The sequence below is a fragment of the Hyperolius riggenbachi genome, chromosome 11 (assembly GCF_040937935.1).
Source record: "Hyperolius riggenbachi isolate aHypRig1 chromosome 11, aHypRig1.pri, whole genome shotgun sequence".
NCBI classification, from domain to species: Eukaryota; Metazoa; Chordata; class Amphibia; order Anura; family Hyperoliidae; genus Hyperolius; species Hyperolius riggenbachi.
Window position 1 is genome coordinate 63,723,346 of NC_090656.1, and position 144,179 is coordinate 63,867,524.

Here is a 144,179-nt window from a genome sequence, read left to right on the forward strand (position 1 = left end):
GGCAGTTGGAAAAAGCTGTTATTTCCCACAATGCAATGAGAACCTCTGTGACCCACACACAGCAAACTGTCAGATCCGCTGTAATGTCTGATTGAGCTGCCCGGCAGCTCCCTTCCACACTGAGTAGTATGCATGCTCAGTGTGAAGTTAATGATGCTGCTGATGGTAAAATACTAAGGGCTTGATTCACAAAGCGGTGCTAACCTACTTAGCACGTCTAAAGTCTTTAGACGTGCTAACCAGGGTGCTAAGTAGGTTAGCACCGGATTTCAGAATCAGATAATTCGGTGCTATCCTACTTAGCACCCTGGTTAGCACGTCTAAAGACTTTAGACGTGCTAAGTAGGTTAGCACCGCTTTGTGAATCAAGCCCTAAATATCTCCGCTTCCTCACATCCTACACTCCCCAAATTTTCAGGGTAGGGAGAGGATCCCCCGATTGACTTCTATGCCAAATTGCAGCCCCCGAGCCCTGCTGGTTCAGGAGATAGATTAGAGAAACCTATCTTGGGAACCAGTAGGGCTCGGGGGCTGCAATTTGGCATAGAAGTTGTTCGGGGGATCCTCTCCCTACCCTGAAAATTTGAGGAGTGTAGGATGTGAGGAAGCGGAGATATTTCGTATTTTACCACCAGCAGCATAATTAAATAGGAACCGTGGCCGCAGTCTCCTACTGCGCATGTGGGGCAGCGCAAATTAACAGGCAGCGTAATCAGACACAACACCTGCCCTGGGTCCTAACTGCCCTGGCTGCGCACATGCTCAGTACAAAAAAGCCAGGGACACACAACCATTCCGTTGATGACGCACGGACACTTGCATTTTATTGTATAGGATATAGCACTGGTGTTTAGTACGGGGTGTGGCTAGATTGTGACATAACAGAGACACTGCATTCATGATTTTACACATTCTATATTTTATTAACAAAATGGTTGAAACAGTCAATGCCAAGGATGGAAAAAGTGTGAAAATCTTTTGGCTAGTAACAGAAGGCTGCTGGTATTCCAATCATTGAGTCAGGCATTCCAATCAGTTTGGCGTTGCATTGACATGTTTTGTCAATTAAAAAAATAGCTAGTTTGGGGGGCCTGTTCCCCACAACCAGAACTCTTTTGAACAACAGTAAGTTATAATTTTTGCAACATGTGATTAATAAATCCCAAAGATCATAAAACAGGGTACTTCTTATTAAAAATATTGTAAATATATTACATTTGGCTCAAACAGCTCTGTGGGTTGTCCTCCTCCTAAGACTGAAGCCTGGTACACACTTACAATTATGATTGGCCAATCACTGACCAATTTTATCATCTCTGTGTAGTATAGGGGTCAACAGATTTTGAATCCTATGAGCAGATTGTGTAGGTAATCCCTCATACTACATGGAGGTCGTAAATTCGGTCAGTGATTGGCCAATCATAATTGAAAGTGTGTACTAGGCTTTACTGTGCATACACAACGCTCAACAGCTGTCTTTTATGCAGCACAATTATCAAACAACTTCTGTTGTGAAACAAATCGATCGGACAGTAAATCTGCTGAAAAATCTTGACACCTTGACTCTCCAGACAATCTGGTAAAGGGAAGGGTGTTTTTTTTTCCTTTTACTAACACTATAAGTCATCAGAAAGTCCCTTCTACCTATTTAAGGCGTTTAGTAAAAAAATGTAAACTTTGATAGTCTTCCTTTAAGCTTAAAAAATGGGAAATTCAATCAGAAAAAAAAGCTTTCGATTTTTCAGGACAACCGATTGTATTTATCAAATTGGTGTAAAATTAGATCTTTAAATTGTATGGTGTGTGGCCACCTTTTTTAGGCTTGGTTCACACATAGATCTGCACATTTCCGGTCCAGTACTGTCCAGTCATTTTTGCATCAGTTTTCTATTCGTTTTACCTGACTGGACTGGAAATGACAACGCTTTATGTGTGAACACATCCATAGATACACATAAAAAACTGATCCAAAATGGACTGGACACCTTTTTATATGTGAACCTATCCTAAGAGCCGGTTCACAATTCAGCTGATGCAAAACGGACACGATAGCACTCCGTCCATTTTGCATCCACTTGTAGTTCCTGCACCGTCCGCTCCGCTTTGCCCGAGATCGCCGCTCTCCTGTCCCGCCACTGCAGCTTTGATCCCTCTGTACTCAGCTCAGAGGCCCACAGGAGCATGGGGCTCTATATAGGCTGAATTAGACCAATGCTCCCTAGCAACAGGGAGAATTTTCATTGGTTCATTGGTTCATCATGATCCAATGAAAATTCTCCCTGTTAAAGATTCCCATTAGTCTAGCAGCTCAGTGGAGATCCCCATGCTGCTGCTGGCCACCAGGCTGTGTACGAGAGACCAATCGGCCGCGGGACACGAGTATTACGTCACGGTGGACACTGCATGCATTTTACCGGCCGGTACAGTCAAATGTGCAAAGTTGGGACTCTGCGCCTCCACTTACCACGACGCAGCAAGTGGAACCGGTATTGTTAACATTAGGGTCCACTTTTAACACGTGTGAACCACCCCCTTACTGTAGATTTTGATTGCCTCAATTTCAATTTTAATTTTTGCAATTAAAGTGGACCTGAACTCTTGCACAGGGCAGAAGGAAAACAGAGAGAAATGAACAATGTACGTTTTTAGAGAGATTAGTCTGTCTAATTCCCCCTTCATTTGTGTCTAATCACAAGTTGTAATTTGATCTCTCCCCTGTGTCACATGCCATGCCATGGCAGAGATGGCAGATAAGCTCATTGGAAAGCATACAGACGTATTTGAATCTGATTTATCATCTCTAAATCTCATGGGTACTTCTCTATGGATGTGTGAGACGTATTAAAACCAAATACATAGGTAATAAAACAACATGTTAAGAAAAAAACTTAAGAATAAAAACAACAAAAATACAAATAAAATGGTATGTTTTGGGGAATATACACCTCCAAATACTGTAACTTTCAATCGTGGCCGTGCTTTTAGATTATGGCGAAAAATAATCAGATCAGATTGCGCCCAATTAATAAACTCAGTCACAGCCCTCGTAAGTTTATAGGACTAAATTGCGTGTGAAACCAGCATATCGAGCTTCCCCTGGATTTGTGGAGAAGGCATTCTAAACAGATTCGATAACTCTGATTGAATCTGCCAAAAATCTATAGCGCAACGAGCGGCATCAAACTTATTTTGAATCGATTTATGGCAAAAATCAATCAAAATGACAGGACATTTTGGTCGATTGGACGTGGCCTGGGAATGGGTGTAGACCAACGGCCCATAGCGTAGCAGTGTATGAAACAGGGCAACGCTGCGGTTCCATACATTTTCAACCATGGTGAAATATATTGAAAATCTGTGTGGCGTATATGGGGGGAATCTATCCCTCTCTCATCAGATTCAGATCGGAGAGTGATTGATCTGTTTTTATGCATTTTTTCTGTTTTTCTGCATGTGTGGCCACCTTAAGTATACTTTAAAGTGTACCTGAGATGGTACACTGGCTCTTATTTATACTTACCTGGGGCTTCCTCCAGCCCAATGAGCACCCTTGCCTCCCTTGATGTCCTTTTCAGACCCTCCATTCTGGCACTACGACTCCTGGTAATCCGGTCAGTTGACTGCAGTCGTGGGCTTCTGCGCATGCATGGCTCAACAACGCGTGCCCACGCCGTGCTCCTGACCCAAAGAGCATACTGCACCTGCAAAGTACTACAGCGCAGGTGCAGAATGCTCTAGGTCGCGGGAGTGCATGAGGGGTGCACGTGCGGCCGAGCAGCGTATGCGCAGAAGCCCACGACTGCCCAGCAGAACGGAGGGGCCGAAGAAGACGGCGAAAGAGGCCACGGTGTTCACTGGGCTTGAGAGAGCCCTAGGTAAGTATAAATAGGGCTAGTGAACCATCTCAGGTTCACTTTAAATAGGTTCTTTAGCTATGCCCACACATACTACACAGAGGTGATAAGATTGGACAATCAAGTGTACGGCAGCATCAATCAGAAATACCGCTGCATTACAGGCTCACGTTTGCAGCGTTTCTGAGACCAGTCATTTGTGTCACCTAGGTCTCCATGCAGTTATTGGTAAAACGCGTAGGTTACCAACAAGGAGGACATTAGGGAACATCAATGCAACGCAATTAATTCTGAGATGATGCAAAAAGTCTATGCTATATTCTATACAAATGTATACAGCATGAAAATGAATCAAATGCTGCTGCTGAGGAAGCTTATTGGTCCATTTTCAAGCTGCAGCTGCAAAAATCTGCATAAAAATTGGCATTTTTAAGATTATTCAATAAAATTATGCTTAGGCATGTGGGAAATTCTATTCAATTGATATAAAAAAGAATGATCATTTAGAAAAATAAATTGATAAAATAAAAAAGTGAACCTTGTATAGCAACTTTCACATTAAAGGACACCCTAGGTGAAAACTAATGAAATAAACAATAGTCTCTATCCTCCTACTCCTAAAATGACTTTTTAAGATATTCCAGTTTTATTTTATATTTAAATCTACTTTTTAAGTTTTTACTTTATTGTTTTTGCTCAATGATGCATTCATTACAGAATGCCAGAGCTAAAATCTATGAACTATTGACTCTTTTTATCTCTTTACTGCTCTCAAAAAGCCATTTTCTGCGAGGAAAGTGTTTTATAGTTGTAATTTCTTATCAGTGAGGGTTATACTGAAGTCTGACCCAGCCCTGACTCAGACAGGAACTGCCACTTACATAACTGATGTTTAACTCTTTCAGGCAGAGTAAGGAAAAAAGGAACACCGCCTATTTAATTGTGTGCTAGGCATTGTACATGCAAATGTCTATCTCATCATGTCACCTCAGGTATCCTTTAACTATGGGGTAAAGTAATTACATGGAATGTGCCAAGAAACGCTCACAGGGAGAGCATACAAACTCCATGCAAACTGTGCCTTTGCCAAGATGTAAAGTTTGATACACACATCACTACAGCTGAAGACAAAAGCAGTGCATTATCTTAAAGTTAGATAACTCGTTTGTGGCTGTTAACAGCTTAAAGTCAGCTGAAGCTGATGATAATGACCATCTCAACCGTTAATCCAACGTGTACAGTGACCCCTGACTGCCGCCCAGCAAACAATCTTCCAAGCAGATCAACTTGCTCAGACGACGGTCGATACGTTTGTTGGCGCTGTTTGCCCTGCCCACCACGTAACGTCAGATTGGTGCTGCTACGTCAGCCCGCACAGAGCAACTGAACACGTCTGTACAGCTTTGGCCCAGCTATATTGCCCGAGAGATCGGATCCTGGTGCCCATTGGGCGACATCAATCAGGAGTGTATATGCACCCTTACACACAAAGCGTAGTACAGGTCTGATCAATGCTATGCTTCCTGTTCCTTTTCAAGCCTCATCTGCTTCCTGTGCAGAGACAGGAACAGGGAGGGGCATGCAGAGAGAAATGAGCAGACATGACTAAAGATCACAGATCTGTGACAAGCTGTGGCGAGCCATTGCAGGGAGAGGGGAGGGGACACTGGCAGAGAGCAGACATGAGAGCCGGTGTACAGCATACAGGCTGCTGTGGAGAGGAAGTGTTTGTAGATAACAGGGGTCAGGAAGATCACAGATCTCTGAGCTAATCGATAATGCGTTACAATGGCACTACTGGCACAATTATTTGGAAGTAAGGCCAACTATACACCAACCAATACGACTGACCAATGGATCATTCCAATTGATTTCCTGCAACCTGCTCACATGTATCATGGCTTCTCTGACTAATCCTTTATTCTGAGCAAATCCCCGCTGGTTTCTGCATATATCTATAGATTGGCTGCACATGCAGGACCAACCAATATTTGCCAGCACGTCTAGTCACTCAACAACCGATACAACGATTGCTTAGCATTCGTTGCTGATTGGACTTTTGCTGAATTTGCTTCTGATTCTGAAACAATCTGTTGGTTTTGATTGGTTGGTCTATAAAGAGGGGATATTGGAGGTGTACAGAGGCCCTACAAATGACCACAAAGTTCATAAAGTTCTGCTCAAAACTTTCTGCGATTTCTGTGTCGTTCTTTTTCATTCCTTCCTGATAAGTGCCCCAGGGTGGGGTGAAAGCAGCTCTGCACACAGGAAGGAGTATGTTTTGGAGGCAATGTTGGCGTTACACGCAGCTAATGAATTAAGCTGTCATAGCGAAACATCTGTTTAAAGGACAGGTTCTCTTTAGGCCACACCTACTGAGGAATCTACGGGCTGGAGTCTGTAGATTATAAGTCAGCATGCAGACCTGGCCTGGGTGTATTAAAAAGAAACTTCTCTGAAGGTATCCATGAACAGTGCAATATTCTCCTCAGATGCAATAATTCGATTCGATTTTTACATTCAATTGTACAGAAAACCACCCAGTATGTAGAGAAAATCCACAAGAAACATTTCTATGGCCGATTGGAATAGAGAATTTTGACGGTCAGAATGTTGGATTTTATGATCGGATCTGAAGCAGTAAAGTGCCCTAATTGTCCCGTTTATGGCTTATGACTTAGAGATCCTGGAAATCTGATGGAATGATCGCATCTGAGGAAACTATTGTACTATTAAAAGTCACCTTTAGGTGTCAAAAATCTGCAAGCTTTTGGTGTCATATCAGACCATTAGATCAAGGGCACAGGGTTGGCACGGGGGGGGGCAACAGGTTTGTCTATAGTAAAATATCAGTAGTTTAAAAACATTGGGAGTCGTTGATATAAAAAAAACAGATACTTACCTAAGGAGAGAGAAGGCTCTGGGTCCTAAAGAGCCTTCCCTCTCCTCACCCGGTGCCCTTGGTGCAGCTCAGGATCCCCCGTTTGAGTTCCCCGCCGCGTGGGATTTTGGAAGGCGGCTCCGTACTGCGCACGTGCAAGTGCACGATAGAGCACTCAGGCTTCCGAAGACTGTCGAAGCCTCCCTTCGGCGGCGGAGAGAAAAGTATTTGGCTAATTTAGTCAAATACTGCTACGGGGGATCCTGCGCTGGAACGGGTACCGGGATTAGGACCCAGAGCCTTCCCTCTCCTTAGGTAAGTACCTGGATTTTTCTTTTAATCAGCGATTCCCTATGACTTTAAGTTACCAATATTTTTACTATCGGCAACTCCTGTGTGCCCAACCCCCGCAGCAGCAGCAATATACGCACTCTGCCCTGCAAGTGCCACACATGACTACAATTCCATGAGTGCTATTTCAAGGAAACCTGAGGTGAGAAGGATATGGAGGCTACAATATTTATTTCCAGTTAAACAATGCCAGTTGCCTGGCAGCCTTGCTGATCTCTTTGGTTGCAGTAGTGTCTGAATCACACACTCGAAACAAGCATGCGGCTAATCAAGTCACTTTTCAGTCGGAGCACCTGATCTGCATGCTTGTTCAGGGGCTATGGCAAAAATTATTAAAGGCAGAGGATCGGCAGAACAGCCAGGAAATCTGTATTGTTTAAAAGGCAATGAATATGGCAGCCTTCTATATCTCTCACACTTCAGGTTCCTTTTTAAATCACTTTTTAGCAATCCCCCCAAAATCTGATATGACCCAAGTGAGGGTTGCAAACATTTGCTACCTAATAGGCAATTTTTAAAAGACTCCAAGTCCACATCAGTGGAATCACAGACGCTCTCCTGCCTCTTTCCACAACACAAAGAACAGCTGACAATGCGTTCCTAAGAACCGGCTCTTCCTGATCTCCGGCCTTTTCACCTTTCTGTTCTCTTATTCCCGCTGCTTCAGTTTCTCAGGACGCAGATGCAGGCGGAGACCCCAGCAACGGTACTGGGCAAGTCCGGCCCTTTCTCCCACTTTTTTCTGTCTTTGTCGTAGATCTGAACCATTCGTGAAAAGGTGGTGCTCTCCCAGCTGTACCCGCCCAGAATATAGATCCTGCCGCCCCAGACCGCCACACCTGATTCGCTGTTAGGCTGCATGAGAGGAGCGATGCGCGTCCACTGGTCACACTGTGGGCTGTAGCACTCCACGCTGAGGATGTCGAAGCGATCCATGGAATCCTGATTGTCATCGCTGCCCCCTATGGCATAGATGCTGTCATCCAGGGTGCACATGCTGTGCCAGCCGCGGGCGGTGATCATGGGCCGACGCTCCTCCCATGCGTCCCCACCGAGCTGATAACACAGCAGGTTCTTCCTGTACGGCCCGATCTGGTAGTCGTGCCCTCCTGATATGTAGACTGAATCTTTGTGGACAGTCCCAGCATGACCATATGTGAATCTGAAAGACATAGAGATAGTGACATCATGATGAACTGCTGAAGTGAGAGGGGAATAAAGGCCGAAACAGGTTGTTTTGGCGCACTGTGCTTAGTGCAGAAAATAAGTGCTGCAATAGCAGCAATGCTATAGTGCGTAGGGCGCGTACGATTACGGCGGAGCAGGGGCATAGCTAGAAATCATGGGGCCCCATAGCAAAATTGAAATTGGGCCCCCCCACTGCAAAAAAAGATATGGGTAGCTAGACATAGGGGCCCCCGGTATAGGTTAGCAAGGCAAAAGTGCCCCCATTATAGGTTAGCTAGGAATAGGTGCCCCCAGTATAGGTTAGGCAGGCATAGGTGACGGCAATATAGGTTAGTAAGGTATAAATGCCCCCAGTATAGGTTAGCTAAGCAAAGGTGCCCCCAGTATAGGTTAGGCAGGCATAGGTGCCCCCAGTATAGGTTAGTAAGGTATAAGTGCACCCAGTACAGGTTAGCTAGGCATAGGCTAGGCATAGGTGCTCCCAGTATAGGTTAGCAAGGTATAAGTGGCCCCAGTATAGGTTAGCTAGGCATAGGTGCTCCCAGTATAGGTTAGCAAGGTATAAGTGCTCCCAGTATAGGTTAGCTAGGCATAGATGCCCCCAGTATGGGTTATGGAGAAAAAGAAACACGTTCCATCAGGCACTGCAGTTGATTTGTATTTATTTGAGATATAAGCGTGATATGGATCACAGTATGTGAATTCCTTGTGTTCATGGGTAGGTGCATAAATCAAAAACAAACAACTTGTGCTAAGATGACAAAGTTAACCTCCCTAGCGTTCTGGACGAGCTAGGCTCGTCCAGAGACGCTGGAGGTGACCGCTCAGGCCCCGCTGGGTCGATTTGAATATTTTTTTAAAAAAAAACACGCATCAAGCACTTTGTGGCGATCGGGTAAGGCACGCAGCAAGCACTTTGCTTGCTGCGTGCCTTACCCGATCGCCGCCGCCGATCCGCCGCTACACAGGGCCCCCCCAGCCGAGACCCCGTGCGCTGCCTGGCCAATCAGTGCCAGGCAGCGCTGAGGGGTGGATCGGGTCTCCCTGTGACATCACCGACGTCGATGACGTCACGACGTGCATTGCCATGGCGACGGGGGAAGCCCTCTAGGACATCCCGTTCAGAACGGGATTTCCGGACGGGCCATTGCGCCGGCGGCGATCGGAGGGGTGGGAGGGACGCCGCAGGGAGGGAGGAATCATGTAGCTAGCGCTACAGAGGCAGAACGCCAGGCAGGTTAATATTTCTCTGCATAAGATAGATGTCCTACTAGATCAGGGGGTGGTGGTGGTGGGTGCAGGGCACAAACGGTAGCCTAATGGCCGTTTTGCATGGTGGTGCTTCTTCCGAGGCTGATCCCAGTATAGGTTAGCTAGGCATAGGTGCCCCCAGTATAGGTTATCAAAGTATAAGTGCCCCAATATAGGTTAGCTAGCCATAGGTGCACCCAGTATAGGTTAGCAAGGTATAAGTGCCCCCAGCATAGGTTAGCTAGGCATAGGTGCCCCCAGTATAGGTTAGCAAGGTATAATTGCCCCCAGTATAGGTTAGCTAGGCATATGTGCCCCCAGTATAGGTTAGCAAGGTATAAGTGCCCCCAGTATAGGTTAGCTAGGCATAGGTGCCCCCAGTATAGGTTAGCTAGGCATAGGTGCCCCCAGTATAGGTTAGCTAGGCATAGGTGCCCCCAGTATAGGTAGCCTAGCATAGGTGCCCCCAGAATAGGTAGCCTAGCATAGGTGCCCTCAGTATAGGTTAGCTAGGCATAGGTGCCCCCAGTGTAGGCCAGCAAGGTATACGTCCACCCAGTATAAGTTAGCTAGGCATAGGCTCTCCTCCCCTCCTCGGTAGGCAGAGTTAGCACAGCGGAAGACTATAAGGACAGCTCGCCTCCCGCCTCACTCCAGAGCGCCGATCGCTTGCTAGTTGCCGCTGGTCTCCTGGCTTATACTGACTCTACTTCCTGATTAGCAGGATAATTCAGATAGTCTCGCAGTTCTGCTCTGCCTCTAAAATACTTTTAGCCATAGACCCTGAACAAGCATGCAAATCAGGTGCTCTGTCTGACTGCATTTGCCGCATGCTTGTTTCAGGTGTGTGATTCAGACACTATTGCAGCCAAAGAGATCATCAGGATGCCAGGCAACTGGTATTGTTTATATGGAAATAAATATGGCAGAATTCAAGTTGCTCTCAGGTCAGTTGTCCTTTAAACAATGCCAGTTGCCTGGCTGACCTGCTGATCTGTTTGACTGCAGTTGCAGTAGTGTCTCAATCAACCCTGAAACAAGCATACAGCAAATCCAGTTAGATGTCAGTCAGAGAACCTGATCTTGTTCAGGGGCTATGGCTAAACGTATTGGAGAAAATCAATCCTCGTAGAAGAAAATCAATCCTCGTAGAATTTTTACAGCTTGCAGTAGAGGGCGACAATCATGTTCACTTCTCACTATCTATTAAAGGAACCCAGAACACAAAAAGTAACAGAATCTGGACTTACCTGGGCCTTCCTCCATCCCCCCTCGGTTCCTCGGCATCTTCTGGGTCCCCTACCTGGTCGCACTGGCGGCTCCATTAATCCGACCACTTCGCCTGAAGTCGCGCATGCGTGATGATGTGCCTGTCTGTGCTTCCGGTGCATCATCACGCGGGTCGCCGTAAGTGTCCTGCGCATGCACAGTTCTCTAAAGACTGACCCGCACATGCGCAGGACACTTATGGCGACCGGCATGATGACGCACCAGGTGCGCGGACGGGCCACATAAGCGCATCCTTGGCCAAAGTAGCCGGATTAACAGCGCTGCCAGCAGGACCATGGAGGAGACCCAGAGAACGTGGAGGGACCTCACGGGCTACAGGGGGGCTGGAGGAAGCCCCAAGTAAGTCCAGTTTCAGTTTATTATTTGTATTCATGGTCACTTTAATGTCCCGGTTCCACTCTGGCCTTTTCCTGCTTGTTGCATCATGCAGGTATTGCTCGCCTGGCACTGTGTGTGTGTAGTGAGGGCAGATCCCGCCCACAGCCTCTGGCATCGCACACCTGGCCTGCACTGAACCTGTAACTGCATGTAATGAGGAAGGAGATCTGCGTGATTATGTGATCAGCCATGCCTTGTGCTGAGAGCTGGGGTATTGCAATAGGAAATGCAGAGGTTGCACCGCACCGGGGTCACTGGACAACAGGGGCCCACGTGTGGCCTAGTCTACACACTGCAGTAGTGGTAATGATCACTTCAATGGCGTCAATTCACAAAGCATTACTGCATGTGGTAAAGCCGAAACAGCTAATTTACAAATGCTGTTACTGCCAGGAAAACGCAAATTACCGACTAGAGAGGTAAATTACCGACTTGTAAGGTAAATACCTCATAAACAAGGGCAGTAGGTTCGTTCTTAATCTGAATCTGTTCTTAAGTTGGAACACTGTGCCATCTCTGCCCCCTGTGCCTCCAGTGTTCCCCTCTTTGTCACCTCTGCCCCCTGCTCCTGCTTATCAAGTTTAAAAGCCATTTATATTACCTGTATACCTATTGTTTTATAGAAATTAAAAATCATTAATGTTCCAGAGATCAAAAAATCTAAAGAATCGATACCTTCAGCCCCATAAACACATGAGAGTCCCTCGCCATCCTCCCGCGGTCTGTCCTTCAGCCGCAATCTGCCCCGGTAACAGGCTCAGTCACGTCCAGTCTGCGTCTTCTGTGCATGCGCTGACCTCCTGTGCATGCGCATTAGACCTGGACTGATGCAACTGAGCCTGTTACCGGGGCTGGTTGCGGCTGAACGTCAGACCGCGGGAGGATGGCGAAGGACTAACACGTGCTTATGGGGCTGGAGGAAACCCAGGGTAGGTATCGATTCTTTCAATTTTTTGATCTCTGATTCACTGATGTTAATGGTTTACGCAGATACAAATTGTATGTTGATTTCATGCAGCTTGGACTTGCTCTTTACTTGTCAGTATAATACTGACAAATACACCATGAGTTTTAGGGCAGACAGATGGCTTGATAGATAATTTCCGACAGGTCTGATCTGATTTTGATTTTTTTTCTGATTGATTTTCTCATACAAGTGAATGGAAACCGTTCAGAAAAAACGATCGGAAAATAGGTCTGAAAAACGATCAGAAAGTAAATCTGCCAAAAAACTCTATACCTGCATTTAAAGGGGGCTTAGATGCTTTCCTTGCGTTGAAAGACATCCATGGCTACAATTACTAGGTAATGCCTAATGATGTTGATCCAGGGATTTTATCTGATTGCCATCTGGAGTCGGGAAGGAATTTTTCCCTTTAGGGGCTAATTGGACCATGCCTTGTAAGGGTTTTTTCGCCTTCCTCTGGATCAACAGGGATATGTGAGGGAGCAGGCTGGTGTTGTACTTTATACTGGTTGAACTCGATGGACGTATGTCTTTTTTCAACCAAAATAACTATGTAACTATGTAACTCATCGTATATTCACAGCAAAACAAATGCTGCCTGTATAACATCATCCATTTCCCTGCACTGCAATAATTCATCAAACACCGAATGAAATACCGCATGAGGCTAGTCATGCATTTGTTTTCTTTCAGGATAAAACAGAGGCGAGTTTAGTCTTGAAATAAAGTCCTGTCTTGCTAAATGTGCAAGCAGGGCAGGTCTCCAAGGTTTACCTAGAGAGAGGGACACTCTTTTCAGAAGGGTGCACATTCTAGGCAGATAACAAAACTGATCTGAACTCAGAACTCCTCCCTGCTCTAAAAAATAAGCAACAGCATAACAACCTTTAAAGAAAAATATTTCTTTTTTGTTACAGCTGATACAAATCCTGTTCCCAGTTTCTTATTTGGATATTATAGCCAGTTATGGTAAGTTACCTGGGTAGGTCAGACAGTTATTACAGGCAGTTACTGTCAGTTACCTGAGTAGGTCAGCCAGTTATTATGAAGAGTTACTGTTAGTTACCTGGGTAGGTCAGCCAGTTATTATAAGCGGTTGGTGTCAGTTACCTGGGTAGCTCAGCCAGTTATTATAAGCAGCTATTGGCAGTTACCTGGGTAGGTCAGCCAGTTATTATAAGCAGCTATTGGCAGTTACCTGGGTAGGTCAGCCAGTTATTATAAGCATTTACTGTCAGTTACCTGGGTAGGTCAGCCAAGTATTATTAGCATTTACTGTCAGTTACATGGATATGGCAGCCAGTTATTATAGACAGTTACTGTCTGTTACCTGGGTAGGTCAGCCAAGTATTAGAAGCAGTTACTGTCAGTTACCTAGGTAGTTCAGCCAGTTATTATAAGCAGTTGGTGTCAGTTACCTGGGTAGCTCAGCCAGTTATTATAAGCAATTACTGTCCGTTACCTGGGTAGGTCAGCCAAGTATTAGAAGCAATTACTGTCAGTTACCTAGGTAGTTCAGCCAGTTATTATAAGCAGTTGGTGTCAGTTATCTGGGTAGCTCAGCCAGTTATTAGAAGCAATTACTGTCAGGTACCTGGGTAGGTCAGCCAGTTATTATGAGCAGTTACTGTCAGTTACCTGGGTAAGTCAGCCACGTAGCTCCAGGTATTGAGCATCGGGCAGTAGGTCTCCACTGAAGACAGAGCCCCATTTTCATTTCTCCCGCCGACTGCGATGAGCTTCTCACTCACAGAGCCCAGGTAGAAGTCCACTCGAGGCTGGTTCATGACCGCCAACTGCAAGCAGAAAGACACACGACTAAACTGAATAGAGGAGGATGACATAACATACTTTAAAGTAAAATTATACTCAAATTTCATTTATGGCAGGGGTCAGGAACATTTTTGGCTGAGAGAGCCACATATTTTAAAATGTATTTCCATGAGAGCCATACCACATGTTTCAAACTGGGACAGTGGTGTAAAACTTTAAACACAGCATAAAATCAACAGCTAAAACTATTGGAGTGGTTTCTAAGGTGGTGGATAGGTTAACACTCGCTTTTATACTTGGGCCTGATGCTAATCACTTATTCTCAAAATATTTTTCCTGTGTGAGATTTTCACATCCTACCAATTGATCTCTCCCCTGTGTCACAACTGCTGTGGCAGATAAGCTAATTTGAAAGCACAGGATGTTAACAATATGTCTGCTTCCATGAAAGCAGGAAGTAGAACCAGTGCAGATTTATTGCCGGATTTGTATCACGGCTGGTGCACACCTAGAGCGTTTCTGAACGCTTTTTAAAACGCTAGCGCTTTGAAAAGCGCTTGGCTAATGTCTTTGGGCCTGATTCACTATTTGGTGCTAACCTAGTTAGCACCCCTTAAGGCTTTGGGCATGCTAACTAGGACGCTAAGTAGTTAGCATGCACCAAGCTGAATAAGATCGTGCGCTAAGTACCACGCGCAAAACTTTGCCTTTTGGCGCAAAGGCCGGTGCGTGAAACGTCGCACTAGTTGCAACAAAAACGGCGCACCCGATGCGCCTATAAGGTCGCATTGGATGCACCCTAAACGTCGCATGGGTGCGACATTTAGGGCGCATCCAATGAACATCGGGTGCGCCGTTTTCTTTCGCGTGCACCGGCCTTTGCTTACTTTGGTTACTTTGCGCATGAGCACTAATTAGCTTGCGCTAAGTTTCTGTAGGCGTTATCCTGCTCAGAATCTTATTATATTATGCTAGGAAAGCTTTATCGATCAAATGGAAGCTTCCAGAAACTCCCTCTCTATCTGATTGGAAGAGGTTAGTCAATCTCGCCTTACTTTTATACAAAAATTACCTATCAATCGCGCAATCAATTCAAGAAATTCAATAAAGTATGGTATAAATGGGTTGAATCCACAGACACCTCGATTCCCAATTTAGATATCGACGTCATGGTGCAAGACATACTGTTTCCGTTAATTTCGAGATAGAGGCACTGTTGCTAATTTCCTATGTCAAAAGTGTATATTGACACCTGTTGCTCTGTTGTAATTCTTCTCTGATAAGCTCAAATGTAAGATGTGTGAGGACACTAGACAGCATTAATGTGTAATGTGTTGTTGTGTTTAATGTTTTTATTGAAAAATAAAATAAAAATTCTCTATTAAAAAAAAAAGTTTCTGTAGGCGTGATAAGGGGCTTTTCACAAGCGTGCTAACAGTTAGCACCGCTTAGTGAATCAAGCCCTTGTATGGGATGGATCACATCAGAGCGATGTGATGTTTTCTCAAATGCAAACGTGGGTCCTGCAGCATTTCTGAGGCGATTCAACCTCAAAGTATAGGAAAGGGGCCAATCGCTCTTTAGAAAAACTTTAAAAAAAAGTTTAGAGCGATTTTCCAAGTGTTTCTTTTTTTTTTTTTTTTTTTTTTTTGCAAAAGCTGTTCACTTCCAGCTCAAATGGTACAAAAAAAATCAAAAAAAAATCTGTACACCAAAACGCTCCAAAAATCGCTAGGCATAGCTAGAAAATCGCTAGGCGCATGCCTTAAATCGCTTTTTAAAATAGCTTCAAAAAATGCTTATGGCCCTTTTCCACTAGCAATCACAATTGCTAAACTCTAGCGATTGCGCAAGTCCCCTAATTTCTCCGACGATTGCGATTTTGCATATGCAATGTATAACATTGCAAAATCGCTCCGAGGCGTTATCACGCTTTGGTTAAAATTGAATCGCGGTAGTGGAAAATACCTACCGCGATTCTTATGTTATTTTGCAAACCCTAGCGATTTGCAATTCAGTAGCGCAACCGCTGCTAGTGGAAAAGGGCTCTTAGTATTTGTGATTACGCTACCGCTTTTAGGTGTGCACCAGCCTTCAGCTGTAACAAAGAAAGGTTTTTCTTTAAAGATGATTTTGCTGTTGCTTATCTTTTAGAGCAGAGAGGAAGTTCTGAGTTTAGGTCCTCTTTAAAGGCGCGTACACACGCCTGATTCATTTAAACCAGTGTTTCTCAACATTTTATCGGTGTGTACCCCTTTTAAAACCCTGTACTCACCAAGTACCCCCTAGCATAGTAAACATTATCACAAGTACCCCTTGACAAATATATATTTAATTGTAGTATATTATAATTGGTTCTAAACCATTTCCAAGCCTTTACTATTTCTTTTAATTAGCTAAAATAATAATTTGGGGTTGTTTAAAATAAGATTTATCATTTTCTAAAACTCTAAATTTGTTGTTCTTGGCTAAGTATATCAAGCCCGTGTACCCCCTGGAACCATTAGAAGTACCCCCTGGGGTACGCGTACCACACGTTGAGAACCTAGGATTTAAACGACGGGTCGTCAGATCCGCCCACAGGGCGGCCGTTCTAGTGACAGTTTCCCTGTGTGTACAGTCTGTCGGCAGGCTGATAAGGCTGTTTTTGACAGATCTGCCAAGCGGATCAGTCAAAACCAGCCTCATCAACCTGCGAACAGACTGTATACACTGGAAAACTGTTGGCAGCACAGCCGCCCCGCGGGCGGGTCTGATGACCTGTCGTTTGCAGGAATCCGGCGTGTGTACACACCATAACAGAAAAAGTGAATTGGATTAAGCCCATTGTGTTTGAAGTGTGCCGCAATGTGTAAACAAGGTGAAAAAGTTTCAGCTGTGTCCAGGGGGACAATTTGGGTAAAGAGGCGTCTCAGTGTGAATAAAATTGTATTAAAAACCAGATAAAATCGAAAAAAAATGAGGTGGCTTACCTTAATGACGGGATCTTTGTATAGACAAAGAGATATTGATATTTATTTAGCACAGGCAGCATCATACAAAGATCTCGTCATTGAGGTAAGCCACCTCATTTTTTTCGATTTCATCTGGTTTTTAATCCAATTGTATTCACACTGGGCGCTTCTAATTGGGCTTTACATAACCCCCCCCCCCCTACACACACACACACACACACACACACACACACACACACACACACACACACACACACACACACACACACACACACACACACACTTGGAGGGGTCTAGACAGACTTCACATGGTTTAGACCACAGCAATAATCTGTCACTTTTACCAAGGAGAGCGACCACACCCAGGTCCGGCTGGGCCACCCTGAGTGGAGTCGGGTTCATTGTCTCCACCTGCTTCCTGTGGTCGGTTGCCCCTCTGCAACCCACCTTTGTGAGTAGTACAATTACCTTACTTGTTGATATCCCATATATGAAAACATATTGCACTATTGGGCTCCCGTTTTTTTGTCTCCTGTGTCTTTTCCTCTAGGGTGCTGAGACACCCCTACTACTCTACCTGTCCAGGGGAAAGTAGAGAACTTTCGTATCTTTGTTTGGCTACTAATGGATCCGAACTTTTAATCATTGCATAATTGTGTTCCTTTCATATAGTTTATAGGGCATTTCTCAAGCCAAATATTTTTTGTTGTTGTTTTAATACTCTAATTCCCTATAAACTAAACAAGCCTCGCCCACAGCTCCTTTTGTGCCTTGGCACTGTAGCAAGGACTTATGGGAGCTCAGTCTGGGCAGGAGGAGGTTACTAGCCATTGATTTCAGAGGCAGAGGGGAGGAGGGAGGAGGAGAGGGGACTGAATTAACACACAGGCAAGCTGATAGCATCTCCAGCCCTCAGCCTGTGACAAAACAGAACATGGCTGCCCTCATTGCATCCCAGGAATAAATAATCATAAACTTTTGAAGCTGTTTGCAGCTAGATATGCTGTGTAAACTATCTAAACTTTAGATAAGATATATATACAAGTTACTTGTTATAGTTAGTTTTTCATCCCGGATCCACTTTAATTAGAAGTCTATCTGATAATTTGTTCTGCAGCCGGCAATGATATCAGTCAGCTTCAGCTAGGTGTTAGGGTGCCCATATATTACTCGATTTTCATTATTGATATCTAGCCGATTCAATCTTAATGATCGAGTCTGGCCGCTATCTATGCCACAACATGACCACCTGACAGATTGACCTGATCACTCTCTGAACATATTCCAATCAGAGAGGGAGCTTATGAATGTACAATTAGTCTGTCTGTGAAGCTACACAGATGAACTATGCTGCGATCGGATCAACAATCAGCTGCATTTTTTCTCATGATTTAGTCCTGCTATGAGTCCTGCTATGAGTCCTGGTAATTCAGCCAGTCAGCGCAGTCCGGCCGCATGCCGCTTCCACAGCCAGGAGCGTTCTGCACCTGCGCAACAGTGCTGTGCAGGTGTAGTACGCTCCCGGCGGCGGAGTGTGTGCATGCGCACTACGCCAGACTGGCTCATGTACTTAGACTCATAGCAGAAGATCCAGGTGGCGGAGGAGGACAGCAAGGGACTGATTAGCCTGAAGGGGGCTGAAGGAAGCCCCAGGTATGTATAAAACTTTAATTTCATCTGTCTCAGGTTTACTTTGTTACACAGTAGTACTATACTCTCCATATGCACTCCCCTCAGAGCTGCAGGGAATCCACTGAAAATGTTGTGCACATTGAACACAGAGGTGTTGTCTGTCACCGATAAGCCTGGTTCAGATTTTACATGAAGAATGTGTAATAGAGGAAGAATCCCCTTATTCTCCTGCAGAGTACCTGCACATAACATGTACCCACAGTTACATTGCCTAGGGCCTGATAGATTTTCTTTGTTCTGGTCTGTACCTTTTACAAGTACTCTTACTAAGGACTAGTTTTAGTCTATGACTAAAGGGAATAAATATGGCAGTCTCCATATCCTTCTCACTTCAGTTGCCTTTTACAATTCCTAAGCGTTGGCAGTTAAGAGACGAATTTCATGTTACATACTTTTAATAAACAAGATTGTAATATGCAAATTAGAGGAGTCGGAGTCGGAGTAGGAGTCGGTGGAATCCTAAACTGAGGAGTCAGTGGATTTTTGTACCGACTCCACAGCCCTGGAATAAGATTGTACAATCGAGATTGCATAGTCGATGTGCACCTTTAGTTGATTTCATGAGCAAAGTACATTTGCATAAATCAGAATCAACGCAGAATTATTTTCATCTCATTGACCATCTGTATTAGTGACACGGCTACACATCAGGCTTTATTCTTACAGCATAGATGTTATTTAGTATATAGAAGAGATTCCTGTGTACACATCATATATACAGTCACAATCAGATGTGTATATCTGACTTTAAAAATACGGGGACTGCTTTATTGAAGCAGCACAAGTAACTAATTTTGATTGGTTTATTTCATTTTTGTGGACTGAGCACAGCTATTACTGTATATATACATTATTTATGATGACTATTATCTGAGAAATAGAACATTTTATCATATTTTCTATTTTAATTACAGTTTAAATTCATTAGGAGTCGGAGTCGGTGCATTTTTTCCCGACTCCGACTCCAGGCACCCAAAATTGCCCCGACTCCACAGCCCTGTCTTATTCAGTTTCTTTAATAGAATTGATGTATTTGGAATATTCCCATTCGGGACCTCATTCCGAGTTCTTCCAATCGGAATCGGAATTCTCACACATGCAGACTAGAGATGAGAGTTGACCTGCACCATTTAATAACGTCAGGAGTGTATTTACTCTGTGAATTCCCCTGCTGGTTTGAAATTATCTCACCTGAATCCACTGATTCCAACGTGGATCAAACCTAAAGAGGATGTTGGAAGCCGCATCCCCACCATCATCAATCGAGAAGCTCCCTCCGGCGACGTAGATGAAGTTCCCCAGAGCAGTGATGCAGTGGTGGCTTCTCTTGGCCGGCAGCTGTGTCTCTGAAATCCACTGTTCCTTCTGAGGGTCCAGGCTGTACACATCATCGCTGAGATCAAGGATGAGTTCAGAGACCTCCCCGCCTACAAAAAGAAGCTTCTCAAGTCCCCCGCGTAGAGTACTGCGGGTGTTCTGGAGCAGCGGCTGGGCAGCCATATTGTTGTGGTAATGGATTGCTTCATCCACCAAGCTCTCACACATGGCCTCTTTTGGCAGAAGAGAACACACCGCAGGTTTCACATGGTGCACTAGGTCACTTTTGGAAATCAACGGAAATCGGATGTTCTGCAAGACCCGATAGGCTTGGCTGCCTCGCTCTGGGTTATGGGTCAGCCACTGAAGCACAGACTGTAGAAGGACATACTCATTGACGTGCTGCACCTGGTTACTGCAAAGGTACTGGCCCAGTTTCTGAGCCGAGATGTTCTCCAAGTAATCCGTGGTGAATGACAAGCTGCTGTAATTGGCCAAGATGAAGGAGTCAATGTAAGATTCGAGCCGTTCCAGGCTGTAGATGGAAGCTAGTTCCTGCAGATAGAGGTAATTCTCTTCCTTGACCTCATTCTCCAAATATTCACAGCAAAAATCCACCACTTTCCAGACCTGCAGAAGATGGGCCGTCTCCAGAACATAGTCAATATTTCCCCCATCCAAAGTCAACTCACTGCTGTACAGGAAGTCAATGACCGTTTTGAGGCCAATATAGGAGGCTCCGACCAGCTCTACCTCCGTCTGGCGAGCCTCCTTCATGCCGGTGGTGAACATGGAATTGAAGTAGTCGCTGCAGGCAGACAGGATGTTCCTGTGGGCCGGGACTCTTTGGCCATCGGCCACTAGAATGACATCACAAAAGAGTTCCCGCTGTCTCTGCTCATTGAGGTTTTGAAGGATCAGGCTGGAATTTTCAGGCCATTGGTACAGCTGCAGAGAGAAAAGCCATTATTATTGAGCAGACACATATACTGCATGTGTATTTTATGCTTTATTGGTTTATTATCTGTAAAGAACCATGGTGATTTATTAAAGCCATTAGGTTCTGGGTCACAGAGTACCAAATAGGTGGTAACTTACCACCTCAGCAGCAATGCTGAGTTCAGTCCTCATAGCCAGATGAGAATGTGGCCATGGTCTCGACTACCATCCCATGTGACCACTAGAGATGGCCCCAAACCTCCGATTTTCAGTTTGCGAACCGTGAACGCGAACGTCCGCAAAAGTTCAGTTCGCACGAACATTTGCGAACCGCAGTAGACTTCAATGGGGAGGCGAACTTTGAAAACTAGAAACATTTATGCTGGCCAGAAAAGTGATGGAAAAGATGTTTCAAGGGGTCTAACACCTGAGTTTTTTCAGTGACTACAAGAGGGAAATTTTTTTTTTCAAAAAGACTTTATAGTTTTTGAGAAAATCGATTTTAAAATTCTTCTGACCGTGGGAAAATTAAACGCCCACCGACTTTAGCGGTTAATAGCAAAGCCCCTTTAAAAGCTAGAAACACCAACATTGCTGGGAATATTAAGAAGAACAGTGGGAACAAGAGGAATTTTTTTTTTTCAAAAAGACCTTGTAGTTTTTGAGAAAACTGATTTTAAAGTTTCAAAGAAAAAAGCCGATTCATTAAAAAAGAGCCAATTCATTAAAAAGAACCGGATCATTCATGAACCGTTAGTATAGCTTAGAATGCGTCCTGTGCAGAACTTATAGCTGCCGGTTCTCGCTGTCTCTCCCCACCTGCCTTCACCGGTCACCCTCACCTAGGCTGGCACCGGGTGCACCGGGTGCCAGCCTAGGTGAGGGTGACAGGTGAAGGCAAGTGGGGAGAGGCAGCGGTAACCGGCAGCTATGCGTCCCACAGGACGCATTCTCTGTTATGTGGGGGGCGGCGGAGATCTTCAATCAACTTAATTGAAGATCGCAAGATAAGAGGATACTGTATTTGTGGGATCATTTACCAAGGATATTGGCGTGGGAATTTTTTTTAAAGGTACAGGTATTTCTGGTTAATTAGGAACATTAAAGGATTTTTTTTCTTCGTTGTGTTTTTATATCATTTAACCCTTTGTGGAAATGGGTAAGGGGCCCTATACTCATTTCTCCTGGGAGGGGAGTGGGCATCTGTGGTCCCCTTCTTAAAGGGGACTCCCAGATGCCACCATGAACCCCCCCCCCCCCGGGAGTCGTCGCCCATGGATTGGACAAGGGCTCGGCGGAGAGGTGAAGGCTTTGCTGCCCCTCTACCCCGGAGCCCCCCCAAACCATGGACCATGCGGGCTGGTATAGCTCAGGGTGCGAAGCCCCACATGGCCGGGGTTCCGCATTTTGGCTATCCAAGCCTGCATGGGGTACAAGGGGTTACAGAGAGCTCGGTAGGGGGTCATTTTTTTTTCAGATTTCCCACACTCAGCACATAAAAATAATTACAAAAAAAATATTTTTTTTTTTAAATATTGTTTCCTGCTATCTTTTTAACATATTCTGCAAATTTGGTGTTGCTAGGATGTAAGGGGCCTTTGCTATTAACTGCTAAAGTTGGCGGGTGATAACCAACCAGAGTTATAGGGGTGAAAAAGTGCTGAATTTTGCCATTGGCTTTCATTGGGCTCCCTATTTCACTTTCAAAAATCTCAAATCTTTTCAAAGGACAATGGCTCAGCAGTGGCAAATTTTCTAGCATTGTAGGGACTTTTAGGGGGCTCAGGACTGGTGAGTTTGGGGCCCCTAGGCCAAAGAGGTCATAGCCTAGGGTCACAAAAGCTTGTGTTTTTGGCAATGATGCCGGTGACGAACGTAAATCCCCGCCATGTCTGTTAGCAAAGTCTGAAGCTCACGACATGTCGCATGCAGGTAGAAGGCATATTGATGTACTTGCACTCCAACACTACCGAAAAATACAGAAAGCCTGCTAGGCTCCACAGAACCTTGGTCAATGTGGATATTTAGGCAGTAAAACGGCGTAGTATGAAGTTTCACCTCTAGCATCATTCGTTATAGTCACCATGAAGGGTCGCATCACCAAAAATTGCTTTTGAGGATTTCCACGTTAATATGCGGTAATTCCTGTCTGGCAGAAGGCCAAGCAGGAAGTGAGGCTCTCTAGGGCTCACTTCCTGTGGCAGAAGAAACAAATTGCTCGGAAGTGTATTGATAAAATATACTTACGCGCATGCACGCCACTAAATACATCACCAAGCCTGCTAGTAGAAGGAGTGCACATTTATCGGCTTGAGAACAGACAGGACACCCGAAACAGCTCTAGGCCAATGTCTGTGGACATGAATTAATTGACACTGCTGTGGACTACGGACTCTGACCTTCCTACAGCTTAATGGACAATGCAACCAGCAGGCTTGTTGATGGTTTTTGGGAGTTTCTAACGCCTATCTATTGCCAGTGACTGGTACTTGTCATCGCACTGTTTGGATATCTTTACAATAAAAGAGCAAGAAGATTTGCATTCAATGGAGTTTGCTGATCTATGTGGTTCAATGATTCAGACACTACTGATGCCAGAGAGATAAGCAGGACTGCCAGGCAACTGGCATTGTTTAACCATTTATGCTGCACGGACGTGAGCTGCTCGTCTGCAGTGGCAGCTAGAGCCACAGGGACGCGCTAGTCACGTCCCTGCAGTTTGGGGGGTTTGCAGGCAATTGTGTGGGGAAATGCCTGCAATCCCGCTGTTACAGGGAGCAGGGGGAGATTGTGCCAATCAGTACATTAGTATTAAGAATAAACACTGTTTAAAGTGAACCTTAAGCCTACAAAAAAAAAGAGTTTTACTCACCTGGGGCTTCCCTTAGCTCCCTGCAGCTGATCGGTGCCCACGACGTGTCCCTCCGATCCTCCTGTCCCCGCCGGCAAGGAAGGTCGCAATAGCAGCATAGGGGGAGATATTGTGGCTGGGAACGCGAAGAATCGCTCGCGTTCCCAGCCTGACGGTCGGTGATGGCGAAACTGGAAGTAGCCTCCGGCGGGGACAGGAGCATCGGAGGGACACGGCGAGGGCACCGATCAGCTGCAGGGGCTGAGGGAAGCCCCAGGTGATTAAAACTCATTTTTTTTTGTAGGCTTAAGGTTCACTTTAAACAGTGTCTATTCTTACATGGAGCCTCCACGCTTCCTTCTGCCGTGATTTCCGCTGGTTTCCGCCACCCGATCGTTATATTTATGAATGGGAACAAAGTTCCCATTCATTAAACTCCCCGCCAGCACTGTGATCGCAGGCTTCCATTGAAACCTTGCGTCACTTCTCTAGTTACAATGTAGCAATACATTGTATCCTACGTAGCATACTTGTACACTACATAGAATTTTGCTCAGCGGGGACATCTTGTGGCCAAATAGTAAAATACACCTGCTGACTTTAGGTAAAAGAAATAATAATATCTATGTCAAGAGGGCGTATCATTATTAAATAATGGGCTAAAAATTAGTGATGGATGTAAAACTGAAAAAAATGCATCTTTATTTCCAAATAAAATATTTACCACCATACATTATACTAGGGATATCATTTTAACATTGCAATAACCGGGACAAATGGCCAAATAAATTGTGTGGATTTTAATTATAGTAGCATGAATTATTTTAAAAATATAATGGCTGAAAACTGAAAAATAATGATTTTTTTCCATTTTTTCTTATTATTCCCATTATAATGCATTTAGAATAAAATATTTTTTAGCATAATGTACCACCCAAAAAACAAGGTATAGATCATTTTGTTGTGATAAGAAGTGATAAAGTTATTGGGGAATTAATGGGAGGAGTGCTGTAATGTTAAAAATTCCTCTCGTCCATAAGGTGAAAAATACCCGCAGGCTGAATTGGTTAAAGTGGTTCCGAGATGAACTTTAACTCATTGCATAATTGTGTTCCTTTCCTATTGTTTATAGGCATTACTCAAGCCAAATATTTTTTTTGTTTTTGTTTTAATACTCTAATTAATTCCCTATAAACTAAACAAGCCTCGCCCACAGCCTTTCAAAGAGCCTTGGCATTTCAGACAGTAGCAAGGGCTCATGGGAGCTCAGTCTGGGCAGGAGGTGGGGGAGGTATTACCAGCCAGAGATTTCAGAGGCAGAGGGGAGGAGGAGGGGGGATTAGGCTGAGTGCTGAAGATGCAGATAAGCTTACCTATGTGTAATGTTTACAAACAACATGGCTGTTGTCGTATCACAGGAAGAAATAATCATATTCTATTGAAGCTGTTTGCAGCTAGATTTGCTGTGTAAACTATCTAAACTTTAGATAAGCTATATAATTACTTGGTATAGTTAGTTTTTCATTTATTGCTTTAACAAGCAATAAATATGGCAGCCTCCATATCATCTCACCACAAGTGCCCTTTATAACTTTGCACACCGCATACACTGTACCTTTGATGATTCGCTGATCTTGTGGGGTCGTGACACCCGGCTCTGCCTGGACCCGTCCATGTTCATTTATAAGGTAACCTTTCAATAAAAAAGAAAAAAAAATAAGGCGAGACAATCTATGCAGATGAGCACATCATGAGTTTATAAACCATCTACAGCAGACCTCCTTACAGGGCCTTCTGAGCGGAGTTACAGCCTCCTGTCACATGATGCTGTTCTGCAGCTGACAATCCCTGTACTGCTCTAGAGAGAGAGAAAGAGAGTATGTGCCTGTGTGTCCCCAATGTCACTGACAACATCATTACCAATAGTGAACCATGTGCTGGGTGACACACCACTGACTATTATTGCGTTATCATCCATGCATGGTGTCATCTCCCACTTGTCTCCCTCACACACTAGAGCAGGTTGTTCTGTGCATCGATCCTTCTTAAAGAGAATCTGTATTGTTAAAATCGCACAAAAGTAAACATACCAGTGCGTTAGGGGACATCTCCTATTACCCTCTGTCACAATTTCGCCGCTCCCCGCCGCATTAAAAGTAGTCAAAAACTGTTTTAAAAAGTTTGTTTATAAACAAACAAAATGGCCACCAAAACAGGAAGTAGGTTGATGCACAGTATGTCCACACATAGAAAATACATCCATACACAAGCAGGCTGTATACAGCCTTACTTCTGAATCTCAAGAGATCACTTGTGTGTGTTTACCTTCTGTCCCCAGCTTCTCTCATGCACTGAACATTACAGGCTTCCTGCAGACAGCTCTGCCTATGTCGTTAATTCCTTAGTATGTCAGAATCAGAATCATTTATTTCGCCAAGCACGACTAGGTCGAACCCGGAATTGGTTTTGGCATGTACAGGGCTATGTGTGGGATAAAACATACAATATAATACAGTACAAAAAGAAAACAATACAGTAAACAATACAGATACAGCGATTAACCATACATGTTGACACAAGTTAGAGCTCAAGAAGTAAGGTGTAAGATGTGCGGCAGTGCAGTCATGTAAGATGTGCGGCAGTGCAGTCATGTCGTGTGCTACCGAATGCTACTTGAATGGGGCAGGTAAGAAGTTCGTAGAGTTCAAAGAGTTTACAGCTGAGGGAAAGAAGCTATTCCTGTGTCTTTCAGTCTTGGTGTAGATGGACCGGAATCTCCGGCCCAAGGGGAGCCGCTGGAAGAAGCGGAAGCCTGGGTGGGACGGGTCATTGACGATCCTCAGAGCTCTGGAGCAAAGTCTGGAGTTGTAGAGTTGGTCTAGTGGGGGGAGTGATTTCCCGATGATTTTTTCAGCTGATCTTATGACCCTCTGTAATTTGTGCCTGTCGCTGGCGGAGGCGCCAGCGTACCAGACAAGGATGGAGGAACAGAGGACAGATTCAATTGTGGCTGTGTAAAAGTTCGTCAGAAGCTCCCGGGCCATCCCGAACTTCTTCAGTTGCCGTAGGAAGAATAGCCTCTGCTGGGCTTTCCTCTGAGTGGAGGACGTGTTGGCTTTCCAAGTTAGGTCCTTGGAGATTGTAGTGCCTAGAAGGCGTGTGCAGGGCACCCTTTCCACTTCCGTACCATCGATGCAGATTGGAGGAGGGGTGGCAGCACGTTTTTCTAAAGTCCACAATCATCTCTACTGTTTTTGCAGTATTGAGGACTAGGCCATTTTCCCTGCACCAGAGGCAGATTCTGTCAACCTGCTTGCGGTATTCTTGCTCATCATTTCCGGAGATGAGGCCCACTATTGTTGTATCATCAGCAAACTTGATGACTTTGACAGAGTCCCCCGTGGACCTGCAATTGTTGGTGTATAGGGAGAATAAGAATAGGGACAGAACACATCCTTGAGGGGCACCTGTATTGGTGGTCCTTGGCTGCGAGATGATAGTGTCCAGCTTGACGGCCTGGGATCTGTTGCTCAAGAAGTCTGTGATCCAATGGCGTAGGGTGGGGTGGACACCGAGGCCAACCAAGTTATCCTGGAGTATTTGGGGGCTGATAGTATTAAACGCCGAGCTGAAGTCGAGTAGGAGGATCCTGGCGTAGAAGTTTGGTTTGTCAAGGTGTTCGTTAACGAGCTCCAGGCAGATGTTTATGGCGTCATCGGTGGACCTGTTCGCTCTGTATGCAAACTGGAATGGGTCCAGCTGTGCCTCAGTGGAACGTTTTAGGAGGGGCAGAACCATGCTTTCAAAGGTTTTCATGATGACGGATGTAAGAGCCACCGGCCGGAAGTTGTTGAGGTCAGAGACACCCTGCTTTTTGGGGACAGGGATGATGGTGGACCTCTTGAAGCACGCTGGAACTTTGCCTTCCTGGATGGATTTGTTGAAGATGGAGGAGAGAATAGGGGCTAGCTGCCGTGCACAAGTTTTCATACAGGCTGGTGACACTCCATCTGGGCCTGAGGCTTTCCTCGCATTCATTTTCGACAGGTGCTTGAGGATGTCGTCCTCATTCACAGCCAGGGGAGGTGGGTTTGGGAGCAGGACGTCTAATTCGGAGGAGGTGGTAGGAGGCCCAGTTGGTGCCGCCTGGTTCTCGAATCTGCAATAGAATTCACTGAGGCTCTCAGCAAGCTCGGTGCTGGGAGTTGTGTGTTGATGGGGGGGCTTATAGTTCGTAGCGGCTTTAAGCCCCTTCCAGACGGCTCGTGAGTCTCTCGAGGAGAGGTCCTGTTCTAGTTTTGCTGCATAGTTCTTTTTCGCGGCTCTCAGTTCTCTGTTTAGGATGTTTTTTGCCCTCCTGTAGTCGTCCTGGTTCCCAGACTTGTACGCCATTTCCTTGCTCCTCCTCAGGTGCCGTAATTTGTTAGAAAACCACGGTTTGTCGTTCGGGAAGTGCTTGCGAGTCTTCGTTGGTATACAGTGGTCCTTACAGAAGCTGATGTACGAGGATATGTTGTCCGCCCACTCGTCTAAATCAGGCACTTCCAGGGCCTTCCAGTCTGTACAGTCAAAGCAAGCTTGGAGTTGTAGTTTAGCATCATCTGACCATACTTTGCTGGATTTTAGGACCGGTTTTGCAGTTTCCAGGCGCCTCCTGTAGGTGGGTATTAGGTGGATGAGGCAGTGATCGGATGAGCCTAGTGCTGCCCATGGGACGGCCTTGTATGCGTCCCTCATGACCGTGTAGCAGTGGTCTAGAGTGTTGGCGTTCCTAGTGGGGCAGGTGATGTGTTGGTGGAAGCGTGGGAGCTCTTGGCGGAGGTTGGCTTTGTTAAAATCGCCCAAGATGATGAACAGAGAGTCTGGGAGGGCTGTCTCCCACTGCGTGATAGTGTCGCTGAGGACATTCAGGGCAGATCTGACGTCAGCATCAGGTGGGATATACACGCCAACGAGAACATAGGAAGAGAACTCTCTGGGGGAGTAGGCCGGCCTGCAGTTTACAATAAGGAGTTCAAGTTCCGGGGAGCATATCTTGGCTAGTGCGGAGGTGTTCGGGCACCAGGTGGAGTTGACATAGAAACAGATGCCGCCACCTTTCATTTTTCCCGAGAGCAAGCTGTCTTGGTCTGCTCGGATGAGGCTGTAACCTGGGAGATGCAGGGCGCTATCAGGGATACTGTCCTGCAGCCACGTTTCTGTGAAGCAGAAGACTGGGGTGTTGCTGCCAAGTTCTCTTTTGCTGCTGAGGAGCCGCAGTTCATCTAGCTTATTAGGGAGGGAGCAGACATTAGCAAGGAGGATTGCAGGTATGGCTGATCGCAGTCCTTTCCTCCACAGCCTCACACGGGCACCAGCCCTACAACCTCTCTTGCGATGGCTTTCATGGGTCCTTGACGCAGGGGAAGTGATTTTTTGGACATGGCTCCAAACAGAGTCAAACAGGAGCCTGTCTAAAGGGTGCGGGACTGCGTTTGATTCCCATATTAGGAGCTGTGACCTGGTGTAGGTGGTACGAGGGGGGTGGGGTGGCACGTGAGGCATGATAGTGTGCAGTAGTTGTCAAGGTAGTGCAGTAATTTGGCTTGAAGGGCAACCATAGATCAACATACAGACCCCCATATTACCCCCTCCCAGTAGCATTTCAGCACAGCCTATTTTATGAACTTCACTACGGTTACAGAGCGACACAGTCCGTTTAGTGCTAGTGCGACACAGTCCTTTTAGTGTGTTGCAACGCAGTCGATTTGCACAGCATATACGGTAGTCCCTTTAAAAGACCCAGACCCATTACAGTGGCAGCGTGATGCAGATCATGCCACTGGCAGCAGTCAAGAAGCGGGCAGCAGCGAGGAGATGGCTACACAAGTGCACAGCAGTAGAAAAAAAAGCAGGCGGCAGCGTGGTGATAGCTACACCGCAGTAGAAAAGCAGGCAAGCAGCTTGTGTGATGGCTACCTAGCAGCAGTAAGGCAGGCAGCAGGTACAGGGCAAAAAAACAGTCAGTTGAATTGCAGGAGAAACAGGCACGGAGCTAGGAAGAGCAAGAAATCAGGGACCTCACCTGGAGCCTGAACCTTCACTGTTTGGGGACTTGTAGGACTCGTTCCCGGCAGCAGCTGAGATGCTGAGTGCTACTTGTGGCCTGGCTCAGTGTGGGGAGAGCTGGAGCAACAGGCAAGCTCCTTTCACAGCCTCCAGAGGAGGATTTTTATCCAGCTCTTTTCTATCACTGATAAGATAGCAGAGAAGCTGCTGGCTTATGTAAATAAAACACACACTGGAGTGTGCATAGAGGAACAGTTCAACACTGAAGAACTTGGCAGCCTTCCAGACACAGGCCGACAAGTCTGACAGGGGAAAGATACATTGATTTATTACAGAGATGGTTATAGTAGAAAGAGCTGCAGCAAGCCAGATCACATTAGAATAGGTTTAGGAACTTGTAGGAAGGTAGAAAAAACGTTGTAATTTTTGTTACAGAGTCACTTTAAACTGTCATCTGTAATGATCACTAATTTTATGCCAGTTTTATGATAGTGTGTAGGCAGCTGAATACCTCTCTAACAGCCTGTGTGTGAAAAACACAAGCACCGCATAGTCCTGGCCCTGTGCACATTTCAAAGCCTGAATCTTAATTTTAGACTGTACCAATTATAACAAAATCTGTATTGCATATAAACATGTAATTCCTCCAGCTAGCCACTAGGTGGCAAGCGTGATGCATGGAAAAAGTTCTATTTATGTGCATTGTAGGGTCTTGGGCTGGCGTTGAAGGTAAGGTAATTATTATTATTATTATTACTTATTATTTATAAAGAGCTAACATGTTACGCAGCGCTGTACAATAGATAGGGGAGACATTACAGCATTAAACAATGTTACACAGGGACATTACAGCTAATAGCCTTATCCAACTCTGATGATACAGAGACCCTGGCAGCGTGCCAGTGTTGCCAACTCATCCCTTTAATTACTGACACATATACATGATACAGGTTTTGTGGCTTGTTAGATGCAGTTAAGGCACTGATTATGTTTATGTAGCCCCAGAACCTGTATAACTTAGATGTGTCATAAATTAAAGGGATGAGTTGGCAACACTGGTCCTGACCCTGCGTAACATCCTAATCCCTCCCGATTAACGTTCGGCCAGATCTGCTTTATGTGGACGCCTGCGTGACTGTGAGTTTTGGCTACGGCTGCGTTTGGGCAGGTTCAGACGGGCGTCTGGCTAATGCTGCATCGCAACGCTTTCAAAGGCTGCTGATCATGATTGGGATGTGTTTGAAATAGCTTAAAAAGCGCTTGGAAGCGTTCAGTTTGCGAGCGTTCCATAATGAAAAGTGTTCAAGGCGTTGACCGCCATTCTGGGGCGCTTTCAAAACTCCACCACTTCAAACCACAAGCCTAAGCGGTTGCAAGCAATTCTCATCGCTGCAAACTGCTCTGAGACACTGCGTTTGGGGAACAACAAAAGGGATCTACCGCGGCAATGGCATCAACGCCAATGAACGCGGTCGACGTCATCTGAACAACCGCTTCCATTCATTCAAACAGATAAGCAGTCGATCTCTTTTGAAACACAGCGTTTAGTGTCCGGGGTGGAAAAACCCGCATTCCTGACCCTATGAACCGTCCCTTAGTGAGTTGTAATGCTATCAGAGTTACAATGTAGCTATCATAGGAACACATAGCCCCTGTGTAATACCCCCTGATGATTGCATTTCCCTACCTGCAGAAGGCTGAGCTGATCAGGGCTGTTTGTCTGCCCCCTCCTTCCTGATGATCATGGTGTATCCTGCTGCTCGCCCTGCTGGCTAGGGTGCATGGGGAGGGGTGCACTGGCCTGGGATAGGGGATCCAGCACCCCTCATTCACTCCTCTGTGTTGCACAAAGATTGACTTCCCAGTAATGCTTTGCAGCTCCTGATTGCACAGGAAGCAGATGACACTGCCAGAGGGAGCTCTAAGCTAACAGCTGCTCACCCAGATCCCTCCCAGTCCCTTGCAGAAGGAGCAACTCACAGAAAATGCAGACCTGCCCCATCTGTACTTTCAGGCTAGCAGTGCTAGGGTTAACTCCCTGTAGGGCTGAAGCCTCATTCAGTGCAGAAGTGATCAGGGTGGAGGCAGCAGCAGCAGGACCAGCTCAGTAAGCTATCCCTGGACTCATCATCACCATCCCTGGCACCTCTACCTGCCCGCCTGCCCTGAGCTGGTTAAAGGATTTACCGGCAGGACTTTTCTGCAAAGCTCTTGTAGTTTTTTTTTTTTTTTCCCTTTAACCCCCTTTAATTCCTTCCTGAGTCTTTCTCAGAGCTTAGCAGCTGTCGCATCATGGCCACCAAGATCGACAAGGAGCCCTGCAGGGAAGCTTACAATCTAGTGAGGGACGACACCAACGGTATCAGCTGGTAAGTCGTACCTGGGGCTGGGGGGCAGCGGCGACGATGGCCGACTTTTTGATTTTTATTTGTTTTTAGTCTTAGGAGCTTGCAATCCTTAATCACGGTGTAGCATGAATAGATTTACTATCAGCAGCTGTGGAACCACAAACTCCAGCCTGCCCCTTTAGCCTTGTGTTAGGAGAATGCAATGATTTAGTCGGATATCTCCTTTGTGATATTCCGCAGTGCTGCACAGAGATCATTAACTATTCACATTGTTATCAGAGGAGCTTACACTCTATATATCCCCCAAGTTATTCTTTGCACTATTTTTCTGATTCATTCATATAACTCATATGTCCTATTCCTCAATGCACTCGCAGAGGAGCTGACGCTCTAAAGCCCTTATAGAACATTCATTCAGTCATCAAACGTTATTAATAATTTACACAGCGTCCAATCTGTTCGGCAGAGGAGCTCACACTCTAATACCCGTAGTACAAACGTTCGCTCCTTCTGGCTCTGTTTAGTCATTCCGCCAATATGTTCTGAGGCATATGGATCTGTGGAGGGGCGGAACTACAAGGGACAGTCCTGCAACCACAGGGGGGTCCAGAGCTGTAAGGGCGCCCCAACTATTTCTTCACTCCCCCCGATATAGGGGTCCATGCTTCAGGTCAGCTGTTTTTGTAGGTTTGTGTATTGTGGTTGTGTAGATTACAATGTCCACACTTGTTTTATATGAGCCTTGCAAGATGACCACCCAGCTGTGAAGGTCCCCAGGGGTAGGGAAGGGCAGCACCGTGGGGTACATCGAAGTTTTGCTAGGGGCCCCATGATTTCTAGTTTCGCCCCTGGAGCTGTGATTCTGCTGCTGTGAGTCATGTGTTTGCAGCAGCTGTGGAACTACAAGTCCCAGATTGCCCCATCGAGTGTTTCTGCTGAATGTATAGCGATGCTGTAGTGCAGTTGTCGTTTCTGAGTAATGTTGGTAAAATCACTTTTGTTCTTCCTCCTCCTAGGGCAACCTTTATATATGACGGGTCCACGATCGTCCCCGGTGAGCAGGGATCGGAGTATGAGGAGTTTGTCAGGACCTGCTCAGGTGAGCGAGTCAGTGGTTGCTGTGTGATGTATAACGTATGTAGGACATGCACTGATCGCTCCTGCGGCCGGGCGTGCAGCCAGGGATAGGGCTCCAGGCCATGAATTTGGAATGTGTAGTGTGATTTGTATTGACTTGTTTGGCTCCGCCCCGCTGGAGCACAGGGCAGTGTCCGCAATGGCGTTCACTATATAACTGATCTAGAGGACTCATTTCAGAATTTCATATCTTCCTTAAAGTGAACCCGAGGTGAGAGGGATATGGAGGCTGCAATATTTGTTTCCTTTTAAACAATACCAGTTGCCTGGCTATCTGGCTGATTTCTTAGGCTGCAGCAGTGTCTGAATAACACCAGAAACAAGCATGCAGCTAATCTTGTCTGTTCTGATAATATTGTCAGAAACGCCTGATCTGCTGCATGCTTGTTCAGGGTCTGTGGCTAGTATTAGAGGCCAAAGATCAGCAGGACAGCCAGGTATCTAGCATGGCTTAATAGTAAATAGATGTGGCATCCTCCATATAACTCTCACTTCAGGTTCACTTTAGGGTGACCATTAACGATACGATTCTTTGGGTGATCAATTTTCCGATTCAATAATAATATTGAATGCATCAATCTGGCTTTCAAATCGATTCCATTAATCAGATCGAATTGGACTGCAGCTGTGCTTCCGTTAGTGGGCCCGAACCATCGCTTCTGATTGCTCGTCCAAAGAATTGTCTCGTTAATGGCTACCTTTAGGGCCCGTTTGCACTAGCGTGGAAACCGGGCCGCATCCGCAGAGTTTCCCCGCAGGCAAATTGCGCGGGGAAACTCTGCCATAGGGAAGAATAGCGCCGCCAGCCAAATCGCTTGCGCTAGCGATTTGGCCGGCATCTCCATCCGAAATAGTGCGGGAGGCTGCGAATCGCATAGCCGTGATGGGATTCGTCTGCATCCCCGCAGACCCGGAAGGGCCGCCGCGTGCAGCACAAGTGGAAACGGGCCCTTATAGAAATTACGTAGTCACAAACAACAATTATCACTCAATGGCAAGTCAAGGGGAATTTTTTTTTTTTTTTTTACAGAAACTCTCTGATCAGTTAGGCAGACATGTTGCAGTACACTGAGATCCCACAAGGCAGCGGTCACACATGTGCTATTCTACTTTTTTAGCTGTGTGTACGGCAACATAACCTGCTCCATTAATGGTCAACTTACTGATCACTACCCCGATCATGAAACTCTCCAGCCACGTCAGCATCCAGATTCTGCCCTCATATTTCTTCCCCAGCCACCTGTACACCTCTTTGTTTTCAGCAACATAGCCATAGCATCATCTGTGGTCTGTGAGATCAGATTTAAAGGCACAGTTATTCTTTAAGTAAAACTATTAAGCTGCTGATGGATAGGGGAACCTCGCAGCGACGCCTCCTGACGCGCAAACGAGAGTTCAAACAATCGCGGCACTTTGTGCAGGAGTTCTTGGGAATCTTAAAGATCTGATCAGCTGTGACGATGCAAAGCGTCATTTGCCTAATCGCGTGCCTGTACCCACGTCGCTGAAATGACCGCAAGGTGGGTACAGCCCTTTACTTAGTCCTGAGAATGAGTTCCTACTTTTGCTCAAGAAAGGTTAACTTGCACGGGCTTGAAAGGGCCTAATCAGATTTGGAGAGGTTGTGGTGAATAAGCTGTTTGGTATCAATCGTTAACTTTCTGAATCTGATTAGTCCTGTGTAAATATCTGGTTCAGCTCAGGTGAATTCTAGATCAAAAATAACCCAACCACCTAGTTGAATTTGCTTCTCTTATTTACTATTAATCTGTGAATGCTGCCTAGTAAATGTTCTTGGGCAGAAAGTCATTTTTGCTTTTTGTTGTTTCATAGGATTATAATTTTTTTTGTAAACTGATTAAGCAGGCTTTTCACACTGTCTCTGTGTGAGTCTGCAGCCTTTTACGTGCTGTGTAGCATTCCTCTACGGGAACTATACAGGGCGGGGCTGCTAACAGGAACCGTCTGGCTGTTTAGGGGAATTCAGAGGAAAACTATACTGGTAGCGTAAAGAATCAACAAGGAGGATGTTTCTCCTGCCCCAGTGTAAATGCTGAAATGTCATGCTTGAAATAACTAGAAGTTCTGAATCAGGATGATACCATTTATTGGCTAATGTAGGGGTAAACAAAAAGTAAGCTTTCGGCTAATAAGCCTTCTTCAGACTTTGTTCCTGCATATTACAAGATGTTAGAACACACAGATTATATACACTGGCCATTCCAAGGAAGAACATTCTTTTGCAAACATAAATGTCATTAGATGCCTTAATTACAACTTCATTCAATTCATTAAAGGACAACCACGTTGACATGATGAGATAGACATGTGCATGTACAGTGCCAGGCACACAAATAACTAGGCTGTGTGCCTTTTTTTTTCTTTCTCTGCCTAAAAAGAGTTAAACATCAGATATACAAGTGACAGTTTCTGTCCGGCTCTGAACTGGGTTGGATTGGGTCAGGCTATTGCATAACCCTCACTGATAAGTAATTACTGCCATAAAACACTTTCCTGTCAGTAAATGGCTTCCTGGAGCAAGAAAAATAAAAAAAGGGTCAACAATTTATAGATTTGAGCTCTAGCACATAATGAAGGTGTCATTGAGCAGAGACAATGAAACAGTAAAACATTAAAACGTAGATTTAAATATAAAATTATATCTAAAAAAGTAGTTTAGGAGAAAGATAAATACAATTGTTTTCCTCGTCAGTTTATTTTCACCTTGAATGTCCTTTAAGGCATCTAATGACATATATTTATGTTTGCAATTGAATGTTTTTCCTCCGAATGTCCAGTGTTTATAAGCTATGTGGTTTTAACATTTTGCAATATACAGGAACTAAGTCTGAAGAAAGCTTATTAGCCGAAAGCTTACTTTTTGTTGACCCCTAAGTTAGCCAATAACTACGGTAAGTAGGTAAGTGACTGGTTTGTAGGAAGCCATCTTTATCCATATTTTACAAATGCTGCTTGACTGGCATACTGATCCTCTCAGGGGCGTAACTAGGCCCCACCGGGCCCCCCTGCAGATTTTCTGAGCGCCCCCCCGGGGCCCGCTCGCGGCCGTTTTGTGGGTGCTGGAGGGGTGGCAGCATGAGGGGAAAGCCTTGCCCACAGTCGGCGGGGAGAGGGGTAGTTCCCCCCCCTCTCCCTCACCTCGGGGCTCTCCCCTCTGCGCTCCCCTCCAGCTCGTAAGTGTCTGTGGGGCTGTGGTGGGCAGCGAGCGGCGGGCAGATACATACCTGCTTCCGTGCGTTCCATCGGAGACTTCTCCCTCTAGCGGCTGACGTCACTTCCCCGCCGACTGTGGGCAAGGCTTTCCCCTCATGCTGCCACCCCTCCAGCACCCACAAAACGGCCCCGAGCGGGCCCCAGGGGGGGGGGGGGGGCGGGCCCCCCTGCGGGCGCAGGGGCTGCAGGGCCTATTCCTACGCCCCTGGATCCTCTGCCTCCTATACATCCTGAGTCTCTGAGGCTGCTGCTTAATAGACTGGCATGCTGATCCTCAGCCTCCTATACTTCCTGAGTCTCTGAATCAGATCAGGAGTCAGATGACCTGACTCCACTGGCTGAATGCTGGTTACAGATGTGGTACTCGGACAATGTTGAAACCACAGGATCAGGATGACAGCCAGGCAAAAGGAATTTTTTAAATATTTTCTCTCAGTATATTTCTCTCTCTCTCTGCATTTCCTTTACTATGTGTCTGTGGTTAGAGGAATCAGACACTATGACTATCCTTGCGCCAAGCATTATTTCAGAGTATTTGTCAGAGTAATATCTTGGCTGACCTCTATTGTGTAGCCTCTCTCTAGAGCAGACTCTCAGCAATGTATTTGAAGACTCGCCTCACAGCATTGTCTGCTGTCTGTACAATTATCTGTACTCATCACCTGTGTCTGATAAATTCTCATAGACTGTTTATGGATTAATAGCCTGTGATTAAGTCTCACCAAGGTAGATAATAAATGAGGAGAGGAAGGAATAGATCATGAGGAACTGGAGAGAGCTCGGGACTTGCCAGTCTCAGTTTAGCTGAATTTTGGGGAGATAATAATAAAATTAGATGATTTTGAGCAACAGAAAACTGTATTCAGATCTGCTTTAAAAGTAAAATTCCCAAACATACTATCTGTACTCTTAGTGGGGGAGGAAACAGAAGTAAATCATTTATAAAGCACATCTGAATTTAGAAGGAAATGAAGGCTGCCATATTTTATTCCTTTTTAAATAATGCACATTGCCTGGCTGTCCTGCTGATCCTCTTTTTCTGATACTTTTAACCATAGCCCCTGAATAACCATGCAGATCAGGTGCTGTGACTGAAGTCTGACCTGATTAGCTGCATGCTTGTTTCAGGTGTGTGATTCTGACACTACAGCAGCCAAAGAGATCAACAGGACAGCCAGGTAACTTGTGTAGTTTAAGAGGGAATAAATATGGCAGCCGCCATATACCTCTCACTTCAGGTGTACAGGTAGTCCCTGGTTTACAGACGCGTGACTTACGAACCACCCGCCAATACAAATGGCCCGATCTCGTCCGCGATGATGTCATTTCCGTGGGGGAAGTTTGTCCCGACTTAAGAACGGATTCAAGTAAAACTGGACCCAAATTAAAAAAACAAGATTTCAGAAATGTATTTTCTAAATTATAATAATAAATAGCAGCCTTTTTTCAGCTGCATGATGACAAATATAAAATATTTTACATTTAATGGAGAAACCCCTCCCTTCCTTTCAAATTGCCGGACAGAATCCGGCAAAATGCTGGAGTAGGTAGTGTCCAGCAATGGAGGAATTGCTAATGGCTGCCACCTGTATAACCCTAGTAATGAAAAAGAAGGGTGAAAAGCATGCACTGAAATGCTCATAGGCTTGAAGGAGTGTTTATTTATCTTTGTATGTGTAAGAGTGGTGCAACTAAATATTTTGAATTAAAAAAATGTTTGGTTTGGGTCCGCTTTAAAGGGAACCAGAGAGGAACGGGGCGTGAAAAAAAAAACAGATTTTATACATACCGGGGGCTTCTTCCAGCCCCATAAGCCTGAATCGCTCCCACGCCGCCATCCTCAGCTTCCTGGATCCGCCGGTACCGGACCCGTCACTTCCGGCGGACGCGGCCAATTGTCTGCATCACAGGGGCTCCCTCCATACATGTACGCATGCGGCTGCGCAGTTAACAGCCACATGCGTATCTGTATGGGGAGAGCACCCTGTGATGCGGAGAATTGGCCGCGTCCGCCGGCCGACTTGCCGACTCGCGGCAATGACGGGACCCGGTGGCGGCTGATGCAGGCAGCGGAGGAGTGCGACGTGGGAGCGATCCGTGCGTATGGGGCTGGAGGAAGCCCCAGGTATGTATATTGCATCCTCTCTGGTTCCCTTTAAGAACAAATCTACAGTCCCTATCTCGTTCTTTAACTGGGGACTACCTGTACTTTAACACTGCTTGGACCTCCATTGGTAACTGATCATTGCAAAACCTTCAGGAAATATTAACCTGGACATTTTTAGGTTTACAGTTCATTTATGCTCCCCTTAGTCTGCGGTATGCTGTGACGTAGTGTGCAGCTATTGTCACTGTGGATTCCTCCTTTCAGTCTGTGGCATGCTGTAACATAGTGTGCAGCAATTGTCTTCTCCTAGTAGAATGTTGAGTTTTTTCTCTCATCCTCAAATCTGTGAAAGTCTGAAAATAGTAGAAAATGTAGCCATACATCTAAAGCCCCATCTACACCATGCAATTTCTTGTGCGATTTGAGGAAATCTGACATGTCCAATTGGGATTCGATCAGAAGTGTGATCGCTTTGCCATGGTTTTGCAATGACATTCGACCACACTATAGAATCGAATCCAGATCGGACATGTCAGATTTAATCGAATCGATGAATCGAATCACACAAAAAATTGTATGGTGTAGATGGGGCTTAATGATCATGTGAAGATTCAACCAAGAGACCAATCTCTCTCTGATTGAATCTGATTATAGAGAATTCTGTCATCTGCTCATACACCGCAGTCAGAAATTGATCTGGAATCGGTGTTGTGACGTCGCATCCACCAGTGGCGAGGGCACAGGACGGCTGTCGGGCTGGAGGAAGCCCCGGGTAAGTAGATTTTTGTTTTGGTTTTTATCCTGCTTGGATGTGTCCTTTAAAGTATACAATCCTAATAATAAATGCAGCTCTAATGTAATTTGGAGTAAGCGTTTAATAAAACCAGGACGTGTCCTATAAGTGGAATAAAAAAATGATGCCTCTTTGTGTGCTTCTAATAGGTCTATTAATGTGTGTGTTGGGTTAGGCAGAATCTGATTGATAATTAACTGGCTGTTTCACTTCAGTCGTCCCTTAACCGCTGTGCTAAATTAATCTCTTGCAAGGCCGTGAATAGCTTTCTGTTCCTCAAACTCCCGTGTGACGTGCCTTTAATGCAGCCCGGAACACGTGCCAAAGATCGACAAAGGCACTGCAGGCTCGCTCTGCTCTCATTGCTGAACGACCGGCTAAGTACTCGAGATAAAAGTTCCTAAACTGCTGCAAAAGCCTGAGGGCAGTCTATACACGGCTACACGTTACTAGGGATCTACGACAGATCTTCCTGGTAATCCTAATGCTTCATACACACTTGAGATAAAAGTCTTTGGAAAAGGCAAGATCACAGACCAATTTTACCCCATTCCATGTAGTATGAGAGCCATACTCTACACGGTCTATTCTATGGAGCTGCACTCCCCATCAGATAAAATCTTTGCAAGATGCTGCACACAAAGATGCCCGTACACATTCAACAGATCAGTATCTGCAAAAGATCTCTTCCTGCAAAATATCCATTCCTGCAAAATGCATTCATTGTCTATGAGATCTGCAGATCATCATACACACCTTGTTTAACAGACTTCATCTGCATATCTGGCAATCATCTGCAGATCTGAAAATCCATCCTGGTGGATCTGATCTGCAGATGATTGTCTGTTAAACCAAGTGTGTATGAGGATCTGCAGATCTCATAGACTATGAATGCATTTTGCAGGAATGGATATTTTGCAGGAACAGATCTTTTGCAGATAATGATCTTTTGAGTGTGTACGGGCATCTTTGTGTGCAGCATCCTGCAAAGATTTTTTTTCTGATGTGGAGTTCAGCTCCATAGAATAGACTGTGTAGAGTATGGCTCTCATACTACATGGAAGGGGGTAAAATTGGTCTGTGATCTTTCATTTTCCAAAGACTTTTATCTCAAGTGTGTATGAAGCATTAGGTTGTGTTCACAAATGACATAGCGTGAAAGGCTGCATTCTATGTCAACGTTTGTTCATTTTGTGTTCATTTTTGTGCGTTTTGACTGCGTTTTTGGTGCATTTGCGATGCATTTTTCAAGCGTTTTGTGTGTTTTACTGCGTTCGCAGTTCACATTTTTAAATCGCGTTTTATGCAAATAACTAGGAAGACAACAGGAACCGAAAACGCATCACTTAACCATTTTTTAAAGCAAAAACGCACATAAAACGCATGAAAATGCATACCATTGCGTTCCCATTGACTTGCACTATGTGTGTTTTGGCAGCTTTACTGCATAATATGCAACAGAACCAGCATTTTGCGAAACGCTTACTGTAAAACGCATAGAAAATGCCATTTTTTTTCTATGCGATTTTTTTTTTTTTTTTTTTTTTTTTTTTTTTTTTTTTTTTTCCTGCGGCCCATAGACTTCCATAAGCGGCAAAAAACGCAGCATTTTCCACAACGCTTGCATTTCTGCTATGTGTGCACCCAGCCTAAAGGTGTCCAAACACCATACAATTAAAAGATCCAATTTTACACCAATTCGCAAAGGACGATCGATTGTCCCGAAAAATCGAAAGCATTTTTTCAATCGTTCGTGAAATCTGATCCAAATTTTTTATTCGATAAAAGAAGATCGGGAGTGTTGGATTTTTCTAATCAATTTTTATAAAAATGTTGTGTATGATTGTCACTTACTTGAAGTACAGACACAAGCCATTTATTCTGAGTTATCAATCATATTTTTTTTTTCATAATTGTGGGAAAATGAAACGTGTGTGTGTGGTACATTGGTCAGATTTTTAAAATGTTACAATCGGTCAGAAAAATTGATTGCAATTCTTGAATTAAAAAGATATTTTAAAAAATTGTATGGTGTGTGGCCATCTTAAAGGTAGCCACACACCATACAATTTAAAAGACCCAATGTTACACCAATTCGATAAATATGATCGGTTGTCCCGGAAAATCAAAAGCTTTTATTTGTTTTCGATTGAGTTTCCCGGGTTTTTTTTTTGTCTTTTCCGGTTAAACACGTTGAAAAATTCAGACCAATTTTATCAAGAATCGGATAATGATCGATACCTCTATACACACGCCGTATTATTGGCTGAGGCGATCGTCATCGGCCACCTCGGCGTTTGTGGGAGGCTTAATATGTTTAGCCATAGACCCTGAACAGGTGTGTGATTCAGAGACTACTGATGCAGGAAAGATCAGCAGGACTGCCAGGTAATTAGTATTATTTAAAATGAAATCTACAAGGCAGTGCCATATCCCTCTCACAACAAGTTCCCTGTAAGTTTTACGGGGTTTGTGGGTAATCTTAAAAAAGGGGTTTCAAAATGTTAAAGTGGCGTTAGACAGAGGCAGGTGTGAAATACGTGAGGCCTTTTTGTAGTAAGTTCCTGTATAAATGCTGTATACATCACTATTCTATACCTGGGATAATAAATCTCAGAATGATCAGTTCTGGGAATAATGACACATTATGTTCTATACCGGCAGATTATCCAGAGATGAGCTGAATTATTAGGCGCGGCTCCTAATCTGATTTGCTCTCTCCTCCCACCTCCAGCAGACATACAATTAGGAATACGTGCAGTAAAGTCGTATATATGTGTTCTGTAGATGGGGAACAGGCGGCGTCCATTATCAGCACTGATCTGCGTGTGACAAACAGGATGGCAAAGCCCGGGGTGTAATTATCCACCACCTCTGATTGTGCTGATTTGTAGGGTGTAATTATCCCCCCTGGGGAAGCCTGCTGCCAGCTGAACACCAGCCTGATGACAGCAGGAGAAAATGTGTTCTATGGCGTGTTTGTGCGACAATGTCACCTGTTCAGTCTTGGGTTAGATACCTGGTGCTACCTCCGCCCACTCTCCCTGCACAACCTCCCCCACTCGCCCTGCACAACCTCCCCCACTCGCCCTGCACAACCTCCCCCACTCGCCCAGCACAACCTCCCCCACTCGCCCAGCACAACCTCCCCCACTCGCCCAGCACAACCTCCCCCACTCGCCCAGCACAACCTCCCCCACTCGCCCAGCACAACCTGCGCCCACTCGCCCTGCACAACCTGCGCCCACTCGCCCTGCACAACCTGCGCCCACTCGCCCTGCACAACCTGCGCCCACTCGCCCTGCACAACCTGCGCCCACTCGCCCTGCACAACCTGCGCCCACTCGCCCTGCACAACCTGCGCCCACTCGCCCTGCACAACCTGCGCCCACTCGCCCTGCACAACCTCCTTCACTCGCCCTGCACAGCCTCCTTCACTCGCCCTGCACAGCCTCCCTCACTCGCCCTGCACAGCCTCCCTCACTCGCCCTGCACAGCCTCCCTCACTCGCCCTGCACAGCCTCCGCCCACTCGCCCTGCACAGCCTCCGCCCACTCGCCCTGCACAGCCTCCGCCCACTCGCCCTGCACAGCCTCCGCCCACTCGCCCTGCACAGCCTCCGCCCACTCGCCCTGCACAACCTCCGCCCACTCGCCCTGCACAACCTCCGCCCACTCGCCCTGCACAACCTCCTTCACTCGCCCTGCACAACCTCCTTCACTCGCCCTGCACAACCTCCTTCACTCGCCCTGCACAACCTCCCCCACCCGCCCTGCACAGCCTCCCTCACTCGCCCTGCACGCCCTCCGCCCACTCGCCCTGCACAACCTGCGCCCACTCGCCCTGCACAACCTCCTTCACTCGCCCTGCACAACCTCCTTCACTCGCCCTGCACAGCCTCCCTCACTCGCCCTGCACAGCCTCCCTCACTCGCCCTGCACAGCCTCCCTCACTCGCCCTGCACAGCCTCCGCCCACTCGCCCTGCACAGCCTCCGCCCACTCGCCCTGCACAGCCTCCGCCCACTCGCCCTGCACAGCCTCCGCCCACTCGCCCTGCACAGCCTCCGCCCACTCGCCCTGCACAGCCTCCGCCCACTCGCCCTGCACAGCCTCCGCCCACTCGCCCTGCACAACCTCCGCCCACTCGCCCTGCACAACCTCCTTCACTCGCCCTGCACAACCTCCTTCACTTGCCCTGCACAACCTCCTTCACTTGCCCTGCACAACCTCCTTCACTTGCCCTGCACAACCTCCTTCACTTGCCCTGCACAACCTCCTTCACTCGCCCTGCACAACCTCCTTCACTCGCCCTGCACAACCTCCTTCACTCGCCCTGCACAACCTCCTTCACTCGCCCTGCACAACCTCCTTCACTCGCCCTGCACAGCCTCCCCCACCCGCCCTGCACAGCCTCCCTCACTCGCCCTGCACGCCCTCCGCCCACTCGCCCTGCGCAACCTCCGCCCACTCGCCCTGCGCAACCTCCGCCCACTCGCCCTGCGCAACCTCCGCCCACTCGCCCTGCGCAACCTCCTTCACTCGCCCTGCGCAACCTCCTTCAGTCGCCCAGCACCAGGGCTGTGGAGTCGGTCCAAAAATCCTCTGACTCCTCAGTTTAGGATTCCACCGACTCCGACTTCTCTAATTTGCATATTACAATTTTGTTGATTAAAAGTATGTAACATGAAATTCTTCTCTTAACTGCCAACGCTTAGGAATTTTACAAGACAACTGAAGTGAGAAGGATATGTAGACTACTATATTTATTCCCTTTAGACTAAAACTAGTCCTTGGTAAGAGTACTTGTAAAAGGTACAAACCGGAACAAAGAACATCTATCAGGCCCTAGGCAATGTAAGTGTGGGTACATGTAAGAGTGATGTGCAGGTACTCTGCAGGGGAATGAGGAGATTGTAAACAGACAACACCTCTGTGTTCAATGTGCACAGCATTCTCAGTGGATTCCCTGCAACTCTGTGGGGAGTGCATATGTAGAGTATAGTACTACTGTGTAACAAAGTAAACCTGAGACAGATGAAATTAAGGTTTTATACATACCTGGGGCTTCCTCCAGCCGCCTTCAGGATAATCAGTCCTTCGTTGTCCTCCTCCACCACCTGGATCTTCTGCTATGAATCCAGGTACTTTAACCAGTCTGGTGTAGTGCGCATGCACACACTCCGCCGCCAGGAGCATACCACACCTGTGCAGCACTATTGCGCAGGTGCAGAATGTTCCTGGCTGTGGGAGCGGCATGCGGCCGGACAGCGCTGACTGGCTGAATTACCAGGACTCATAGCAGAAGATCCGGGTGGTGGAGGACAGCGAGGGACTGATTAGCCTGAAGGGGGCTGGAGGAAGCCCCAGGTATGTATAAAACTTTACTTTTCATCCGTCTCAGTTACCCTTTAATTTGTAGTTACCAAACCAAATTTTAACAACATATCAAATTATTTGATTTCATCAGCAAAAAGAGTGCATACATTTGCATAAATCAGCATCAATGCAGAATTATTTCCATCTCATTGACCATCTCTAGAAGGCCTGGAACCCACTGAAAACCGCAAACGCAAAACGCAACCGCTAGCGTTTTGTCTGAGCGGTTTGCAAGCGGATTCATGCGCGTTTTTGGTCGTGTTTTGCAACATTGTATTTTTTTCCCCAGCAAGTGCCTAGCGTTTTGCGTTTTGCGTTTTTATCCTGATTGGTCCTGTGAATTATTTTTCATTTTGTTACAGTGTGCTGAACCGCAAAACGCTAGCAAAACCGCTCAGTTTAGGTTTTGCTGAGCGTTTCCGCTAGCGGTTCAATACTTTACATTGAAGCGCTAACGCTCCCAAAATGCTGCATGTCCTGCGTTTGCGTTTCTGAGAAACGCAAACGCTCCTGTGGAAGTTGCCCCATCCATTAACATTAGCCCAGCGTTTTGGCAAACTGCTAGCGTATCGCAGTGCTGCCAAAACGCTGCCAAAAGCGCTCCTGTGGGTTCCAGCCCTTAGTGACACAGCTACACATCAGGCTTTATTCTTACAGCATAGATGTTATTTAGTATATATAAGAGATTCCTGTGTACACATCATATATACAGTCACAATCAGATATGTATATCTGACCTTAAAAATACGGGGACTGCTTTATTGAAGCAGCACAAGTAACTCATTTTGATTGGTTTATTTCATTTTTGTGGACTAAGCACAGCTATTACTGTATATATACATTATTTTTAATGACTATTATCTGAGAAATAGAACATTTTATCATATTTTCTATTTTAATTACAGTTACAAATTCATTAGGAGTCGGAGTCGGTGCATTTTTTCCCGACTCCGACTCAGACTCCAGGCACCCAAAATTGCCCGACTCCACGACTCTGACTCCACAGCCCTGTTAAAAATACGGGGACTGCTTTATTGAAGCAGCACAAGTAACTAATTTTGATTGGTTTATTTCATTTTTGTGGACTAAGCACAGCTATTACTGTATATATACATTATTTTTAATGACTATTATCTGAGAAATAGAACATTTTATCATATTTTCTATTTTAATTACAGTTACAAATTCATTAGGAGTCGGAGTCGGTGCATTTTTCCCGACTCCGACTCCAGGCACCCAAAATTGCCCGACTCCGACTCCACAGCCCTGCCTAGCACAACCTCCCCCACCCGCCCAGCACAACCTCCCCCACCCGCCCAGCACAACCTCCCCCACTCATCCAGCACAACCTCCCCCACTCATCCAGCACAACCTCCCCCACTCATCCAGCACAACCTCCCCCACTCGCCCAGCACAACCTCCCCTACTCGCCCAGCACAACCTCCCCCACTCGCCCAGCACAACCTCCCCCACTCGCCCAGCACAACCTCCCCCACTCGTCCAGCACAACCTCCCCCCTCTGCCCACTCGCCCAGCACAACCTCCCCCCTCTGCCCACTCGCCCAGCACAGCCTCCCCCCTCTGCCCACTCGCCCAGCACAACCTCCCCCCTCTGCCCACTCGCCCAGCACAGCCTCCCCCCTCTGCCCACTCGCCCAGCACAACCTCCCCCCTCCGCCCACTCGCCCAGCACAACCTCCCCCCTCCAGCACAACCTCCGCCCACTCGCCCAGCACAACCTCCGCCCACTCGCCCAGCACAACCTCCGCCCACTCGCCCAGCACAACCTCCGCCCACTCGCCCTGCACAAGTTAAATCTCCCTTACTCGTCCAGCACAACTTCCCTCCCATTCGCTCATCACAACCTCCCCCACTCGCCCAGCACAACCTTCACCTATCACCCAGCACAGCCTCTGCCCATTCGCCCAGCACAGCCTCTGCCCATTCGCCCAGCACAGCCTCTGCCCATTCGCCCAGCACAGCCTCTGCCCATTCGCCCAGCACAGCCTCTGCCCACTCGCCCAGCACAGCCTCTGCCCACTCGCCCAGCACAGCCTCTGCCCACTTGCCCAGCACAGCCTCTGCCCACTCGCCCAGCACAGCCTCTGCCCACTCGCCCAGCACAGCCTCTGCCCACTCGCCCAGCACAACCTCTGCCCACTCGCCCAGCACAACCTCTGCCCACTCGCCCAGCACAACCTCTGCCCACTCGCCCATCACAACCTCCCGCCCACTCGCCCAGCACAACCTCCCGCCCACTCGCCCAGCACAACCTCCCTCCCATTCGCTCATCACAACCTCCCCCACTCGCCCAGCATAACCTTCACCTATCACCCAGCACAGCCTCTGCCCATTCGCCCAGCACAGCCTCTGCCCATTCGCCCAGCACAGCCTCTGCCCATTCGCCCAGCACAGCCTCTGCCCATTCGCCCAGCACAGCCTCTGCCCATTCGCCCAGCACAGCCTCTGCCCATTCGCCCAGCACAGCCTCTGCCCATTCACCCAGCACAGCCTCTGCCCATTCGCCCAGCACAACCTCCCCCACTCGCCCAGCACAACCTCCCCCACTCGCTCAGCACAACCTCCCCCACTCGCTCAGCACAACCTCCCCCACTCGCCCCCAGCACAACCTCCCCCACTCGCCCCCAGCACAACCTCCCCCACTCGCCCCCAGCACAACCTCCCCCACTCGCCCCCAGCACAACCTCCCCCACTCGCCCAGCACAACCTCCCCCACTCGCCCAGCACAACCTCCCCCACTCGCCCAGCACAACCTCCCCCACTCGCCCAGCACAATCTCCCCCACTCGTCCTGCACAATGTCCCCCACTCGCCCAGCACAACCTCCACCCACTCGCCCATTCACTCAGCCCCCCCACACACACATACACACACTTGCCCAGCACAACCCCCTCCCCACACTCTGCGATGGGTCAGTCTGGACTCTGGGGAGTCCCCTCCCCGCCCCCTGCCCCCCTTATGATGGTTGGTCAGTCCGGGCCCTGGAGAGCTCCCTACTCAATGGTGGGTCAATCCAAGCCCCCGGCCAGTGAGTGGGTAATTTTGGGCCCTGGAGAACCCCCTACTCAGTGATGTTGAGTCGGTACAAGCCCTGGAGAGCTCCCAGCTCTGTGATGTTGAGTCAGTCCAGGCCCTGGGGAGCTCCCCACTCTGTGATGTTGGGTCAGGGCGGGCCCTGGAGAGCTTCCAGCTCTGTGATTGTGGGTCAGTCCGGTTCCTGGAGAGCCCCTCCCCCTCTCGGTGATGGTGGGTCAGTCCGGGCCCTGGAGAGCTCCCCGCTTCATGGTGGGTCAGTCCGGGTCACTGACAGCTCTCTGCTCTTATGTTGGGTCAATCCAGGTCCTGGAGAGCTCCCCGCTCTGCGATGTTGGGTCAGTCCGGGCCCTGGAGAGCTTCCCGATCTGCGATGTTGGGTCAGTCCGGGCCCTGGAGAGCTCCCCGCTCTGTGATGGTGGGTCAGTCCGGGCCCTGGGGAGCTCTCTGCTCTGTGATGTTGGGTTAGTCTGTGCCCTGGAGAGCTCCCCAATCTGCGATGTTGGGTCAGTCCGGGCCCTGGAGAGCTCCCCGCTCTGTGATGGTGGGTCAGTCCGGGCCCTGGGGAGCTCTCTGCTCTGTGATGGTGGGTCAGTCCGGGTCCTGGAGAGCCCCTCCCCCACTCAGTGATGATGGGTTAGTCCAGGCCCTGGAGAGCTCCCCGCTCTGTGATGGTGGGTCAGTCCGGGTCCCGGAGAGCTCCCCGCTCTGTGATGGTGGGTCAGTCCAGGCCCTGGAGAGCTCCCCGCTCTGTGATGGTGGGTCAGTCCGGGCCCTGGAGAGCCTCTCCCCCACTCAGTGATGGTGGGTCAGTCCAGGCCCTGGAGAGCTCTCCGCTCTGTGATGTTGGGTCAGTCCGGACCTTGGATGGTGGGTCAGTCCGGGCCCTGGAGAGCCTCTCCCCCGCTCTGTGATGGTGGGTCAGTCCAGGCCCTGGAGAGCTCTCCGCTCTGTGATGTTGGGTCAGTCCGGACCTTGGATGGTGGGTCAGTCCGGGCCCTGGAGAGCCCCTCCCCCACTCCGTGATGGTGGGTCAGTCCGGGCCCTGGAGAGCCCCTCCCCCACTCCGTGATGGTGGGTCAGTCCGGGCCCTGGAGAGCTCCCCGCTCTGTGATGTTGGGTCAGTCCGGGCCCTGGAGAGCCCCTCCCCCACTCCGTGATGGTGGGTCAGTCCGGGCCCTGGAGAGCTCCCCGCTCTGTGATGTTGGGTCAGTCCGGGTCCTGGAGAGCCCCTCCCCCACTTGGTGATGTTGGGTCAGTCCGGACCTTGGAGAGCTCCGCTCATGGCTGTCACACTGAGAGAGGAGTCATGTTTCACCTGTGTGTTTGTTCTTTGCACTATTGTCTATTTCAAGGGAAATATGAGGAGTTTACATTATTTGTCTTTTCCTACAGAGCTGAGTCACAGAAGGTCATGCAGTTCAGGTTTATTCATTTCCCACAACCAGGGACACTGCAACGGACATTATTATTATTATTATTATTTTTTCATAAAGCGCCAACATAATCCATGGCGCTGTACAAAGTAAGGTACAAACACTGGGTATATAATGATACAGACATTGGAATACACCAAATATAGACACTGGTAGAAAATTCAGAATTGGTAGACATAGTAATTACAGTGACAAATGTAACATGATGATCAAAATGTAAAGCTAATCCCAAGACACAATTGGTGAGAGAGCCCTACCCTTGCGAGTTTACAATCTAAAGGAACAGGGAGGAAATAAGAGGTGGGATAGTATACAATATTGTATGCCTAGAGGCAGTGTGTTTTTAGGTAATATTTAGTAGTAGCAGTGGAGTGTTGTACCGTGTTAGCCATGAGTAAAAGCAAGAATATTTTGAGTCAGGATGATACCATTTATTGGCTAATTTAAAGAGTAAGCCTTCGGCTGTCCAGATTGAAGTCTGACGAAAGCTGCACAGACGAAAGCTTACTCTTATTCTTTTAAGTTAGCCGATTAAATGGTGTCATCCTGATTCAAAACTTCTTGCTTTTAGGTTATATTTAGTAAGAAGTACAACTTGGCTAGGGGTTGAAGAGGAATGGCTAAAGGTAAAGCATATGCTTGTCAGAAAAAGTGAGTTTTGAGGGAGCATTTAAAGATATCTCAAAAGTTGTGGAGAGACAGATGTGTTTTGGAAGGGGATTCCAGAGAAGGGTTGAAGCACGTGAGAAATCTTGTATATGTGAATGTGAGGAGGTGATTCTAGAAGAGGACAGAAGATTGTTGTGTGTAGATCTGGGTTTACGGTTGGGTTGGTATCTGGATACTAGTGAAATGTACACAGAAGAGAGATTGTGGAGAGCTTTGTAGGTTAGGGCTAAGAGTTTGAACTAGATCTTCTGGTTAATTGGTAGCCAGTGAAGAGCTTGGCAGGAGCATTGCCACTTTACCACCACCAGGGACACCGCCAGAAGTATTGCTTCTTTCCCATGACAGCAGCACTCACCTGCCTCCAGTTGCAATGCACTTCACTACAACTTAGAAGGATCTGAGCACATTTAATAAGATATAAATCATGTGGGTTATTGGTGGGTGACAAACAATACTTACTCTCATCTGTATGCTCTTCTCCAGCCAATATGAAGTGCCTGTGGAGATGTCTTGGTTTCCCGGCTGCAATGCATGGTGGGAAGAGTACTCACATTAAGCGAACTACATCTCCCAGAATGCATTTTGGCAGTGACCCGAGGAAGTGGTACCGCTGGCAGAGCTTGAAACTGGCTGTGGAAACTCCCCCCTCCCCCCCCCCCTCCAAAAAAATAAACAGCCCACACTATTCACCCGAATATATACTTGATAAGTAGGTGCTGAGTTCCTTTTTTAGCATGAATTCAGTGGTATATTTTCAAATTCTAATTTATTTTCTCTTTTATTTCTTATTTCTTTCTAAATGCCCCTCCACATTTTGCTGATCACAAGGCCACCATAGTTAACCTAATAATCGCCGCCCTGTACCAAGCGGAGCAATCCGTTTTCAACCAAATCACAAACGTAGTGCCTGCTGCAGTTTTCCTGCGGTTGGGGTAAATCAGAGGTGCCCACACTTTTTCAGCTTGTGAGCTACTTTAAAAAAATTAGCAAGTCAAAATGATCTACCTATGTACAATTTTAGGAACACACTTGTATATACAGAATGGAAAATGTAGTGGGGTTGGGATCCACCATGACGTCCTTCGCGATCTACTGGTAGATCGTGATCTACCTAATGGGCACCACTAGGTTAAATGAATGGATGCTCATGCAAATCGCATGGCAAACGCGGTGCTTTGCGATCTTGCTTTGCGATCTCCCATTTAAAAAAAACTTCCCTTGGCATCTTTTTTTGTTTTATCTTTGGCACATTTGGAATCACAATCGTGCCCACCGATTGCACCCATAATCTCTGCAAATCGCACTTAAACATAAGTGAAAATTGCAGCGCATCATGATTTCATTGTTGAAGGGCTGTTCTACAACTCCAGGCAGAGGAAGCTTGGCTGGGGAGGGTTGTCGCAGTGAAGCCTCTGTGTACCTGATTTTCCCAATCAGAAGGTACCGTATTTGCGATTATTCAGGTTGGAGTGAGCTCTGAGGTCACCCACAATGCTGAATTTGTAAATCAGCTCTTTACGCAATTTTCTGACAGGTTTACTGTTGGATCAATTATTTCCAACATCTGATTTCCGATCGATTTTCTGTTCACTTCTATGGAAAATCGGTCGGAAATCAGATTAGACCTCAGATTGGACATGTTGGAAATAATCGATCTGACAGTAAATCTATTAGAAAATTGCATCATGTGTATCTAGCATGGTGCTATGAGCTTGCTGCGCAATCTGTAACTCGAATTAGAGCAGAGATTGAGGTTATCCCCCAGCTGTCCTCACTGGTATTGCAGCATGTGTAGAGGGAGACACCAGTTATCTCCTCTGCATGCCTGGAATGTATTCGGGAGCAGCAAGTCTACACCTGTCCAGGTAGCCGCACAGACCTGCTGCCTGATCAGCACAGGAATACATTCCTCCCAGACACACATTCCTCAGCACAGCATGCTGGATGCTGGGGCAGCACAGTGGCGTAGTGGTTAGTACTCTCGCCTTGCAGCGCTGGGTCCCCGGTACGAATCCCAGCCAAGCACTATCCGCGTGGAGTTTGTATGTTCCCCCCGTGGCTGCATGGGTTTCTTCCGGGCACCCCAGTTTCCTCTCGCATCCCCAAAACAAACTGACACACACACACACACCACCCTTGCAAAAGTATTCGGCCCCCTTGAGGTTTTCCACATTTTGTCACATTACTGCCACAAACATGAATCAATTTTATTGGAATTCCACGTGAAAGATCAATACAAAGTGGTATACTCGTGAGAAGTGGAATGAAAATCATACATGATTCCAAACATTTTTTTCAGGGCAACAATGGAATGGTTTAAAACAAAACATATCCATGTGTTAGAATGGCTCAGTCAAAGTCCAGATCTAAATCCAATCGAGAATCTGTGGCAAGATCTGAAAACTGCTGTTCACAAACGCTGTCCATCTAATCTGACTGAGCTGGAGCGGTTTTGCAAAGAAGAATTGTCAAGGATTTCAGTCTCTATATGTGCAAAGCTGGTAGAGACATACCCTAAAAGACTGGCAGCTGTAATTGCAGCAAAAGGTGGTTCTACAAAGTATTGACTCAGAGGGCCGAATAATTACGCACACCCCACTTTGCAGTTATTTATTTGTAAAAAATGTTTGGAATGATGTATGATTTTCGTTCCACGTCTCACATGTACACCACTTTGTATTGGTCTTTCACATGGAATTCCAATAACATTGATTCATGTTTGTGGCAGTAATGTGACAAAATGTGGAAAACGTCAAGGCGGCCAAATACTTTTGCAAGCACTGTATACTAGTGACCTTAGCCCGTTTAAAAACGGGCTAAGTCTGTCACTGCGCATGCGCCCCCCCCCCCCCCCCCCGCATCCACCAGTCCGTCCTTCCGCCCGCCCGCCCCTTGGCCCGTCATGCCCTGCAAGCCGCGCGTCACTCCCCCCTCAGTGTCTCTGCGTCCTGCACATGCGCAGAGCGCAAAAGGACACACAGAGGGACATGGGACGCAGAGACACTTAGGGATTATTATAGAGGATACACTACAGTACATGCATAGACATATGACTATGGCAGGATTAGATTATGAGTTCCTCTGAGGACAGTGACATGACTGTGTACTCTGTACAGCGCTGTGGAAGATGTCAGCGCTATATAAATACTAAATAATAGTAATCTCCTGTCACAGTACTGGCATAATCTGCTCCGAGCTCCAGGAACGCCCCATCTAGTATCATTACACTGGGGGGTTTCATAGAAACTACACAATACTGTACATACATAGACCTATAACTATATTGGGGACTAGATTGTGAGCTCCTCTGAGGGACAGTAAGTGACAAGACAATATATTCTCTGTACAGCACTTCAGAAGATGTTGGCACTATGTAAATACTAAATAATAACTACATTTGCAATGGTTACCTTTCCAAACCAGCCTTGCTCAGCACAGGATCACAGCAGCAGAAGTGTGAAAGCCACTTGGTTAGTTCACCTCTTCCAGTCACTGGAGAAATAGGAAAACAGATGGCTAAAATAAAGGGGGCCATACATTTGTCAATTTTCCTGTTCAATCGACTATTCAACTGAATCATTTTATCAGATCAGGGTAAGAATTGATTATGTTCTGTTCTGTTCAATCGATGGAAATTGTGTCAGAGCATTGAGACAAATTGTTCAGATTGATTAGTGAAGGAAAATCGGCAAAATCTCGCTTGCAGTGTGTGGGCCACTAGTTGATCAACTTTCCATTGACCACACTGTTGTTGATCACCCAATAAAGTCGTTCTCTTAATCGCTCAGTGGAAAATCAAGCAATGTATGGGCAACAATTCCAAGAATAGAGCTATCTTTTAAGACTATAGAATGCCTGAGAGAAAAAGTGTTGTGTGTGTCTGCAGCATAGTCTGCACAGCGTTGTGTGTGTGTCTGCAGCATATTCTGCACAGCGTTGTGTTTGTTGTGTGTGTCTGCAGCTTATTCTGCACAGTGTTGTGTGTGTCTGCAGCATATTCTGCACAGCATCGTGTGTGTCTGCAGCATATTCTGCACAGTGTTGTGTGTGTCTGCAGCATATTCTGCATAGCATTGTGTGTGTCTGCAGAATATTCTGCACAGCATTGTGTGTGTCTGCAGCATATTCTGCACAGCATCGTGTGTGTCTGCAGCATATTCTGCACAGCATCGTGTGTGTCTGCAGCATAATCTGCACAGCGTTGTGTGTCTGCAGCATAATCTGCACAGCGTTGTGTGTCTGCAGCATAATCTGCACAGCGTTGTGTGTCTGCAGCATAATCTGCACAGCGTTGTGTGTCTGCAGCATAATCTGCACAGCGTTGTGTGTCTGCAGCATAATCTGCACAGCGTTGTGTGTCTGCAGCATAATCTGCACAGCGTTGTGTGTCTGCAGCATAATCTGCACAGCGTTGTGTGTCTGCAGCATAATCTGCACAGCGTTGTGTGTCTGCAGCATAATCTGCACAGCGTTGTGTGTCTGCAGCATAATCTGCACAGCGTTGTGTGTCTGCAGCATAATCTGCACAGCGTTGTGTGTCTGCAGCATAATCTGCACAGCGTTGTGTGTCTGCAGCATAATCTGCACAGCGTTGTGTGTCTGCAGCATAATCTGCACAGCGTTGTGTGTCTGCAGCATAATCTGCACAGCGTTGTGTGTCTGCAGCATAATCTGCACAGCGTTGTGTGTCTGCAGCATAATCTGCACAGCGTTGTGTGTCTGCAGCATAATCTGCACAGCGTTGTGTGTCTGCAGCATAATCTGCACAGCGTTGTGTGTCTGCAGCATAATCTGCACAGCGTTGTGTGTCTGCAGCATAATCTGCACAGCGTTGTGTGTCTGCAGCATAATCTGCACAGCGTTGTGTGTCTGCAGCATAATCTGCACAGCGTTGTGTGTCTGCAGCATAATCTGCACAGCGTTGTGTGTCTGCAGCATAATCTGCACAGCGTTGTGTGTCTGCAGCATAATCTGCACAGCGTTGTGTGTCTGCAGCATAATCTGCACAGCGTTGTGTGTCTGCAGCATAATCTGCACAGCGTTGTGTGTCTGCAGCATAATCTGCACAGCGTGGTGTGTCTGCAGCATAGTCTGCACAGCGTTGTGTGTGTCTGCAGCATAGTCTGCACAGCGTTGTGTGTGTCTGCAGCATATTCTGCACAGCGTTGTGTGTGTCTGCAGCATATTCTGCACAGCGTTGTGTGTGTCTGCAGCATATTCTGCACAGCGTTGTGTGTGTCTGCAGCATATTCTGCACAGCGTTGTGTGTGTGTCTGCAGCATATTCTGCACAGCGTTGTGTGTGTCTGCAGCATATTCTGCACAGCGTTGTGTGTGTCTGCAGCATATTCTGCACAGCGTTGTGTGTGTGTCTGCAGCATATTCTGCACAGCGTTGTGTGTGTCTGCAGCATATTCTGCACAGCGTTGTGTGTGTCTGCAGCATATTCTGCACAGCGTTGTGTGTGTCTGCAGCATATTCTGCACAGCGTTGTGTGTGTCTGCAGCATATTCTGCACAGCGTTGTGTGTGTCTGCAGCATATTCTGCACAGCGTTGTGTGTGTCTGCAGCATATTCTGCACAGCGTTGTGTGTGTCTGCAGCATATTCTGCACAGCGTTGTGTGTGTCTGCAGCATATTCAGCACAGCGTTGTGTGTGTCTGCAGCATATTCTGCACAGCGCTGTGTGTGTCTGCAGCATATTCTGCACAGCGCTGTGTGTGTCTGCAGCATATTCTGCACAGCGTTGTGTGTGTATGCAGCATATTCTGCACAGCGTTGTGTGTCTGCAGCATAATCTACACAGCGTTGTGTGTCTGCAGCATAATCTGCACAGCGTTGTGTGTGTGTGTGGGCGAGAAAGATCTTTTATGAGGATTGTTGAGCTGTTTTATGCTGAAGCCGTACAGGTGAGAGAGTTCAGAATTTCTTTTGTGTTTTTCTGCAAATCTCCTGTTTAGAATAATATGTCATTAAACTGTGTTCTGCGCACTCATGCCCCGTATACGGTTTCATTGCTGCGCGCTGGTATTAACCCCTTCCAGCCTGTGGTTCATTTTTTCCTGAATCACGTTCTGCCCCCTCTGATGAATCTCTCGTCTTCAGAACTGAGCAATTTACCATGGCTGCACTCTCCATGCATTGCTATGGCAATATCCACAACCAAATTATTATTTTAAAGTTTGTTTTTCTTGCCATAAATAAAATCCTGCCTCCTGATCTCTAACCTCTATCAATCTAAAGTGGGAGTAAGACCGCGGCCGCGCAGGCGCAGTGGTTTTCTGACTTTAAAGTCTGAAATTACGGAAGTGAACTGGAGGCGGTGCTTGGAGCATCGATGAGTGGCTGCGTGGGCACAGGATGTCTGGGTAAAGTCAACTTTTTCTTTTTCCCCTACCCTCTACAGTAGTCCTTTAAGACTTTTTTGGTTTACTTATCTATTTGCCATAAATACCTCACAATCCTTGCAAAATTCCTTGTAATTAATGTATCTGGATGACACTATATGCAAAAAAAAAAAAATATGTCCCCTTCCGATTGTATATTCTAACATTGTCAGTCAACAGGAATAGATTCTGAAGAAGGCTAAATTAGCCAATAAACTAGAGCTTGTATTTTACAGACAGGAATTGGGTTTTGAATCGGGTTAATAATCCTGATTCGAAACTTCCTGTCTGTAAAATACATGCTCTAATTTCCAGCAATACTTAGCTACTAAGATGAGGAAGTACTCATTTCATATCAGCATTTCTCTCCCTCCTGCCTCTTCCCCCACCACTTGCTTGTAGAGTCAAACACAGGCTTGGGCATAGAATGATTTGTCTGTGATCTGTCCATACAGGAGCAACTTGCTAGTGAGGAAGGACTAAAGCATGCCGGCAAACTAGTCTAGTACATCTGTAGGTAACTTTTCTTCCATAATAGCACCATCATTTGGACAATCTGCTCTGTTCAAAAGCCTCTGAGTTCTGTTTGTGATGTTTACATTTGGTTGCTATCATTGCTAAACTTTTTTCCTATGCCACTGTCACAGTAGACAGCAGCTCCGTTTCTATGGGCATGCAAATAGTGCAATCGCCGGGGAGCCGGATTGAGCAGCAGGAAAGGGGGGCGCAGCGGCGGGGGAAGTGAGCATAGTAGTTACAACTCCCCTTCCGCCACCGATCCCCACAGCCTCTAAAAAAATTTGCTAAAAAGTTACCTCCTCGGCTAATCCTCGGCTAATATGTGAGTCAGTGGAGCAGAATGGAAGGTGGAGCAGGTTTTGTTACTGGCAGAGGAGCATAAGGATCATGCACTAGTAATTCTGCTCTTGCCAGCTGTCTCCCTGCTGTGTCCGTGCCCCACATACACTGCAACATGGTGTGCAGAGTGCGCTGCTCAACTCTACCTGTGTCCACTGGCTTGTGGAGCAGAGCGTGCTAGCAACGTGTCAGTGGTGCAATGATTGGGGATTCTTCATGTGTGGCAATCACTGTGTATCTATGACCCCATCTAGTGGCGTCTTGAGACACAACTATCATCCTTGTGGCACATCTGACTATGGGGAGAGGGGTTGACTTGTACTGGAGGCCCATCTGACTACTGTGGAGGTAGCTATACTGGGGAGGGGGCTTATACGCGAGTCAATCATTTTTTCCTGGTTTCTGAAGGAAAAGTGGGTACGTCGGCTTATACGCAGGTCGGCTTATATGCGAGTATACACGGTAATTATGGCAGCCTCCATCTCTCTCTCTCACTTGTGAAGAGAATTACATGTGTGTGGCTGTGAGAGGATACAGCTCATCATACATAAGCATATACTGTATAAATATAGGCCAGGTGAGGTGGAGCTTGGTTGTACCCTGTCTGGGGTCAGGAAATGACAGAATATCTCACGAAAGACACGAACCGCAGTAAAAACCGGACAAATCTTGACTGGAGTTAAACTACTTCTGGGCCCACGGAGGCCATGCTGAGACTCTCAGCTTCAGTCAATCGAAAGTTCTAATCCCATTATTTACCAGAAATATATTTATATTGTGGCACGGCGGCGGTGGAACACAGCCCGGTAGGTGTGTGTGTGGGTTGAGGCCTCCATCTCATCTATATATGTTTATTTTTAGTATACGGCCAGGGCACGAGGCATCGTTGTGACTGAAAACAATTCAGCATTTCCTTATTTTAGCAGTAAAATGTAATTTCTTCTTTGTGACAATTCTGCAACTCAGTTTTAAGAATGTATTATAGAGGTCATCCTCTTCTAGTGTGTGCCAGACTGCCAGGCAAATTCTCGGCTCCCCAGCAGTCTAGGACACGCCTCCTGTGGGAGTCCTATTATAAACTGGAAAAGTGATGCACCTCCCCACACAGAGCTGGAAGGGAGAGGCCAAGGATTCCAGTAAGGCCTGGAACCCACTAGAAAGCGCAATACGCTATTCCAATCACTAGTGATTTGTGATAGCGTTTTGCAAGCGATTTCTCTGCTCCTATACAATTCATTGGAATGGAAACGCTCCAAAAAATGCTGCATGTCCTGCGACTGCGATTTCAATCGCTGTAGTGATATCTGTCCAATCCATTTACATTGGCAGAGCGTTTAGGGAAATTGCTAGCGATTGAAAGCGCTCCCTACATGCTCAAAAAATCTCTCTAGTGGTTTCTCGGCCTAAGGCCTGAAACCCACTAGGAGCGCTTTTCTGAGCGCTTTTTGATTTCAGAAGTTCTTTCTAATATATTGCTATGGGTGTGATCCCACTTGAGCTATGTGATTTTATAAAAATCCCCCATAGCATAGCATTAGCAAGAGCTTATTCAAATCACTAGCGCTTAGAAAATGCTGCTAGTGGGTTTGAGCCCTAATGTTCAATGACCAGATACATAGCCCCATCGCACCCCGGGTATCCTGAAACAGATGCACGGCAATGGAATAGTTTCCATTGCGTGCGTGTTGTGCGGAGCATGCTGCAGATTCTCGCACGGCCGCATCTACCCGCACCCGCGTCCCATCTCCTCAGTTCACATCTGCATCGGGAGGCGTGGTCAGCAGCAGAAGTGATGCGATGCGGCTAGGTAGCATCACTTTATGAATGGAAAAGGGCCCTAAAACAAAGGTTGCCTTCAGAGTGTTGTGAGTTGAGCAGCTACGGGACATTAATTCCCGGGTTTTTTCTCAAGAGGAAGCAAGTTCAGTATTTACAGGAAGCTGTGGTGGTTTCCCAGATGTCTTCCTGTCCCTGGATGACTCCTGTCTTTTTTGTGCCCCCCCCCCCCCCCCCCCCCCCCCCGGCCTCTGGGTGATCTGACTCACAATTCCGTGTCACTTTACTTCGCAGAAGGTCCTCTGCCCTCTGACAATTAACCTACAAAATCCCAACTTTCTTACCGCAGAGAGACATCCTGCTGAGCTGACAATGCTCAGCGAACGGTTTCCACCAGTCATCAGAATAACGCTGCAGTCAGGTCATATGCAGCGATTGTTTCTTTGCCAGTAAATAAAAAACATTTATGGATGGGCGCAAACAGGATGTTTGAAGGGGTAGAAAAAGTGGATGATTTAAAAGGAAGCCTAGAGTATTTCACAACAGAAGAGTTTAACGTGGCCTACAGATCTGAGCACAAGACCAGACCAGCGTACATCTGTGAGCTCATCCGACCAGATATATCCCCCAATTACCTCTGCCCCGCGCATTTCTCACGCCCATGCATGCCTACAGGACTTTTCCTGTACTCCAGCAGCACAGATTATTTCAGGAGAGTTAGAGAAAGTAGCAGAGTCCCCCAACAGCACAGAGTATAGAGGAAGGAGCAGAGTCCTCCAGCAGCACTAAGTATATCAGAAGAGGAGAGTTAGAGGAAGGAAGGAGCAGAGTTCTCCAGCAGCACAGAGTTTATCAGGAGAGGAGGGTTAGAGGAAGGAGTAGAGTGCTCCAGCAGCACAGATTATGTCAGAAGAGGAGAGTTAGAGGAAGGAGCAGAGTCCTCCAGCAGCACAGAGTATATCAGGAGAGGAGAGTTAGAGGGAGGAGCAGAGTCCTCCAGCAGCACAGAGTATATCAGGAGAGGAGAGTTAGAGGAAGGAGCAGAGTCCTCTAGCAGCACAGAGTATATCAGGAGAGGAGAGTTAGAGGGAGGAGCAGAGTCCTCCAGCAGCACAGAGTACATCAGGAGAGGAGAGTTAGAGGAAGGAGCAGAGTCCTCCAGCAGCACAGAGTATATAATCAGAGGAGAGTTAGAGGAAGGAGCAGAGTCCCTCAGCAGCACAGAGTATATCAGGGGAGGAGAGTTAGAGGAAGGAGTAGAGTGCTCCAGCAGCACAGAGTATATCAGGAGAGGAGAGTTAGAGGAAGGAGTAGAGTGCTCCAGCAGCACAGATTGTCAGGAGAGGAGAGTTAGAGGAAGGATCAGAGTCCTCCAGCAGCACAGAGTATATCAGGAGAGGAGAGTTAGAGGAAGGATCAGAGTCCTCCAGCAGCACAGAGTATATCAGGAGAGGAGAGTTAGAGGAAGGTGCAGAGTCCTCCAGCAGCACAGAGTATATCAGGGGAGGAGAGTTAGAGGAATGGACAGAGTCCTCCAGCAGCACAGAGTATATCAGGGGAGGAGAGTTAGAGGAAGGAGCAGAGTCCTCCAGCAGCACAGAGTATATCAGGAGAGGAGAGTTAGAGGAAGGACCAGAGTCCTCCAGCAGCACAGAGTATATCAGGAGAGGAGAGTTAGAGGAAGGAGCAGAGTCCTCCAGCAGCACAGAGTATATCAGGAGAGGAGAGTTAGAGGAAGGATCAGAGTCCTAAAGCAGCACAGAGTATATCAGGAGAGGAGAGTTAGAGGAAGGCGCAGAGTCCTCCAGCAGCACAGAGTATATCAGGGGAGGAGAGTTAGAGGAATGGACAGAGTCCTCCAGCAGCACAGAGTATATCAGGGGAGGAGAGTTAGAGGAATGGACAGAGTCCTCCAGCAGTGCAGAGTATCAGAGCTGAGGAATGTCAGACAATGGGGGGGAAGCCTTTTCCTGCGGACACTAAGCTGCTTTCCTTGGTCTTGGCGTCCTGGCAGGAGATCCTGGAGGTTTAATACAACATGTGTTGTGCTGGAAGCCTCTGGGGTCAGGGGAGGGAGGGGTCTCCATGGGCTGATCACTTCTCTGGCTGACTCATGTCAACTTTCCTGCCAAAAGAATGTTAAAGTAGGACTCCGGAGGAACTGGAAGTAGTGAGAAGTGCTCCGTAATTTATACTTCATTTAAAATGCTGCAGCATCCTTTATTTCAGTATCTCATATTGGTCTGTGTGGCCATGGCTGGAATCTGGATGTTGGTCCTGACTGGGCATCAAGTGACAACGCTGACATGTGCCTCTGTCATATCCTCAGGTCTCCCATCCCCTTTGTATAAGCCGTCTTTCTTGTTATTGGGTGCTGTTAAGTTAATCATAATCGGACCATTTTATTGCTTTTAGTGGTGCAACACTTTCCTTCGTAGCTCTTAAATAGTTTAACCGGCACACATAATCTTGGCATCATTTCTTTATGGCCAATATGGATTCCTTTTGCCATCTGTGTGTTAAAATAGTGCAAGGAAGCGTAGGAGTTTAGGAGTATCTCCAGTTCATAAGATTATTATCTATTGCATAATACTGATTATTCTGGAGGATTCTTGGCCTCAGCAAGTACTGTTATAAGTGTATTTTTTTTAAAAAAATTTTATGACCACTTCATACCGCAATGTAAACGGCTTGCTAGTCTAATATGACTGAGCTGTCTGACTACAGTTTAGCGTGCAGGAGGCTTATGCAGGACCCGTCAGTGACCCTCCCACTGGATTGTTGGGGTGACACTGTGGGTAACGAGTGCTGTACAGATACACTGCACAGCTGTAGCCAAGCAGAGTGTTCTGTTCAGTGGAGAGGGGTGGAGCAATGATGGGAGTGATGAACAATGCACTCGTTCACCTTAGTCTACACTGATTGCTCGTAATCCAGCGTAACTGATCGAAGCGTCATCATGGCTGAGACTGAGTTGGACGACCACCCCTGGCCTTCTCATGAGGGCTACACAATTGAGCTGCTGGTTAAGAAACCTGATTAGTTCCCTGGAAAGTTCTGGTTCAGCCCCGACAAATTTCAGTACCCAGAGCCAAAATTGGCCATTCCCAATACATAGTCCCTTAACAGCTATGTAAACCCCCATCTGCAAGGAATTTGTATGTTCTCCCCATGTCTGCGTGGGCTTCCTCCGGGCACTCCAGTTTCCTCCCACATCCCAAAAACATACAGATAAGTTAATTGGCTTCCCCCTAAATTGGCCTTAGACCACATGTGTCGAACTCCAGACCTGGAGGGCCAGATCCATGCCAGTGTTTAGGATGGACTGAGAAAGATAGGAATGTGTTCTACCAGATGGACCGCACCTTTCCTGATTCAGACCCATCAATTCATTTGAGCTGTATCAAAAATGTGTGAGGATCTCGGCCCTCGTAGGACCGGTTTGACATACCTGCCTTAGACTGTGATACATGCACTACACAATACATACATAGGCATGTAGCTATGGCAGGGACTAGATTGTGAGTTCCTCTGAGGGACAGTTAGAGACAACATACTCTGCACAGCGCTGCATAATATGAGACCAGTAACACCTGAATAAAACGTCTCATGTTCAGCAGATTCTTCTGTTGTGGTCAGGTAAGCGGGTTGGATCGCGGCGTTCCAGCACATACCAGGATGCCATTACGTGATGAGTGTCTTGTGACCGCAGACAGCACAATGGCTGCGCACTCCATGCAATCGGTGGGTCAGTATGACCCCGTTCTACATACCTCTCCTTGTTCTGCTGCCTTCTGCAAATACATCAGTCCAGACTCCAGAGGCATTGTGCCATAAAGATCACTGGTTATTTTTTTTTTCTTGTTTATAAGTATGGAAAGTAACTATGACTGCAAATATACCTTATAAATGGGGAATTATACAGAATTTATATACAAAAAAAATATTACTATATTCTGCAGTAAAATACCTCTGCGCTTGTTGTGTTGTCACTGGAGTGAATGCTTCAGGACAAGTCCAAGGTAAAAAAAAAAACAAGATCTACTTAACTGGGGCTTCCTCCAGCCCCTGGCAGCCTATCTGTCCCTCGCCGCAGCTCCGGGGTCCCCCGGTGCCCTCCGTTGCAGATGCCGGCCTGGCCAGAACTCTTCTGCGCCTCTGCGAGCGCACAGTTGCTAGCAATTGCGCTCCCATAGCCTGGAGCATGCTGCGCAGACACAGAAGTACTGCACCTGTGCAGAACGCTCCAGGCTACGTGAGCGCAATTGGCGTGGCCGCGCTTGTGCAGGCGCAATAGCCCCCGAACTTAACTAGGTCGGCATCTGCAACAGAGGGGATCCCGGAGCTGCGGCGAGAGACAGATAGGCTGCCAGGGGGTTGGAGGAAACCCCAGGTAAGTAGATCTAGTTTTTATTTTTATTTTTTTTACAGCCCCAATGAGTCCTTTAAGTAAATGTAACATGATCTATTCTTTTAAAACCGAACCCCACAAAGTTTCCATCAAGTAATCCGATGTTTCTCTTTGTTTCAGATAATGTTAGACAGTTTGCCTACATCCGATTTACCACTGGAGATGCCATGAGCAAGAGGACAAAATTTGCCTTACTTACCTGGATCGGGGAGAATGTTGGCGGGCTACAAAGAGCCAAGATCGGCACAGACAAGAGCCTAGTGAAAGATGTTGTGCAGGTGAGTTCTTGTAGCACCATGGAATACCCATCCAGCTCAACGTATTTACTGGAACTTCTCAAATATGTAGAATAAATGGGTAGCCCATAAAGCCGTTTGATGGAGGTGTGGTGACCAATGGAGTTCAAGGACCTGCCAGGGGACATACAAAGTGAGATGCAAACCAAGGAGCTCCTGATGGTGTGGTATATTGGGACTATGGGCCAGGGTCACACAACATCATAAATGTGCAGGATACTCACAAAAGTGTGCTGCAAGACCAGCAACCACAGTATATTCGTTGGTGAGGAAAACCCGTTCTCACTCGGGTTCTTGACTCTTTGATGGTGCGGGTTGCACGCCAAAAAAAGTAAAATGTGGGGTTCAAAGGAACCCACAAAACATGATTAGCGAGCCACGTTCGGGGGGGAGGGGAGGAGGCACCCCAAAAATGTAGGTGTGTGGATGTGGAAAAAGCATGTAGTAATGGCTTACCTTCTATAAAGAAGTGGGTAAGCCTAATTACACATTTTTATTAGGAAACAGACGCGTTTCATGGATGACCGTCCACTTCCTCAGATCAGTATAAAAAGTGTCTTAAAACCAGCATTTTTCAAGCAGAGAGCACCTATATCTTCATATAGGATATATGGATATATATATATATATATATATATATAGATAGATAGATAGATAGATAGATATAGATATAAAGATATATATATATATATATCTGAGGAAGCGGAATGCGATCTGTGAAACGCGGTATCGATCGAGTGTCTGATTCCTAATTCTTTATAGAGGTAAGCCATTTTTATATGCCATTTCCACATCCACACACTTACATTTCTGGGGTGCCTCCCCCCCTCCCAGTTGTAAAACCTTTAGCACACGCTCGGACAAACTCGGCTCAGGCAGCCAATTATGATTGCCTCTGCCTAGAATCCAGCGTGTGTATGGCAACCCCCCAAACAGAAAGATAGATTTGGCGGAGCAATGGCCGAGGGCATTGTTCTCTTCACCCACATCGTTGATCTGTCACACTCCATTTGCAATCTCTAGTGGGCCCCAGCCTGTACCCTGCATTAACTCATTACTAGCTTCTATATTGTGTCACATTCGATACAAGTTCATCGTGACTGCACTGCAGAGTTTGCCCCCCAATGCAAGACTGTGTGTAATAACCTAACAGAAGCAGCCGCCGGCCCCTGGCCGTATTGGCAGTTGTCATGTCTGTCTCTTCCTGCCAGGATCCTGTGTCTGGCATGTTCAGCGGCAGGTCAGGGCGAGTGGGACGAGAGGGCCCAATTCATCATGAAACCTCCCTGGCATGGTTGGACGTCAATAGCAGCCAGTGTTTCATGGTCGAACAAACAGGCGCTTGTACTCAGTTAGCGGAATGCATTGTTGTGTCTCCATAAACGTGTCAGATGTGTCCAGCATAACACGGATCGCACATAGCAAGCCGGCCCTGTCTGATCTGTAGAGAGGGCTTCTGGCTATAGGACACACAGGATCTAAAGGTCTGTACACATGCTAGATAAAAATTGGCACACACCAACGGGTGAGGTCACTGACACATTTCCCAGCAAAAAGAAACTAGTAGTTTAAACAACGTTGTTTACACACACTGACATTCCACCGATTATGTTGTTCAAAAACTGCAGACGGAAGTGACATTTCACACGACATGCACACATGCTCTGGAACAACGTCATTTGAACGACTTGTACATACCGGCCGATTTACACGATATCTGCCCAAAAGTCACCTGAATTTATCTGCCGGATGGATAAGGCAGAATACCTGATATCGATTGCTGATGTTAAAGTGGCCTGAAGCTCCAACATAACATTCAATAAAAATGTGTTTTTTTACTTTTTATCACTCATACAGTTATCATATTTGCTTTTGTGCATAAGTAATATTGTCTGATTACAAATTACAAGTTTCCAAAGTGTAGTTTATCTTGCCCTAAAAGCTGTTAACTGCTTTTTATTATATATTAACATCATCTAATGAGCTATTCTTAACTGTGTTTGTGTGTCTGAAGCTCCTTTTCACTTGTTACACTGTGTTTACACATATCTATCAACATTGGAATGCAAACAAAGATACTGTTATCTCCAGTTTGGATGCGGATTTGAAGCTGAATAGCAGGACAAAGTGATTTGTTTAACCATTTCAGTAATGTTCTGCTAAATAAAATTTCTGGGATAGTCGCTTTCAAGCTGTGAGGAATCTTTAAGAGCAAAGTAGAAATTCTGGCTTTCAGACCACTTAAGCTACATTTTTACAACGATTGTCATCCAAAGCGCCAAAATCTGTCCCACTCTATATCTACTCCACACGTACCATACTCGACACACACTACACCACACAAACCTATTACACACGCCACACAATCGCGCACAGATCACATGCACATAGCAGCTGTACCCAGACATACCACATACGCACATACATTCCACAGACATGTATATCACACATCATGCTAAATAGACATTCTCCCCCACTATACACCTCCTATATACAGTTCACATCACCACCACCAAAACTTCTGGCCATTTATGTTATTACTGATTAATATATAGTGCTAGCCTAGGGCAAGCTCTAAGCTGTGCAGGGCGGGAGTGCGTGCGCCATTGCTCTGCACACACAGCGTCATGGCAAATCACTACAGGGCAGGGAAGGAAGGGGGTGTGTGAGGAGTGAATGGACACAGCGCCATGGCCAATCAGAGTGGGGCAAGACAGGAAGGGGCGTGTGCAGAATGGAAGAGCACAAAGATTAACGGGGTCAGACTTGGAAATGATTATAGATCATACTTGTGCCCTGGTCTTCTGGCGTCCATGTAATAAAAGCACTTGGGAAAAAAATGGCGCAGGGAATTGCCACTACTAGAATATCAGTATAATTAACGTTATTCTACCACTTTATTCCGATAGTAAAATATTGGTATTCTTTACCGATATTTTACTATGATCTAACCCAAGCCTAGCCTACTCTTACACAAAATCCTCCCTCTACCAATTACTAAGCCTTAACCCTCCCTAGTAGTGCCCGACACTTAATCATCCCTATCCCCCCGTCAACCCGCACTTTGTCGCTTAAATCTTAACCTCTCCCTTGACTCCCCCCCCCCCCCCCCCCTCCCCAAAGCCGTGTAGGAAATTTGGGCACCGGAGTCGCCCGATAAAATAGCGGGCACTGAAACTTCCTGCTATGCAAATTTAGCCGTAGACTCACACATTACACACTTCCTCTGGGTAGCCGTAGACTCACACATTACACGTTTCCCCTGGGTAGCCGTAGTCTCACACATTACACGTTTCCCCTGGGTAGCCATAGTCTCGCACATTACACGCTTCCTCTGGGTAGCCGTAGTCTCGCACATTACACGTTTCCCCTGGGTAGCCGTAGTCTCACACATTACACGCTTCCTCTGGGTAGCCGTAGTCTCACACATTACACGCTTCCTCTGGGTAGGCGTAGTCTCACACATTACACACTTCTCTGGGTAGCCGTAGTCTCGCACATTACACGCTTCCTCTGGGTAGCCGTAGTCTCACACATTACACGCTTCCTCTGGGTAGCCGTAGACTCTCACATTACATGCTTCCTCTGGGTAGCCGTAGAATCGCACATTACACGCTTCCCCTGGGTAGCCGTAGCCTCGCACATTACACACTTTCTCTGGGTAGCCGCAGACTACCCAGTCCTCACCCCGTACACACTCCCTCTGGGCAGTCATAGACTCACACATTATACACTTCCTCTGGGTAGCCGTAGTCTCACGCATTACACACTTCCTCTGGGTAGCCGTAGTCTCACACATTACACGCTTCCTCTGGGTAGCCGTAGTCTCACGCATTACACGCTTCCTCTGGGTAGCCGTAGTCTCACGCATTACACGCTTCCTCTGGGTAGCCGTAGACTTGCACATTACACACTTCCTCTGGGTAGCCGCAGACTCGCACGTTACACGCTTCCTCTGGGTAGCCGTAGACTCGCACATTACACGCTTCCTCTGGGTAGCCGTAGACTCACACATTACACACTTCCTCTGGGTAGCCGCAGACTCACACATTACACGCTTCCTCTGGGTAGCCGTAGACTCGCACATTACACACTTCCTCTGGGTAGCCGTAGACTCGCACATTACACGCTTCCTCTGGGTAGCCGTAGACTCGCACATTACACACTTCCTCTGGGTAGCCGTAGACTCGCACATTACACACTTCCTCTGGGTAGCCGTAGACTCGCACATTACACGCTTCCTCTGGGTAGCCGTAGACTCACACTTTTTTCTCTCTTTCAGAGTTTTGCCAAAGAGATGGTCATCACAGACCACAAAGACCTGGAAGAAGAGAACATCAAATCTGAACTGAAGAAGGCTGGCGGTGCCAACTATGATGCCCAGGCTGAGTAACTTCCGCATGCTGCTCCTCACCGATCGGCTAAGAGGCCGTCCCAACTGGAAACTGGTGGAAATGAGCCTAAAAACTGGTTATTTCCCAGCACCCATCTCTCCTCTTATCTTCTTCTGCCCGTCTGGTCTCCACAAACCCACCACCGTATCCCGGCTGCCTCTGATGTGGACATTGTCATGGCGCCTGGACCCGCCATCTTGTGCTGGCACAGCACCACCAGTCCAGCTCGCTTCTGCATCTCACAAACAAGACAAGGAGAACCTGCGTGTTTTCATAACATTCCTCATTCTGTATGATTATTACGGCTTGTGTCAGAAACCCGCAACAGCCTCATCGAAAGCTGAGATACCCACCCTTATACCAGTTTTGGAAAATATTAACTCATAATGGGTCCCTAATGAGTACTATAACAAAGGAACATTATTTATTTTAGCCCCATTGTAAGATGTTGACATGTCACATCCAATATGTACAGTCAAAGCTAGGTTCTCTGTTCCTATACTGATAGTAATGTAGCTACAGTGTGTGCTCATCTCTGCTGTGCTACTTAAATGCTTTCCATCTGTAAAATCTGCCCTACTTATCTTTCCTAGGCAGATGGTTATTAGTACAATGGGAGTGACATGTCAGGTTCTTAAAACAGAGCTAATAATAGCTATATAAATTACTCTAGGTGTGCAGGAACAGTAGCTATAGCTCCTGCTTTGTGCAGCTGGGTACTTTTTCCGGGAAGAGAAGAATTTGTGGGCAGTTTGTGCTCCGGACAGTGTACTGTCGTCATGGTCACGTCCAAGCGCCATCTGAGTTTATGCTCAGATTTGAAAAACTTTCAGGCAGCTGCAAATTGAAACTAAGAGATCTTTTTGACAACATAAAGTCATAAAAAGACCTGCTTAACATAATAGCATTTATTTTTTTCACATTTCCCCTTTAAATGAAGCTGTTGCGGATCTCTGCTTTTTGTTTTTTTATATGGAAAATCTATTATGTTCACTGTGATTGTGGCTATTAAAAGTGTACCTGTCACAAGAGAAATACAGGGGCTGCTGTTGCTAGCCATCTTTGAATTTAAACGTTTTGTTTTCTGGTTGTACTTTTGATGCGGTCGTTCTAAAGCCTTACTTGGTTTGCAGGAATACCCGTAGATTAGAAGTGGGGAAGGGAGACCAACCTGCTCACTGTGCTGCTTCTGTGCCAGATATTTATACTTAAAGTTCACCTGAAGTGAGAGCGATATGGGGGCTGCCATATTTATTTCCTTTGCAGCGATACCAGTTGCCTGTTTTAGGTGTGTGATTGACACTACTGCAGCCAAATAGATCAGCAGGAAGCCAGGGAACCAGTATTGTTTTATAGGAAATAAATATGGAGGTCTCCATATCACTCTCACCTCAGGTTCACTTAAACGCTACCTGCACACATCAAAAGATCATCCATAAATATAACAGTTGACCAGATTGTGTAACATCAGCAGCAATTGCTGGAGTTGGATATTTCTGGCCGGTAAATCTTGTTTTCCCAGAGCCAGACCATTCCTTGATGCCTGCTAAGAACTCCCCCTTCATACCAATCAGCCTACACATTTGGCTGATCCAGGCATGTGTGTCAGTATAGCACACTGACTGTTGCTTCAGGGCCCTTCCACACTGGCGCGGTGCGTTGCGGTAAATTGTCACACTGCTACTGCAGGCATATGAAACCCTAGGGGAAGTTGCTGCACCGGAAGTCCCTAATCTAACGCTAGCGCAGAACTATGTTACCATGCGTGATCCGCGGCGACCTGCGGAGATCTACGACGCTGGGTTTTAAAAAACAGTTGAAATTGCGGCGCGCATGCGTGGAAGCAAATTTTTACAATACACTTCGGTGCACTTCCTCATACCCCGAAGCAGGAAGTGATCAAAAGCTAATGCTGTGTTCCCAGAAGGCCTGTTTTTTGGCAAAGCTGTGCGGCGGGTGTAGACATTCATCTGCAGATCAGATCCACCAGGATGGATCTTCAGATCTGCAAATGATTGTCTGATCTGCAGATGATTGTCTGATCTGCAGATGAATGTCTGTTAACCTCCCTGGCGGTTTATTTATTTTGCCAGGGAGGCTGCAACGTGGTTTTTTTTTAATAAAAAAAAAAATATTTTATGCAGCCAACTGAAAGTTGGCTGCATGAAAGCCCACTAGAGGGCGCTCCTGTTGCGTTCTTTCGATCGCCTCCGGCAATCGAAAGTAACAAGATAGGCCGCAATGAGCGGCCTATCTTGTTTCGCTTTTGTCGTCGCCATGGCGACGAGCGGAGTGACGTCATGGACGTCAGTCGACGTCCTGACGTCAGAGCCGCCCGATCCAGCCTCTAGCGCCGGCCGGAACTGTTTGTTCCGGCTGCGCTGGGCTCGGGTGGCTGGGGGGACCCTCTTTCGCCGCTGCACGCGGCGGATCGCCGCGGAGCGGCGGCGATCGGGCAGCACACGCGGCTGGCAAAGTGCCAGCTGCGTGTGCTGCTTTTTTCAGAATTGAAATCGGCCCAGCAGGGCCTGAGCGGCGACCTCCGGCGGCATACCCCGAGCTCAGCTCGGGATTACCGCCAAGGAGGTTAAACAAGGTGTGCATGATGATCTGCAGATATCATAGACTATGAATGCATTTTGCAGGAACGGATCTTTTGCAGGAACAGATCTTTTGCAGATACTGATCTTTTGAATGTGTACAGCATCTTTGTGTGCAGCATCTTGCAAAGATTTTTATCTGATGGGGAGTTCAGCTCAATAGAATAGACTGTGTAGGTATGGCTCTCATACTACATGGAAGGGGGTAAAATTGGGTAACAGTAAAAAAGGGCGCAGGAGGCTAGTGGACAAATCGGGCGCCGCCATTCACTCCCATAATAAATATCGTTTAATGGGCGCCCGATAGGAAAAAAGGGCGCCGGAGAAAAATAACGTTTTAAAAGCGGCGCCCGGAGACTTAATGTTTTATTACTGCTTCTCATGATTACACATTATTTAATGATTTATACATTTTTTAATATTATTTTTAAACGAAAAACAGTACAATATTTTCTTCAAACATTATTTTTAAACGAAAAACAGTACATTTTTTTTTTTTACATTATTTTTAAACGAAAAAACCGCACAATATGTTTTTGAAACTTTATTAATGCTTATCACAGGGGGGTCTTAGGTTTAGGCACCAACAGGGGGGTCTTAGGTTTAGGCACCAACAGGGGGGTCTTAGGTTTAGGCACCAACAGGGGGTCTTAGGTTTGGGCACCAACAGGGGGGTCTTAGGTTTAGGCACCAACAGGGGGTCTTAGGTTTAGGCACCAACAGGGGGGGTCTTAGGTTTAGGCACCAACAGGGGGGTCTTAGGTTTAGGCACCAACAGGGGGGTCTTAGGTTTAGGCACTAACAGGGGGGTCTAGGGGTTAGGGGTAGGTACAGGGAGGGTTACTTAGGCACCAACAGGGGGGGTCTTAGGTTTCGGCATCAACAGGGGGGTCTAGGGGTTAGGGGTAGGTACAGGGAGGGTTACTTAGTAAAAAAAAATTTAAACGTTATTATACGTTTCACTATTTAAACGAAAGATTAACGTTTTTACAATTGCCGATTTAATGCACATTATTTAATGATTTATAACTTTATAAAACATTAATTTTAAACGAAATACAGTACAATACATTTTTAAACGTTATCCATGCTTATCGTTTAAAACCCTGCGCCCTTTTTCCCCAGCGCCCCTTTTTAACGTACGCGTAAAATTGGTCTGTGATCTTTCATTTTCCAAAGACTATGGTCTGATGTGTGTATGCACACTGTGTCTTGCAATACTTTTAGCAGCGACCTCCACCATAGACACCCAATAGTAAACAGACTCACCAGACATATTGGTTCCTAGGCTTCCTGGACTTGTGCATGGTTGGCCAGTCTAGCAGTGGCCAATACGTCTGGTGAGTCTGTTTACTATTGGGTGTCTATTGTGAAGGTCGCTGCTGAAATTATTGAAAGACACAGTAAATAGAAAATGTGGTTTTGAAGATCTGAAGTCAACGAAAATTGAAAGATGTGCGCTTAACAAATGTATTGACACAGTTTAACTGCCCGTGGAAAAGAGGCCTTAGTGCTTATACAGGAGCTTGGCTGCTACCTTCTCTGTGCCTCTCACCATCTCACCAAAATGGTCAACTGTGAAGTGAAGCAGTGTGGGGTCAAAACTGCCACTTTGAGGCCTCTTTTCCACAGGCAGTTGAACTGTGTGCTCAGCAAGCAGTAGCCAGGCAGCAGTGAGCAGTTAGCAGGCAGCAGCAAGCAGTTGCCAGGCAGCGGTAAGCAGTTGTGCGAGTTTGAGGGCCATTTCACTTCCTATCAGCTGCCCAATGCCCATGGAAAAGAGGCCCGACTTGGGCACCTTAATCCATCTCTGGCTCCAGGGCAGAATGGCGGCACTGCTGAGCATCTTTCTGGGGTATGTGTGGCTGTAGCAGCCTTGGAATAATCCCCCAGACATGCCCTCATTAGTATTCTGTACACAGCGCACCACTTGAGCGTTCCATAGTAACGCAGCCTTTCAGGCAGGCGTGAGTTCATTCGCTCTCGCCACTCTTGATCCATGGTTAGTTTTTGTCTTTTTGTTCACAAGGATGAATCTCAGAAAATGTTTTTTTTGCCTCATAGAAATTCCCACAGAAAATGAGTCACCTTGCCTTTCTTCTGTGCGCGGTCCAGCCGCTGTACCCGGGACAGGCCTGCCATTCATATAGATGTAAATATTAGTAACACCTCACCCCCGTGTGCATAAACCACAGTGTGCAGCAGATAACGGATAATCCAGCACAATAGCCCGATTGTGAATCCGCTGAAGCAGGTTGGAACTTTGCATTGAGAGAGTTAGGCCTCTTTTCCATGGACAGTCGAACTGTGTGCTCAGCAAGCAGTTACTAGGCAGCAGTGAGAAGTTATCAAGCAGCAGCAAGCAGTTACCAGGCAGCAACAAACAGCTGTGAGTTTGAGAGCCATTTCACTGCCTATCAACTGTCCATGGAAAAGAGGCCTCACTCAGGGAAGAGAAAGTTTCTCACTTCCTCATACAGGAGATGGGTTTAGTGTTTGATATCTTGCAGCTCGTTACTGTCTACAGGAGAGACCCCTGAGGACTGTGCGGTGGTCTCACTTGTTCGGAGGCTGGTTAATAGCAGTGATGTTGCCGCAGGTACTTACAGAGTTGCACTGACGTCTTTACAGCATTCAGATCTTTAACAAACACCTGAAATGAAAGGGATATGGAGGCTGACATATTTATTTCCCTTTAAAGTGGACCTGAACTCTTGCACAGGACAGAAAGAAAACAGAGAGAAATGCACCCTTTATGTGTTTAGAGAGTTTAGCATAATCAATTCCCCCTCATCTGTAACTTATTACAACTGTAATTTGATCTCTCAGCTGTGTCCGCTAGCTGCCTGGGCAGAGTAGCTAATTTGTAAACACAGGATGTTAAAGGGACACTTAAGCCTGAAAAAAATGAGTTTTTTCTCACCTGGGACTTCTACCAGCCCCCTGCAGTTGTCCCGTGCCCACGTTGTATGGCTCGGATCCTCCTGTCCCCGCCGGAAGCTACTTCCGTTTTCGGCAACTGGCCTGGGAACACGAGTGATTCTTCATGTTCCTGGCCGCAATAGCAGTATAGAGGGCGCTATTGCGGCCAGGAATGCGAAGAATCACTCAGGTTCCCAGGCCTGTCGCCAAAAACGGAAGTAGATGCCGGCGGGGACAGGAGGATCCGAGCGAGACTGCGTGGGCACTGGACAGCTGCAGGGGGCTGGTAGAAGCCCCAGGTGAGTAAAACCCATTTTTATTTTTATTTTTTTAGCCTTAAGTGACCCTTTAACGATATAACTGCTTCCATGAAAGCAGGAAGTAGATACACTGCAGATTTATTGCAGGATTTGTATCAGCTGTAACAAATGTTTTTCTTTACATATTATGCTGCTGCTTATCTTTTAAAGCACAGAGGACGTTCTGAGTTCAGGTCCGCTTTAAAGAACAACTGATATGGAGGCTGCCAAATGTATTTCCTTTTCAACAATACCAGTTGCCTGGCAGCCCTGCTGAGCCTCTAATACTTTAAGCCACAGACTCTAAACAAGCATGCAGCAGATGAGGTATTTCTGACAGTGTCACATCTGACAAGATTAGCAGCATGCTTGTTTCTGGTGTTATTCAAACATTGCTGCAGCCAAATTGACCAGCAGGGCTGCCAGGCAACTGGCATTATTTAAAAGGAAATAAATATGGCAGTCTCCATATTCTTCTCACTTCAGTTGTCCTTTAAGCTGTGCATATTGCCAAAATGTCCTGCTGATCCTCTGCCTCTAATACTTTTATCCATTGCCCCTGAACAAGCATGCAGATCAGGTGCTCTGACTGAAGTGTGACTGGATTAGGTGCATGCTTGTTTCAGGTGTGTGGTTCAGCCACTACTGCAGCCAAAGAGACCAGCAGGACAGCTAGGCAACTGGTATTAACAGATATGACAACCACCATATGTCTCTTGCCTCAAATTCCTACAAGAGAGCCAACTGAGGGACGTGCAACGGTCCCAGTCCTTATCTGTAGGCTTTCAGCTATTGTCTGAGGGATGAAGTCCCAGTTCCTGCAGGCAGCAATCCAGCACCTGGGTCCCCCGTTCCCCCTCCAGCTAGTTTCAATCATTTTAAAAATAGTTTAAAATCAATATAATGTAGCAGGCGGCGAGCGGGGAACTTTGTTCCTTTTTCTCCACCGCTCGCTGCGTCACTTCCTGTAATGCCATCCAATGAACATCAGAGGACGGCATCACAGGAAGTGATGCGGCAGCGGTGGGTGCCACCCCCGTCATGTCTGTTATCACCCTCCAGCATGGTAGCCCCCTATTCCCCCCCCCCCCCCCCCCCAGGCTGTGACACAGAAACTAATCCGTTTCTGTGTCAAAATTTGCCTGTGTAGAGGGAAATCCGTTTTCCCATTGCCTGCCATTACCCCTCCGTGTATCCGGGTCCAGATCTGTTGCGTGAAAATGCAGCAGATCCGGACCTTCCGTTCAGGTTTTGAAAATGGGTCCCTGCAAACGCAGACGGATCCGTTTTTTCTTGGGTGAGGATGGCTGCTATTTTTAACATTAGTATCCGGGGCTCCATTTTTAATCAGGGCTGAAAAACGAAGCCACGGATAAGTTTCCGGACCTAGTGTGGACTATGCCTAAGGTAGCCATACATCTAGAGATTCTGATTCCATCAACAATGCGATCACATTTATTGGGGAATCGAATTCAGTATAGTTGATTGAAAGTCGATAGACTAGTGACCCACACACTACAAGCAATTCCTATGCAATTCACCTTCACTGATGGATCTGACCAATGTTGTGTCTCCATGCTCTGAATGCAAAAATCGATCAAATGACGTGAACCGTAGCTGATTCCTGTGCAATTGACCCGATATCTTGCATCCCGTTCGATCGAGTAAGCTGGTCGATTTCGACATGAAATCAGCCATTTTCCATCGATTGGGAATTCTGGAACACACTCGCTTCTCTCTCCATTCGATAAAATGATCAAATCGAATGGTCAATCGTACTGCAAAATCGCTAGATGTATGGGCACCTTACATGTACTGGTGATTTATTGCCTGTGGTTCTGCCATTGATGCCTACAGAGACATGAACAGATATTTCTACAGCATTCCGCTCCCTAACCTCTACAAGCGGTAGGACTGAGGGCTATGTGATGACATCATACATGCTGAGATGGACTGGTCATTTCCAGTGACTCTGCAACAGATGCTTACAGAACTGTACAAAGAGCTAGGCAGCTTTTTTCCTAAAGTCTGCTGCACAACATACAATTTTTACTTCCGATCCTAATTGAGTGAATGATCAGATCAATATTCAGAGCTGACATCGATCAGATATAGAAGAATGCTAGCGCACACGAATGTGATTTTTTTTTTTTTTTCAAATTCCGATCAGATTTCTGATGACTTTTCCGATTGGATTGGATTGGATTGGTGGATAATAGATCAAAAAGGACACACACAAGGAACAAAAGCCAGTGTTTCGATCCATATTTTCAGGATGTCCGATCTGCTTCTGATTGCCAGCAATCAATCTCTTCCTCAATCAGTAAGCTGTATACATTTTTTTGCCCAATGCAATCTTTTTCTCAATCGAAAATAGGATCTGTAATGAAAATTGTATGGTGTGTACCAAACTTAACATTTCTGCTACAGAAGTAGATGGCCTTTAAATCAAACAGGCAGTGGTGACTCCAACTTCAAATTTTTGGAGGAGCACAAAGGTGTGGGCACGATAACTGGCTGGTGGGGCCCATTGGGGGATCAAAATCGATGTTTCTAGGGCAAGCTTTAGATATTTTTCGCCTAAGTCGGCATAAAATTAAGGCTAACTAGTTCAGCAATGATTGGAACCAAATGTAAACATCACAAACAGAACTCACAGGCTTTTGAGCAGAGCAGATTGTCCAAATGATGGTGCTATCATCGAATCAACGTTACCTACAGATGTACTTGGCTAGTTTGCTGGCATGCTCTAATCCTTACATGCTAGCAAGCTACTCCTGTGTGGACAGATCACAGACAAATCATTCCAGCCCCAGCCTGTGTCTGACGACTCTACAAGCAAGGGGAGGGGGAAGAGGCAGGAGGGAGAGAAACACATTGGACATGATTCACAAAGGTTTTTTTTACTTGTTTCCTCTGTTTTCACCTTATCTATGTTACATTTTTAAGCTTCCAAAGAGCAAAAATATAATATAATTAGGGTAAGAAAAGTAATATTGAAATTAAGTTGTTCAGTAACAACTTACTTTGAGCGATCATTTTACTTGTAAATGTGCTGAAAGGGTATTTTTTTCAATTAGCAATACAGCAGCCCCCAACCCGCAAGCGGTCCACCCGGCAGATCAACTCACCCCCCACGACGGCCGATTCCATTGTCCAAGCTGCTCCCTGCCTGCCGAGTGACATCACACATGCACAGCTCCGTCATCTCATCTCTCCGCCTCCCCGCATAGCAACACAGCACGTCGTCTGCTACACAGCTGTCTCGCGTCTGAGCGATGTCGCCCAATCCCATTGGGCGACATCCATCAAAGGTGTGTAGGCATCTTTAGAGTGACACATGGGTCCATATACAATTCACTTTTTCGCCTGACTTTTCTCCTAGGAGACACATTTTCATCTTCTAATTACAATAACTTTTCAGCACTCTGAAAAGGTACCAAAAAGTAGGTGAAAAGGTACTGTCAAAATTATTCTGAGTATTTTATTGCTTGTTGGTGGCTTAAAAGACATTTTATTGACAAGTTTGAAAATATCACCTAGAAAAAAAAGTGAATTGCATATGAACCATTGAATTCTAAAGAAAACTGCAGCCACACCATGCTAAAATCTGTAGGGTAAAAACAAAACAAAAGTGTACTTTAAGCATAAAGAGCCCAACTTAAAAGCTTAAAAACATGTTGTGCTGGTAGGAGGTTGTCTGTGTTCACTTACCGCTCCCTCTGTTGCAAGCTGCGTGGCTCTGTTCAACCCCCAGACCCCCGTTTCGGGTCCAAGCACAGTATTTCCTTTTTTAGCCCCTGTGACACACACACACACACACACACACACACACACACACACACACACACACACACACACTCACACACACTTCTCTGGCTTCCCAAAACGCACCCACTTGCTCGCGTCATGCCGACGTCCTGGGGTGCTCACTCCACAGTCCTCTGCGGTAGGGAAGACGGAAGAGCGCGTGTTTTTTAAGCATATTTGGGCTCTGGGATCCTATAAAGCCTGGTAGACACCTTCAATTTTGACTGGCCAATTTTACCTCCTCCATGTAGAACAGCCTTTCTCAACCTTTCTACCCTGGAGGAACCCTGCAAATAACTTTGGGATATCAGGGAACCCCTGCAAACAATTTTTTGATCTCGAGGAACCCCTACATTTATTTTGCAGGAGGCATGGTCTTTAAAAGTATGTGTGGCTGTTTATTTCACTAACTCCTATTACACTGCCACTCATTATACTGCCTCCTGACCCCCCAATTTAGTGCTTTTTGTTGAAGTATCACCTATTATAATGAGCTCTATTATACTACCCCCACAATGAGGGAAAATGCCAAGGAACCCCTGCAGAGTCCTCAAGGAACCCTGGTTGAGAAAGCCTGATGTAGAGTAAGAGCTTACCTACACAATCTGCTCATAGTATTCCAAATCTGTTGTCCCTCATGCTAGGGAGTAAAATTGGACAGTCATTGGCCATTCAAAATTGGATGTGTGTACGCATCATAAAGGTGCCCATTAGCGGTACAATTTTTAGTGGCCGATCGTATTTTCGATCAGACTGTTCAGATAGTATTGTATAAAAAATACAAGGCTAGAGGAAAAACAATATTAGTATTGAGGACAAGAGGTGGTTAAGTGGTAGGCTCAGAATGATAGAGCACATGAGCATAGGCCAAGAGAGGAGGAACATGAAAGCCAAGGCTGCCAGGTTTTGGCAAATACTTCTAGGGTATCGTTGACAACCGCCAATAATCGCTCTGAGATAAGGCTATCCATTATAATCAGGACTGTAAAACAACAAAAAGGAGCGCTCTGAGAGACTAGATAGTATATAAAAGTCACTGTCCTATCCAGGACAGGTCTCATCTGGATATAATATTGGCTGTCAACGATGTCCAGCCAATATAAGCGTATCCCCGCTTTAAGGCAGCCAGGAACCAGGCTCTCCGGGTGGACTTCCAAGGTAGAGGGTCCGCAGTAGGTGATTAGTGCAGGTCCCAGCCAGTGATATGGTCAGCTGCAGGCAGGTGTATATTACAGAACGCCAGCTCTCCCCTGCGTGATGAGACAGCGAGAGAGCAGCTCCTGGGTATACACAGCACTGCCGCTCGCTCTGGCCGGGAGGAACCAAGTGTCTAACCATTGCTGGGCAGCGCAACGGCTTTCAATGGAGAAACTTGCACGAGGCTATCAGAATATTTAGGGGGGTTCATTAGCGTTGGAGATGACGCGTTTCACGGAGGAACACCCTCCTTTTCTTCAGATCAATATTATTGACCTCAAACATTAATTCAATAAATATGATAGATGATAGAAAATTTGAAAGCTTTTTTTTTTCATTCTTAAATTGAACAGATATTAAAAAAATTGTATGTTGTGTGGCCACCTTTAGAAGGGGTGAGGGCATGGAGTAACCAGAGTGATGTGGGTACGCTGAAGGATTTTATAGTTTGTTATGTGCGAAAGTAACTGCTCCCCTTAGCCACAGTGAGACATTTGGACCAACACTCAGTAGAGAGTGTGAGGCCCAAATCTGCTTCTCAATCCATTATTGCTTGTAACTTTGTAAAATAAAGGGGTTGGGAGATAATGGAATAGAGACAGGGCCGGCCTTAGGTTTCACAGCGCCCTGAGCGTAGCCAGATTTTGGTGCCCCCCATTTATCCTCTTTGCGCACACGCACGCACACACACGCCCATGTGCAAGATCCCCTTTAGTGTATATAGGTAGATCCCCCTATAGTATATATAGGCAGATCCCTTTTGGTGTATATAGGTAGATTCCCCCCTTTAGTATACAGTGCTGTGAAAAACTATTTGCCCCCTTCCTGATTTCCTATTCTTTTGCATGTTTGTCACACTTAAATGTTTCTGCTCATCAAAAACCGTTAACTATTAGTCAAAGATAACATAATTGAATACAAAATGCAGTTTTAATCGATGGTTTTTATTATTTAGTGAGAAAAAAAACTCAAAACCTACATGGCCCTGTGTGAAAAAGAAATTGCCCCCTGAACCTAATAACTGGTTGGGCCACCCTTACCAGCAATAACTGCAAACAAGCGTTTGCGATAACTTGCAGCAAGTCTTTTACAGAGCTCTGGAGGAATTTTGGCCAGTGGTGCTCAAATACCCCTTTTTAAAATTCGAGTTTGGTCGAATTCGAATAGTAAATTATTCGAGGTCATTCGAATATTCGAGTCGAATAATTTTTACTATTCGATTCGACCTCGGACTTCGAGCTCACTATTCGAGTCGGTATTCGAGCTAACTATTCGAGCTGACTATTCGAATTGGCCTTAAATAGCTTCCAACACTTGTTTTGAGGGTGAATGATGCAAGAAACCTCTTTTTTTCCAAGTAACAACAGCAAGTGATTATGTGGGGATGTTCCTTTAAAAAAAAATGTGGAAAGAGAAGTTGTGTCCTTAATTTTGTTCAGTAGTGTTACTGTATATACTTGTTCTTCTTCTTCTTTATCTTTCTTCTTCTTCTTCTTCTTCTTCTTCTTCTTCTTCTTCTTCTTCTTCTTCTTCTTCTTCTTCTTCTTCTTCTTCTTCTTCTTCTTCTTCTTCTTCTTCTCCTTCCTTTTCAATATAGTCTTATTCTTCTTCACGTATTTCTCTTTTCAATTTTTTTTTAAAGAAATGCATCTATTTTTGAGCGTAACAAATAGCTGGTGGGCGCACGCATGTTGGAAGCGCCATTGTATGTGCTCCCTGGCAGTGGAAACACAAAGACAGCAGGAGGTAAATTCAGCAGCAGGAGGAGGAGGATGAGTGTGTGGCAGCAGGCAGTCAATGAGGCAGGCAGCTCGCCGTGACATAATAGCCCTGGTACCTAGCGGTGATACCAGGGCTGTAAATAAACACAACAGGAGGTCCCAGACAGCGGTCGTGCAGCCCACATTGTGTCCAATACACAACTGGGACAACACAGTTTTCAACCCGGGCACCTCAGAAAAATTAAACCTTTTTTTTTTTTTATGGTTTTTTGGTTTTTGGTTTTGCAACCAATATAGCTATTGTTTGACGTAATAGCTGGTGGCAGAGTGGCAGCAGAAGGTAAATCATCTGTGTACCCTGGCAGTGGGAAACACAGACAGACAGCAGCAGCAGGAGGAGGAATGGAGGAGTAGGCGAGCAGCTATTGTTTGACGTAATAGCTGGTGGCAGAGTGGCAGCAGAAGGTAAATCATCTGTGTACCCTGGCAGTGGGAAACACAGACAGACAGCAGCAGCAGCAGCAGGAGGAGGTATGGAGGAGCAGTGTGAGTGTGGCAGCAGGTAGGCAGCGTGACATAATAGCCCTGGTACCTAGCGGTGATACCAGGGCTGTAAATAAACACAACAGGAGGTCCCAGACAGCGGTCGTGCAGCCCACATTGTGTCCAATACACAACTGGGACAACACAGTTTTCAACCCGGGCACCTCAGAAAAATTAAACCTTTTTTTTTTTTTTTATGGTTTTTTGGTTTTTGGTTTTGCAACCAATATAGCTATTGTTTGACGTAATAGCTGGTGGCAGAGTGGCAGCAGAAGGTAAATCATCTGTGTACCCTGGCAGTGGGAAACACAGACAGACAGCAGCAGCAGGAGGAGGAATGGAGGAGTAGGCGAGCAGCTATTGTTTGACGTAATAGCTGGTGGCAGAGTGGCAGCAGAAGGTAAATCATCTGTGTACCCTGGCAGTGGGAAACACAGACAGACAGCAGCAGCAGCAGCAGGAAGAGGTATGGAGGAGCAGTGTGAGTGTGGCAGCAGGTAGGCAGCGTGACATAATAGCCCTGGTACCTAGCGGTGATACCAGGGCTGTAAATAAACACAACAGGAGGTCCCAGACAGCGGTCGTGCAGCCCACATTGTGTCCAATACACAACTGGGACAACACAGTTTTCAACCCGGGCACCTCAGAAAAATTAAACCTTTTTTTTTTTTTATGGTTTTTTGGTTTTTGGTTTTGCAACCAATATAGCTATTGTTTGACGTAATAGCTGGTGGCAGAGTGGCAGCAGAAGGTAAATCATCTGTGTACCCTGGCAGTGGGAAACACAGACAGACAGCAGCAGCAGGAGGAGGAATGGAGGAGTAGGCGAGCAGCTATTGTTTGACGTAATAGCTGGTGGCAGAGTGGCAGCAGAAGGTAAATCATCTGTGTACCCTGGCAGTGGGAAACACAGACAGACAGCAGCAGCAGCAGCAGGAGGAGGTATGGAGGAGCAGTGTGAGTGTGGCAGCAGGTAGGCAGCGTGACATAATAGCCCTGGTACCTAGCGGTGATACCAGGGCTGTAAATAAACACAACAGGAGGTCCCAGACAGCGGTCGTGCAGCCCACATTGTGTCCAATACACAACTGGGACAACACAGTTTTCAACCCGGGCACCTCAGAAAAATTAAACCTTTTTTTTTTTTTTATGGTTTTTTGGTTTTTGGTTTTGCAACCAATATAGCTATTGTTTGACGTAATAGCTGGTGGCAGAGTGGCAGCAGAAGGTAAATCATCTGTGTACCCTGGCAGTGGGAAACACAGACAGACAGACAGCAGCAGCAGGAGGAGGAATGGAGGAGTAGGCGAGCAGCTATTGTTTGACGTAATAGCTGGTGGCAGAGTGGCAGCAGAAGGTAAATCATCTGTGTACCCTGGCAGTGGGAAACACAGACAGACAGCAGCAGCAGCAGCAGGAGGAGGTATGGAGGAGCAGTGTGAGTGTGGCAGCAGGTAGGCAGCGTGACATAATAGCCCTGGTACCTAGCGGTGATACCAGGGCTGTAAATAAACACAACAGGAGGTCCCAGACAGCGGTCGTGCAGCCCACATTGTGTCCAATACACAACTGGGACAACACAGTTTTCAACCCGGGCACCTCAGAAAAATTAAACCTTTTTTTTATGGTTTTTTGGTTTTTGGTTTTGCAACCAATATAGCTATTGTTTGACGTAATAGCTGGTGGCAGAGTGGCAGCAGAAGGTAAATCATCTGTGTACCCTGGCAGTGGGAAACACAGACAGACAGCAGAAGGGCAGTACACAGCAGCCCACTGTAGGTGTAAAATGTGTGGCTGCAGGCGACGTAATAGTCAAAGTGAACCAGGCTGGCTTAGTGAGCAGGAGCCAGGAGGTGGTAAAGGGTGGTAAGGCACATTAACGATGGTTCCGGCAGCCAGTTCATGTCCCCCTCTCGCCGACAACAGGGGCCAGGAACTCGCCTTCCACCCACGCCTGGTTCATCTTGAGAAACGTCAGTCTGTCCACAGACTTGTGAGACAGACGTGAGCGTTTCTCGGTGACCACGCCACCAGCTGCACTGAAGCAGCGCTCGGACAGCACGCTGGAAGGGGGGCAGGACAGCACTTCCAGGGCGTACTGCGCCAGCTCGCTCCAGATCTCCATGCGCTTGACCCAATACTCCATGGGATCAACAGGGGCATCGCTGTCAAGCCCGCTGTACGACCCCATGTAGTCAGCCACCATGCGGGTCAGGCGCTGGCTGTGACCGGAGGAGGATGCTGCTGCATGCATCTCCTCTCTAGTCACTGCTGCCGGAGCCTCTACAGTCCTGTAGAGCTCGTGGCTGAGAGACAGCAGGTCTGTGGGGCGCTTGCTGCTGCTGGATGCAGGCACCTGCTGCTGCCTCTGTGCTGGCTGCTGGACAGTGGGGGTGGAAGGCTGGGGGAAGGCTTCCTCCAAGCGCTCAACAAGGGCCTGCTGCAAGCTCCTTATTTGTTGCGCTGGGTCTCCTCCTGCAGGCGGCAGGAACTGGCTCAACTTCCCCTTGAGGCGTGGGTCCAACATCATGCTGATCCAGATGTCCTCCCTCTGCTTCATCTGGATCACCCTGGGGTCCCTGCGCAGGCACGTCAGCATGTGCGCTGCCATTGGGAAGAGGCGGGCCACGTCTGCTGGCACATCGACGTCAGTGCTGTCCTCATCCTCCTCCTCTGCTGCCTCATCCTCTCTCCACCCCCGCACCAACTCAGCTGCGCTGTGCTGATCCCCCTCATCAGCAGCCAGGTCAGGGACCTCCACCAAGTCCTCCTCCTCCTCCCCCTCAGAGGTGGACTGCGCAGCTGGTTGCCGCTCCTGCTGGTCCAAGGCTGCCGCTCCCTGTTCCAGCAAAGCATCGAGGGCCCTGTTCAGCAGAGAAACCAGGGGCACCCACTCGCAGACCATAGCATGGTCCCTGCTCACCATGTTTGTGGCCTGCAGGAAGGGAGCCAGCACTAAGCACACCTGCTGCATGTGCCTCCAGTCATCATCGGGGACGATGGACGGGAAGTTGCTGGTCTTGTCCCTTCTCAGAGCTGCGGAAACAGTGGCCAGGGCAAGGTACTGTTTGACAGCGTGCCTCTGTTCAACCAGACGCTCCAACATCGCCAGGGTGGAGTTCCAGCGAGTCGGAACGTCAAGGATCAGCCGATGGCGTGGCAGATCCAGCTCCTTTTGCACGTCTTCCAGGCTCGCACAGGCTGCAGCCGAGCGCCGGAAGTGACGCACAACATTCCTTGCCGTTTCCAGCAGTTCGCCCATCCCCTGGTAGGTGCGCAGGAACTTCTGCACCACCAGGTTCAGCACGTGGGCAAGACAGGGGATGTGGGTCAGGTTTCCCCTGTGTATTGCGGCAACCAGATTGGCCCCATTGTCGGCCACCACCTCTCCGACTCTGAGGCCTCTGGGGGTCAGCCAAATCCTCTCCTGCTCCTGGAGTTTGGCCAACACATGGGTTGCCATCAGCTTGGTCTTCCCAAGGCTGACCAAGTGCAGCAGCGCTTGGCAGTGGCGGGCCTTCACGCTGCTGCTGAGGCGGGGGGTTTGGCCAGGTGTGCCGGAGGATGGCAGAGGATCGGAGGAACCTGCTGCAGTTCCCCTGAGCCTGCGGGGTGGCACCACCCACTGTGTTGCTGCTGCTGCTGTGCCCGCTGCTGCTCTCCCATCCTCACCCCCTTCCACCAAGCTGACCCAGTGGACAGTAAAGGACAGGTAGCGGCCTGTCCCGAAGCGGCTGCTCCAGGAGTCCATGGTGACGTGGACCCTTTCACCAACCGCGTGCTCCAGCCCTCGCTCCACATTGGCCATCACAAAGCGGTGCAGTGCAGGAATGGCCTTGCGGGAGAAAAAGTGTCTGCTGGGGAGCTGCCAGTCTGGGACTGCGCAAGCAAGCAGCGCACGAATGTCGCTCCCCTCCTGCACGAGCGTGTACGGCAGGAGTTGGGAGCACATGGCCCGTGCCAGCAAGCCGTTCAGCTGCCGCACGCGACGGCTGCTGGGAGGCAGAGCCCTAACCACCCCCTGGAAGGACTCGCTCAAAAGGCTCTGGCGTGGCCTTTTGCTGACACGGGAATCAGCAGACACAGCGGAGGAGGCCACTGAGGACTGGCTGCCAGAACAGGCCTCAGTGTCGGCGGCAGGAGTTGCAGAGGGGGGAGGAGCAGTGCGTTTCCGCACTCCTGCTGGTGCTGCTGGAGGAGCAGGAGGGCGGGTGGCTGCTGTTGCTGCTGCTGAAGGCTGTGCAGTGATGGGTGTGGTGCCACTGCCAGCACCAGATGCCTTCAGCCTCTGGAACTCCTCATGCTGGTGGAAATGTTTAGCCGCAAGGTGGTTGATGAGCGAGCTGGTGCAGAACTTTAAGGGGTCTGCACCTCTGCTCAACTTCCGCTGACAGTGGTTGCAAGTGGCGTACTTGCTGTACACAGTGGGCATGGTGAAATATCGCCAGATTGGTGACTTAAACATCCCCCTACGGCATGGAAGCGCTGCTGCCTGTCTCCCTGTGGTGGTTGGGGGGGGGGCTTGGGTGCGGCTGGTGGTGGTACTGGCTGATGCTGCTGCTGCTGAGCCTGAGACACCAGCAGGGTGTGGGACGCTGCCAATGCTTGCAATGATGCGCCTCCTTGCAAGGCCCACAAGCGCATCCTCCTCCTCCTCCTCAGAGCTGCTGAGGACGACATCCCCTGGAGGTGGTGGCACCCAGTCTCTGTCTGTCACCGGGTCATCATCATCCTCCCCCTCCTGAAACATGTCCTGCTGGGATGAGGACCCCCCAAACTCCTCTCCTGATGCATGGATGGGCTGCTTGACTGTCGCCACAGTCTTGCTGTCCAATCCCTCATCCCCCAAAGTGCCCATCAGCATCTCCTCCTCAAGATCGCCAACAACAGCAGACAATTTACTCATGATGCCTGGGGTCAAAAGACTGCTGAATGACAGGTCGGCGAGTGACGGTGAACTGGCCTCCTCCCCAGACCCTGCTGGGCGGCTGCTGCGAACAGGGGTGGTGGTGGTGGTGAGGGTGGAGGCCTCGGATGCAGAGCTGATGGCGGGCTGCTCATCCTCCGTCATGAGTTGCACCACAGTGTCTGCATCCTTTTCCTCAATGGGACGTTTCCGACCCGGCTGGAGGAAAATGGGAGCAGGTGCTACACGCTGCTGCTGCTGTGTCTCTGCAGCGTGAGTTGCAGATGCTCCTGCTGGGCGGCGCCCAAGGCGTCCACGGCCAGTGGCTATGGGAGGAATGTTAGCCACTGACGCTGCTGCTGCTGCTGCGGAACTGTGCATGGTGGCGCGCCCGCGGCCGCGGCTTGCCACAATGCTGCTCCCTCTCCTCCTGATTCCCTTGCTGCCCTTCCCCTTGCCCAAACCGCGCTGGCTGCCACTTCCAGACATCTTCAATGTTTTGGGCGTATAGACAAAAGTTTTTTAAAAGGGCGGGTGAAAAGTGGGGTACTTTAATGGAGTGGGTTGGTTGGTGAGGTGACTGAGTGAGTGTCCCCTAGTACAGTAAGTAAGTAGTAACAGTCAGGAAGTACAACTAGCAGTTACAATAATCAGTAGTAATCACAAGTAAATTTAGTGTGTGTACACTCAGACAGTGAGTGCCCGCACGCAGGAGCTAGTAGCCTATGAACACAGTGACTGAGTGTCCTAGACTCCTAGTACAGTAAGAGTAAGTAGTAACAGTAAGTAGAACTAACTAATTACAATAATCAATCAGCGATCAGAAGGAAATGGAGTGTGGGTGGTGTGTGTACACTCAGACAGTGAGTGCCCGCACGCAGGAGCTAGTAGCCTATGAACACAGTGACTGAGTGTCCTAGACTCCTAGTACAGTAAGAGTAAGTAGTAACAGTAAGTAGAACTAACTAATTACAATAATCAATCAGCGATCAGAAGGAAATGGAGTGTGGGTGGTGTGTGTACACTCAGACAGTGAGTGACCGCACGCAGGAGCTAGTAGCCTATGAACACACAGTGACTGAGTGTCCTAGACTCCTAGTACAGTAAGAGTAAGTAGTAACAGTAAGTAGAACTAACTAATTACAATAATCAATCAGCGATCAGAAGGAAATGGAGTGTGGGTGGTGTGTGTACACTCAGACAGTGAGTGCCCGCACGCAGGAGCTAGTAGCCTATGAACACAGTGACTGAGTGTCCTAGACTCCTAGTACAGTAAGAGTAAGTAGTAACAGTAAGTAGAACTAACTAATTACAATAATCAATCAGCGATCAGAAGGAAATGGAGTGTGGGTGGTGTGTGTACACTCAGACAGTGAGTGACCGCACGCAGGAGCTAGTAGCCTATGAACACACAGTGACTGAGTGTCCTAGACTCCTAGTACAGTAAGAGTAAGTAGTAACAGTAAGTAGAACTAACTAAATACAATAATCAATCAGCGATCAGAAGGAAATGGAGTGTGGGTGGTGTGTGTACACTCAGACAGTGAGTGACCGCACGCAGGAGCTAGTAGCCTATGAACACACAGTGACTGAGTGTCCTAGACTCCTAGTACAGTAAGAGTAAGTAGTAACAGTAAGTAGAACTAACTAATTACAATAATCAATCAGCGATCAGAAGGAAATGGAGTGTGGGTGGTGTGTGTACACTCAGACAGTGAGTGCCCGCACGCAGGAGCTAGTAGCCTATGAACACAGTGACTGAGTGTCCTAGACTCCTAGTACAGTAAGAGTAAGTAGTAACAGTAAGTAGAACTAACTAATTACAATAATCAATCAGCGATCAGAAGGAAATGGAGTGTGGGTGGTGTGTGTACACTCAGACAGTGAGTGCCCGCACGCAGGAGCTAGTAGCCTATGAACACAGTGACTGAGTGTCCTAGACTCCTAGTACAGTAAGAGTAAGTAGTAACAGTAAGTAGAACTAACTAATTACAATAATCAATCAGCGATCAGAAGGAAATGGAGTGTGGGTGGTGTGTGTACACTCAGACAGTGAGTGACCGCACGCAGGAGCTAGTAGCCTATGAACACACAGTGACTGAGTGTCCTAGACTCCTAGTACAGTAAGAGTAAGTAGTAACAGTAAGTAGAACTAACTAATTACAATAATCAATCAGCGATCAGAAGGAAATGGAGTGTGGGTGGTGTGTGTACACTCAGACAGTGAGTGACCGCACGCAGGAGCTAGTAGCCTATGAACACACAGTGACTGAGTGTCCTAGACTCCTAGTACAGTAAGAGTAAGTAGTAACAGTAAGTAGAACTAACTAATTACAATAATCAATCAGCGATCAGAAGGAAATGGAGTGTGGGTGGTGTGTGTACACTCAGACAGTGAGTGCCCGCACGCAGGAGCTAGTAGCCTATGAACACAGTGACTGAGTGTCCTAGACTCCTAGTACAGTAAGAGTAAGTAGTAACAGTAAGTAGAACTAACTAATTACAATAATCAATCAGCGATCAGAAGGAAATGGAGTGTGGGTGGTGTGTGTACACTCAGACAGTGAGTGACCGCACGCAGGAGCTAGTAGCCTATGAACACACAGTGACTGAGTGTCCTAGACTCCTAGTACAGTAAGAGTAAGTAGTAACAGTAAGTAGAACTAACTAATTACAATAATCAATCAGCGATCAGAAGGAAATGGAGTGTGGGTGGTGTGTGTACACTCAGACAGTGAGTGCCCGCACGCAGGAGCTAGTAGCCTATGAACACAGTGACTGAGTGTCCTAGACTCCTAGTACAGTAAGAGTAAGTAGTAACAGTAAGTAGAACTAACTAATTACAATAATCAATCAGCGATCAGAAGGAAATGGAGTGTGGGTGGTGTGTGTACACTCAGACAGTGAGTGACCGCACGCAGGAGCTAGTAGCCTATGAACACACAGTGACTGAGTGTCCTAGACTCCTAGTACAGTAAGAGTAAGTAGTAACAGTAAGTAGAACTAACTAATTACAATAATCAATCAGCGATCAGAAGGAAATGGAGTGTGGGTGGTGTGTGTACACTCAGACAGTGAGTGACCGCACGCAGGAGCTAGTAGCCTATGAACACACAGTGACTGAGTGTCCTAGACTCCTAGTACAGTAAGAGTAAGTAGTAACAGTAAGTAGAACTAACTAATTACAATAATCAATCAGCGATCAGAAGGAAATGGAGTGTGGGTGGTGTGTGTACACTCAGACAGTGAGTGACCGCACGCAGGAGCTAGTAGCCTATGAACACAGTGACTGTCTGACTGAGTGTCCTAGACTCCTAGTACAGTAAGAGTAAGTAGTAACAGTAAGTACAACTAACTAACAATAATCTATCAGTAATCAGAAGGAAATAGAGTGTGTGTACACACAGACAGTGAGTGAGTGCACACACGCAGGAGCTAGCTAGTAGCCTATAAACAGTGACAGTCAGTGAGTGTCCTACTCCTAGTACAGTATAACTACAATACTATTAGTAAAGGACAGCAGAAATACTGGTATAGATGAGAGAAATAAACAGAGGACAGCTGCCCACAGAGGCAAGGCCCCCCTGAGGCCTAAACCTGTAAGCTTGCAGCAGCTGCCTGTCTCTAATGTAACACACAAGCTACTAACTAAAATACAATGTCTATCTAACTAACAACAATATAGGTGTATATGGCAGGTGTAGGTGAGCAAAAACGCTAGGTAAATGATCACAATAGAGCACTTGCTAAGCCAAAGCACAAAGGAGCAACTCTCTCTCTGTACAAGTCTCAGGCAAGCATGGAGAAACGGAACATGGCGGCCGCTATTTATAGGGTAGGGGCTGGCCAGGGTCCCCCTCTGTGATTGGCTGCCGTCAGAGGGCCTGGGAGCCCTCTGATTGGCTCTAAGGACATCAATCTGGGCTATGACGCTATTCGAGCTCGGTACCGAGCTCGAATAGCGCCGTTTGCTCGAATAGCTCGAATAGTGAATGGGCTATTCGAGTGTACTCGGATAGCCCATTCGAATAGCTACAGCTATTCGGAGCTCGAATACCGAGCTCGGATAGCTGAAAAAGAGCTCGAATATTCGAGCTACTCGAATATTCGAGCTCTGCTGAGCACCACTAATTTTGGCCCACTCATCTTTGCAGAATTGTTGTAATTCAGCTTTATTTGAGGGTTTTCTAGCATGAACCGCCTTTTTAAGGTCATGCCACAACATCTCAATAGGATTCAGGTCAGGACTTTGACTAGGCCACTCCAAAGTCTTCATTTTGTTTTTCTTCAGCCATTCAGAGGTGGATTTGCTGGTGTGTTTTTGGTCCTTGTCCTGCTGCAGCACCCAAGATCGCTTCAGCTTGAGTTGACGAACAGATGGCTGGACATTCTCCTTCAGGATTTTTTGGTAGACAGTAGAATTCATGGTTCCATCTATCACAGCAAGCCTTCCAGGTCCTGAAGCAGCAAAACAACCCCAGACCATCACACTACCACCACCATATTTTACTGTTGGTATGATGTTCTTTTGCTGAAATGCTGTGTTACTTCTACGCCAGATGTAACGGGACACGCACCTTCCAAAAAGTTCAACTTTTGTCTCGTCGGTCCACAAGGTATTTTCCCAAAAGTCTTGGCAATCATTGAGATTTTTTTTTAGCAAAATTGAGACGAGCCTTAATGTTCTTTTTGCTTAAAAGTGGTTTGCGCCTTGGATATCTGCCATGCAGGCCATTTTTGCCCAGTCTCTTTCTTATGCTGGAGTCGTGAACACTGACCTTAATTGAGGCAAGTGAGGACAGCAGTTCTTTAGATGTTGACCTGGGGTCTTTTGGGGCCTCTCGGATGAGTTTTCTCTGCGCTCTTGGGGTAATTTTGGTCATTTTGGTTCGGCCACTCCTGGGAAGGTTCATCACTGTTCCATGTTTTTGCCATTTGTGGATAATGGCTCTCACTGTGGTTCGCTAGAGTCCCAAAGCTTTAGAAATGGCTTTAGAACCTTTACCAGACTGATAGATCTCAATTACAGTACTTTTGTTCTCATTTGTTTCTGAATTTGTTTGGATCTTGGCATGATGTCTAGCTTTTGAGGTGCTTTTGGTCTACTTCTCTATGTCAGATAGCTCCTATTTAAGTGATTTCTTGATTGAAACAGGTGTGGCAGTAATCAGACCTGGGGGTGACTACAGAAATTGAACTCAGGTGTGAAAAACAACAGTTAAGTTATTTTTTAACAAGGGGGGGCAATCACTTTTTCACACAGGGCCATGTAGATTTGGAGTTTTTTTTCTCACTAAATAATAAAAACCATCATTTAAAACTGCATTTTGTGTTATGTTATCTTTGACTAATAGTTAACGTTTTTTGATGAGCAGAAACATTTAAGTGTGACAAACATGCAAAAGAATAAGAAATCAGGAAGGGGGCAAATAGTTTTTCACACCACTGTATATAAACAGATCCCCTTTTAGTGTATATAGCTAGGCAGATAAATAGTGTAGAGTATAAAAGCAGATCCCCCTTTAGTGTATATAGGCAGTGGCGCCCCCCCCCCTCTGCTTTCCCAAAAGGAAGTTGGGGAATCGTACTTTTCTGCTTGTAGCTGGGAACAGAAGATGGCCAGGATTTAGGAGTGACAAGCAGGTCTCTCTCTGATTAGTGCACAGCGCAGACGTCGCCTGTGAGCGAGGGGCGGTGCTACTGGCACGCATGGCTCACACACACTCAGCAAGAGGCAGCAGCACCCCCAGCGGCACCAGAGGGCGGATCTACCACTCCCAACAGCCACAGACGGACCCATAGCCTGCAGCCACAGCCAGCAGGTAGAAATGCGGCCAGGGCAGTTGAATGCACATGACGTGCGCCCCCCTAGAAGCTGGCCCCCTAATTGTTTCCATGTAGGTAGTTTGTTGTGAACTATGAGGTGTTTAAGCATGTGAGGTGTTTAAGCATTTGTCGTGAACTATGACGTGTTTAAACCCATTTGCCTTCCACCATCTAAAAGAGCCTTGTTCTAATCGCAGAGGAAAGTTTGGGTTGACAAATAGGGGGAGTTGTGATGGAACCTGTAATAGCAATAGTAATGAGTGAGATGATACAGGAGAGATATGTTTATACTTGGTAGGTGAAATATTTGATCACCATTGAAGGACGGGGAAAGAGACTGGAGCCAAAAGATAGTCCTCTATTTGTGCCCAGACCGTGTGGATTTGTGCTAGTCTAGCTCTATTCCAGTGCATGAGTTTCTGCTTTTTTTGTTATTCGTGACAAAGATAGAGAGCTGGAGGTCTTTGAGTGATTTTTGCGTGACGAATATGGGGCAAGGTTCTAAATAAGTAGAGTAAACGGGTTAAAGGAGTAATACGAACTGCTTGTATTCTACCTGTCCATGATAGGGAGAGGGAGCCCCACACAACAGCAGCAGAGCAAGTATTGGCTTGTAGCTTAATGGAGAGAGAGCTCTGTAGGGTTGGTCGATATTTGACCGCTAGGTAAGTAACACATTTTGTTTGGAGGGATAGGTCTAAAGACAAAGTTAGGGCAAAAGCCTGTGCTTTAGGAATAAAATAGTAAAAAGGACTTCAGAATGATTGTTAAGACGTAGCCCGAATACAGTACCAAAATGCTTAACTAACTGTAGTAGGTTGGGCATAGAGATATGAAGAGAGGCAAAAGGCAAGTGTAGATCTTCCGCAAAAAGATTGGCCTTGTATTGTTTACATCAAACATATCTTGTAGGTATTTGGATATTTCAGGAGCGGAATTTGATGTTTGCAGTAGCCGGTCACTTGGGAAAGGAAGGAGTTGAACAAGTTAAAGTTTGAGTTTTTTATGCTGGGAATGCAACGTGAGTATACAGTTAAAAATGGTGCAGAGTGACTAATGGCGCACCGTTCTGCCGATCATAAAACGCTATTTACCGTTTTAATGTAAATACATTAAAATGGTAAATAATGTTTTATAAAACATTTATAAGCAGAACGGTGTGCCATTTGCAGGGGGGCTAGTGAGGCAGCGGTGGTCTGGGGGGGGGGGGGGAGAGGCAGCGGGAAACCAGGTAGCGGGGTGGAGGGAGTAGGATTAGGTGGAGGGAGGATTAGGTACTGTAGAAAGTGAAATCCGCACAATGTCGGTGGAGTCGAATTCGTTTATTCAATCAAAAACATAACAAGCTAAGACCATCGCCACATGCTGACATGTTTCGGGCGCTATACGCCCTTAATCTATGCTATGATTAAGGGCGTATACCGCCCGAAACATGTCAGCATGTGGCGATGGTCTTAGCTTGTTATGTTTTTGATTGAATAAACGAATTCTACTCCACCGACATTGTGCGGATTTCACTTTCTACTGTACTGGATTCTGGGGTTCTAGCAGCCTGTTTTCCTGCACTGCCGGTGGCTGGAGGTTTAGAGCGGAGTTCCACCTTTGTTGTGCCCTTCGAGGGAGGATTAGGTAGCATTAGTATACATTACCGTGTCCCAGCCGGCGATCGCTTCTTCACTTCATAGTTAGCTTGCAGGAGTCCTCATCCAGCCAATCAGCATGCGAAAACTGAAGCCGCATGGTGATTGGCTGGATGAGGACTCCTGAAAACTAACAAAAGTGAAGGAGCGATCGCTGGCCGGGACTAGGTAATGTATCCCTCGGCACACATCCTCCGCCTAATCCTACTCCCTGCACCCCGCTGCCTGTCCCGCTGCCTCTCCCCCGACCCCCGCTGCCTAAAGTTTATAAAGATATAAAACGATAAATATTGTTTTATATTAATTACTCCTGCGCCCTTTTTATACTGTTGGCGCTATGCGCCATTTTTGCCTGTTCCGGAGTATTTTTGGCAGATGGTTCGATAGATAATTTCCGACAGGTCCGATCTGATTTCAATCGTTTTTCTGATTTTCTCATAAGTGAATGGAAATCGATCAGAAAAATGATCAGAAAGTCGGTCAGCCAGTAAATCTGCCAGTAAAAAACTCATCTGGGGCTTGATTCACAAAGCTGTGCTAACCTACTTAGCACGTCTAAAGTCTTTAGACGCGCTAACCAGGGTGCTAAGTAGGTTAGCATCGGATTTCTCAATCAGATCGCGCGCTAACTTTGCGCGCGCAAAGTTTTACGCGCGCAAAGTTTTACGCGCGCTAAGTCCCATAGGCTTTAATGGGCACTTCGCGCGGTGCGCCCTGCGCTCTGTGCAGTACGCGCGGAAAGTTTTACGCGCATAAAGTTTTGCGCGCGTAAAGTTTTATGCGCGAAAAGCTTGTTTAGACGTGCTAAGGGGGTTTTCACAGGCGTGCTAACAGTTAGCACCGCTTTGTGAATCAAGCCCCTTGTATTTGTAACTAAATCTGTATGCCAGAGGTGAACTGGAATAAATCCGCCATTGTTTAAAGTTAAATTGATTTCTTTTTTGTTCTGTGAGAAAGTGAAGGATACTGTGCACCATTGTCTACTGAACTACAAATAAAGCAGTTTCTGTTTGTTTGTGTTTGTGTCACTTCACACCAGCATACCCATACTGTGACATGTTTCATGAGCTGTGTATTCTATGTGGTTCAGGAGTGGTAAAGGCCCTGTGTGCCCACAACCAGCCACCCAGTTTTCCCCCAAGCTGCCCTCTAGTGTCCCCCCAACCTGCCCCCCCCCAACATGCCCCCAACCTCCAGAATGGCCCAAACCTCCCCCCAGCAGGCCCCCAACCAGTCCCACCCCCCCAGTGTTCCTCCAACTTGCCCCTCACCATACCCCTAACCTGCACTCCCATTGTGCCCTAACCAGCCCCCCGAACATGCCCCCAACCTGCCCTCCAGCGTAGCCCTAACCTCCCCCCAGTGTGCCCCAACCTGCCCCCCCCCCCCCAGTGTTCCTCCAACTTGCCCCTCACCATACCCCTAACCTGCACTCCCATTGTGCCCTAACCAGCCCCCCAAACATGCCCCCAACCTGCCCTCCAGCGTGGCCCTAACCTCCCCCCAGTGTGCCCCCAACCTGCCCCCCCCCCCAGTGTTCCTCCAACTTGCCCCTCACCATGCCCCTAACCTGCACTCCCATTGTGCCCCCAACCAGCCCCCCTGCTTGCCTCCAACCTGCCCCCACCCAGTGTGCCCTAACTTGCCTCCCAGTGTACCCCAACCAGTGATGCTCGGATACCCCTTTTTATTATTCGAGTTAGGTCGAATTCGAATAGTAAATTATTCGAGTTCGGTCGAATATTCGAGTCGAATATTTTTTACTATTCGATTCGACCTCGAAATTCGAGCTCACTATTCGAGTCGGTATTCGAGCTCATTATTCGAGCTGACTATTCGAATTGGCCTTAAATAGCTTCCAACACTTGTTTTGGGGGTGAATGATGCAAGAAACATCTTTTTTTCCAAGTAACAACAGCAAGTGATTATGTGGGGATGTTCCTTTAAAAAAAAAAAAGGTGGAAAGAGAAGTTGTGTCCAAAATTCTGTTCAGTACTGTATATACTTCTTCTTCTTATTCTATATCTTCTTCTTCTTCTATATCTTCTTCTTCTTCATCTTCTTCTTCTTCATCTTCATCTTCTTCTTCATCTTCTTCCTCTTCATCTTCTTTTTCTATATCTTCTTTTCTATATCTTCTTATTATTATTATTTTTCTATTTCTTCTTCTTCTTTTTCTATATCTTCTTCTTATTATTATTTTTCTATTTCTTCTTCTTCTTCTTCTTTTTCTATATCTTCTTCTTCTTCTCCTTCTTCTTCTTCTTTTTCTATATCTTCTTCTTCTTCTATATCGTCTTCTTCTTCTTCACTTATTTCTCTTCTATATTTTTTTTTTTAAAGAAATGCAGCTATTTTTGAGCGTAATAAATAGCTGGTGGCGCATGATGGAAGCGCCATTGTATGTGCTCCCTGGCAGTGGAAACACACAGACAGCAGGAGGTAAATTCAGCAGCAGCAGCAGGAGGAGGATGATTGTGTGGCAGCAGGCAGTCAATGAGGCAGGCAGCGAGACATAATAGGCTGTGGTACCTAGCGGTGGTACCAGGCCGTAAATACACAGCATGAGGTTCCAGACAGCGGTCGTGAAGCCCACATCGTGTCCAATACACAACTGGGACAACACAGTTTTCAACCCGGACACCTCTAAAAATAATATCACAAAGTATTAAAAAGTATATATATTTTTTTCGTTTTTTTAAAGAAATGCAGCTATTTTTGAGCGTAATAAATAGCTGGTGGCGCATGGTGGAAGCGCCATTGTATGTGCTCCCTGGCAGTGGAAACACACAGACAGCAGGAGGTAAATTCAGCAGCAGCAGCAGGAGGAGGATGATTGTGTGGCAGCAGGCAGTCAATGAGGCAGGCAGCGAGACATAATAGGCTGTGGTACCTAGCGGTGGTACCAGGCCGTAAATACACAGCATGAGGTTCCAGACAGCGGTCGTGAAGCCCACATCGTGTCCAATACACAACTGGGACAACACAGTTTTCAACCCGGACACCTCTAAAAATAATATCACAAAGTATTAAAAAGTATATATATTTTTTTCGTTTTTTTAAAGAAATGCAGCTATTTTTGAGCGCAATAAATAGCTGGTGGCGCATGGTGGAAGCGCCATTGTATGTGCTCCATGGCAGTGGAAACACACAGACAGCAGGAGGTAAATTCAGCAGCAGCAGCAGGAGGAGGATGATTGTGTGGCAGCAGGCAGTCAATGAGGCAGGCAGCGAGACATAATAGGCTGTGGTACCTAGCGGTGGCACCAGCCCATAAATACACAACAGGAGGTCCCAGACAGCGGTCGTGAAGCCCACATCGTGTCCAATACACAACTGGGACAACACAGTTTTCAACCCGGGCACCTCAGAAAAATTAAACCTTTTTTTTTTAAATTGTTTTTTTTTTTTTTTTTTTTTAAGGCAAATTTAACAGATAGCTATTGTTGGACGTAATAGCTGGTGGCAGAGTGGCAGCAGAAGGTAAATCTGTGTACCCTGGCAGTGGGAAACACAGACCGACAGCAGCAGCAGCAGGAGGAATGGAGGAGTAGTGTGAGTGTGGCAGAAGGTAGGCAGCGTGACATAATAGCCCTGGTACCTAGCGGTGATACCAGGGCTGTAAATAAACACAACAGGAGGTCCCAGACAGCGGTCGTGCAGCCCACATCGTGTCCAATACACAACTGGGACAACACAGTTTTCAACCCGGGCACCTCAGAAAAATTAAACCTTTTTTTTTTTTTTGTATTTTTTTTTTTACAGCAAATTACACAGATAGCTATTGTTGGACGTAATAGCTGGTGGCAGAGTGGCAGCAGAAGGTAAATCTGTGTACCCTGGCAGTGGGAAACACAGACAGACAGCAGAAGGGCAGTACACAGCAGCCCACTGTAGGTGTAAAATGTGTGGCTACAGGCGACGTAATAGTCAAACTGAACCAGGCTGGCTTAGTAGTGAGCAGGAGCCAGGAGGTGGTAAAGGGTGGTAAGGCATATTAGGTTAACGATGGTTCCGGCAGCCAGTTCATGTCCCCCTCTCGCCGACAACAGGGGCCAGGAACTCGCCTTCCACCCACGCCTGGTTCATCTTGAGAAACGTCAGTCTGTTCACAGACTTGTGAGACAGACGTGAGCGTTTCTCGGTGACCACGCCACCAGCTGCACTGAAGCAGCGCTCGGACAGCACGCTGGAAGGGGGACAGGACAGCACTTCCAGGGCGTACTGCGCCAGCTCGCTCCAGATCTCCAGGCGCTTGACCCAATACTCCATGGGATCAACAGGGGCATCGCTGTCAAGCCCGCTGTAGGACCCCATGTAGTCAGCCACCATGCGGGTCAGGCGCTGGCTGTGACCGGAGGAGGATGCTGCTGCATGCACCTCCTCTCTAGTCACTGCTGGAGCCTCTACAGTCCTGTAGAGCTCGTTGCTGAGAGACAGCAGGTCTGTGGGGCGCTTGCTGCTGGATGCAGGCACCTGCTGCTGCCTCTGTGCTGGCTGGACAGTGGGGGGGGGAAGGCTTCCTCCAAGCGCTCAACAAGGGCCTGCTGCAAGCTCCTTATTTGTTGCGCTGGGTCTCCTCCTGTAGGAGGCAGGAACTGGCTCAACTTCCCCTTGAGGCGCGGGTCCAACATCATGCTGATCCAGATGTCCTCCCTCTGCTTCATCTGGATCACCCTGGGGTCCCTGCGCAGGCATGTCAGCACGTGCGCTGCCATTGGGAAGAGGCGGGCCACGTGTGCTGGCACATCGACGGCAGTGTTGTCCTCATCCTCCTCCTCTGCCGCCTCATCCTCTCTCCACCCCCGCACCAACTCAGCTGCACTGTGCTGATCCCCCTCATCAGCAGCAAGGTCAGGGACCTCCACCAAGTGTTCCTCCTCCTCCCCCTCAGAGGTGGACTGTGCAGCTGCATGCCGCTCCTGCTGGGCCAAGGCTGCCGCTCCCTGTTCCAGCAAAGCATCGAGGGCCCTGTTCAGCAGACAAACCAGGGGCACCCACTCGCACACCATAGCATGGTCCCTGCTCACCATGTTGGTGGCCTGCAGAAAGGGAGCCAGCACTAAGCACACCTGCTGCATGTGCCCCCAGTCATCATCGGGGACGATGGACGGGATGTTGCTGGTCTTGTCCCTTTTCTGAGCGGCGGACACAGTGGCCAGGGCAAGGTACTGGTTGACAGCGTGCTTCTGTTCAACCAGACGCTCCAACATCGCCAGGGTGGAGTTCCAGCGAGTTGGAACATCAAGGATCAGCCGATGGCGTGGCAGCTCCAGCTCCTTTTGCACGTCTTCCAGGCTCGCAGAGGATGCAGGCGAGCGCCGGAAGTGACGCACAACATTCCTTGCCGTTTCCAGCAGTTCGCCCATCCCCTGGTAGGTGCGCAAGAACTTCTGCACCACCAGGTTCAGCACGTGGGCAAGACAGGGGATGTGGGTCAGGTTTCCCCTGTCGATTGCGGCAACCAGATTGGCCCCATTGTCGGCCACCACCTCTCCGACTCTGAGGCCTCTGGGGGTCAGCCAAATCCTCTCCTGCTCCTGGAGTTTGGCCAACACATGGGTTGCCGTCAGTTTGGTCTTCCCAAGGCTGACCAACTGCAGCAGCGCTTGGCAGTGGCGTGGCTTCACGCTGCTGCTGAGGCGGGGGATTTGGCCAGGTGTGCCGGAGGATGGCAGAGGATCGGAGGAACCTGCTGCAGTTCCCCTGACCCTGCGGGTTGGCACCACCCACTGTGTTGCTGCTGCTGCTGTGCCCGCTGCTGCTCTCCCATCCTCACCCCCTTCCACCAAGCTGACCCAGTGGACAGTGAAGGACAGGTAGCGGCCTGTCCCGAAGCGGCTGCTCCAGGAGTCCATGGTGACGTGGACCCTTTCACCAACCGTGTGCTCCAGCCCTCGCTCCACATTGGCCATCACAAAGCGGTGCAGTGCAGGCATGACCTGGCGGGCGAAGAAGTGTCTGCTGGGGAGCTGCCAGTCTGGGGCTGCACAAGCAAGCAGCGCACGCATGTCGCTCCCCTCCTGCACGAGCGTGTACGGCAGGAGTTGGGAGCACATGGCCCATGCCAGCAAGCCGTTCAGCTGCCGCACGCGACGGCTGCTGGGAGGCAGAGCCCTAACCACCCCCTGGAAGGACTCGCTCAAAAGGCTCTGGCGTCGCCTTTTGCTAGCACGGGAATCAGCGGAGACAGCAGAGGAGGCCACTGAGGACTGGCTGCCAGAACAGGCCTCAGTGTCGGCGGCAGGAGTTGCAGAGGGGGAGGAGCAGTGCGTTTACGCACTCCTGCTGGTGGTGCTGGAGGAGCAGGAGGGCGGGTGGCTGCTGTTGCTGCTGCTGCTGCTGAAGGCTGTGCAGTGATGGGTGTGGTGCCACTGCCAGCACCAGATGCCTTCAGCCTCTGGAACTCCTCATGCTGGTGGTAATGTTTAGCAGCAAGATGGTTGATAAGAGAGCTGGTGCAGAACTTTAAGGGGTCTGCACCTCTGCTCAACTTCCGCTGACAGTGGTTGCAAGTGGCGTACTTGCTGTAAACTGTGGGCATGGTGAAAAATTGCCAGATTGGTGACCAGAAAAACCCCCTACGGCCTGGAGCCGCTGCTGCCTGTCTCCCTGTGGTGGTTGGGGGGGGGGGGGGGGGCGCTTGGGTGCGGCTGGTGGTGGTACTTGCAGATGCTGCTGCTGCTGCTGAGCCTGAGACACCAGCAGGCTGCGGGACCTGCCTACTGCTGCCAATGCTTGCAATGATGCGCCTCCTTGCAAGGCCCACAAGCGCATCCTCCTCCTCCTCCTCCTCAGAGCTGCTGATGATGACATCCCCAGGTGCTGGTGGTGGCACCCAGTCTTTGTCCGTCACCCTGTCATCAACATCATTATCATCATCCTCCCCCTCCTGAAACATGTCCTGCTGGGATGATGACCCCCCAAACTCCTCTCCTGATGCATGGATGGGCTACTTGACTGTCGCCACAGTCTTGCTGTCCAATCCCTCCTCCCCCGAAGTGCCCATCAGCATCTCCTCCTCAAAATCGCCAACAAAATCAGACAATTGACTCATGATGCCTGGGGTCAAAAGACTGCTGAATGACAGGTCGCCAACTGACGGTGAACTGGCCTCCTCCCCAGGCCCTGCTGGGCGGCTGCTGCGAACAGGGGTGGTGGTGGTGGTGAGGGTGGAGGCCTCGGATGCAGAGCTGATGGCGGGCTGCTCATCCTCCGTCATCAGTTGCACCACAGTGGCTGCATCCTTTTCCTCAATGGGACGTTTCCGACCCAGCTGGAGGAAAATAGGAGCAGGTACTACACGCTGCTGCTGCTGTGTCTCTGCAGCGTGAGTTGCAGATGCTCCTGCTGGGCGCCCAAGGCGTCCACGGCCAGTGGCTATAGGCGGAATGTTAGCCACTGACGCAGCTGCTGCTGCTGCGGAACTGTGCATGGTGGCGCGGCTTGCCACAATGCTGCTCCCTCTCCTCCTGATTCCCTTGCTGCCCTTCCCCTTGCCCAAACCGCGCTGGCTGCCACTTCCAGACATCTTAGATGTTTTGGGCGTAAACAAAAAAGTTTTTTAAAAGGGCGGGTGAAAAAGTGGGGTACTTTAATGGAGTGGGTTAGTGGGTGAGGTGACACTAATCACTAAGTGATTAGATCGCTAAGTGATTACTAGTACAGTACAAATACAAAATACAATAATTAGTAATCAGTAAGTGTGAACAGTAAACAGTGAGTGTGTCCCCTAGTACACTAACTAGAAAATACAATAATCAGTAGTAATCAGATTCAGTAGAAGGAAATAGAGTGTGTGTACACTACAGACAGTGCACGCACACACACACGCAGGAGCTAGCCTATGAACAGTGACTGAGTGTCCCTAGTACAGTAAGTACAACTAGAAAATACAATAATCAGATTCAGTAGTAATCAGATGATTCAGTAGAAGGGAATACTGTGTACTGTGTACACTACAGACAGTGCACGCACACACACACGCAGGAGCTATGAACAGTAACAGTGAGTGTCCCTAGTACAGTAGTATAACTACAAAATACAATAATCACTCAGTAGTAAAGGACAAGACAGGGTAGAATACACCGCAGAAACACTGGTATAGATGAGAAATAAACTAACAGAGGACAGGAGGGCAGCTGCCCACACAGGCAAGGCCCTGAGGCCTAAAGCTGTGTAAGCTTGCCTGCAGCAGCAGCTGTCTCTATGTAACACACAAGCTACTAACTAAAATACAATCTCTATCTAGCTAACAACAATATAGGTGTATATAGCAGGTGTATGTGAGCAAAAACGCTAGGTGATTGACCACAATAGAGCACTTGCTAAGCCAAAGCACAAAGGAGCAGATCTCTCTCTGTACAAGTCAAGCAAGGACGGAAAAACCGAACATGGCGGCCGCTATTTATAGGGTAGGGGCTGGCCAGGGTCCCCCTCTGTGATTGGGTGCTGTCAGAGGGCCTGGGAGCCCTCTGATTGGCTCTAAGGACATCAATCTGGGCTATGACGCTATTCGAGCTCGGTATTCGAGCTCAAATAGCGCTGTTTGCTCGAATAGCGCGAATAGTGAGTGGGCTATTCGAGTTCACTCGAATAGCCCATTCGAATAGCTGCAGCTATTCGAGCTCGAATACCGAGCTCAAATAGCTGAAAAAGAGCTCGAATATTCGAGCTACTCGAATATTCGAGCTCTGCTGAGCATCCCTAACCCCAACATGCCCGCCACCCCGTGTGCCCAACCTGCCCACTCAGATGTGCTTAAAATTGGGAAATTTCAGACACAGCTAAGAGAAGGCCAAATTTCTCTTGAATATAGACGTGCTCAGTTACAACTTCGTCTCAGGTGCTCACTCACATTAACTTCATTGTCCTGGTGGGATTTATTTATTCTTGCCCGGAGCACAAAATCACACTGACAGTGAACAATAAAATTGTCTGTTGATATTTACAGAATAATTTTCCATTCATACACGCTTGACGTGGATATATTTTTTAACAGTGCTTTTTTTGTGAGAAAATGAAATGAAAGTTGGACGCAGACAGCTCTGGGCTTATGAGTGCGACGGACGTTAAACAAACAGTGCTGTGCCCGTTGGGTAAACACGCCGGGCTGTCACAGTTATCAGGAGATAAGATTTGCAGGTGAGACATGAAGCATTCCGCCATACTGTATCTGGTCTGGTCTGGGCTGGGCCAGTGTGTGCTAAGCAATCTATTCACACCCATTATTCTAACCAGGAATGGTAGCCTGCAGGCCCGGCTCTCTATAAATTCCCAGCACAATTCTAAAACACGACCTGTGGCTTAGTAAGCAGCTCCCACAGCTAATACCCCTTTTTCATAACAGATCAATTTTATCGTAGTTTTCAAATAGGAACAACAGTGGAGAGTCTTCCACAACAAAGGACATCTCCACAACCAACCCAAATCCAAAAAAAGCTTTATTGGCAGGACCAAAAACATTTAGCATTGCCAAAGCAAAACATTAGCATCAGCATGGGAGGGGGTGGTTGTGGGAATAAGGGAAGGGTACAGGGGGTTTGGGTATACAGCCCACAAGGGTGTGGAGTATACAAGGGACGGTATAGGGGGCTGGGTGAGGATGGGGTATATATCCCATCCCTTTCACACACCAACCCTCCCCCCCACCTTCTCGACCAATCTCCCAAAACTCTGATCCCCCTCAACATCCACAACCCCTTCAAGCCCCCAACCTCCAAGTCCCACCTGCCAGGAATCATCTGGCCTCCCCACGGCCACATTGGGACTTACCCGCAGGGGGGAGGGGGGGTGCTGAGTTCTCCATCTCCCTGAAGCCCTCCTCCATTTCTACCACCTCCACAACACAGGTAAGTGCAGCAGAAGACTTGTAGGAACAGCTCACCTCCCTCCAAGCGACGATCAGTTGTCGCGGGTCTCCTCTGTCTGCATAGCCACTTACTCTTTCTACTGCCTGCTAATCAGGAAGTAGAAAGATAGCAGGAAGTAGAAAGAGTAAGCGGCTATGCAGACAGAGGAGACCAGCGGAAAGTGATCGTCACTTGGACCGGGGAGGGAGGTGAGCTGTCCTTACTCTGCCGTGGAAGGGGGAGTATGGAGGGGGGGCCCAGGGAGAGGTAGGGAAAACTAGGGTGTCCCCTCCCTGTGGCTGAGTGTCAATGTGGGGGCACGGCACTTATACTGGGGGCACCTATACCTAACTAACCTATACTGGGGTGCCTATGCCTGGCTAACTTATCTGGGGGCACGTATGTCTGGTTACGTTATAGTGGGGGCACCTGTGCCTGGCTAACCTATACTGGGGCCACCTATGCTTGGCTACCTATACTGGGGCACCAACAGTATGCCTAGCTACCTATACTGGGGGTACCTATGCCTGGCTACTTATACTGGGGAACCTATGCCTGGCTACCTATACTGGGGGCACCTATGCCTGGCTACCTATACTGGAGGCATCTACAGTATCCCTGGCTACCTATACAGGAGGCACCTATGCCTGGCTACCTATACTGGGGGCAAATGTGCTATACTTTACCTATACTGGGGGGCTAACTACTACATCGTAAATAACATTTGCAAATTCACGGGGGGATGAGGGGGTGCAGCAATTTTTACACCCTTGCCCTGGGTGCAATGTAGCCTAGAAACTGCCCTGCCCCAAACATAACAAGTGTGGCCACAACAACACCTGATTTAGAGGGGGAGTAGCCCTATGTCAGAGCTGGGGACATTCACAGTCCTGGGTCGCTTTGCATCATCGGGGCTTTTATACATGAAAATTGGAATAGTTCATGATTCCCGCAATTGAAAGCACAGAGTATCACCATTGCACCAATGAAAAGCTAAAGGAGGGCCCTGGTGCAGTTGCAACCCCTATTGCTACACCAATAGCTATCAGTGGTGCTCAGCAGAGCTCGAATATTCGAGTAGCTCGAATATTCGAGCTCTTTTCCAGCTATTCGAGCTCGGTATTCGAGCTCCGAATAGCTGTAGCTATTCTAATGGGCTATTCGCGTACACTCGAATAGCCCATTCACTATTCGAGCTATTCGAGCAAACGGCGCTATTCGAGCTCGGTACCGAGCTCGAATAGCGTCATAGCCCAGATTGATGTCCTTAGAGCCAATCAGAGGGCTCCCAGGCCCTCTGACGGCAGCCAATCACAGAGGGGGACCCTGGCCAGCCCCTACCCTATAAATAGCGGCCGCCATGTTACGTTTCTCCGTCCTTGCCTGAGACTTGCATAGAGAGAGAGTTGCTCCTTTGTGCTTTGGCTTAGCAAGAGCTTTATTGTGGTCATTTACCTAGCGTTTTTGCTCACATACACCTCCTATACACACCTATATTGTTGTTAGTTAGTTAGACATTGTATTTTAGTTAGTAGCTTTTGTGTTACATAGAGACAGGCCAGCTGCTGCAGGCTTACAGCTTTAGGCCTCAGGGCCTGCCTGTGTGGGCAGCTGTCCTCCTGTCCTCTGTTTATTTCTCTCTATTCTATACCAGTATTTCTGCTGTCCTTTACTACTGATTGTATTAGTATTGTAGTTATATACTGTAACTGTACTAGGACACTTACTGTCACTGTTCATAGGCTACTAGCTGCTCCTGCGTGTGTGCACTCACTGTCTGTGTACACACTACACACACTCTATTTCCAAGTTCTGATAACTGATTGATTATTGTAATTGAATATTGTAATTAGTTAGTTGTACTCACTGTTACTACTTACTGTACTAGGAGTCTAGGACACTCAGTCACTGTTCATAGGCTACTAGCTCCTGCGTGTGTGCACTCACTGTCTGTGTACACACTACACACACTCTATTTCCTTCTGATAACTGATTGATTATTGTAATTAGTTAGTTGTACTTACTGTTACTACTTACTGTACTAGGAGTCTAGGACACTCAGTCACTGTTCATAGGCTACTAGCTCCTGCGTGTGTGCACTCACTGTCTGTGTACACACTACACACACTCTATTTCCTTCTGATAACTGATTGATTATTGTAATTAGTTAGTTGTACTTACTGACTGTTACTACTTACTTACTTACTGTACTAGGGACACTCACTCAGTCACTGTTCATAGGCTAGCTCCTGCGCGTGTTTGCGCGTGCGTGCACTCACTGTCTGTAGTGTACACACACTAAATTTACTTGTGATTACTACTGATTATTGTAACTGCTAGTTGTACTTCCTGACTGTTACTACTTACTTACTGTACTAGGGACACTCACTCAGTCACCTCACCCACCAACCCACTCCATTAAAGTACCCCACTTTTCACCCGCCCTTTTAAAAAACTTTTGTCTATATGCCCAAAACATCGAAGATGTCTGGAAGTGGCAGCCAGCGCGGTTTGGGCAAGGGGAAGGGCAGCAAGGGAATCAGGAGGAGAGGGAGCAGCATTGTGGCAAGCCGCGGCCGCGGGCGCGCCACCATGCACAGTTCCGCAGCAGCAGCAGCAGCGTCAGTGGCTAACATTCCTCCCATAGCCACTGGCCGTGGACGCCTTGGGCGCCGCCCAGCAGGAGCATCTGCAACTCACGCTGCAGAGACACAGCAGCAGCAGCGTGTAGCACCTGCTCCGATTTTCCTCCAGCCGGGTCGGAAACGTCCCATTGAGGAAAAGCATGCAGACACTGTGGTGCAACTCATGACGGAGGATGAGCAGCCCGCCATCAGCTCTGCATCTGAGGCCTCCACCCTCACCACCACCACCACCACCCCTGTTCGCAGCAGCCGCCCAGCAGGGTCTGGGGAGGAGGCCAGTTCACCGTCACTCGCCGACCTGTCATTCAGCAGTCTTTTGACCCCAGGCATCATGAGTAAATTGTCTGCTGTTGTTGGCGATCTTGAGGAGGAGATGCTGATGGGCACTTTGGGGGATGAGGGATTGGACAGCAAGACTGTGGCGACAGTCAAGCAGCCCATCCATGCATCAGGAGAGGAGTTTGGGGGGTCCTCATCCCAGCAGGACATGTTTCAGGAGGGGGAGGATGTTGATGACCCGGTGACAGACAGAGACTGGGTGCCACCACCTCCAGGGGATGTCGTCCTCAGCAGCTCTGAGGAGGAGGAGGAGGATGCTCTTGTGGGCCTTGCAAGGAGGCGCATCATTGCAAGCATTGGCAGCAGCAGTAGGCAGGTCCCACAGCCTGCTGGTGTCTCAGGCTCAGCAGCAGCAGCAGCAGCATCTGCCAGTACCACCACCAGCCGCACCCAAGCCCCCCAAGCCCCACCCCCAACCACCACAGGGAGACAGGCAGCAGCGCTTCCATGCCGTAGGGGGATGTTTCTGTCACCAATCTGGCGCTTTTTCACCATGCCCACAGTGTACAGCAAGTACGCCACTTGCAACCACTGTCAGCGGAAGTTGAGCAGAGGTGCAGACCCCTTAAAGTTCTGCACCAGCTCGCTCATCAACCACCTTGCTGCGAAACATTTCCACCAGCATCAGGAGTTCCAGAGGCTGAAGGCATCTGGTGCTGGCAGTGGCACCACACCCATCACTGCACAGCCTTCAGCAGCAGCAGCAACAGCAGCCACCCGCCCTCCTGCTCCTCCAGCAGCACCAGCAGGAGTGCGGAAACGCACTGCTCCTCCCCCCTCTGCAACTCCTGCCGCCGACACTGAGGCCTGTTCTGGCAGCCAGTCCTCAGTGGCCTCCTCCGCTGTGTCTGCTGATTCCCGTGCCAGCAAAAGGCCACGCCAGAGCCTTTTGAGCGAGTCCTTCCAGGGGGTGGTTAGGGCTCTGCCTCCCAGCAGCCGTCGCGTGCGGCAGCTGAACGGCTTGCTGGCACGGGCCATGTGCTCCCAACTCCTGCCGTACACGCTCGTGCAGGAGGGGAGCGACATTCGTGCGCTGCTTGCTTGCGCAGCCCCAGACTGGCAGCTCCCCAGCAGACACTTTTTCTCCCGCAAGGCCATTCCTGCACTGCACCGCTTTGTGATGGCCAATGTGGAGCGAGGGCTGGAGCACGTGGTTGGTGAAAGGGTCCACGTCACCATGGACTCCTGGAGCAGCCGCTTTGGGACAGGCCGCTACCTGTCCTTCACTGTCCACTGGGTCAGCTTGGTGGAAGGGGGTGAGGATGGGAGAGCAGCAGCGGGCACAGCAGCAGCAGCAACACAGTGGGTGGTGCCACCCCGCAGGGTCAGGGGAACTGCAGCAGGTTCCTCCGATCCTCTGCCATCCTCCGGCACACCTGGCCAAACCCCCCGCCTCAGCAGCAGCGTGAAGGCCCGCCACTGCCAAGCGCTGCTGCACTTGGTCAGCCTTGGGAAGACCAAGCTGACGGCAACCCATGTGTTGGCCAAACTCCAGGAGCAGGAGAGGATTTGGCTGACCCCCAGAGGCCTCAGAGTCGGAGAGGTGGTGGCCGACAATGGGGCCAATCTGGTTGCCGCAATAGACAGGGGAAACCTGACCCACATCCCCTGTCTTGCCCACGTGCTGAACCTGGTAGTGCAGAAGTTCTTGCGCACCTACCAGGGGATGGGCGAACTGCTGGAAACGGCAAGGAACGTTGTGCGTCACTTCCGGCGCTCGGCTGCAGCCTGTGCGAGCCTGGGAGACGTGCAAAAGGAGCTGGATCTGCCACGCCATCGGCTGATCCTTGACGTTCCGACTCGCTGGAACTCCACCCTGGCGATGTTGGAGCGTCTGGTTGAACAGAAGCACGCTGTCAACCAGTACCTTGCCCTGGCCACTGTTTCCGCCGCTCAGAGAAGGGACAAGACCAGCAACATCCCGTCCATCGTCCCCGATGATGACTGGAGGCACATGCAGCAGGTGTGCTTAGTGCTGGCTCCCTTTCTGCAGGCCACTAACATGGTGAGCAGGGACCATGCTATGGTCTGCGAGTGGGTGCCCCTGGTTTGTCTGCTGAACAGGGCCCTCGATGCTTTGCTGGAACAGGGAGCGGCAGCCTTGGACCAGCAGGAGCGGCAAGCAGCTGCACAGTCCACCTCTGAGGGGGAGGAGGAGGAGGACTTGGTGGAGGTCCCTGACCTTGCTGCTGATGAGGGGGAGCAGCACAGTGCAGCTGAGTTGGTGCGGGGGTGGAGAGAGGATGAGGCTGACGAGGCAGAGGAGGAGGATGAGGACAGCAGCACTGCCGTCGATGTGCCAGCAGACGTGGCCCGCCTCTTCCCAATGGCAGCGCACATGCTGACGTGCCTGCGCAGAGACCCCAGGGTGATCCAGATGAAGCAGAGGGAGGACATCTGGATCAGCATGATGTTGGACCCACGCCTCAAGGGGAAGTTGAGCCAGTTCCTGCCGCCTGCAGGAGGAGACCCAGCGCAACAAATAAGGAGCTTGCAGCAGGCCCTTGTTGAGCGCTTGGAGGAAGCCTTCCCCCAGCCTTCCACCCCCACTGTCCAGCAGCCAGCACAGAGGCAGCAGCAGGTGCCTGCATCCAGCAGCAAGCGCCCCACAGACCTGCTGTCTCTCAGCCACGAGCTCTACAGGACTGTAGAGGCTCCGGCAGCAGTGACTAGAGAGGAGGTGCATGCAGCAGCATCCTCCACCGGTCACAGCCAGCGCCTGACCCGCATGGTGGCTGACTACATGGGGTCCTACAGCGGGCTTGACAGAGATGCCCCTGTTGATCCCATGGAGTATTGGGTCAAGCGCCTGGAGATCTGGAGCGAGCTGGCGCAGTACGCCCTGGAAGTGCTGTCCTGCCCCCCTTCCAGCGTGCTGTCCGAGCGCTGCTTCAGTGCAGCTGGTGGTGTGGTCACCGAGAAACGCTCACGTCTGTCTCACAAGTCTGTGGACAGACTGACGTTTCTCAAGATGAACCAGGCGTGGGTGGAAGGCGAGTTCCTGGCCCCTGTTGTCGGCGAGAGGGGGACATGAACTGGCTAAGAACCATCGTTAATGTGCCTTACCACCCTTTACCACCTCCTGGCTCCTGCTCACTAAGCCAGCCTGGTTCACTTTGACTATTACGTCGCCTGCAGCCACACATTTTACACCTACAGTGGGCTGCTGTGTACTGCCCTTCTGCTGTCTGTCTGTGTTTCCCACTGCCAGGGTACACAGATTTACCTTCTGCTGCCACTCTGCCACCAGCTATTACGTCAAACAATAGCTATATATCTGTGTAATTTGTTTTACAAACAAAACCAAAAAACCATAAAAAAAAAAAAAAAGGTTTAATTTTTCTGAGGTGCCCGGGTTGAAAACTGTGTTGTCCCAGTTGTGTATTGGACACGATGTGGGCTGCACGACCGCTGTCTGGGACCTCCTGTTGTGTTCATTTACGGCCTGGTATCACCGCTAGGTACCAGGGCTATTATGTCACGCTGCCTGCCTGCTGCCACACTCACACTACTCCTCCATTCCTCCTGCTGATGCTGCTGTCTGTCTGTGTTTCCCAACGCCAGGGTACACAGATTTACCTTCTGCTGCCACTCTGCCACCAGCTATTACGTCAAAAAATAGCTATATCTGTCTGTGTAATTTGTTGTAAAACCAAAACTACAAAACCATAAAAAAAAAAAAAGGTTTAATTTTTCTGAGGTGCCCGGGTTGAAAACTGTGTTGTCCCAGTTGTGTATTGGACACAATGTGGGCTACACGACCGCTGTCTGGGACCTCCTGCCTGCTGTGTTTATTTACAGCCCTGGTATCACCGCTAGGTACCAGGGCTATTATGTCACGCTGCCTGCCTGCTGCCACACTCACACTACTCCTCCATTCCTCCTGCTGATGCTGCTGTCTGTCTGTGTTTCCCAACGCCAGGGTACACAGATTTACCTTCTGCTGCCACTCTGCCACCAGCTATTACGTCAAACAATAGCTGCTCACATTACTCCTCCATTCCTCCTGCTGCTGCTGCTGCTGTCTGTCTGTCTGTGTTTCCCAACGCCAGGGTACACAGATTTACCTTCTGCTGCCACTCTGCCACCAGCTATTACGTCAAAAAATAGCTATATCTGTCTGTGTAATTTGTTGTAAAAACAAAACTACAAAACCATAAAAAAAAAAAAAAGGTTTAATTTTTCTGAGGTGCCCGGGTTGAAAACTGTGTTGTCCCAGTTGTGTATTGGACACAATGTGGGCTGCACGACCGCTGTCTGGGACCTCCTGCCTGCTGTGTTTATTTACAGCCCTGGTATCACCGCTAGGTACCAGGGCTATTATGTCACGCTGCCTGCCTCATTGACTGCCTGCTGCCACACACTCATCCTCCTCCTCCTGCTGCTGAATTTACCTCCTGCTGTCTGTGTGTTTCCACTGCCAGGGAGCACATACAATGGCGCTTCCAACATGCGTGCGCCACCGGCTATTTGTTACGCTCAAAAATAGCTGCATTTCTTTAAAAAAAAAATTTGAAAAGAGAAATAAGTGAAGAAGAAGACGATATAGAAGAAGATGAAGAAGATGAAGAAGAAGAAGATGAAGAAGAAGAAGAAGAAGATGAAGAAGAAGAAGAAGATGAAGAAGAAGAAGATGAAGAAGAAGAAGATGAAGAAGATGAAGAAGATGAAGATGAAGAAGATGAAGAAGAAGAAGATGAAGAAGAAGAAGATGAAGAAGAAGAAGATGAAGATGATGAAGAAGAAGAAGATGAAGAAGAAGATGAAGATGATGAAGAAGAAGAAGATGAAGAAGATGAAGAAGATGAAGATGAAGAAGATGAAGAAGAAGAAGAAGAAGAAGATGATGAAGAAGAAGAAGAAGATGAAGAAGAAGATGAAGATGAAGAAGATGAAGATGATGAAGAAGATGAAGAAGAAGAAGATGAAGATGATGAAGAAGAAGAAGATGAAGAAGAAGATGAAGATGATGAAGAAGAAGAAGATGAAGAAGATGAAGAAGATGAAGATGAAGAAGATGAAGAAGATGATGAAGAAGAAGAAGAAGATGAAGAAGAAGATGAAGAAGATGAAGAAGAAGAAGAAGATGAAGAAGTTGAAGATGAAGAAGATGAAGAAGAAGAAGAAGAAGAAGAAGAAGAAGAAGATGAAGAAGATGAAGAAGAAGAAGAAGATGAAGAAGTTGAAGATGAAGAAGAAGAAGAAGATGAAGAAGATGAAGAAGATGAAGAAGAAGATGAAGAAGATGAAGAAGAAGATGAAGAAGAAGATGAAGAAGATGAAGAAAAAGAAGATGAAGAAGAAGAAGATGATGATGAAGAAGATGAAGAAGAAGAAGAAGAAGAAGACAATATAAAAGAAGAAGAAGATATAGAAGAAGATATAGAAGAAGAAGATATAGAAGAAGAAGATATAGAAGAAGAAGAAGAAGAAGAAGAAGATATAGAAGATAAAGAAGAAGAAGAAGAAGTATATACAGTACTGAACAAATTTCTGGACACAACTTCTCTTTTCAACTTTTTTTTTTTAAAGGAACATCCCCACATAATCACTTGCTGTTGTTACTTGGAAAAAAAGAGGTTTCTTGCATCATTCACCCTCAAAACAAGTGTTGGAAGCTATTTAAGGCCATTTCGAATAGTCAGCTCGAATAATGAGCTCGAATACCGACTCGAATAGTGAGCTCGAATTCCGAGGTCGAATCGAATAGTAAAAATTATTCGACTCGAATATTCGACTGATCTCGAATAATTTACTATTCGAATTCGACCTAACTCGAATTTTGAAAAGGGGTATTTGAGCACCACTAATAGCTATACGCTGCCATCTGGAATTTGGCTCACGCTGCACCAAAGTGACCGGGCGCTTAAGGTTAGCTGTGTGCGAGGGGGTAAGGTTAGTCATCCAGAGGGGATGGTTAAGGTTCGGCATCATATGGAGGGATCTGTGTGAGAATAGGTTTGGTTGTAGTAAAATATCAGCAACATTTACCAATTCTTTACTAATGAGAAATACCACTGTAAAATAGTAAAATATCTAGAAAATACCGATATTCTACTATCAGATATTTCAGAATGCCCAAATTTCCCTCACGCCGGCCCTTCCACTAACTGTAGAGGAGGTAGCCGGAAAAAAGGGAGCCGGCGGCTACTGGATGAAAAGGGCTCTGCCATAGACTCTAATGCAATTATCTTTAATACCCAAAGCAGAAAAAAAGGGTGCCCAATAAATATCGTTTTAAACATTACAACATTCAAGTTTTGAATAATGAAATATGTTATCGTTTTACAAACTTGCAATGCTATAGTTTTTGTTATATTATTTTGTTTATATGTACAGATTTTTTGTTTTAAAATATATTATTGTTTCTATGTGTGTAAGGGTGTTTCTTCAGGGGGAGTTGTTAGGGTTAGGCACTACCAGGGGGGTGGTAGGGTTAGGTACCATCTGGGGGGGGGGAGGTTGGTAGGGTTAGGTACCACCAGGAGGGGGTGGTTAGTGTTAGGCACCACCAGGGGGGTGGTTAGCTTTAGGCACCACCGGGGGGAATTAGTGTTGGGCACCACCGGGGGGAATTAGGGTTGGGCACCACCGGGGGGAATTAGGGTTAGGCACCACCGGGGGGAATTAGTGTTGGGCACCACCAGGGGGGAATTAGGGTTAGGCACCACCGGGGGGAATTAGTGTTGGGCACCACCGGGGGGAATTAGGGTTAGGCACCACCGGGGGGAATTAGGGTTAGGCATCACCGGGGGGAATTAGGGTTAGGCATCACCGGGGGGAATTAGGGTTAGGCACCACCAGGGGAGTGGTTAAGTTTAGGCACCCCCAGGGGAGGGTTCTGTGTGAGAGTAGGATTAGGTTAGGCTGTATTGTTGAATTATGTAACGATTTTTAAAGTTAATATCTTTTCGTTTTCATCTCTCATCTGTTTTAAACGGTATTTATCGTTAAGGAATTTTGTTAACGATGTTTATTGAGTTTTTGTTATCCAGCTATGCCAATTTGTTATCCAGCCGGTCCCTTTTTTCCTAGGGACCTTTTTTATTGCATCTGTAGAGGAACTAGAATTTATAGTCTTTCCAATGCGATTTTATGCATATTTTTAAAAATTGCACAGCCAGTGCCAGTTCTCCCCCTTCCTAATGCCTTACCCTTAGGATTTTAGGCTTAGGTGTCTAAAAGGTGTTTTAGGATTAGACGTCAGGGAGGGAGGTTTTAGGGTTAGGCATCAGGAAGGGGGGTTTTAGGGTTAGGCATCAGGAAGGGGGGTTTTAGGGTTAGGCATCAGGAAGGGGGGGTTTAGGGTTAGGCATCAGGAAGGGGGGGTTTAGGGTTAGGCATCAGGAAGGGGGGGTTTAGGGTTAGGCATCAGGAAGTGGGGGTTTTATGGTTAGGCATCAGGAAGGGGGGGGAGAGTTTAGGGTTAGGCATCAGGAAGGGGGGTTTTAGGGTTAGGCATCAGGAAGTGGGGGTTTTATGGTTAGGCATCAGGAAAGGGGGGGGGGGTTTAGGGTTAGGCATCAGGAAGGGGGGTTTTAAGATTAGGCGTCAGGGAGGGGGTATTAGGATTAGGCGTCGGGAAGGGGGGTTTTAGGGTTAGGCACCAGGAAGGGGGGGGGGGGTTAGGATTAATGTCAGGATAAGAGGTTTTAGGGTTAGGCATCAGGAAGGTAGGTATTAGGGTTAGGCATCAGGAAGGGATGTTTTAGGATTAGGTGTCAGGAAGAGAGGTTTTAGGGGTAGGCATCAGGAAGGCGAGTCTTAGGGTTAGGCATCAGGAAGGCAGGTCTTAGGATTAGGCATCAGGAAGGCAGGTCTTAGGGTTAGGCATCAAGAAGGCAGGTCTTAGGGTTAGGCAACAGGGAGGGGGTTTAGGGTTAGGCATCAGGAAGGCGGGTCTTAGGGTTAGGCATCAGGAAGGCAGGTCTTAGGGTTAGGCATCAGGAATGGTAGTTTTAGGGTTAGGCATCAGGAAGGCAAGTCTTAGGGTTAGGCATCAGGAAGGGAGGTCTTAGGGTTAGGCATCAGGAAGGCAGGTCTTAGGGTTAGGCATCAGGAATGGGGGTTTTAGGGTTAGGCATCAGGAAGGCAGGTCTTAGGGTTAGGCATCAGGAAGGCAGGTCTTAGGGTTAGGCATCAGGAAGGCAGGTCTTAGGGTTAGGCATCAGGAAGGCAGGTCTTAGGGTTAGGCACCAGGAATGGGGGTTTTAGGGTTAGGCATCAGGAAGGTAGGTCTTAGGGTTAGGCATCAGGAAGGCAGGTCTTAGGGTTAGGCATCAGGAAGGCAGGTCTTAGGGTTAGGCATCAGGAATGGGGGTTTTAGGGTTAGGCATCAGGAAGGGGGGGGGTTAGGGTTAGGCATCAGGAAGGCGGGTGTTAGGGTTAGGCATCAGGAAGGGGGGTGTTAGGGTTAGGCATCAGGAAGGGGGGTTAGGCGACAGGAGGGGGGTCTTAGGGTTCAGCGTCAGGAAGGAGGTCCTAGGGTTAGGCGTCAGGAAGGGGGGCTTTTTAGATTAGGCATTAGGAAGGGGGGGTCTTACAGTTTGGTGTTGGAGGAGGGATGGTTCTGTGTGAGAGTAGGGTTAGGTTTAGTTGTAGTAAAATATCAGTAATATTTACCAGTGTTTTTCACCCTGCGCCGTATTAATTAGTCTAACGGAGATATTCATGGAAAAAAAAAACGAAAAAACATTGTTATATACAATATTTTGAAATTTTGGCTTCACTGCACACTTTTTTCTTTGTGCCCTTATTTAACGTATGCGGACAACAGAGTACCCCTGAGAGCTCATGGTGACCCAGAACCACATGGAAAGTATAGGGGGCTAAAAGAGATAAAAACCCTCCTACTTTAACAGATACAGTTGAACAAATTCCCACTTGTGGGGACCCTTGTCTCTCCCTGGACAGCGCACTGTATTCACATTCCTAGCTAGGAAGTGTCGGACTGCATAGACCGGAGGTGCTATGAAATAATAAGTAATTAACCTACTTAGCATTTCATCACACACCTGAGCAGCTGCCCTGATTACAACTCCTTATTAGAAATCGCGGGTGATATGGGTGACGGTCCTGCCCGCATCTCAGGATGCACAGCTACGTGATTGAAGAATCGCCAGCATCCTGTTATTCCCGAGACAGGGCAGTATGGTCTCCTCTGGGCCTGGGGGTCATTCACCAAACTTCTAAGTCCCACTTACAGCCAGGGTTGGATTTCTGGAAAGGCCACGAAGGCAGCATCCCAAGGGGCCACCATAAAATGAAAACGGAAGAGGGGTTTCTACATAAGAAAGAGGCTGAAATTGGGGAGTAAAAGGAAACTGATGCCCCAGGGAGCTGTTAATTAAAAAGTACATGGATGATACACATGGAAGAGGGGGCTGCACATGGAGTGGAAGGGGATGCTGTACATGGATGATACAAATGGAAGAGGGGGCTGCACATGGAATGGGAGGGGCTGCTGCACATGGAAGATACACAGGGAAGAGGGGGCTACACATGGAGTGGAAGGGGATGCTGTACATGGATGATACAAATGGAAGAGGGGGCTGCACATGGAATGGGAGGGGCTGCTGCACATGGAAGATACACAGGGAAGAGAGGGGCTACACATGGAGTGGAAGGGGATGCTGTACATGGATGATACAAATGGAAGAGGGGGCTGCACATGGAATGGGAGGGGCTGCTGCACATGGAAGATACACAGGGAAGAGGGGGCTACACATGGAATGGGAGAGGCTACTGTACATGGATGATACACAGGGAAGAGGGGGCTGCACATGGAATGGGAGGGGCTGCTGTACATGGATGATACACATGGAAGAGGGGGCTGCACATGGAATGGGAGAGGCTGCAGTACATGGATGATACACATGGAAGAAGGGGCTGCACATGGAATGGAAGGGGGCTGCTGTACAGGGATGTTACACATCATGGAAGAGGGGGCTACCCATGGAATGAGAGGGGCTGCTGTACATGGATGATACAAATGGAAGCAGGGGCTGCACATGGAATAGGAGGGGCTGCTGTACATGGATGATACACATGGAAGAGGGGGCTGCACATGGAATGGGAGGGGCTGCTGTACATGGATGATACAAATGGAAGAAGGGGCTACACATGGAATGGGAGTGGGCTACAGTAGAGGGATGTTAGACATCATGGAAGAGGGGGCTGCACATGGAAGGGGAGGGGTGCTTATGCACATGAAAGCGAAGCCCCAACATACTAGCCTAGGGGCACAAAAAGTATACATGCAGCCTTGCTAAGGCACCTTTTTACATCACAAACCAATTTCATGCACGCGTTATGACCTGCCGTGACGTCGGGAAGTTGCGTTGTGACAACTGATTAGCGGTGGTAGTTCTAATTCACCCGGCCGGAAAACACAGTGGCTCAATATCACAAAGCTCCTAGATGCGTTACAACATAACACCCTGGAACGCTTTGTCTAATGTGAAAGTTAACATGAATGTCAAATAGAGTTTCATGTTACCCTTCTAAACGCATCCTAGAAGCGATCCGTCAAAACGCACGGATCAGCTCCTAGTGTAAAAGAGCCCTAACAGCTGTTTTAGCTCTCTTTCTCTTTTATTTTATTTTACAAGAACACTATCGTGAAAAAAGTAGGCAGTTAAAATCAGACAGAACTGACAGGTTTTGGGCCAGTCCATCTCCTCATGAGGGATTCTCTGGGTTTTCTTTGTTTTTAACAGCATTTTCTGAACAGCAGTTTAACTGTCAAAATAGTAAGATACCAGCCAGCCTCCCTACTCACTCGCACACTGTTTTGGCAGTTAGACTTTGCAACTGCTGTTCAGGAAATGCTGTTGAAAACAAAGAAAACCCTGAGAATCCCCCATGAGGAGATGGACTGGCCCAAAACCTGTTGGTTTTGTCAAATTTTAACTGTTTCCTTTTTTGTTTACGATAGTGGTTCTTTAAGAATTTTTGGACCTTAATATTATACCTCAATTTTAAAAGATTTAAAACCCATTAACGTACATTTTGCACTCATTTAGAGTCTAATGAAATGCATTTGTGCCATTTTTATATGAATAAATACTTTTATATTACCTAGGGAATCCTTACAAATTTGCAACCACCGCTTGTGAGGCTTAAGTTAGGTTCACACTGGGGCGGTGCGTTATAATGTGCATATAAGATCTGCGGTGATATGCGATGTAGCGCAGGCAAAGAAGCATTTGACCAATCAGCACTTTCATTGATTAACGCTGTGGGCGACAACATGTGCATCAGGCCTTATGTGTGTCAGTACAACACAAGCCACGGCCACAAAACTGCAATGATCCCGACAAGCACTAAACCTACCTGGCGTTACGTTGCTTCTTCTAGTATGCCTAAAAAGAAACCCATGATTTGCGGAAACAAAAATCTGTATCTAGCACAGAGCCCTGAGCTAGATACAGCTGGATGCAGCTTTAGACAAGGCTTATTTGCCCAAAGAAGTGGTTTCAGGCTACGAAACATGTTGTTGTACTTATAAATAAATCTGACTAAACTTTGAATGTTTGTCATCATTGAAGTTAAGCTTATAGTTACCTTCCAGTTTTTCGTTTTTTATACTTTTATTGGACGCCTCCAGTTACTAGCTACATCTATAAGGAAACCCATAAAGCTTTGTAACATACTCGGCCGTAGTAATAAACCGATTTGTTTTCTCTTGATTTGTTCCTGGTCCTCATTCTTGGGTTTTTGTGTGCGAATCTCACTCCAGTCTGTCCAGATCTACGTAATGGATGTAATTTACCCGATCTTGCAACGAAACCTCCCTCGAAACGAAACAAGAGAAATAAGACACATCTTGCAGCAGAGGCCGGAGGGACGGAACCGCTAAAGGGCCACTTTAAGGGAGAATGTAAAATATAGACAGTCACCTTACAAAGTACTCGCGTTACAACGTTTCAGAGATACAAACAAAGTTGTCTTCTTGTACAAAATGTTCAGTACGGTTTTCTTATTACATACGGTATTTCTGTTGTTACCAAGTCAGGCTTAATTCCCATTATAAATTGCAAGTGCTGAGCGCTTTTGTGAGCACTTTTGTGAGCGATTTTAGAGGCGTTTTTTGTGCAATTTGCGTTGTTTGGTAAGTGATTTTGTAAGCAACTTTGTTGTGCGATTTGCGATTTTCTGTGTGCAGACTACAGAAAGTGCACTCTTTTACCTGGACCTGAATGTCTTTTAATGTAACTTTTTTGAAAAGCGCTCACAAAATCACTTTGACAAGCGATTGTAAAGCGAATTACGATTTTCCTATACCTTTCATTGAATCGCAGTATTGTATACAGTATTGTATAAAGTGTTATAAGTAGTTTAAAACACTTTAAGAGCACATTGAAAACAATAAAAAAAAAACTAGGGGTTGATTCATTAAGCTGCGCTGCTACAGCAGTGAAGTATGGTGGTGTGGGCATCATGGTTTGGGCCTGGACGGATTGCTATCATCGAAGGAAAAATGAATTACAAAGTCTATCAAGACATTTTGCAGAAGAACTTAAAGAGAATCTGTATTGTTAAAATCACACAAAAGTAAACATACCAGTGCGTTAAGGGACATCTCCTATTCCCCTCTGTCACAATTTTGCCGCTCCCCGCCGCATTAAAAGTGGTTAAAAACAGTTTTAAAAAGGTGGTTTATAAACAAACAAAATGGCCACCAAAACAGGAAGTAGGTTGATGTACAGTATGTCCACACATAGAAAATACATTCATACACAAGCAGGCTGTATACAGCCTTCCTTTTGAATCTCAAGAGATCATTTGTGTGTTTCTTTCCCCCTGCATCTCTCATGCACTGAAGTTTCAGGCTGCTCTTTTCTTCCTGCAAACAGCTTTGCCCTTGTCTGTAATTCCTCACTATGTGAAAGCCCAGCCAGCTCAGAGGACGATTTATCCAGCTTGTAAAAGATAAGAGAGAAGAGAGAAGCTGCTCTAATCTAAATAACACACAGGCAGTGTGCATAGAGGGGCCTGGAAGGCGGAGTTCATAGCAGAACCACAACACTGAAGAACTTGGCAGCCTTCCAGACACAGGCTGACAAGTCTGACAAGAGATAGATAAGTTGATTTATTACAGAGACTGTGATAGTACAAAGTGATGCAGTAAGCCAGAACACATTAGAATAGCTTTTGGAACTTGTAGGATGATAAAAAACAGGATGCAATTTTTGTTACGGAGTCTCTTTAAGGCCATCTGTCCACCAGCTGAAGCTCAGCAGAAGATGGGTGTTGCAACAGGATAACGACCCAAAGCATAGAAGTAAATCAACAACAGAATGGCTTAAACAGAAGAAGATACGCCTTCTGGAGTGGCCCAGTCAGAGTCCTGACCTCAACCCAATTGAGATGCTGTGGCATGACCTTGAGAAAGCGATTTACACAAGACATCCCAAGAACATTGCTGAACTGAAACAGTTCTGTAAAGAGGAATGGTCAAGAATTACTCCTGACTGTTGTGGATGTCTGATCTGCAACTACAGGAAATGTTTGGTTGAAGTTATTGCTGCCAAAAGAGGTTCAACCAGTTATTAAATCCAAGGGTTCACATACCTTTTCCTGCTGCACTGTGAATGTTTACATGGTGTGTTCAATAAAAACACTGTTATTGTCTATTGTTCTGACTTAGGGCCAGTTGTTATGATCACTTCTGCAGCAGGTACTGCTGGCAGTAGTAGTGCTGCAGCTCAGGCAGTTCTGATCTCTTTCCATGCAAGCTGCATAGCTTTGTCTGCCTTTTCCTGCTGTCAGCTTGTGACTGATTATCATTCACCTGTGTGGGAATCTGCATGTCTGCTCCCATTGGATGACCTCAGTATAAAGATCTGCTTCCTGCAGGGCTCCTTGGGCTATCATAGCTTCAGTTTAAGCCTGTCTTGCTGTTGCTTCAGCCCCAGATCGTGTTTCTTGTTCTAAAGATACTTTGCTGGTCTTGCATCATATATTGGTTCATTGCCAATATATATGCATACCAGCACGTTTATTATTTTCCTTGTATTTGTGTTACGTTGATACATCAGTGTCGCTGATGTATATGTACACGAACTGTTTATATCCTGTGTTCAGTTAGTCAGCTTTCCAGCACGTTTTGGTAGTTTGCGCGTATCGTGATCACCCGTGCTGAGTTAGTTATCCTGCTCCTGGTTCTGTTTGTGGATTGCGTTCATCTCTGCGAAGAGATAACGAATCCTTCTGAATCCTGTTCTGTTACCGTTTGTGGATTGCGTTCATCTCTGCGAAGAGATAGCGAATCCTTCTGAGTCCTGTTCCCTGTGTTGCTCCAGTCCTAGTCAGTGTTCCTGCTTATGTCATATATCGGTTCATTGCCGATATATACATATGTTAGTCAGACGTTACAAATAGTTTCATTGATAGCTGTAATTGTAATACGCTAGGAAAACATACTTATTGTATATTTGTCTGTGTTACGTTCATCTATCTCGATTCTGCTATTTCCTGACTATTCTGTCCTGTCCTTGTGAGGCATGCCATCGCTGCAACGCATTGGCTGCCTCACTCCAGTCTGTCTTGTTATGGACGCTTGCTGTCACCAAGTAGCGGCTAGTTAGCAAGCGTTCATTCTGTCTACCTGTCCTGGTCTCCTCAGTTCTGGTTTATGCGCTCCGTGCTACCTTGCGCTGAGACGCTATCGCAAAAGTATTGTTTGTGGCTGTCGGATCTGCACCGGCTCTGTGCGCCACAATCTCCTGTTAGAGTCAGTCCTCTCCGCCACTAAACTGGGGATATCCTGATTCCTGGTGCTAGTGTGTGTACCTCCTGCACGTCAGCTCATGCGTTGCATGCTGACTGTGGAGAATACACCACCAAGCCTAACATTATGATAGCCCCATTACCAATCCCCATTGTGGGGGGGATTTCCAGAAATTATGACACTGTTTGTCAGGGGTCCTGCTCCTTTAAAAAATTTGAAAAGCTTGGCCCTGAAGTCACAGACACATTTATACCAGAATTGGTTAAGGTTTTGGCCAATCCCGACTTTCGGGCTTCTGCAATTTCTACCTGGTCTGATTGGATCATTTGCGCTCTTTTTAAGGGCAAGCTTTTTGATTGGGCAATCGATGTTTTAGATCACACTCAGTTTAGACAAAGTCCTTTGCAATTTATAGCTTTTGTAATTCACAATTGGTTGCGCATAGATCCATTGCCTTTTCCTCTTAATGAGCTTTTGGCAGCAGGTCAATCAGCTGCTCCTTCAATTGCTTGCAAAAATAATCAGCAAGCAGAGAGTAGTTCTGATAATTTCCCTTCAGCTTTGAATAAATCGTCAAAGGCAGCAGGGTCTAAAGCCAAACGTAAATGTTCTAAGAAACGTGTACGATCAGCAGAGTCGTTATCCTTAGCGACTGCGCATCAGACCTGTAATGAGATTCAGCCATTAACCGATAATGAAATGCAATTGTCTTTCGGGGGAGTTAAGTGGACTTATGAAACTACTAATGAACTTTCATCACTGGCCAAGGAAAATAAAGATTTTTGTCTAAAAGAATTATCTGAGTATGATTATGAAGAGATATTACAGAGTATCGAACAGATCAATTTATTCGTGCAGCAAGGGAAATTTGCATACACTACAGTTCAACACTTGCTACAAGTATTGGAGATCCTTAGGAATAAGAAATCTGCCAATCGCCTGCTAAATAACCCTATACATGTTCCTGCCACAATCTGTGATCAGCCTGAATGTTCAGATGTTAAGTATGCATGGGATCCTCCATTTGAGAAAGGAGAGATGGAAGCCCTGGTCTGTGAATGGAAGAAAGATGCAAGTTCATTTTGTCAATTCTACAGTGCAAAAAGTGAATTCGTATTGAATGCGTGCATTAAGTCTGCCTATAACCTAATAAAGACTGGTGTGTGTGGGTATGACTTTGTGGCTCCGTTGATCGATGTGTGGGAAATGATTTTGGATGATTTTTATGTGATTCAGTCAGTTGATACCAGGGAAAGTACCCTGTCAGTTGGAGACTGTCCCACTTCTCCAGTTCCTGAGTCCCTACCTTGTCCAGTGAATGTTCCTGTAATTCCACCCTGTACCATGGATAACTCAGTGTTACTTACCAGTAAAACAGAAGCCACTGATACATTCTTAACCTTGCCCTGCGCAAATTTCTCAGCAGAGAATCCAGAGGTCCTGCTGACTTCCGAGTCCAGCCTAGCCAGTACTCATGAGTCTTTGTTCAGTGAAACAGACATCAGAAAATCTTTGCCTGCCTCTGCAAACACTTCTGTAGGATTTACCTGTGTTAATAAAGTTCAACTCCTGTCTGATCCAGCAGATGCCAATAGATGCACTACATTAGTTTCTGAGTCCCAGCAATCCTGTCTAGAAACCTCAGAACCCCAGCATCTGAATTTCCCAATTTTACAATTGAATAGTGATTCAGATGTGCAAACATTGTGTCTTGATCTTCCTGTTTCTACACCTCGCTCTAGTTTCGTGAATAGCTCAGAGCATTTGCTATGTGAACCCGAAATCACAGAATTATTACCTTGTTCAGGAAATGTTCCAGTAAATTTGCCCTGTACCATGAATTGTGCAGTAGATCTCTCCAATGAAGCTCAGGTCACAGAATCATTGTGCTGTCCAGCAGGTGCTTCCATGGTTTTGCCCTGCAATATGGACTATTCAGTGATCCTGTCCAGTGAAGCTGTGGTCGCAGAGTCTCATGCTTCACCCTGTACTTTGGATACTTCAGACCCTCTAGCAGGGGAGTCTGAGGCACTGCTTACTTCAGTTGGTGTTGCAGTAATATTCACTTGTTTAGCAGCTGTTTTGGAATTACAGTCTGCTCTAGTAAAACTTGATGAATATCTGCCCAGTGAAGCAGAAGCCATTGAAACATTGTCTTTGTTAGCAAGCGTTTTTGAAACCTTGCCCTATACACAGTCTGATTTAGCTAATGATGTTGAGTCCCTCTCTGATATTACTGTAGCCAGGGAACTTCAGCCCTGTCCTCTGAATGTTTCAGAAGTCTTGCCCTGTAACATGGATGATTCCGATTCTCTGGAAAGGGTAATAGAAATCTCAGAATTTCAGTCCGGTTTGATGAGTGTTCCTGAAACCCAGCCCTGTATCCTGAAAAATTCTGGTTCTCTGGCCGGTGTGGCAGAAGTTCCAGAGTCCCCTTCCTGTCTAGTGAATACCTCAGTTTTGCCTAGTCCAGTGGGGGTTTCTGCAATACTGACTTGTTCTGCAGCCCCTCATGAGCTCCAATCCAGTGTATTAGATGAGTCTCTGTCCAGTCCAGAGGAAGTTGTGGAGTCCCTATCTAGTTCAGTGCGTACATCAGAAGAGTTGTCCTGTCTTATTAGTGCCCCTGAACCTGATTTGTTAATAACCTTGCTGGAATCAGCGACATCTAAGTCTGATCCTGCATTCTTTTGTGAGAGTCCAGTAGTTGCGAAGTCTAGTCATGATGGATTTTTTTTGGCCAGTCCTGGTTTTGGTCCTATCTTGGCTGACCCTGAGGCTCACAGTTCCTTGACATGCCCAGAGGTTTCTCTTGTGCCAGTGTGCCCAGATGTGCTTTGTGTGCCAGAATGCCCAAGTGTGTCTAAGGTTTTAGCGTGCTCAGATGCTTCCTTAGGAGAGACATGTTCTGATGTTGCCAGTCTGCCTGCATGCCCAGAGATGGTTCTGGTCCTTGAAAGCCCTGATCTTGATATTTGTCCTTGTAACCCTGTCTCGGGAATTGCCCTAGGTTCCATAGGGGTTCTTGATAGTTCTCCATGTGAGCCTAAAGGGCGTTCTGACCTTTTGGGATCTCTGTGGAACTTCAAAGTGTTCTGGGAGATCTCTGAGGAAACTTGTCCTGGTACCTTGGATTGGTTCAACAGTGGGTTTTGTGTTGGTAAGGACAGTTCCGGTGGGCATTGCAAAGGCTTTGGCATTTTTGGACGGTCCCTGGAAGGCAGTGGGTATCGCTCAGAGAGCTTCGGGGGCTTTCTTCTGGAAATCATGGTTCTGATGGGTGTCACACTGGGGCTTGTAGTACTGATGGGCATGGTTCTGTAGGTTCTGGTTCTAATGGGTCCAGTCTTGTGATGACTGATTCTGGATTTTGGTCTTGCCGGGCTGTCCCGGTCATCATGAATTATCAGTCAGATTGTTTTACTGGGAATGTCAATTTTGAAAGGCGTCTAGTAAGGAGGGGGTACTGTTATGATCGCTTCTGCAGCAGGTACTGCTGGCAGTAGTAGTGCTGCAGCTCAGGCAGTTCTGATCTCTTTCCATGCAAGCTGCATAGCTTTGTCTGCCTTTTCCTGCTGTCAGCTTGTGACTGATTATCATTCACCTGTGTGGGAATCTGCATGTCTGCTCCCATTGGATGACCTCAGTATAAAGATCTGCTTCCTGCAGGGCTCCTTGGGCTATCATAGCTTCAGTTTAAGCCTGTCTTGCTGTTGCTTCAGCCCCAGATCGTGTTTCTTGTTCTAAAGATACTTTGCTGGTCTTGCATCATATATTGGTTCATTGCCAATATATATGCATACCAGCACGTTTATTATTTTCCTTGTATTCGTGTTACGTTGATACATCAGTGTCGCTGATGTATACGTACACGAACTGTTTATATCCTGTGTTCAGTTAGTCAGCTTTCCAGCACGTTTTAGTAGTTTGCGCGTATCGTGATCACCCGTGCTGAGTTAGTTATCCTGCTCCTGGTTCTGTTTGTGGATTGCGTTCATCTCTGCGAAGAGATAATGAATCCTTCTGAATCCTGTTCTGTTACCGTTTGTGGATTGCGTTCATCTCTGCGAAGAGATAGCGAATCCTTCTGAGTCCTGTTCCCTGTGTTGCTCCAGTCCTAGTCAGTGTTCCTGCTTATGTCATATATCGGTTCATTGCCGATATATACATATGTTAGTCAGACGTTACAAATAGTTTCATTGATAGCTGTAATTGTAATACGCTAGGAAAACATACTTATTGTATATTTGTCTGTGTTACGTTCATCTATCTTGATTCTGCTATTTCCTGACTATCCTGTCCTGTCCTTGTGAGGCACGCCATCGCTGCAACGCATTGGCTGCCTCACTCCAGTCTGTCTTGTTGTGGACGCTTGCTGTCACCAAGTAGCGGCTAGTTAGCAAGCGTTCATTCTGTCTACCTGTCCTGGTCTCCTCAGTTCTGGTTTATGCGCTCCGCGCTACCTTGCGCTGAGACGCTATCGCGAAAGTATTGTTTGTGGCTGTCGGATCTGCACCGGCTCTGTGCGCCACAATCTCCTGTTAGAGTCAGTCCTCTCTGTCAGGAATATATTGAGGTGCTGATGATATTAGGAAATACAGGAACATATCTCTGTCATTTTCTGTCTGCTATATCTCACATGTGTATTCTGCTTTGAAGGGATGGTTATCTGGCTGTACTACATTTGCACTGAATATCTCTGGAAGCAGGGGGCTGGGAAATTAGCATACAGTTCCTCTGGACAGCCAGAAAACAGGTAATTAGGAAACACTTAATCAGACAGTTGCTTTGAAGCAGATCACACAGGACATCCTGCTGCAATGTGAAAGCCTTAATCAATTGTCACCTGTAACCTGGGGAGATTGGAGGTTAACAAAGTCTTTTGTTGTATAGGACACTGTTCACATGTGGATGTCAGATCTCTGGGAAATCAAATTATGTCTGAGGATGTTATTAAATCTAGCTTCCCCCCGTCCACACAGGCTTACAGCCTCCAGGCGTATTTCATAGTATAAAACCGCAGCTAGGATAGCCACAACTTGTAGTTCTTGGAGGTAGCTCACACGGCTAGAACTAACCTGGTTCCTGACCAGAAGTGCGTACCGCCCGCAACTACACCAGATCGATACGCTGGTACGTTTATTTCCCGTTTATTTTGGTAAGCAAAATCGCTTTGTGTGTTATCTTTGTACATTTTATCTTGTAACTATTTTTACTTTGTTTTTTTGTAATCTTTTTGTATATATTCAGTTCTGCACTGTTCTATGTTTTTTCTGGAATATTAAATTATTATTTAATAAGTTTGACTTCTGCCGTACTAAACTAACACTCATAGCCTAGAAGAGACTGAAGTGTAACCGTGTATAAGTTCATGCCTAATTGTACGCTTGAGCAACACTACCGTAGGAAATTGTAATTGCATTGTGTGTGGGGGCGTTTGTCATACGTTGGCCTAAGCGCGCAGCTGACCCAACGTACGAACAACGCCAGTGCGAGTAGCTAACAGTATCGTTCGGAACGACTGTTAGTGGGTCTTTGCTTCACGACAGTGTAAGATTGCAACTGTGTGTGTGTGTGGGTGCGTGGCGTTCCCGTATTTGGCCTAAGCGCAAAGCTGACCCAAATACGAAAACGCGGAGTGCGCGCTGAGGACTCGACAGCAGAGTGGAAGTGTCTAGCAACGCTAGTGGTGGCAGTGAGAGGTGTTTTGAGGGGTTCCAGCCTTGTTTGTAGCTTAAATAAGGCTGTTCCCCGCTTAATCTGGTCAAACCCGCAGTCGGGAACCGTATACGCAGGCGTGCCGCGGGCCGGTTCCTGACATAATTGGCTGGCAGTGGTGGCATCGTTTAGTACATTAGTACGCAGTTTAGCTCGCTATTCTGAGTACTAAAGGCTGGAAGCTTGCTAGAAGCAACTAGCCTACAGAAGTCTACTCAGTGCAGAATCTATATACGTTTTTTTTTTTTTTGTTCAAAGATACACACTTGGTGTTTGCTTTCCCTCCCCCCCTTTTTTTTTCTTTTTATTTTTTGCAACACGATGGCTCAGAAAGCATCCAGCTATGCAAGGCAAAACAAGGAGATACTACTCAACCTGTGTGAGCACAAAGGCATCGAGACGGTGAGCGGCCAGACTAAGGAGCAGTTAGTTCGTGCGCTCGAGGAGCATGATGCGGCAGAGCAAGCCCGTGCTTCAACGTCAGCGGATGCAGCTCACGACACGACAGAGGAGAAATCGCTCCTGCCACAGAATGCGAGTGGAGACGATGTCCTGGATGATCCACCGAACTTGGAGATGACATCTCTGGAAGCCGACCTACAGCTACTAGGTTCGGTTGAGCCCGAACTGCGCCTAAAGCTGATTCTGGAACATCGGCAAGCAGAGAGGGAAATACGACAAGCCCAGAGGGAACAAGCTGCCCAGCGACTCCAGGCCGAAAGGGACAGACTCCGAGCAGAGGAGGGAAGAGCTGAACGGCAACACCAGCTGGAGCTGGCTAAACTTCAGCAACAGAACCGGTCTGCTGGACCCGCAGAACGCGAAGGTGAGCGAGTCCACAGAATCCCCCTGGATAAGTTCCCCGCTATGGACAAGGACTCTGACATAGACACTTTCCTACAGGGGTTTGAAAGGACTTGTCGGCAGTATGGGGTGCCCCGTGAGCAGTGGGCAAGATATCTCACACCAGGGCTGAGAGGCAAGGCCCTGGAGGCGTTTGTGAGTCTCCCCCAGGAGGAAGAAACAGACTTTGAGGCAATTAAGAAAGCCATTATTGCGCGATACCACCTCACGCCAGAAGTGTATCGCAAACGTTTTAGGACAGTGCAGCGAGGTCCTAATGACAGCTACCTGGATCATGCTTGCAACCTGCGCACTGCCTTCCAGCAGTGGGTAAAAGGACTGTCAGTGGAAACTTTAGATGCCCTGCAGGAACTGATGATAAAAGACCAGTTCCTCCACACCTGTCCTGTTGAGGTCCGGCTGTTTGTGCTGGATCGAGAACCAAAGACAGTGGATGAGGCTGCGGAAATGGCCGATTCCTACACCGCCCATAGAGCACCTGAGTCCCGGAGGACTACTACGCCCAGCTGGAGAGGAGAACAGATTGCTAAACCTGTTTCACCCAGCACCCAGAGGAGGCAAGCACCGCTGTCTCCTGGATTCAAGCAACCTGACACTCGGAAATGCTTTGTATGTGACAGGGTGGGTCATATCAGCACGACTTGCCCAGAGAGGAAGAGGGAGGCCCCAAAATCCAGTGAGGCCTCAAACCCCAGTGAAGTCCCAACGGCTTTGTGTGCTACCAGGAATGCTACTGGCTATGCAGAGAATCTGCAGCTTGTCACGGTTGGGGGTACAGTTGCCACTGGGCTGAGAGACACTGGAGCAGAAGTGACTCTCATACATCCCCAGCTTGTGAACCCAGAGCAGTACATACCTGGGAAAATGATTGCTGTCAGAGGAATTGGGGGTGTCACCCCAGCCATACCCACCGCCTTGGTCCACCTGGATTGGGGGGCCGGCAGTGGACTGAAAGAAGTTGGGGTAACTGACAAAATCCCCACCAACGTTTTGCTGGGTACTGACCTGGGACGGTTAGTAGCCCGGTATGAGCCTAATCCAACCCCCGTGAAGCCTGCATCCCCAGCAGAAGTTCAGGACTCTTGCAAGGTACTATTTGATAACGCAGTGCAAGTGGGGAGTGCTGGTGAGGCCCCAGGGGCTATGGACTGTGTGCTAGGAGCCAGCCCTAGTGATTCTCCAGTGCCTAGGCCTGGAGTGGGACATGTTAATATGGAGAATGCAGAAACTGATGATGTCATTCATGACACACGGACTATCGAGGTGATCGATGCAGGAACTGTTGAGGCTACTTGTAAAGTGCTGAGTAGCAATGTGTGTAATGATACAGATAATGTGGATGTTTTATGTGATGTTCTAAATGTCAATATGTATAAGACGGATAATGTTGATATCATATGTGTTGTGCTACATAATGATGCTTGTCCTGTGGACACTCCGTCGGCTGCAGGAGTAACCAGCAATGGTCGCTGGGCTGCAGCAGATGGATTGCCCACTGAAGGGGCAGACGGCACCAGGCCGGGTCTTCACCCTTCCGATGTTTTTAAGACCAAAGGTGATGTGGTTTATGATACGTCTAATGTGGACGCTCCCTCAGCTGCAGTGGTAACCCGCAGCGCTAGTGGGTCTACAGCACAGGGACTGTCCACCGAAGTGGCAAATGTTGCTGGGTCAGCCACATCCAATCCGGAACCTGGCCCGGAGGGCCCAGGAGCCTCTCCGTCTGCAGCCTTCCTGGAATGTGTGACAGGCAGCACTGAGCTCTCTGGGGCTGTTCGATGTGACAGCAGCCTGGAAGAGCTCAGGGGGCTAGCCAGCAGGTCACCAGCTGGGAGGGGCGGGCTGAGAGGGTCCTGGGGAGTTATTCCCTCTGAGCTGTCCGAAGTGGAGGAGGCAGACCGGCAGATAATCGTTCCCCAAAGGGACCGAGAGATAGCTCCTGCCACTATAGAGGAAGTGCGTGTAGCGACGGTTGGAACCCTTCCCCAGCTGCAGCACTGTCTCTATGGTCGCAAATTCACGGTTGTCACTGACTCGCATTCCCCTGGTTGGTTACGTCAGGTTGCCAAGGGCAACGACACATTGCAGCAACCTGACCAACTTTTCCATTCCTGTAGCTTGGAGCTAAGGAGTTACCCCCCCAGGCCCGGCCGTCAGTGTCGGCTTTGGCAGGACGATTCGTTAGAATCATCTGCCGGCGCCGTCTGGAAGAGGGGGCGTGTCAGGAATATATTGAGGTGCTGATGATATTAGGAAATACAGGAACATATCTCTGTCATTTTCTGTCTGCTATATCTCACATGTGTATTCTGCTTTGAAGGGATGGTTATCTGGCTGTACTACATTTGCATTGAATATCTCTGGAAGCAGGGGGCTGGGACATTAGCATACAGTTCCTCTGGACAGCCAGAAAACAGGTAATTAGGAAACACTTAATCAGACAGTTGCTTTGAAGCAGATCACACAGGACATCCTGCTGCAATGTGAAAGCCTTAATCAATTGTCACCTGTAACCTGGGGAGATTGGAGGTTAACAAAGTCTTTTGTTGTATAGGACACTGTTCACATGTGGATGTCAGATCTCTGGGAAATCAAATTATGTCTGAGGATGTTATTAAATCTAGCTTCCCCCCGTCCACACAGGCTTACAGCCTCCAGGCGTATTTCATAGTATAAAACCGCAGCTAGGATAGCCACAACTTGTAGTTCTTGGAGGTAGCTCACACGGCTAGAACTAACCTGGTTCCTGACCAGAAGTGCGTACCGCCCGCAACAACACCAGATCGATACGCTGGTACGTTTATTTCCCGTTTATTTTGGTAAGCAAAATCGCTTTGTGTGTTATCTTTGTACATTTTATCTTGTAACTATTTTTACTTTGTTTTTTTGTAATCTTTTTGTATATATTCAGTTCTGCACTGTTCTATGTTTTTTCTGGAATATTAAATTATTATTTAATAAGTTTGACTTCTGCCGTACTAAACTAACACTCATAGCCTAGAAGAGACTGAAGTGTAACCGTGTATAAGTTCATGCCTAATTGTACGCTTGAGCAACACTACCGTAGGAAATTGTAATTGCATTGTGTGTGGGGGCGTTTGTCATACGTTGGCCTAAGCGCGCAGCTGACCCAACGTACGAACAACGCCAGTGCGAGTAGCTAACAGTATCGTTCGGAACGACTGTTAGTGGGTCTTTGCTTCACGACAGTGTAAGATTGCAACTGTGTGTGTGTGTGGGTGCGTGGCGTTCCCGTATTTGGCCTAAGCGCAAAGCTGACCCAAATACGAAAACGCGGAGTGCGCGCTGAGGACTCGACAGCAGAGTGGAAGTGTCTAGCAACGCTAGTGGTGGCAGTGAGAGGTGTTTTGAGGGGTTCCAGCCTTGTTTGTAGCTTAAATAAGGCTGTTCCCCGCTTAATCTGGTCAAACCCGCAGTCGGGAACCGTATACGCAGGCGTGCCGCGGGCCGGTTCCTGACACTCTCCTCCACTAAACTGGGGATATCCTGATTCCTGGTGCTAGTGTGTGTACCTCCTGCACGTCAGCTCATGCGTTGCATGCTGACTGTGGAGAATACACCACCAAGCCTAACACCAGTACACACCAAAAAGCTATAGCGTAAACGGTTATCACTTTTTGAAGTGATGTTTTAAGGCGATTCTAGGCATGTGCCTAGCGATTTTCTAAGCATGCCTAGAGATTTCTGGAACGCTTTGGTGTAACTTTTTTTATATTTTGTGAAAGTAGAGCCTGTAACTGAACAGCTTCTGTAACAAAAACGCTTGGAAAATCGCTCTGATCTAGCACTTTTCAGAACGATTTTCCACTTTCCTATACTTAACATTTATTATTACCAAAAATTGTAAAAGAAATTGCTCTCCACAGATAATAGATCCTAGCAAGGGGATCGCAGTAATTTAAGAGTCACCTTACTCTCACACTTATAGCACAAACACCAATAAAGCTGCGCCTCAGAGTCCTTATATCCTCCAGATACGGACCACCCTACAAAAACAGATAAAATACGCACATAGTGCCAAGTATTGTTTCCATACAAACACAGTAAGCACCACATGTTGCAGTCCAGGGGGACATGCCTCCACCTTACAGGGATCAGGTGGTACCCCCCTTCCTGAGTGTACTCACCGGAAGACTACTTGTCATCTAGCATATCACAAGTATTGCTGTAGGTTCATCAGAAGACTCCCAGCTCATAGTAGATAAAAGGATTTGTTTATTATCACGATAGGCAGCTTTACATAGACTTTTCTCCCTGGCCGCGGAACACAGGGAAACACGTCCACTCTCGGCTCCGAAATTGGCCAATCATTGATCAAAATTGGATGTGTGTACAGGTGTCCTCTAACTGTACAATTTTCACTAAAGAATCGCTCGAGCGATCAGATGAATGCGATCGAATTGACAGAAAATGAACCTCATTGATGTCCCAAACTGACTGTGAAGGATTGTAAAGGTGATCGTTCGATGACAATTTAGGCAATTTGAAAAATGTTTTTATAATCGGTTGTGATGTACAGGAACTACAGATTGATTTGTCAATGGTGAAATAATCAATGTATTACCATATTGTATTTCCAATCGCAGTTATCTGATCACTCGAGCGATTCTTTGCTCAAAACAGTTTGCTTCATGCAACAGACCACAACAGACGTATGTTAAAGGGCCAGTATCGCAAAAAAAGTAGGCAGTTAAAATCTGACAAAACCGACAGGTTTTGGATCAATCCATCTCCTCATGGGGGATTCTCGGGGTTTTCTTTGTTTTCAACAGCATTTCCTGAACAGCAGTTTACCTGCTAAAAACAGTATAATACCAGCCAGCCTCCCTACTCACTTGCACACTGTTTTGTCAGTTAGACTTTGCAACTGCTGTTTAGGAAATGCTGTTGAAAACAAAGGAAATCCTGAGAATCCCCCATGAGGAAATGGACTGGCCCAAAACCTGTCGGTTCTGTCAGATTTTAACTGCCTGCTTTTTTCGTGATTCCATTCCCCCTGTTGCAGTGACAGATCACCTTTTTAGGACCTGAATGATATGCATTTTTTTTTAATTAATCCAATAGTTTTTATGGATTCCAACAAGAAAACAAATAACCGAGCCTTGTAGTCATCACATGTTGCATCTTTGTTCCATATACACTGTATCAATCATAGATCCAACCTTGTATCCAAGAGAAGTGGAAATTCCCTATTATCTGAGACAATTATGAGAGATGCAAATAACCAGTTGCAACGTGTAACATATAACTAGACATGAATTATAAATAATACTGTATTGGAACTTACATAACTAAAACTATCATTTGAAATGTGTAACATACCAAAATTACTTGCCTGCACCGCCCCTCAATTTACTAGGCCAATCAGAATGAAATATGAACATAATGTAATCAAGCATTTAATACACACAGAGCGGACCCGATCAGGCTTAGCTATTTCCGCTGGAGCCCATTGGAAAGCCGCTACTGAGTCTGCTCTGGAGCCTTGAAGGTAAATATTGCCGATGCTGCGCAGTGTTTGTCGGGGGAATTTTCAGGGGGAGCCAGCGCTGGATCCCTGAGGCTACAGAGGATGGGGAAACCTCATTAGGATCCTGAGGCTTCCCCTCCCAGGGTAAGTATCCCATAGGGGCTGTTTTTTTATAGATGTACTCAGGGGCAGGGCAGTTTCTAGGCTAAATTGCACCCAGGGCTGGAGTGTAAAAATTGGGCCCTCTTCCCCACCCCCGTGGACTCGTGAACCCTTACTCTTTAGGGACAGTCACACAGCCACAGGTCACAAGTAGATCTGCCTACTTACTAGTGACCAGCCGCTCATCCAGGAGGAAGCAGGGACCAGGAAAACACACAGGCAAAGAAAGCCCGGAAAGCCGGCTCCTCCATGGGCGCCGCGCACTGACAGCCTGCAGTACTGTTACAGGACATCAGGTGTCATCATGCGGTGGTGACATGATGATGATTTGACATTTGACGCAGGCAGCCTAGGAGGAGTCAAGGAAGTTGATCGAGCTGGTAATCTTCTTCCATTTGGCTGCACCATGCGTCACCAGCTCCTTAGCGTTTATGTCCTTCTGTCTGCGCCACCCTTCTTCTACTTGCCGGTCTGCGCCCAGGGTGGTCACCCTGCCCGCACTGCCCAAGAAACAGCCCTGCTCAGGGGCGTACCAATAACCCCTGCAGGGAAATGCAGGTGCAGGGGGGCTCCGAGCCTGGTGGGGGGGTCCACCCAGGGCAGTTTTCAGTGCCAGGAGGGGGTGTAGCGCAGGAGAGGGGGTAGTGGGCATACAGCGGCCCAACTCCCCCCCTTCCTCACCTCGGGTCCCCCTCCAGAAATGATGACAGCAGACGAGGAACTCACCTCTAACTTCTGCATTCCAGACAGCGATGGCGTTCTGCATGCATACATCTTCTATGTCTCTAACGCCTCTGACTCCACTTCCTGTCAGTGGTGTTGGAGACATGCAAGATGCAGACATGCAGAGTGGTGGGCATCCAAAGTTTTGCAGGGGGGCCCAGTGATTTCTAGTTACGCCACTGGATGTACTATAAGCTTTGAGATATATAATTATACCTATTTAGTTTGAGAGGGTATACAATCTTTCACACAGTAATCAGTTGAAGGAGAGATGGGAAAGCATATAGAGGAGTACATGGACTACATTTTTAGGTTCTATTTAGTTATGGTGGGCAATCAGTGAAGTTTTATGGCCAACACTGATCTAGGTCTAGCTAGTAGACTCTTCTGTAAATTCCATTAACCAGTTATCGGATATGGTGTATAATTCTTTGGAATGTATGGATCTTCCTCTAAGGGCCGTTTCACACTGGCATTTTCAAGCCATACGGATCCAGTCTCTGCTTCATCAGATCCATAAGGCTTGTTCAGACTGGCAAACGGATCCGTGAAAACAGATCTGATCACCGGTCGCTCGGATCGTTTTCACTCCGTTGCCACTCCGGTCTTCTAATGAGCGGGTGGTGAGGGAGAGTTCACTTACCCAGGCTTCCGTCTTCCTGCAACTGTGTCCTAGGTCACGACAGGAGGAAGAGTGGTAGTCATTTGACACGACGTGGGACGCAACAGAAAGATGGAAGCCTGGGTAAGAGACCTTCCATCACCCGCCCGCTCACACTTGTGTCCCCGCAGACCCCCACCCCAGTGGAGCTACCCCACTTCCCTCCAGACCAACACCCCCAGACCCCCATCCCTAGTGGAGTGTCCTCACATCCCCCCCCCCCCCAGGTGGTTTTTGCCCTTGAATGGACCGTTTCTTCACTAGTGTGAAGAAACGTTCCTTTCTCCCCTTGCCCCCAATGCAGGGCTTTATCTTCCCTTTCTGGTACGCTCGGCTCAGCGGTCCAGAAAAATTGGTGCTGCAGCAAAGTTGCGGCCCGTTCGTCGGAACGTGCGGAAAAGATTTGTTTGAATGGACCTGCAACATTTGTAAGGACACTGGAGAGAAGTTTGACATGTCATAACGGCAATGCAATGGACATTGGTCATGCATAGAAGTAGAAAGAAGTAACCGGGCACCAACAGCAGCAATGATGCTAGTTAACCTTTCATTCATCCCCATACAAATTGACATACAGGTGTGGAGGCCTGACAGCTGTTTCACAGGATTAACCTGCTTCTTCAGAGGCAACCATTAACACAGTGACACAAAGCAGAGCACTCTTAAATACAATACAATAAAGTTCGTAGGCTTACCACACCTCTTTCAACCACCCCACCGCCGAGCGTGCGCTCGTATCATCGCACCGCCCCGAGCCACTGGCTCTGTATGTAGTTCGATGACTCACTTCTGGGCGTATCATTCAGGCGCTTGCCTGATTAGTTGTTGGAATGTCACATGACTATCCCATCACTTCGCCCATTTCCAGTAGCCAGTCTAGACGCCGGCACCTCCTTACACCGATACCACTGGCTACTGGAAATGGGCGGAAGTGATGGGATAGTCATGTGACGTCCCAACAACTAATCAGGCAAGCGCCTGAACGATACGCCCGGAAGTAAGTCATCGAACTACATACAGAGCCAGTGGCTCGGGGCGGTGCGACGATACGAGCGCACGCTCGGCGGTGGGGCGGTTGAAAGAGGTGTGGTAAGCCTACGAACTTTATTGTATTGTATTTAAGAGTGCTCTGCTTTATGTCGCTGTGTTAATGGTTGCCTCTGAAGAAGCAGGTTAATCCTGTGAAACGGCTGTAAGGCCTCCACACCTGTATGTCAATTTGTATGGGGATGAATTAAAGGTTAACTATCATCATGGCTGCTGTTGGTGCCTGGTTACTTCTTTCTACTTCTATGCATGGATTATAGTCTATTGATCTGGAGGCACAGCTATTGTAACCTGCTACCCCCTACTAGTCTACAGTCTGTTAACATCTTGTGCCAATCAACCTTCATCTACTATTCCAATGGACATTGGTGATGACATCGTATGCGCAGGCCCCATCCACGCTGCTGAACGCTGACGTTTTAACCCAGCCTAAGTCCGCCGTGCTCCTTCCCATCTCCAAACTTACCCTAATATCCATCATGCTGATTGCTGAATTGTTTACTGAACATTTTTTCCAGAGACTAGTGACAATACTTTCTCCAGCCCCGTCGCTGTCTACACTTCGACCTTTGTCATGCCTTTAAATAACGCTAATCAATTTCATGTGGGTCAGCACACAAAACAAGCCCGGCGACATTTGCATTTTAAAGGAAATTCAATTTTTACAGCGATAATATTCGGACGCCCAGCCCATCGCAAGTTATTGATCCGCAACAAATCTATATTGCCTTAACCCATTCGGCGCCACAAAATAGCGTGCCCAGAGCTAAACTTAGAAGCCTTCCCGCTGTCCCTGGCCCTGATAGGTTAATCTGGCATCGTATGGTGGCACGCCAGGACCGTAAAATTCGCATCCTGACATTTAATTTGTTACGTCTGTCAAGTGGCGGAGACCGATGCGTCGTAAACTCCATTTTTCTAATCACTCCCGGGGCAAATAATTGTAATCTCAAACTGGAGCGGTTAGGAGGATAAACTAATAAAGAGATGATATATTTATGGCCTGAAACAGAAGCATAAAAAGGTCCCTATAAATCTGGGCATAATGAGTTAAGGACAGCAAGATGCCTGCTGAAGAGCAGAAGTAGGCCGGGAACCCACTAGAAAGAGCAAAGCGCTGTCGCAATCTTTAGCGATTTGTGGTAGCGTTTTGGAAGCGATTTTGGGATTGATTTCCCTGCTCCTATACAATTCATTAGAGTGGAAACGTTCCCAAAATGCTGCTTGTCCTGTGACTGAGATTTCCTTAAAGAAAACCTGTAATGAGAAAAACCTCCCCGGGGGAATGGGGGGTACTCACCTCGGGTGGGGGAAGCCTCCGGATCCTATTAAGGCTTCCTCTTTCCTCCTCGGTCCCACGGCAGCGGCGAAAATCTGGAAATTGTATAATTTCCTGGTGCAACTCAATATCGTTGCACACTTGCACTTCCTGAGGTTAGGGGGGCGGAGCTAACCCAGGGAGTGTGACGACATGGAGGCGACAGGGAAAGCACTGTCAAAATGATTCCGTTTTTTCTCGCTTGTGGTGGCTTAAAAGGCATTTTTATTGATAAGGTGTAAAATTATCACCTAGGAGAAAAGTGAATTGGACAGGGGCTCAGGAAACACTCCTCTAGACATAAGTGGCTTGTGCTGGCATCAGTGGCAGAGCTTTTGCTGGCATCAGTGGCAGAGCTTGCGCTGGAATAGGTGCAGAGCTTTTGCTGGCATCAGTGGCAGAGCTTGCACTGGAATCAGTGGCAGAGCTTGTGCTGGCATCGGTGGCAGAGCTTGTGCTGGCATCGGTGGCAGAGCATGTGCTGGCATCGGTGGCAGAGCTTGTGCTGGCATCGGTGGCAGAGCTTGTGCTGGCATTGGGGCAGAGCTTGTGCTGGAATCGGTGGCAGACTTTTTGCCAGCATCGGTGGCAGAGCTTGTGCTGGCATCAGTGGTAGAGCTTGTGCTGACATCGGTGGCAGAGCTTGCGCTGGCATCGGTGGCAGAGCTTGCGCTGGCATTGGTGGCAGAGCTTGTGCTGGCATCGGTGGCAGAGTTTGAGCTGGCATCAGTGGCAGAGCTTGAGCTGGCATCGGTGGCAGAGCTTGTGCTGGCATCGGTGGCAGAGCTTGTGCTGGCATTGGTGGTAGAGCTTGTGCTGGCATCGGTGGCAGAGCTTGAGCTGGCATCGGTGGCAGAGCTTGCGCTGGCATCGGTGGCAGAGTGTGAGCTGGCATCGGTGGCAGAGCTTGCGCGATTTCTCATAGCGGCGAATGGAAAAATGTAATAAAAAACGAATGAAGATAAGAGAATCGAGCGCAGAATCGCGCAGAAAAAACGATCGGGGTCGCAAAATCGCACAGCTAATCTTATCGTGTGTACCCAGCATTAGAGGCCCCACATATCAGGGACTGTAGATGACACAAATTAACTGTGAGTACGGTATGCATCAGCACACCCCTAGTCATGCATACCATAAAGATTTCACAAGAAAAATATATTGTTCTATAATTCAAACCACACCGTTCCTTTCTATCCTGGGACATTTTCCTTCATGCTAACATTTGAAAATAAGAAATATATCAATTTAAAGCATGGGAATAATGTTTAGAGTCAATTAAACACATTTTTCAGCAGCAAAATATATATATTTACACAGATCTGTACATGAGTCCTGAAAGAGGGACACATGAGGGAGAAAGAGCGACAGGAGGATTTAATTCCCAAAGAGGGACTGTCCCTCCAAAAGAGGGACAGTTGGAAGCTATGCTCTTCTTAAAGGGACCCTGAGCAGAAGACAAAAATGCCATAATGAACTTTCCTGGGGCTTCCTCCAGCCCCCTGCAGTCCATGCGGTCCCTCAATGTCCTTCTGGTTCTCTCCGTTCTTCAGCCGACAGCTCCATTAACTATGCAACTAGGCCGGGAGTCATGCGCAACTTTTTATTCATGGCCTCTCTGCACGCCCATCATTCTCAAAAAAATGAACCACTTGTTCGCATAATGCTCTTGGTGACAGGCACATGGAGGGACCGTGCATGCATAGTTGTGCACGATTCCCGGCCAAGTCACGTTGCTAACGAAGACGTCGGGGGAAGAACGGAGGGAGCCCGGAAGGAAGCCCCAGGTAAGATCATTATGGCATTTTTGTCTTCTGCTGAAGATCCCTGTAAGATACGTACACACGTGCAATAAACGTCGGCTGAAATGGCCAATAACGACCGTTCCAGCCGATGTTCGTTATCTGTGTACAGCAGCCACCAATCGATCCTGCTCGGGCACCGTTAGAATCCATCCTGTCCAAGCATAACTGATCCCAATGTTATTTTAAGCCCCCCGACAAATGGAAGCCGGTCTGTCATCCCTCCACCCTCCCTTCCACAGCAACTGAACACATCGCTAGCCTCAAGGCTAGGGATGTGTCTGTACAGCATCATTCCCCGGCCCGAGGGATGTGTTCCCGATCCTCCCCGATGGGTGACAATTTTCACGTGTGTACCTAGCTTTAGGTAAATAGCTCATCTTTTTTTATTTTACTTCCCCGTGGATATACTTTAAGGGTTTGTACACACATCCAATTCTGATTTGCCAGTGACTTGCCAATTTTACCACTTCCATTTAGTATGAGAAATTGCCTACACAATATGTTCATAGTATTTAAAATCTGTTGGCACTCACGCTGCATGGAGGTGATAAAATTGGTCAATCAAAATTGGATGTGTGTATGCACCTTTACAGTCAATTTATTAATCAGCTGCCTGACGCATCTCTTGCCAAAATCTGCAAGAGAGCGATTTCTAAAGCTCCTCCCTCTATCCTGCGGTGACTTTGCTGTTTGTTGGGCAGCTGACATTATCGGACTTCAGTTCTGCTTTAAATAAGGGAGGGAAGTCAGAGAGGGAAGGAAGGTGATTTGAGAAATGTAAGAGCTGCTATTATGTCACGCAGAGTTCATGTATGTAACCTAATCTGTGTTATCTGCAGCTTCCCCCTGCAGGTGCAAGGCTGGAACACAGCAGCACAAAAACCTGAGACTTTCAAATAGAGAGAGGTCAGAAAATGACCTCATCTATGAGGCCTCTTTCAGACGGGAGGCTGATCTGCCCGCTTGTCAGGCAGTGCAGTGTCCAGTCTGCCGCCCACAAGTGCAATTCGGGTGTAATTTAAACGCATCTAAATGGCAGCGGTTGTAAAACCACGCATGTCAGTGCTTCACATGAGATGGCGTTACCTGGCAGAGAACCGTGACAAGTCGTGTTGGAGCCTGGCTGCGGACACACTCAGATGTGACTCCATGGGGGGGCTGCCTGTCCAGCACCGGTACTGAACGTTAGCAACCCCCCTGCAGGTGCAGGAGAGCAGGAGACAGGCAGTGAATTCACTGCCTGTCAGCTGCCCATAACCTGCTTTACCTCAAGCTCGCTACAGCCCATTATTGCCAAGGTTTGGTTCCCACCACAGAGCGGAGCTACGTTTCCTCGTCACGTCTGCGTCCAGATTGGTTGTGTTTGCAACAAAGGTTTCTATGGGAAACATATTCATCAGGAAAAAAACAGAGTAGGTCAGGACTTTGCGTCCTGACGAACAGATCAGTTTGTTTGTTTTTCACCAGAGTAACCAAGCAGCTCAGGGTGACCCAAACTACTAGGAATGTATAGGGGGATAAAAGGGACCAAAAAGCCCTCCTACTAAAAAAATCAAAGCGTGGTGTATTTGCCTTCCTAAAACAGAAGGTTATCTGCAATAATTCAGCTATAAGTGAACATTTGTGGTTACCCACAATGCACTACTACTAAATATGCAAATTATCCCTTTTCGCCCTTGGTAAGCCAAGCAAGCATCCAGAACCGCTGTGTATAGCAAGCCTTGATATGGCTGTGTAAAATTTAAAGCTATAGGCTTGCTTTACACCAGCGGTTCTGGATGCTTGCTTGGCTTACCAAGGGCGAAAAGGGATAATTTGCACATTCAGTAGTAGTGCATTGTGGGTAACCACAAATGTTCACTTATAGCTGAATTATTGCAGATGTCCTTCTTTTTTAAGAAGGCAAAATGGAAGTGGACGCTATTTTTAACAATTATTTAAAAAAAAATCCACTTCCCTTGTTGCTAAGAGGAGCAAAAAAACCATACCAAATTGGTATATTTTTGCAGCAAGTGGGAACCAAGCCTAAAGCATGGTATACACTTTCAATTATGATTGCCCAATCACTGATTAATTATACCACATTCCTGTTATATGAGAGTTTACCTACACAATTTGCTCATAGTATTCAATATCTTTTGACCCTCATATTACATGGAAGTGGTAAAATTAGTCAGTAATTGGCCAATCAAAATTGGATGTATGAATGCGCACCTTAAAGGTGGCAGTACTGACTACTGAATGGATAATTCAGGCAGTTCCCTTATACAGGCCCCGTTTCTAGGGGTGGGTGGCCGGGTTACTGCCTAAGGCGCAGTGAAGGAGGGGGGAGTAGCGGCACACTGGGACTCAGCTGTACAGAGGGGGTTCCTACTCCTCTATCCTTCTCCTCGGGTCCCCCTCCATGCTCCCCTCTCCATTGCTGAAATGTGTGAGCGTCTGGAAGCGGTTAGTGGAAACTCACCTTCTTGGCTCCAAGTGGGGATAGTGTACCGCTGAGCTCCTCTCTCTCTCTAGTGCCTCTTACTACTTCCGCTAATCAGGAAGTAGTAAGAGGCACTAGAGACAGAGGAGCCTGGCAGTACGTCATGCCCACTTCCTGTCGCTCATATATTTCAGCAATGGAGGGGGAGCAGGGAGTGGTTAGAATGGAATGGGAGCAGGGAGTGGTAAGCATGGAGGGGGAGCAGGGAGTGGTTAGCATGAAGAGGGAGGGAGGAGTCGGGCGGGATCCCCTCCGCGTGGTCCCAAGTGCTGGTCCCTCGTCCTTCACTGTAATCCCCATTCGGGGGGGGGGGGGGGGGGGCTGGGTTGCATATGTATGGGTGTATGGGTGTTCCCTTTATCATATGGTTAAGAACACCAGTCTAAATTTCCAGCTGTATGCATGCATTGTGTGTGCTTGCATGCTGGTAAGAGTGGACCAATCCCAACGAGGGAACATTGACATATTGTCCACCTAAACCAGCCGGGTGTACTGAAAATGTACACGTACTAAACCAACTTCCACATGTCTGTATAGTGGTGGTGATCTTTTGTAAAACAGTTACTCAAAATGGCCACTAATGATTGTTCCAGGAGACAATGATTCAGCATATGTACAAGCACTTCAAGGACACCTGAAGAGAGACGTGGCCATATTTGAGAGGTATATGGAGGCAGGGGCGGTTGGCCCATGACGCCAAGTGAAGCATTTGCGTCAGGCGGCATTCCGCCCGCCCGGCGGCCACTGTGGCTGCCGCTCGCCCTCCTCCCTCCGCAGCAGCCGCTCGTGTTACCTTATGAGTCTGACTCCCTGTAGCGGCGATGTATATCGCTGTTACCAGGGGAACTGCTGCTCTGCTTCCTTCCACTTCACAGCAGCCGCAGGATGTGATGCTATGAGAGAGGTATGACACATCTTGCACTGAGGAGAGGGGGCGGGTGAGGACAGAAATGGAGGAAGCGGCCGCCAGCTCATAAGGTAACACGAGCAGCAGCTGTGGGGGGAGGGGGAGCAGGAACTGGGGGCAACTATACTAGCTATACTGGGGCAACTATACTATCTATACTGGGGCAACTATACTACCTACCTATACTGGGGCAACTATACTAGCTATACTGGGGCAACTATACTATCTATACTGGGGCAACTATACTACCTACCTATACTAGGGCAACTATACTAGCTATAGTGGGGAAACTATAGTATCTATACTGGGGCAAATATACTATCCATACTGCAGCAACTATACTACCTATACTGGGGCAACTATACTAACTATAGTGGGCAAACTATACTATCTATGCTGGGGCAAATATACTACCTATAATGTGGTGCTCGGATACCACTTTTCACTATCTGGAACTAATTCAGATCCGGATACCCAGATATCCAATCTGGGTCAGATATCCGAGTTCAAAATTTTCCAATCCGGATCCAAATCGGATATCCGACCTCAGTATCCAGGGTATCCGTCCGGATTCGGATAACTGGATAGAAAAACCGAAAGTGCCCTTTAAATTGCTTTAAAAAGGTGTTTTAGGGTAAATGAGGCATGTACCATCATTATATTGTAAAGGGGAACACTAATTGATGATGTGGGGTCTTTAAATCCCCCCCCCCCCCAAAAAAAAAGGCTGTCAATTAACATTAGGCCTAAGTTCCAGACAGCGGTCGTGCAGCCCACATTGTGTCCAAAGTCCAACCGCACAACTGGGACATGACAGTTTTCAGCCAAGACACCTCCAAAAAATTACTCAGCAATTGCGTTTTGGGTTAAATATAGTTGGTATCAGTGGCCTGTGGCACCCTGGCCTGGTGGTGGGAGCTGCACAGGCAGCAGGAGCAGGGCAATGCAACAGCAGCAGGTGTAATGTGTGCCAGGAGCATGCCGGACGTGGCACTTGGCAATTGGCACTTAGCACGTGTCACTTGGCACGTGTCACGTGGCACGTGTCACATGCCAAGTGTCATGTGGCACTTGGCACGTGTCACTTGCCAAGTGTCATGTGGTACTTGGCACGTGGCACGTGACACGTGGCAAGTGCCGAGTGACAGTCAGACAGCAGAGGAGAAGATACTAGTGCACACTAACACACTGGCACTGCTCACAGCACAGCAGTTCTGTAGAAAGCTAACACAGTGGGACTACTACTCTAACAACTACTAGCACTGACTGCTGTACTACAGTACTAACTACACAATAACACAGTAATCCTATCCCCTAATCCCTAACCTAACCTATACCTAAGGCTAATAGCTGGCCAGCAGGCAGCAGCTGGCCTGGTCTGTGCACATCACACACACAGACACATAGCAGCTGCATGCAGCACACACTGACTGTCACACAAATGACATCAAACCAATTAACGATTTAACAATAGTGTAGTGATAGTGAAGGGGTTAATCACTGAACAGCTTTCGGTTTATCACTGTGTGTGTACAGCCCTTACTAGGCTAGCAGCACTGGAGCACACACTCTAACTGTCACACTATGACATCAATCAAGCTAATTAACGATTTAACAATAGTGTAGTGATAGTGAAGGGGTTAATCACTGAACAGCTTATCACTGTCTACAGCCCTTGGCCCAGCAGCACTGGAGCACACTCTCTAAATGTCACACTATGAGACATCAATCAAGCTAATGAACGACTTAACAATAGTGTAGTGATAGTAGTGAAGAGGTTAATCACTGAACAGCTAGTTTATAACTGTGTACAGCCCCGTTGCTAGGCCACCACCAGCACTGGAGCATGTCTCTCAGTGAGCATTCAGCAAGCTAGGACGATCTGTCTCATCATGGCAGCCCTCCTTATTATACAGGGGGGCTGGCCAGTGTTCCTTTCTGTGATTCGGTGCCAGGGTTT

General features: G+C 47.5%; 2 protein-coding genes across 2 annotated transcripts; one reads left to right on the top strand and one right to left on the bottom strand.

Moving 5' to 3' along the window:
- Positions 1 to 3,554: 3,554 nt before the first annotated feature.
- On the bottom strand, positions 3,555 to 31,663 carry KLHL36 (kelch like family member 36). Its single transcript, XM_068260926.1, has 5 exons — positions 31,422 to 31,663; positions 25,302 to 25,379; positions 19,771 to 20,844; positions 13,799 to 13,956; positions 3,555 to 8,248 (listed from the first exon to the last, which is right to left on the bottom strand). The coding sequence occupies exons 2-5, from the start codon at positions 25,365 to 25,367 to the stop codon at positions 7,750 to 7,752; spliced, it is 1,797 nt and encodes a 598-aa protein (XP_068117027.1). The 5' UTR covers positions 25,368 to 25,379; positions 31,422 to 31,663; the 3' UTR covers positions 3,555 to 7,749.
- Positions 31,664 to 31,675: 12 nt separating this feature from the next.
- Positions 31,676 to 69,081, top strand: COTL1 (coactosin like F-actin binding protein 1). The gene is made up of 4 exons (XM_068260927.1): positions 31,676 to 32,103; positions 33,099 to 33,181; positions 63,439 to 63,596; positions 67,897 to 69,081. The coding sequence occupies exons 1-4, from the start codon at positions 32,027 to 32,029 to the stop codon at positions 68,005 to 68,007; spliced, it is 429 nt and encodes a 142-aa protein (XP_068117028.1). The 5' UTR covers positions 31,676 to 32,026; the 3' UTR covers positions 68,008 to 69,081.
- Positions 69,082 to 144,179: the final 75,098 nt, after the last annotated feature.

What these genes read in the sequence shown, in the direction of transcription:
- COTL1 (XM_068260927.1), top strand. Translation starts at nt 32,027, where the DNA reads ATGGCCACCAAGATCGACAAGGAGCCCTGCAGGGAAGCTTACAATCTA. An exon ending in GACACCAACGGTATCAGCTG is followed by an intron (nt 32,104 to 33,098) that starts GTAAGTCGTACC and finishes TCCTCCTCCTAG; the next exon opens with GGCAACCTTTATATATGACG. An exon ending in GTTTGTCAGGACCTGCTCAG is followed by an intron (nt 33,182 to 63,438) that starts GTGAGCGAGTCA and finishes TCTTTGTTTCAG; the next exon opens with ATAATGTTAGACAGTTTGCC.
- KLHL36 (XM_068260926.1), bottom strand. Translation starts at nt 25,367, where the DNA reads ATGAACATGGACGGGTCCAGGCAGAGCCGGGTGTCACGACCCCACAAG. An exon ending in AGATCAGCGAATCATCAAAG is followed by an intron (nt 20,845 to 25,301) that starts GTACAGTGTATG and finishes TTCTCTCTGCAG; the next exon opens with CTGTACCAATGGCCTGAAAA. An exon ending in TACGTGGCTGACTTACCCAG is followed by an intron (nt 8,249 to 13,798) that starts GTAACTGACAGT and finishes TATGTCTTTCAG; the next exon opens with ATTCACATATGGTCATGCTG.